The sequence below is a fragment of the Giraffa tippelskirchi genome, chromosome X, assembly GCF_054371585.1.
Source record: "Giraffa tippelskirchi isolate mGirTip1 chromosome X, T2T-mGirTip1v1.2.pri, whole genome shotgun sequence".
NCBI lineage: Eukaryota > Metazoa > Chordata > Mammalia > Artiodactyla > Giraffidae > Giraffa > Giraffa tippelskirchi.
Genome location: NC_137289.1, coordinates 50,695,075 through 50,838,799, shown reverse-complemented (window position 1 = coordinate 50,838,799; position 143,725 = coordinate 50,695,075). Strand labels below are relative to the sequence as shown.

General features: G+C 48.1%; 1 protein-coding gene across 1 annotated transcript; it reads left to right on the top strand.

Moving 5' to 3' along the window:
* Positions 1-74,595: 74,595 nt before the first annotated feature.
* Positions 74,596-138,290, top strand: FRMPD3 (FERM and PDZ domain containing 3). The gene is made up of 14 exons (XM_081567896.1): positions 74,596-74,743; positions 78,444-78,546; positions 81,942-81,987; positions 92,949-93,053; positions 97,840-97,947; positions 100,797-100,928; positions 102,882-103,001; positions 106,429-106,565; positions 106,865-106,991; positions 109,001-109,090; positions 111,110-111,289; positions 121,893-122,037; positions 132,942-133,763; positions 135,337-138,290. The coding sequence occupies exons 1-14, from the start codon at positions 74,596-74,598 to the stop codon at positions 138,288-138,290; spliced, it is 5,217 nt and encodes a 1,738-aa protein (XP_081424022.1).
* Positions 138,291-143,725: the final 5,435 nt, after the last annotated feature.

Below are 143,725 nucleotides of genomic sequence, written 5' to 3'. Positions count from 1 at the left end.
CCGAGAAGCCCAAGCCTCGGGGCTGCCAGAAACAGCTGTCTGAAGCATGTGCGTGGTTCCCGGGGCCATGTTCACACGCGGACACGGACGCACACACACGCACACACAGCGGCACCGTATACCCGGCGCTCAGCTTACAGAGTCACCCCCAGCCAAAGAGGAAACACACACACACACACACAGAGCTACAGTTGCCCCCTCCCACCAGGATGCTAATAAAGCAGTCACCCAAACATAGACCCCTACATGCATCCCCTCCCCAGCATCGCTAACACATGTACACACACACACACACACACACTCGACTCCCCAGCCGGGTGCTTTGGAGCTTGGAGAGTGTGTCTGTGAATGAGTGTGTTGTCTCAGAGAAACTACATGACAACTGCACATCACTGCAGATGCGGTACCTGCGCCCCCCAAGACACACACAACCGCCCCCCCATCCCAAGGTGCTGTAGACCCCTCCACTAGGGCCCTTAAGAACTCCATTCTGGCCAAAAAACGTTTCTACCTCTTGTAGTCGTGCCCGTTCACACCCAAGCTCTTGGGCCTCTCTTGCACACACACACACCCTCACACACACACACACACACACACACACACACTGAAACCACTGCAGGGGCAAAAATGCTTGACACCATCCTGTTAGAAGCAGGTAGTGTGCCCACCATTTGCCACCAAAGAGCCCTTGATCACAGTATACCCCCAATTCTGCCAAACCTGTCCCCTCCCCTCTACATCTTAGTCCAACTGCAGAGCCCTAGAGTCCACCAGGTGGTCTCTACCTCCTGCAGCTCTTGCGGAGGGCGGGGCAGTCCCTGGACTCCTGCCCTGTTCGACAAACTGCTGTAAAAGCAAGGCTGCTTTGGGGGCGCCCTTCTTGGTGTGGAGGGTGGGGGACTCTATGCTGACGCAGAAAGAAGCCCCAAGTGAGTTTTCTCCCCTGCAAGTCTTGGGGTAAAAAGCACACACTTTGGCCTTGAGGGCCCCGGGGTGTTGTGGCGGTGTTGTGGCGATTCAGCCACCAGGGCCGGCAGCTGGGGGGACTTTGCCCCTCCCTCCCTTTCCTGGCCCGTCAAGCTCACTGCAGGAGAAACTGGGGAATCCAGTTTCCTGGGAGCTGAGAGAGGCTTCCCAGGAAGCCTTTGCTATTTCCTCTGAGCCAAAGAGTCTCGGCTCTCCCCTGGGAAACCTCAACAAGACTTGGCCATGCCCAGGCAGACATGCTAGCTTCTACCCAGTTTCGTAGCTTATTTTATTTTATTTTTTTCATGTGAGAGAAGCAATTCAATCTCAGCATCTTGGTGTGAGGGTACCCTTGAGGTGAAATAAGACGTGATGTATGGTATGTGTGGAGGGGAAGCAAGTTGGTGTGTGTGGGGGGGAGAACTAGTGGGTTTGACTGGTTTAAGTGGAGACGCCGAGTCAGACTGTAGCCCTTGGTAAAATCGTGACTGAGATGCTTCGACGTCAGAACCCCTTCCCTGCACCCCTCCGGTTGGCTGCTCGGGCGCCTCTGGGTCCCCTCCCCCCACTCCCTTAGCTGCTTGGATGGGGCTTAGCTCCCAGCTCAGTCAAATCTAATGACAGAATCCTGGTCTGGCCTAGGTGTTAATAGCTGATGGCAGTGTATTGCCTTTCCCATTCAGTTAACATTTGCATTTTCAAAGGAGGCGGAGGAGTGGCTCTGTTGGTGGGGCTTTGGGCACCTGTGGCAGGACCGGCCGGAGCCGCTGTGGATGGCGTCGACTGTCTGTCTGGCCCTGAGTTATGCCTGATGCGTGTGTGGGAATGGGGATGTGGGAAGGTGGGATGTAATTATGGAGGACTTGGAGGCCCGCAGAGAGAAGGTTTAAATGGATGTGAGAGGTAGTTGGGAGCCACTGCAGGACTCTGAGAAGGGAGGGGATATGATCCAAGCAGGAGAGAGACACTCCTTGCTGTGTGTTTAGAGATCCTCCCCTCTCTCCCACCAACACCCACTACCACAATTGGCTGACAAGTGTGAGCTGATGTGACCACCAGAGAGAGGAGGCTGGCCAGAGTAGGGGGGTAGGCACCCCAGGTTCTCGGCTCTCAGCCTCTCCCAGATCTGAGGTACCCTGCAGACTAGCTGGGCTAGCTGCCCAAAGCCAGCAAGTGCCCCCATAAACACCAGCTAGTGATGCTGTTGGTGCTGTGGCTTCCAAGAGTCAAGCTTCTGCCTCCCTGGGTGAGGGGGCTGGGGACTCCAGGAGGCTGCAGGAGTCTGGGGACCTCTCTCTGGTGAATGACACAGTTCCTGTGTCTTGGGGAAGTGAGCCGTGTGGCCTGATCAGGGGATTTTGCCACTAACCAGGCCTCTGGAGAGCAATAGTAGATTGAAAAAGTGCAACAGGAAAGCCTTGGGATTGCTGAGAACAGCAGCAGGCTGGGCAAGGCAGGAGGGGGCGAGGGGTGGGATTTGGGGGTTGTTCAGGGGGGGCAGGGGCAGAGAAGAGGCATTGGTCCTGCACTGCTTCACTGCAGTGGTCCCCCCGAGTCCCTGGAGGGAGCAGGACAGCAGAAGCACTCTGTACCCACCCACCCCCACTCTGCAGAAATGACTGGGTTCTGCAGCCCAGCACCAGAGGAGGCACCCTGAGAGGGCAGTACCAATGCCATGGAAGCAGGATCCCTGTTCCTTTGAAGCCTTCAGGCTAGCTGAAGTGACAAAACACACACACATGCACATTGCACACAGTACGTTCGGACAGACAGGCAGACACACAAGCACCCTTGTACACACATGCACATACATACCCGAAGACATACACACCTGGAACAAATTATGGGAAATGAGGCCCACACTGACAAGCTCAGCTTCTGGAGGTTCATGCTTCACAGAGGCCCTGCCGATCACTTTTAGGGGGGCTGGGAGGGCCTTTATCCATACTAGGTGAAGACCCTTAGCTCAGACAGGCCCCTGGGAGGAGGCCACACCCAAGATAGCTTCAGCTGTGGTCCAGCCTTAAGGCTATTAGCATTCGCAGCAGAAAACTCTGTTCTGGCTCTTCTCTCAAGGACTTCTGTTTTTCTTCTTACCATAAATTCAAAAAGGAAAACATTCTCTTGCATTATCAGCAGCCTAAACGAAGGACTCTCAAAATGGGCTAGACCTTGCGGCCCTGCTGAGAAATCTGAGGGCTGGGGCGGAGGGGAGGGAGCAAAGGGAGGCAAGGGCACCACCTTCCCTCCTTCCTAGTCCACCCTCCAGCTGAGCTGAGGGCAGGGATCTTGGGGTCCTGTATTATTTCCCACCCATGACAGGCAGTGCCCCTTTTTCTGAGGGCACCATCCTTCTGATAGAATGTTAACAGCCCAGTGGCACACTAGCGCCTACTCCCCTGGGCAGTTAGAAACCAGAGTGTGCGTTATGACAGTATGACGTGGCGGGTGGGGTGGGGAGGGCAGTGGGAGGCGAAGGAGGGGGTGCTGCCTGTTATATGGAGGAGCCAGTGTGCTTGTTTGTGTTTGCGTTGATAAACAGGTGATGAGCCGGTTTCTCTGGATGCATGCCCCAGCTAGTGACCTTTTTCTGAGCCCAGCTTCACCTTGTCATTAACCACCCTGCTAGCCATCCCTAGCTTTTTGAAGATGCTCTCTGCCTGGCTGTACTGTTTGGGTCTCCTTTCACCTCAATGACTCCTCTTTTTTTCTCTGTTTTGCCATTACTCTTCCTACCCCTCAGATCGAGGTGTCCTCTTCCTGTTTCCGCTTCCTCTGTTTGCAAGGGCACACAGCCAGGAGTCATGGCTTCCCCTCTCACCCCGCTCCTGACCATTCCCACTTCTCTAACCCAAACTTAACCCCTCCCCACTATGTCGGTCCTCCATTTCCACCTTCTTGCTGAGGGCTTCCCCTTGGATAGTCTGCCATCATGTCCGACTCAACGTTCACAAATTCATCTCAATAAAAATGCCTTGCTTTTCTGACCTATTACACGTGTTTTCTAGTCTCCCAGACTAGAAACTTCAGAACCATCTCTGACTCTACCCTGGCTCACCCTGACCCTGCTGCCACCTCAAGTACACTGTACTAGTCTCTCTCCTTTCTGGTTCATAGTACACACACCGGCTGGATTAATATTACTAATATCCTTTTTTCATGACATGTATGATCGTCTTTGAGAGAGTGAGTACCCGTGGAGTAAATTTCAGCTTCCTGAGCCTGGCATTCAAGGCTCTCCTTGAGTGGGCCTAACACTGTGTATTCTTCCAAGCTTATTTTCTACTCTGCCTACATCATGGATTCTCAAATTTTAATGTGTCTCAAAATCGCTTGGGGAAACTGCTAAAATGCAGATTTCTGGGTCCCCCATCTGAACTTCTGCTTCAATAAGTCCAGAGCTTAAGTCCAGGAATATGCTTTTGAACAGACTCCCCCAAGTCATTTGTTGTGTACCCTATGCAAATAAACCAAAACGTCAAGAGTTTGGAGCAGAGAAAGTTTTATTGCAGTGCTCTGAAATGAGAATGCTTGGCTCCTGCTCAAAAATCCTGAATTCCCTGATGGTTTAGGGGGAGAAGTTTTTAAATAGGCAAAATTTGGGGTGAGGGCTTCAGGGTGGCTACTCCAGGAATCTTATGCTCAGCCTGAAGTTGCCATCCTTCACCTGGACGGGGGCCTTAGTTCCTGCAGAAGAACTCAAAGATATTGTTATATATATTCCTTGACATGAGTTTGAGCAAACTCTGGGAGATAGTGAAGGACAGGGAAGCCTGGCATGCTGCAGTCCACGAGGTCGCAAAGAGTCAGACATGACTGAGCAACTCAGTAACAACAACATATTCCTTGAGGAGGGACTAGGGCCCTGCCCCAAGACTGCACTATTGTTTCTTGACTGCTCCTCCCTAGGTTCTGCATCCCTCCCTTCCCTGATTAGCAGCTGTTCGAATCTGCCCGTTGGAACTCTGGGAGGTCTAGGGGGCTAAAGACTTTATCCTGCAAAGAAGAAACCTGGAGACTCCAAAAGAGTTTTGTCCCCAGGAGGGGCTCCGCAGGGTCCTGCTCAGTTTCAAGGTGATGCTGATGGTTTTGGTCTACTTGAGAAACTCAGCCCTATGTGGACTCTCTACTCCAGGCAAATTTCTTTTATCAGGGTTCCTAAGCAGGTCTTTTGTACATTTTCTATTGCATCTGTACTCTTGTTCATGCCATCCTACTCACCAGGAGTGCCCCTCTCCTCTCCTCTCTGCCTGTACCCATCCTTTTATACACATTCAAATTCACCTCCTCTATGAAAGTCTTCTCTGACCATTCTAGACTGAAGGCCTCTCTCCCCCTCCTCTTAACTACTCCTGCACTTATTGTCTCTAAAATACATTTGGTAGGGGATTTCCCTGGCAGTCCAGTGGTCAAGACTCCGAGCTCCCACTGCGGAAGGTAGAGGTTCAATCTCTGTCAGAAAACTAAGATCCTTCATGCCGCGCAGCATGACCAAAAAATAAAATAAAATACATTTGGTCAGTACTTCACTGATACACCCCATTATTATTGCCAGAATCATTAATTCATAAAATCTTCACATGCAAACGTAACTTCTTATCTGTCTTACTACACTGTAAGTTCAGTGGAGGAAAGAGCTTGGTGTTTCTCATCTCTTATCATCATAGCACCCAACACCTTACACATAGTATGTGTTCAATTAAGCATTTCTTGGGTTAGATTGAATACGAGTTCATAGGAAACAGGGATTCTCTCCCATCTCCCCCTGCATATCAGTTCCATTAACATTTATTGAGCACCTATTATGTGGAAAGTCCTGTGCTAGTTGCTGGGAAGGATATAAAGATGAAGGAGTCCCCTTATCTTCCTCAGCCTCAGTCATCTTTGCATTTACAGGCCTAGTGTGTACAAGAGGTCCTTACTGGATATTTATTGAATAAACAAATGAATTAATGAGTGAGGGAAGGGATAAAGTTGAGACAAGAATCACTTGAGCAAGGACATAGGGCAGATGTCACAGAGAAATGAGATAGGAGTGGGAGATAAAGCTAGGAAAGGAGTCTGGGACACAGTGGATGACTATTGTTTTTGTTCTTTATTATGAACATCTCCCCCCCACCAAAAAATTGAGAAAATAGTATATAACTCCATATACCCATTATCCACAATAAGTAGTGATCAGGACTTGGCCATCAGTTCAGTTCAGTCACTCAGTCGCGTCTGACTCTTTGCGACCCCATGACTGCAGCACACCAGGCCTCCCTGTCCATCACCAACTCCCAGAGTTTACTCAAACTCATATCCATTGAGTCAGTGATACCATCCAACCATCTCATCCTCTGTCATCCCCTTCTCCTGCCTTCAGTCTTTCCCAGCATCAGGTCTTTTCTTTTCTTTTTTTTTAATTTTAAATTAGTTTATTTATCTATTTTTTAACTTTACAATATTGTATTTGTTTTGCCATACATTGACATGAATCCACCATGGGTGTACATGTTTTCCCCTTCCAGAACCCCCCTCCCACCTCCCTCCCCATCCCATCCCTCCCGTCTTTTCAAATGAGTCAGTTCTTCTCATCAGATGGCCAAAGTATTGGAGTTTCAACTTCAGCATCAGTCCTTCCAATGAATATTCAGGACTAATTTCCTTTAGGATGGACTGGTTGGATCTCCTTGCAGTCCAAGGGACTCTCAAGAATCTTCTCTCACACCACAGTTCAAAAGCATCAATTCTTCAGCACTCAGCTTTCTTCACCATCCAACTCTCACATCCATACATGACTACTGGAAGAACCAAAGCTTTGACTAGACAGACTTGGCCATATTGCTTCATTTATCCTTTTTTTTTTTCTTTGCTGAAGTATTTTAAAATAAATTTTAAACATCAGTTATATCATTTCACCCTTATACCTCTCTATGCACATTGGAAAATGGAGATTTTTCTCTTATAACCACAGTCCCATTAACATGTCTAACAGTAACAGTAGTCCTTTTTATTATCCATGACCCAGTCCATGCATGAATGTCTTCAACTGTCTCAAAACATGTTGTACAGTTGGCTTGTTAGAATCAAGATCCAAAAAAGTTTAGCACATTACATTTTGTCATTATGTCTCTTAAGGACCTTTTGAGAGTCCCCTCTCTCTGATTTAAACAGAGAAGTCTCATCAGTTGTTCCATCCACTAGCCCGCAATCTGGTCTACTTGCTTCACCCTGTTGTCATTTAGCTTGTTCCACTATCTCCTGCATCTCTTGTAAGTGGAAATTATCTCTAGGCTTGATTAGCTTCAGGCTCATTTTTCTTTTTTTCCTTTTGGCAGATTGATTTAAAGGGGGCCATCCTGACATGAAGACTAGTTAGCAGGCTGTTACAGTAGCTAGCTGGGGATAGAAAGAAGGAGGTGGGTGGATGGATGTTGGAGGCAGAAGAAATCTGATGTACCTACCAGTTGGATGAATAGGGTGAGGAAAGAAGCAGAGTCAAAGGCTTTGAGCCTGCATGATGGTGAGCATAATAACACCATCATATCATATCTGAAGGTTAGGTTTTTAATGAGAGCAGCAGGAATCATGGTTAGATGAAAGGAGGAACTTTCTCAAAGTAATAAGCCATCTGCTCTGTTTTTTCCTGATAACACTATCTTTCCTAGAAAAAAAAAAAAAACTTTGATTAGTGGTACAGCTAGAGATTTGGGCCCTCCAGAAAAATAAAAATCGGAAAGAAACTCCTTATTTTTGTTAACTGCCAAATAATTAAATTTCCAGGCCCTGAGCCTTGGAGTAGGGGGATTAGGGGTAGTATGTACACCAATGGACAGAGAAAAGGTAATGCTGACATCACCCTGGCAGATAAGCCAACTCTCCAATATCATCATGGATATCCTAGTCACCAGTCTTGGGTGGAGGACCGAAGGATGCTAGGGCTTGGGTTTTCTGTGGACTCAGCCAGCGAGCATAGTGCAAGCCCCAAGTTTCCATCCCACAACCCACTTCTCCATCCAATATGGAGCCTGCAGCCTCTTAGGCTCTCAGTGGGCTGTGACAGCAATAATCCTGCCAAGCTCAAAGATTGCCCAGCAGCCCCAGGGTATTCACTGGGCTCTGAGAAAGCCCCCCAGATTATTTAGTTGCCTAAGTAAGAACATGCTTCAGCTGTTGAATCAGTTGAGAACTACTCTCAGCTCCATCCTATCAGCTCCTCATTCATAAAATCTCTCCCTCCATCTTCCCCTAGCTCATCTTTCTTCCTGCCTTCTCTTCTGCTCCTCCCTCCCTGCTCCATTTCTTCCAACATACATTTATTCTCTCGAGTTAATCAAACACTGGCCCCTGCAGTCCATTGTGTCTCAGATTGATCACTTAAGCAGCATTATTGATCGCTCTGAAAGCCTTAGGAGGTGGGAGTGGACTGAAAACTAGAGATCCAACAGCCGATTGGCTGGCTAGACCTCTCTGGGCAGCCTCAGCTCCTCCACTGCCTGGAACATGTGGAGGGAATGGCTGGAGAAGATCCTCAGAGGGCCTTCATTCATCTCATCCTTCCTTCATTATGGAGTTAAGACGAGGGAATAGGGGTCTCTCGAGTGCTCCTGGGTCTGGCCCAATGCCAATGTTCTGGTGAGAAGGAGAGAGCCAAGAGCCTGCTCTTTAGAAAATCATAATTTAGCAGAAAAATCATACTTATTCATATGAAGCAACTAAGAATAATACAAGTTGGGAAACAATTACCTACCACATTAGGTGCTCTAAACAGTAAGCACCACAGGGGTTCAGGGCACAGAGAGAGAAGCAGTGTGGGCTGGATTGGAGGGAGGTGACTTCCCAGAGGAGGCTGAACTTGAGTTAGGTTGTTAATAATATGTGAGATGGAGAATGTTGGCTAGAAAAGGAGCAAGCTTCCAAGGCGGAGGTATGATTAGGGAAAAGGGTGGAAGTGGAGAGGGTTATGGTGTGATTAAGGAAGAATGAGGAGGTCAGACTAGAGGAGAGGATGGGTGTGGAGGTGCAGTGAGGGAGAAATGACTTACTGGGGAAGGGGTACCTGGATTTAGGGCATCTTTGATGTCAGCGTGAGGAGTTTGGACTTGAGGCTCTGGAAGGCTATTGGCCAATGAACACAAATTGTTTTAGGATGGTTAGCTCTGCCTCAGGAACCAAACTTGACTGGAATAAGAAGGATTGCGACCAACTTGTCAATTACTACATCAATCCTAGTGAGAGGTAATTAGGGTGGTGGTGCTGGGCTGAGATAGGGGTTGTTGTTTAGTTGGTAAGTCATGTCCGACTCTTCTGCGACCCCATGGACTGTAGCCTACCAGGATCCTCTGTCCATGGGACTTTCTAGGCAAGAATACTGGAGTGGGTTGCCATTTCCTTCTCCAGAGGATCTTCCCAACCCAGGGATGGAACCCATATCTCCTGTATTGGTAGGTTGATTCTTTACCACTGAGACATCTGGGAAGTCCCAGAGAGAGAGAGGAGAGTCAGATCCAAAAGGCGTCAAAGGCATTGGTGTACCTGGTAAATCACCAAATAGATTCTCTTGACTTGTTTTTGTCTTGGGCTTCCCTGGTAGCTCAGATGGTAAAAAAAAAAAAAAAAAAAAATCTGCCTGCAATGCGGGAGACCCAGGATCAATCCCTGGGACAGGAAGATCCCCTGGAGAACGGAATGGCAACCCACTCCAGTATTCTTGCCTGGAGAATTCCACAGACAGAGGAGTCTGGTGGGCTACAGTCCATGGAGTCGCCAAGAGTCAGACAGGACTGAGCAACTAACACTTTCACTGGTCCTGGTCTTTGTCTTGTCAACACCCTCCTCTTAGCCTCAGTACTTAGAGTCTTTTTGCCCCCAGGCCTCAGGGCCCTCTTGTGGTAGAATTTTACTGGAGCTAAGACAACAATGGGTCAATCAGTTAAGAATAAAGTAGATTTGCACCTGGGGCCTCCTTGCCATGGCCTGAAGGAGTGAGCAGTGGGGAGTCTGGCTGCAGAATCCAGTGAGGAAGACAGCTGAACTGGAGTGCTGAGTCCTACACCCCCGACAGGGAGGCTGGAGGCAGCGGGTGTGTGTTTTAAGCTCCCAAGACCTGTGAGAACTGAGACGCCTTTCAACTGACGGCCCTGGTAGAATCAGATTGAAAACTCCTCTCAGCACTTGGGGTCATCCCAGTGGAGGTCACACCTGTGTCAGGGCCTGGTGAGAGCTCCCCCAGCACTTTAATGCCAGCTGGAGCCCTGTTGTTACAGCTAGTATGAGAGAAATAACCGAGGATCCCACAGGTGGGTGGGAGGGTGACTGATGGTAGAGGCTTCTGCCTGCTCATTTGCTTCCCCCATCAGCTCTCCCCTCACTGCCCAGACCACTGAATTTCATCCCTGGGCAGGTGTCTGGACCAAGTCCCCCATCCCTGGGTAGGAGGGGCATAGGGAACTGCAGATAAAGGGATAGCTGTAAGACTTAAGCCCCCTTCCTCTTACTGTTTCTTCTTGTTGGAGACAGTGATGCCTTCTAAAGAATGAATGGAGAGTAAGTCTGCCCAGGATACAGGCTCCAAACCACCAAGAGAACTCAGCTCTGGGGGCAGGGCCACCCAAACAGGCCTCTCTTTGCTCTGATCCAAACCCACTGGGAAAACAGGAACAGATGGCTAGACTGGTGGATGAACACGCACGCACACGTGCACGCGCTTGCACACACACACACAGTGTAGTCTGTGGACTAGTGGTCTCCAGCATTTTCCTGCTGGAGAATTGTGTTCTGATTTCTGATCAGTCTTCCTGTTGCTGGTTTGAGGTAGGCGTGATGGTTGGAAGGAGGGTGGCTGCGAAGTGGGCAAGCATTGCAAGTGGAAGATGCTCATGGAAGTGTGGGATTGGGAGGAGGGAGCACGGGTGTCTGACAAGGGCAGTTGTCCCATCTACGACTCTTCATGTGGAAAAGCCCATTAAATGCAGAAAAGAAGAGGGCATGGTGGTGACAACTGGCCTAGGAGGCAACCAGGTAAGTGTCAAATCCTCTCATTTTGGAAATCCTGCTGCAGTCTGCACTGACTATTTCTCTCCCAAGTTTTGTCTTTTATCACTCCATTTCCCCTTCAGTAGTCGTTCTCTTTATCTTCCCCCTTCTAACCCAGGCCCAAGCAAGTCAGTTACAGATCAATTTCCAGTTAACACAGGGGGATACTGAGGTACCCAGATTATTATTTTTTTCTCCTTTTTGGCCACACTGCCCACATGGGGGATCCTAGTTCCCCGACCAGGGATCAAACCTGCATCCATTGCAGTGGAAGCATGGAATCTTAATGACTAGACCACCAGGGAAGTCCCACAGATTATTTTTGAATAGGACTTGCCTTCAATTCTGTATCCAGAAGTCCGGATCTTGCGTTTGTGGGCTGGGACTTTGAAAACCAGCCCACTCACAGGGCTGGCAAGGGGGCTGTGTGTCACACTGGCTCTGTTGCCACCATCAGTGAAATCACAGAGAATGCAGATATGATTAATAAAGTGAGTGTTGTTCCATATTCATCTCATCACCTGGAGTCAAGCTGTAATCTTTCTAATATATAGGGAAATCACTCACTGACAGAGAAAAAGGGTGGGGGGGTGTGTTTAAACAGAGCCACCAGCCTGCTGCTGCCACACAGTTTAGTGTCTGTCACCTGCAAAGCCCAAATCAGAATTGGCTGTTAGGTCTTTTTCCTTTTTTTCACTCTCCTCTCTTGAGTGGTTTCCACAGTCAGTCTAAATACAGCTTGTCCTGCTTTGGAATTCTGGGTGACTGCAGGAAATGATAAGGCCTGGTCTTTAACCTAAACTCCAGTTCCATTTTATGATTACCTTTAAAGGACATTTTCTCTTAGGAGTTTACCATCACTTTAGATTCATCACAGCTAAAACCAAACTCAGGATCTCTTCTCCAACCTTTCCCTCCACGCTGATCCCAAGCCCCTCCCTGGATCTCTACCTCTGTTAGTGACACCATCACCCTTTGAATAGCCCATAGACTGAGCCTTGGAATCAGTTAACCCTCCCCATTCCCATCAGTCACCAGCATGCCTTGGCAGTTCACTTCTCACAAATGCCTCATGAATCCATGCCTTCTTCACTATTCCCCCTGCCACTATCATAGCCCAGGCTCTCATTACCTCACACCTGGATTCCTTCAGCAGCCTCCTGACTGATCCCTCTGCTTGCTGCACCCTCCCCTTCCTGCCAAGTGATCCTTCAACGCTACTGCCAAAGGAATCTCCTTAAAACATCTTCCATCATGTCACTTCCCTGCTCAAGAGCCTATAATAGCTCCCTTTTGCTTACGATGTCAAATAGAAACTCCTCTCCCTGGTATCCAAGGCCAGCCTTCCACAACAGCTGAGTGTCACCATATAAATCTATATTCCCTCTGACCTATTTCTTCCTGACCCTGAAGTTCCACCAGTCTCCTTACTCTCCATGCCCTGCTGTACCCCACTTACAGCTTACTCCTCTCTGTGTACTCATCTCCCTGCTGTTGCCCCACCTGCAGCCCCATGCCCCCTTTTCTCCATCGCTGCACATCCTTCCATTGTGTCCTCTAACTAAGAAGCTCAAGTCCAGCCTCTGCTGTGAAGCCTTTCCTGGTCAGTCTACCCCTCATTGGTTGCCCTCCTCTTTTTAAATATAAATTTTCCCTGATGATTCAAAGTAATACCAATACAGAGGGGAAACCTCTGATAATACAGAAAAATCTAGGAAAAGACATTGTCACCCACAGTTCCTCCTCTTCCATTTTGGAATCTGGACCATTTTTCTTCCACCATTTAGCACTTGATTACATCATCTCTTATTGCTTTGACTTCCTGTGTGTTCCCCTTTCTCTTAAGCTAGGGGATGAGTTCTTCAGGGGCCTCTTTGATGTATACCTCTCAGGATGGTGCTGGACACACCATTAGGGGCTCAACAAACCCTAGTTCTTGGATTGGGGGGAGATAAGCTGTACATCATCTAGTCTGTACCCCTCCCCTATCGCCATGGGGAGAGGGGGTCCCTAGGTAGGTGGTGCTGCTATTTCCTCTTCCAGGAAACGAATGTAACCTGAGAGAGGGGACTGCACATCCAGAGAGACAGCGAAGAGGCCAGGGTTCCTAGCACCCTGGAACTCTGCTACCTCTAATGGCACTACCTCCTTGCACACTGATGGGTTTTTTCCCCTTCAGAAAGCCCCTTGCTTTAAGGTGAGAGCTTTAGTTCATCCTAGTGGCCAGAATGAGCCTTTCCTAATATGTTGGGATTAAATTGTGAGAATCAATAATTGTTTACTTTGTCTACCCTATCAAATTGAAATGTCTTATCCTGGCCTTGGAAGGGGGCTTTCCCTGGTGTTTCAGTGGTAAAGAATCCGCCTGCCAATGCAGGAGACATGAGTTCGATCCCTGGCTCGGGCAGATCCCCTGGAGTTGGAAATGGCAACTCACTGTAGTATTCTTCCCTGGAGAAACTTATGGACAGAGGAGTCTAGCGGGCTGCAGTCCATGGGGTCACAAAGAGTTGGGCATGACTGAGCGACTGAGCACACATGTACGGCCTTGGAAGACCATTTGCTAGTTCACTTTCCTTCCCCTTCCCATCTTGCTAAAGTATCTCTCATGGTTTCCCAGATGAACCCCTTGAGCTGAGCTGGCCAGAGTACCATACCCTCAAAATCCTACTTCCCCAGTGGAAGGGTGTCTGGCAGTAGGTTATTTGCTGCCTACCATCCCCCCACCTGTGCCCCAAGCCCTGCACAACCTAACCCCTGTATATGGAACCCTGTCCCTGTTTCTCTACACTACTGAACTTCATAACCCCATCGATCCATGCTGCCACTAACCTCAGACTTAGTGTACACAAGGACTCCTCAGTCCTTGTGTAATGATTTTCTATTAAAATATGTGCTCGCTATTATATTATTATATCAAAGAGTGTTGCCCAGTTAGTTCCCATCTGAGTTCTGGGAATAGTGTTAGGCACGGTATCTACTCTGGAACCAGCCTCACCACTTACTGTATTCTACGGTTTTGAAGACAAAGTTTGAACCTTTCTGAAACTGAAATGCTTCTTGCATTCCATGGTGCATTGTAGTCCAGTCAGTGGCATCTTTTCTTCTTCAGGGAAACCTAAGAAAATGTTGTCTCTAATATCCAGAGTCAATGAAATCTGGTAGTAAGTTACTTAACCTCTCTGAGCCCCAGCCCCTTTCTCTGCAAAATCTGTACTTACATCAGACGGCTGAAAGATAATATTTATATAGCACTTAGCACAGGGCCTGACACTTTTGTGGAAGCTCAATAAATGTCAGCCATTGTAATTCCCCAACTTTATAAACTGTAAACCCCTCAAGGGCAGGGACATACTTTTTCCTCTTCTAGCAGATGGTATGATGTAAAGGGTAGATAAAGTTCCCTTTCCAAATATATCTCCTTTACTAGACTGCCAAACAGGTGAAATTTCAACATTAATCACTCCTTTGAGTTAGGCATTATCTCTTGAAGACCTCCGTTAAAATGCAAATATGTCACTTGGGAAAGTAACAGATTAATTCATTAGCATTCATGATCCCATTAGCACAGATTAGTTTATCAGATCAACTAGCTAGCACCAAGCAACCCCTGAGAGTCCTAGTAAGGGGGGGGCGGGTAGCAAAATACAAGACTCTAGGTGGGAGTGGAGGATTGAGGTGGACAGCCAGTTCAGAGCTTGGGCCACCTCCCACCTGCTTTTGCCTTTTAGGGTTAGTTTTTTGGCAAGAGTGTGACTCTGATCTGCAATAAACTAGGAAGGTTCTCTGTGACAGACAGAAACAGGGGATAGAAGGAAAGATGAAGTTGGGAAGATGGTTCTGAAAGATCGTCTAGTTCAGTCTCCCTTTCACATTTTCACTTGGCTAAGTGTGCCTACATGTCTTCACCCTGGGTTCATAACATTCAATACCAGTCCAGGACCTAGAAGAGGCCTTAACCCATTGGTCTTGCAGCATCTCAGTCATCATTCTTTGGTAACACCCCAGTTTGTGAGGGTACCTCTGAGGGGTACTGTGCAGAGCTGAAAACAGTCCTCCCAGGGTCCTCTAACCAGCACACAGTAGCCACTGTGCTTTTATGAACAGCTTGATATTATACAGTTTTCACCTTTGGAGAGCTCTCAGAGAAAACATCTTGTTCTCAGGTAACCTACCCTTACCAGGACTGAAACAAGAAGGAAGGGAGCAGGGCACAACCTGTAAAAGAGTGACAAAGCCATAGGACACGAAAAAAACTAATTAGAACTAACTAGATCCAAGATGGCAGAAGATATGACTTCCAGTGGATCTTGAGCCTCATTACATGCTCACTGTAATACATTAGCATAAGCTAAGTGACACACCCACTAGCACCATGACGGTCCTGAGGCCAACCATCAAAGATCAAAAAATGGGCAGTGGACCAATTCCTGAAAGTCTCCGTCCCTTCCCCTCAATAGTTGGAATATCCCTCCCCCTCAGTAGCCTATGAAATTACTCACCCATAAAAACTAACCACCCCAAGGGGAAGGGATAGTTCGGGAGTTTGGGATCAACATGTACGCACTGCCATATTTAAAATGAATAACTGACAAGGACCTACTGTATAGCACAGGGGACTCTGTTCAATGTTATGTGGCAGCCTGGATGGGAGAGGAGTAGGGGAAAAGGCATACATGTGTGTGTATGGCTGGGTCACTTTGCTGTGCACCTGAAACTATCACAACCTTGTCAATTGGCTATACCCCAATACAAAAATAAGTTTAAAAAAAAAACAGTGAAATATCAGAAAGAGAAAAACAAATATCGTATATTAACATATATATATATATGGAATCTACAAAGATGGTTCTGATGTACCTATTTGTAGGGCAGCAGTGGAGATGCAAACATAGAGAATAGACTTGTGGACACACTGAGAGGAGAAGGTGAGACGAATTGAGAGAGTAGCATTGAAACATATACATTACCATATGTAAAATTAGAGCCAGTGAGAATTTGCTGTAGGACACAGGGAGCTCAAATCTGGTGCTCTGTGACTAGCTAGAGGGGTGGGATGAGGAGAGAGGTGGGAGGGAGGTTCAAGAGGGAGGGGACACATGTATACCTATGGCTGATTCATGTTGATGTTTGGCAGAAACGAACAAAATTCTGTAAAGCAATTATCCAATTAAAAATAAATTTAAAGCAAAAAATAAATAAAAATAGAGTTTAAAAAACTAAGAAACTACATAAAATACGGAATTAAGTTAATAATAATGTGAAAATATTGGTGCATTAATTGTGACAAATTTACCATGCTAAAACAAGTTGTGAGTAACAGGAAGGTTAGGTACGAGTATATGAGAAGTCCATTCTCTTTGCAGATTTTCTGTAAATCTACAACTACTCTAAAAGTTAATTAAAAAATAAAAAAAGTAATTGCCCCACATTTCAGGGCCTCTCACCTTCTGAGATGTTCCACACTTGGTAGAATGTGTCTCTCTCTAAATATAAATCCACTTCTTACCTATCACTTTGTCTCTCACTGAATTCTTACTGTGATGAGACATCAAGAACCTGAGCTTCATTAAGTCCTGAGACCAGATGTGATCTCAGTTAAAAGATCATGGGTTCAAGTCCCAATCTGAGTTGCACAGTTTCAGGACTAAGTCACCTCTTTCCAAAGAACTTCTTGCTACCCACCCCTCAGCTCACCATGCTGAAAGCCTCTCACTTCTTTCATCAGCAGCCAGTGGAGTTTCCCTGTGGGGACTGGTCTGGTCAGGCCAGCAGAGGAGCAGTGTGACCAGGCGGAGCCCTCAAGTTCTCTCCACTCTCCTCACTTTCTCAAGTCTGTGCACTGTAGGGAAATGCTTGGTTTTCACACACATCTCACAGCTGGCCCTTCTTGAGGTAGCAGGCCCTGGGGACTTTGTAGGATGGAGTGTGGGGGACTGGTGGTGTCAGTGGAGAACAAGGTCACAAATGTCAAATGCTTCAGGAAGGAAGGAGTGTGTCAGCATGAGAAATAGGCATGTCTTGGGGAGACAGGCTCCTATCTATTCCCTTCATACTAGTCACCCAGACACAGCACAAAAAAGATAAATAGTAGGTACTCCGGACTGTATGGGGCAGGAGCAGGCCAACTGGTAAGTGACAGTCACCTATAATGTGCAACATGAGACAGCCATACCACCCAGGTCCTCTGGCCAGAAATATGTTCCTTACAGCCTGGTGGTTGATTGAGTGTAGCTATCACCACTTGTGCTAACTGTTCGGGCACTTGCTTTCCCACTATCACAGTCATTCTTTCAGGTGTAGGTGTTAGAGACTGTTGTTAAAATGCAAGTATATTATCTGAGAGGGGAAATACATCCAATAAAACACTACTCTTGGGACTTTCTTGGTAGTAGTAGAAGCCCAGTAGTTAAGACTCTGTGCTTCCACTGCAGGGGGCAAGGGTTCGATCCCTGGTTGGAGAACTAAGATCCCATGGGCTGTGCAGCTTGGCCAAAACCAAAACAAACAAACAAAAAACCTACTCTTGTAAGCTGCTGTGCAAAAAAGAAAAAAGATTCTGTGGCTAGATCCCCCTCTTAGATCTTCACAGTGCATCTTAGCATATTAAAGGCTCTGAGAAGTCCTGCAGTAGAGAAACTACTATCCTTGTTTAAGGTTTTTCAGTACAGGCCACCATCTTTCTCTTTTCCTCTTTGAATACAATCTATGAACACCCACACAGTAGCTATGGAGGATTCAGCTTTCAGCCCTGACCCACTATTTCACACCTGGGTGCACAAATGACTTGCTGCACCCATGGTTCTGCAGAAATGACACCAGGCTGGGAAAATCTGGTGGTGGTGAGGGACAGTGAGAAAGCACTGGGTACCTGGGAGAAGGTCTCAAAATGGGGAGAAAAACAAGCCAGGGGATACCAGAGACTAGCTCCACCTACTTCCCAGTTTTACCCCTGGCCCGCCCAGGTGGATGCTCGGCTCTGAGCCAACCGTGAGCAGAGCGGAGCAGCTTTGGCCAGGCCAGGACCCTGCAGGGCCATTTGTGGTCATTGGCTTCTCAGCTGGGGCCTTTCCACTTTCATTCCCTGCCCGCTGCTCTCCGTTTCCTCCCTGGGCCTCTGGCACAGTTTCAATTTCTCAGACTACTAGTTGCTCCATTTCATTTGGGTCTTGTTCTTTCCTCTTCCCTTCAGTGGGACTGAAGAGGATTTTGAGTTCTCTGCTCCCCAGAGAGGGGAGGAACAAGAGGATGGGGCGGGGTGGGGAGGAAAAGAATGTGACCTCTTCTGCCGGACCCCTGGGCGAGTCTAGTCTGCATTTTGCCTGTGTTCTCAGAGAAGGAATGGGCGGGCACCTCTATAGCCATTGCTGGGCCTTGAGGAGGTAGCAAGGATACCCCTGGAGGCAGAGACAACTCCTATCTCTTGTCAAGAGAATCTAGGAAGCATTGAGGGTCAGAAAGGCAAGGGATGCCCTCTGGGAACCGGAGGGACACACGTGTGAAGGAGTCCAACTGATAGCTATTGAAAGTAGCTCAGGTTGGGGAGACAGAGCCAGAGAGGGAGAGAATGTATTTAAAGTATACAGACTACACACGCATTCATGTACATACCTGTGTGAGTGTGTACTCAATCGCTGCAGTCATGCCAGACTCTTTGTGATCCTATGGACTGTAGCCTGCCAGGCTCTTCTGTCCATGAGATTCTCCAGGCAAGAAAATTGGGGCAGGTTGCCGTGTCCTCCTCCAGGGGATCTTCCTGATCCAGGGATCAAACCTGTGTCTCCTGCAATGCAGGCAGATTCTTTACCATTGAGCCATTAGGGAAGCCCACATGCCTGTGTGTGTGTGTGTGTGTGTGTGTGTGTGTGTGTGTGTGTGTGTGTGTGTGTGTGTGAAAGTAAATCTGCAGGATTGTTGAAACTTTCCTGAGTGAGGAGGCCTAGGGGACACCTGGACCCTTGCAGGGGCATCAGGATAACAGAAGTGACTTGTCAGTTGGGAGAAGAGATGGAATCTCTGGAGTGCAATAGCCCCTTTCATCCTCAGTGAAATGGACAAGAGGGAGCAGGGTCATTTCCCTCCACGGAGGGTGCAGGAGTGTGAGTTGGCTGGGCACAAGCATATGCAGCTGCCCCTGGGGACTGACCCTGCAAAAGGCCTCTCAGTGGATCCATTTGAAGCCCCACCACCTCCCCCACTGCCCACAGCCTGGACAGGCTTGCTGGTATTGATAAAACCCCCTTGGGATCTGATCTCGCCTAGTCTGAATGCCTCTAATGCCAGTGACTCAACCTCCTTGCTAGGCAGTTTATTCCACTGCCTAACTGCATTAAGGTTCGGAAATGGGCTTTTTCCTCTCACTAGATTCTTTCTATTTTTAGACAGGAAGACCCCAGGCTTTCCTTCTCTTCTCTCTCTCTGTCTCCCTCTCTCACGCCAGGTCACTGAGGCCTGCAGTAATAACAGTCCACGTTCCTACTCACATAGAGACTCCCAGCATTTGCTTTGAAGCCTCAAAATGTCATGACCATGCTGCAGTTTGAATATCATAAATGGCCCATCCCTCATCCCCTGCTCCACCATCAAGATTTCCTGTTCTCTGACTTATGTGGGCTTCAGCTATTGCCTATCAGGGTAGCCCCTTCGATCTTTCCTTTTGACTTTGCTGTGCCATCTCCCCTGCAAAGACTGTCTCCACTACCCAGACCCTGCAGAAAACCTGCCAAACTCCCTACCCCATCCTGATCACCCCCTTGGAAGCTTCGAGACTAGAACATCGTGCACTAAAATAAAACCCGTGCCACTCTGCAGCTCCCCATCCCCAGCAGCCCAGTAAGTCGGAGTAGTACAGTTAAATGGATGAAAAATACTGTCATGGGCAAGACATCCCAGCAGTCTTACTCCACAAGTATGGTCTCAGGATTTACTTACATCCTGTGTTATACTACATGCCATGGGAAACTGAAGAGTGTGACATGGGCTTTGCCCTTAGGACACTTGTTCTCAACTACTTCTGGGGAAAAACAAGGAAATTCCAGGTGAAACATCTTTTTTGCTCAACCAACAGATATTCGATGAGTATCACCAATGTGTCTCACTGTGTTTTAGGCACAGGGGACATAGTGGTGAACATGATAGATGAAATCTCATTCCTCGTGGTGCATACATTTCAATGGGAACACGTTTGTTTTTGTTTTTTTTTTTTTTAACTTTTTATTTTGTATTGTGTGCTAAGTTGCTTCAGTCATGTCTAACTCTGTGACTCCATGGACTGTATCCTCTATTCATGGAATTCTCCAGGCAAGAATACTAGAGTGGGTAGACATTCTCTTCTTCAGGGGATCTTACCAACCCAGGGATCAAACCTGGGTCTCCTGCATTGCAGGCAGATTCTTCTTTACTGTCTGAGCCACTAGGGAAGCCCACTTTGTATTGGGGTATAGCTGATTAACTATGTGTCAGGTGGACAGCAAAGGGACTCAGTCATACATATGCATGTATCCATTCTCCCCCAAACTCCCCTCCAATCCAGGCTGCCACATAACATTGAGCAGAGTTCATGTGCTATATGGGAACATTTTGAAAGCAAACAAATAAGCATGAACTACTTGTATCAGAGAGTGCCAGGAAGGAAATTAACAAGGGGCAGGGATGGAGAGTAACAGGAAAGGCATTTTTGCAGAGATTTTTGCAGAGGTGACGTTCAAGCTCAGAATGGAATAGCTTGAGCACAGTCCATGCTGTGTGCCTCAGACAGAGACTTCCTACCAGCAGAACAAAGTGGGGAGGGCTTTCAGGAGGAGATGGGGTTTGGCTGGGTGACGTGGTTGGCACAGAGCATTGACCACTGAGAGCTGCACTTTCATTCAGGTAGAGCACTCCTAATCTTGGGATCTGAGAGAGGAAAGGTCTTCAGGATTTTTCCAGATGATCAGAGTATAAAACCCTTTCTACGTCACACCTAGTAGTTTCCAGCTAGAAAGATTGAGGCTGTCCAGGTAAGACAAAATCAGGAAGATAGCTTATCAGTGGGGGAAAATCAGGATTTATTGCAGCTAAAAGTAGAAGTTACATCGTGGAGAATAGAAAAAGATATGGACTGGGGCCAAATTATGGTAAAGGTTGTAAAGAGGACTTTGGACTTGATCCAGTAAGCAGTGGGTAGTTGCTGTCAGTTTTTGACCAAGGTAATGAAAGGAAGACAGAAGGAAAGAAAGGAAATGCCCTGACAACTTGGAGTAACCAGAATCCATCCTTCTGCCCAGTACATGTGGGCTCCCCTAGAGCATATGGTTATGACCCTGGGCTCATATCCCTGCTCTGCCACTTACTGACTTCGAACTTGGGTAAGTTACTTACCTCCTCTATGTCTCAGTTTCCTCCTCTGTAGAATGGGGTTATTGTGAGGATTAAATGAATTAATCATTATGAAGTGCTTAGACTTTTTAAAAGATTGAATTATAGTTGATGTATAATTTAAGTTATAGGTATATAATATAGTGAATCACAATTATTAAAGATCATACTCCATTTATGGTTATTATAAAACATTGGCTATATTCCTGTGTTGTACAATATATGAAGTGCTTAGACTTTAGCTACTGTTATCCAAGGACGAGACTGGTATGAAGAGGTACAGTGTGGATATTGCCATGAACCTTGAGTTATTCTGGTCACAATTTGATCAGCCCTGCATTGCCTGGGCTCAGGGCCCAATGTATACAAAGTAACTGTGGGATTTCTTCCCCAATAATCTTTTCCTTTAGCCTCCTACCAGTAGCTAAAACCACCACTGTTCTTTAATGGTGAGTTAGAGGCTCAAGCATTTTTTAAAATACTTTTTTAAAATTAATTAGTTTATTTACTTTTGGCTGTGCTGGGTCTTTGTTGCTGCAATGAGCTTCCTCTAATTGAGGCGGGTGGGGGCTACTCTAGTTGCAGTGTGCAGGCTTCTCATTGCAGTGGCTTCTCTTGTTGCAGCGCATGGGGTCTAGAGCACGGGTCAGTTGTGGTGCACAGGCTTAGTTGCTCCTCAGCATGTGGAATCAGCTCGGACCATGTCCCCTATGCTGTCAGGCAGATTCTTATCCACTGTATTACCAAGGAAGTCCCTCAAGCATTTTTAACTAAATTAGGGTTTCTTCTTATCTGGCTGTTAAAAAAAAAATCAAAACATTAGCTCATTGGCCATTGTTACCTGGAATAAAGCAGAGCTTTGAAGGAATGGGGTACAAGATGGTATATTACTTATCTATTGCTGCTAACGAATGACCCCCAAACTGAGCCATTTAAAACAACAAAGTGATCATCTTATAGTTTCTGTGGGTCAGGAATCTGGGAGCATCTTGGCTGGGCAGTTCTAGCTCAAGGCCACTCATGAGGTTTTGGTCAAGCCATGGGTCAGGGCTGTAGTACCCAAAGACTCCACTGGGGCTGAAGAATCTGCCTCCAAACTCCAAACTCACTCATGTGGCTGTTGGCAGACTTCAAGTTTTAGTTCCTTGTCACGCCTGTTGGCCTCTCCATTAGGTGGCTCACAACATGTCAGCTTGCTTCTTCCAATACAATTGTTCAGAGAGAGCAGGTACGTGACCAAGGGTAGGCCAGTCCAAGGCAGAGGCCACAGTCTTTTGATAACCTTATCTCAGAAGTTCATCCCATCACTTCTGCCATATTCTGTTCATTACATGTGAGCCCTGAGGTCTAGCCCAAGCTCAAGGTGAGTGGATATACAGAATGTAAGTATCAGAAAGTGGAGATTATTTGGGCCATTGTAGAGGTTGTCTACCATAAATGGATGAGGATTGATGGTAGGTGATAAAAAGGCCTCAGTGAAGTGGAAACTTGGAACATCCTGGCCAATTCAGAGTCAGCATAAAATAGTTACTGGACTTAGTGGTGGCCATAAATATTGCATACCAAAGGGGCAAAGGGAGGAGCAAAAAGGTAGCCTGGGTGTTAGCTAGGAGGTGTTTGATCCACAACTGGGGTTTCCAAATGTCCCAGGACCCTCTGCTCCAGGCCTGAATGTGTCCAGTGGTATCAGGGCCCCTGCCCTTGCCCACCAGGCCCACCCTGTGGGCGTGGCCAGGGAGAGAAGAGGGAGCTGGGACAAGGTCCAGGAAGCCCAGTGGCAGCTGAAGCAAGAGAGGGGAATGCAGGTTCAGCAACTGCATGTTTGCAGTGGGGAAAGTTGTTAATTTAAGCCTTACACAAGGGGCTGAAGCAGGAGGGTTTGTCATTTCTGCTGAGCTAGCCCTTGGATGCCTCCCACAGGCCACTGCAGCCGTGTCAGCTCCAAGCCGCTGTTGGCAGGGTGGTGAGGTTGGCTAACAATGAAGAAGGTCTGCATGGATTGTGGGCTCCCTTGGGTGTGATGGGTCTGGGCCTTGGGTAGGGGGGCTCAGCCAGCAGTGCTGCATGTAGCAACTATCTGCCAGTGACTCCTCCGTTTTCGCTCCTGGGTTCTCATCCTGGCTCTACCACTTGCTGATTTCTTGACCTAGGGCAAGTCTTTTCATTTCTCGTGCCTCTCCTGCAAAATGGAGATAAATTGTCCCTAGCTTGCAAGGTTGTTGTGAGATATTGTGAGCTCCTGTAGGGAAAGTACCAGTAAATGGTAGCTGCTAATACTTACATACCTGGCTCTGACCCAGGGCACCCAGCCTAAATGAGGCAGATCTCTCCCAACCCAATCAGAAAACCTCTCTGAGTGTAAGTGTCTTCTTCTCAGTCAGGGCTTTACATGGATTTCTGTGGATCAGGCACGCTGCTGCTAAGTTGTGTCCGACTCTGTGTGAGCCCATAGACGGCAGCCCACCATGCTCCGCCGTCCCTGGGATTCTCCAGGCAAGAACACTGGAGTGGGTTGCCATTTCCTTCTCCAGTGCAGGAAAGGGAAAAGTGAAAGTGAAGTCGCTCGGTCATGTCCGACTGTTCGCAACCCCATGGACTTCAGCCCACCAGGCTCCTCCATCCATGGGATTTTCCAGGCAAGAGTACTGGAGTTGGGTGCCATTGCTAATAATCGCCACTTCACAGAGGAGGAAGCTGAGGCTCAGAGAGGTGAAGTGACTTGCTCAGGGGTACACAGCTAATAACAGGTAGCAGAGTTGGGACCATAATCCAGGTCATAGTCCCAAATCTGCGCTTTTTCTATCCTGCCCACAGTTTGTTGGCCCTTAGCCCAATTTCAGGATGTGATGGGGATAGACAGCCGGACGAGGGAAGGCTTGGGGTCCAGATCGTACCTTTTGGAGCCCCACAAACTTGACTTTGCAGTGCAGTTGCTACTCCATCTCCACATGCCTAAGCCAGGAGTAGAGGTTCTCATTTGTGTAACAATGCTCTCCCACCCCACCCCCAAAATACACACACACTTTTCTACTAAATAGCTAATTTTCTTTCAAACACATTTCTGAGATGAAGAAACGAGGAAGCGAATGCGGGTGTGTTTTGAGGACCTGTTCAAAATGCTAAGCTCCGAGAGCACAGTCATCGTCACAGAGAGATGCACTTCCCTCACTCCTCCCCTGTTACCAAGGGAAACCTCGGTCCCTGCGGTGGGGCCCTGGGTAAGCTCAGGGCAGACTCCTCCTCTCCCTTATCTGCGCTCCTGCAAAGAGGGAAGTGCTGGAAACCTTTGGCGCTTGAGGCAAGGAATTTGGAATGGAGAACATTCCAGAAATGAGGCTGGGTCTGGAGGGAGAGGAAGGCAAGGTGAGGACTATGCAGATCAGAGAGGTCAAAAGAGGATAGAGAAGAGAAAGCACAAGGATTGAGAGAATGGCTAAGGGAAAAGGAAGAGAAAATCAGGAAAGAGTGGAGTGTGAGAGATGTGAGGAATGGAGGGAAGTTAAGGAAGGGAGTTGCAAAATGCAGAGAAATCCTCAAAGAGTGGCCTCCACAATTGTTATACAGGATGAACACGGAGGGGCAACAGTCTCATGGGTAGAGAGTTGAGGAGCCTTGTCTGAAAGCTGCCTTTACACATGGTTTTCACATAGGGTACATATTGTTGCGGGGTAGCTTGCAGGGGTAGATGTTATTAGAAATTAATGAGAAAGAGTGGTTTCTCCCCCAGCCACCCATTGGCCCTGCTGCCACTAATGAGCAGCATTTGTAAAGTGCCTCCTATGTGCACATGAGATTGAAGAAGATCAAATAGCAGGGAGTAAAGAAAAGGGGAAAAAAGCAGAAGGGTCTGTCTACAAAGGCTGTGTGTGCATGCTAAATCGCTTCAGTTGTGTCCAACTCTTTGCAGTCCTATGGACTGTAGCCCGCCAGACTCCTCTGTTCATGAGATTTTGCAGGCAAGGATACTGGACTGGGTTGCCATCTTCTCCTCCAGGGGATCTTCCCAACCCAGGGATGGAACCCCTGTCTCTTATGTTTCCTGCATTGGCAGGTGGGTTATTTACCACTAGCGCCACCTGGGAAGCCCCTACGAAGGCTGCAACAGGTTAAACTGTCCTGAGGGGGATAGAGGGCAGGGGTGCTGATAGAGGCTTTCTGCTCAGCAGTCCGAGGAGGACAAGTTGACTAAATTAAGGCCTAATACAGGAGACTGCCCAAAGAGGATGGGTGTATATTCCAGAATTTTATTTTAGAGAATTATCAGGCCCACCTCCACCAACAGTAGCGCTAGCTCTGAGTTTAGAGTAAGGACACCAAATGTTACTGAATCTCTCTCTCTCTCTCTCTCTCTCTATATATATATATATATATATGCTGCTGCTGCTGCTGCTAAGTCACTTCAGTCGTGTCCGACTCTGTGCGACCCCATAGACGGCAGCCCGCCAGGCTCCGCCGTCCCTGGGATTCTCCAGGCAAGAATACTGGAGTGGGTTGCCAGTTCCTTCTCCAGTGCATGAAAGGGAAAAGTGAAAGTGAAGTCGCTCAGTCGTGTCCGACTCTTAGCGACCCCGTGGACTGCAGCCGACCAGGCTCCTCCATCCATGGGATTTTCCAGGCAAGAGTACTGGAGTGGGGTGCCATTGCCTTCTCCGATATGTGTGTGTGTGTGTGTGTGTGTGTGTGTGTGTGTGTGTGTGTGTGTGTGTGTACACACACACAGATATGTGTGTGCTCCTAGAGAGGAACATTTCCTCTCCCTGTACACATACGCATTGCACACCCATGGATAACACACAGAGTGTGTGTGAAAGGGAATATGCGCCCTGTCTGCTATCCAGGGGACAGAGGATCTCTCCTTGGCCTGTGAAGGCCATTTCATCTCAGCTCTCTTTCCCCCACTGAGCTCTGTCAAGTGTCTGCTCTGCTCTGTGGAAGAGGGGCCCCAGCTGGGAATGTGTTTTTCTTTTCTGCAGTTCCTTTTTCCTCTGCCCAAACCTTAGCCTGAGCTGCTATTTCCTCAACAACATCCAAAGGGGGAAGCAGTCATTGGTTTGAGAAGAATCTCTGAGCCAATGAGATGTCAGCTCAGCCATTGTTTCCAGATGCCTAAAAGAGAATTATCCGTAGAAAGAGCGAAACCTCTGTTGACCAGAATATTTGAGAATGGGCAGATAATAATGCAGTTTTCTGGTGGATTGGGGATTTTTATTTTGATTCATTGTTGACATTCTCTCTAAAGTCTGAGGCCCCTTTCTTGCCTTAGAATGTAAGGCTCAGTGAAATGGTGTCTGTTTGATGACTAAGGACTTTGCTTTCTAAATATCAGCCCCGATGTTTGGGGTCACAGGAAGATAGTATAGTATATCAGTCAGAACACTGATTTCTAGAAGTCAGAGGATGTGGGTTCTACTTCTCATGTAGCCACACACTAGCAGTGTGACTTTGGGCTGTAGCTTATCCTATTAGAGCCTTCATTTCCTCATCTGTCAAATGAAGTTTTATTATTTTTATAGGATGGAGAAAGTATAGGTGAAAATGTATCCTGAATCTAGACTATTTCCTGAAAATTACTTACTTGAATCTTTCCTTCATGCTGGCTTTATTTCATTAAAGAGCCAAACAGCCAAGTGAAGAAAAAATGTATATGACCCCTCCACTGATGAATCGGAAGATTGGTCTTTTGTTGACTGAAATGTCACCATTTGTCCCATTTTTTAACCCCCGATGATACACACTGTATCCACTGCACACCATTTGAACCCCTTAGCTTCCAGTTTGGTTGCAAGCACCTACCTGATGCTTAGTCATCTTTGACAGTGGTGACTTGTTGATGCCTTCATCCCTCCACCACTGGCCAAGCTGCAGGTTCAGACAGGATCCCTGCTTTGAGATCTAGACAAACATAGGGCTTGGCATTCAGTGAGTGCTTAACATATGGTAGCTGCTGGTCCTAGCATCATTCTTCTTTGGGGGCTACCTAGAAACTGGAGAAGATAGTAGGAATAAACATGAAATCAGCAATTCCATTGGGACTGCTAGAATTGTATGTGTAGTCATAGTAAGGAGAATAGCAGAGCTGGAAGAGACTTTACAGATGAGGAAACAAGGTCAGAGGCAGTAGACTGGTGGAAAATCTAAGCACCATCCCTTCAGAGCAGATAGGGGGAAAGGAAGACAGAGAGGCAAAAGCTGAAGAAGGTTGTGGTCTGGGTTCAATCTCCTCCCTGGTCTTTTCCCATCTGCCTGTTAGCTGGGACTACTTCACCTGCTTAGGCCGAGGGTTGAGGATAAAGGAGGGACTGGCCTCTGGGGAAGGAACCCAGGCCTAGGTTACTTGAGAGAATTTGGGGTCTTGAGAATGGAGAGCAGGGACAAACAGGGGCACCCAGGCTAGAAAGACAACCAGAGGGCATCTAGCCAGGGATGGGGGCAGGAGGTGGTAGGGGTGGTATACACATGTCACTCCTTAAAGACATCCAGCCTCTTCCCCAGTTTTACCCAAGGAAACCGGAGGTATAGGGTGCTGGCTTTGTCCCAGGGAATCCCTTTGGGGCCCCAGGAAGGAGGAAGAGCCAGCTGAGTGCCCAGGGCTCTTGGCATCCTGGCTTGGTGATTCTACAGACAGAGCTGAGCGGGGGTGGGGCCAGCACCTATTGCAGAGGGAACTGTGGGGAGAGAGGCTAGGCAACTAGCTCACCCAGGATAGGACTGTCACATAGAAATATTCCCATCTGGATAGTTCTAGAGAAGCAAGTCTGGGTAATGATAAACTATGAATTTTATGCATGAGCTGAACATTGAAAAACTTCAGCCCCAAGCTCCCGGCTAGCATCTGAGCCAAATCCCACTCGCACAGCATTTAATCAGCTTCCTGACAGATCCCAGTAAAAGAGAGATGAATTTACGAGATTGATTAGCTAATACCCAAGTGTTATGCTTACTCCATGATCCAAGAGCACCAGGCTGGGGCATCCAGACATTCTGCTGCTCAGATTCTGCAGCTGCTGTGATGGCAGGTGGGCCTGGGGGGTTGCCCCCTGGAAGGGGACTGAGCTGGACTGTTCCTGCTCTCAGGCTCCCTCCCCAGCCTGGGATGCTAACCCCCATCCCCAACCTAAGATGGTTCTGGGCCTCAGGAAAGAGTTATTCTACTCTTGGTCCTCCATCTTCTGTTATGGCCTCAGCTCGTTTATTGCCCCTCTCCACCCTATGCCAAGGATGCTCTCTCCATGTCTCTACTAATCCCAAGCATGCAAGTCCTTCAGATCCGTCTGGAGTCTCCCCTCCTCCAGGAAGCTATCCCTGATTATCAGGGCCCTCGGTGAGCTTTCCTGTCTCCTAACTCCAAAGGTTAAGTATTGTCCAAACCACAAATACTCACAGACCATGGTTAGAGCTAAACCAGAATGTAGCAAGTTCCATCCATTCCCACTTGTAAATCATAGATGTATTTAACCACAAAAGTCATGCATGCTCATTACAAGTCAAAAAAATCCAGAGAAGCTTCTAGAAAAAAATTATCCCCCTCTTCCGCCCCTCTAGTCCCATCCCCTCAGAAAACCAATATTACCAGTCTCTTCATTCTGTCTCTACACTCATACACAGCTTCTTCATTTTACCTGTAAGGAAACTGAGGCCCAGAGACGTGAGGCAACTTGTCCAAGATCACACAGCTAACTATTGGCCAGGCTGGGAGTTAAGAACACAGGTGTTCAAGTTCCCAGTTCCCAGGGCCAGAGCTGTTGTGAGTTAGTTGCCTCCTTAGAGAGTCTTCTCTCCCCAAGTGAATTGTAAACTCGACTGAGAGTAAAAACAAACAAAACAAGAAAACCCAAAAAAATTCTGTTGCATTTCCCACAACACCTAGCAGAGTTTCGAGCATCTGGTCCAGGGTGTTTACTAAATGTTTGTCTCCTCGTTTTAAATCCTTTCTGAAACAAGACACAGTATAAATAAAGAAAAAAGAAAATGTTTGACTCAGTGCCTGGTTGTGCTAGACTGCAAAGCCAAGCTGTGCAATCATACCAAAGTTGATTGTTAAGATGGCTGGGAAAAAAGCAGCCAAAAACTCAAATGATTGGTGACTGTGCACAGATATCTGAAGGCAGAGACAAATACGGACACCAAGGAGCTCAAATATTTGCACTGAACTGAGAATCTGGTTTAAGGAGAGGTGGGAGCAGTGCTAGAGGTGGGGAGGGAGGGCCCTAGACACCCCACTTTCTTTGGGACTTATTGCTCCCAGGGCCAGTAGCTACATTGGTGGTCTCATAAAGGCCTCCTTGGCATGGCTTCTTTCATGTTTCAAGTCTCAAGAACCTATTTTATATGGCCTTTTTACTCCTTTGTGGAGTCAGTCATGGGATTTGTACAGATTTATTTGATATATTTGTGGGGGAGGTTTTTTGTTTTTTGTTTTTTTTCTGGCTGCCCTGGGTCTTTGTGGCTGCACATGGGCTTTCTCTAGTTGCGGCAACTGGAATCTACTCTCTAGTTTTGGTGTGTGGGCTTCTCATTGCAGGGCTTCTTCTGTTGCAGAGTGCGGATTCTAGAGTGTGGGCTCAGTAGCTGTGGCACACAGTCTTAGTTGCTCTGAAGCATGTGAGATCTTCCCAGACAAGTGATCGAACCTGTGTCCCCAGCATTGGCAGGTAGGTTCTTTACCACTGAGCCACCAGAGAAGTCCAGTTTGATATATTTGTTGATAGTTGATCAGGTGTAAGGGTAGAAGAGGCAGGGCTGGAATGAAGGCTCTCACCCCTAGGAATGTCTCGCTGCCTTGGGGTGCTGGGGAGCGGGTGGGGAGCGGCCTCTGGCACATCAGCTGATCTGGAGGTGGAACCTTTTGGAAAATCATAAACACTAATTGAATTTTAGAGCTGAAACAAATTTTCAAGATCGTCTAATAAGGTTATTAATGCCTCACATTTATCCAGCACTCCATGGTTTATGAAATGACTGGATGTGACTCATTCCCCCTCATTTTATATGTAGAACCCTTTGCTTATTTAAGAAGACCCTGGATAGCAGGTCGGTAATTGTCTTCAGTGTGAGAATGACATTGTGATTATATGGGAATATTCTCATTCTTAGGAGACAAATGATGAAGCATTTAGGGGCGATGCATCATGATGTTTGAAACTTTAAACTGATACAGCATTTCAAAAGATATAAATAGGGGTTGGGGAATATGGGGAGTTGTTTAATGGGTATAAAAATGGATGATGGTGATGGTTGCACAGCAGTGTGAATGTACTTAAAACCATTGAATTGTACACTTAAAAATGATTAAAATGGTAAGCTTTATGTGTGATATTTTACTGCAATAAAATATGTATAAATATACACACAGAGATAAAGCAAAATGGCAAAAATATTAATAACTGTTGAATCTAGGTGATGAATATAAAAGTAGTTATCATATTGTGCTTAGGGCTGCTTGAGCAGCTCTCTATAAATATTCATAATAGAACTCTTAATGTGAGTAGGCTTATGGAGAAATGGACACATGATTGTCAGAAGCAGCCAAAGATTTTTACCAGAGAGGAATCATGGGCCTCATGGGCACAGCAAAGTTTGGAACACATGATGGAGAGGAGACAATGGATGAGTTGCTGTGTGGTTGGCCATTGTTAGTTAGTTGGCAGGTAAGATGGCAGTTTTCTACTCTGGATGTCATGTGGCATATGTGATAGGAAAGTTGTCATATAGAGGGTCCCTAGATTGCAACATAACACAGCTCAGAGTTACAGGTATCTCAAGGGCTCTGAATTACTCAGAAGCCAGCTGTCCAGTTTCTGCCTCACCCCTCCCTCTGGACCATGGGCATGCTTGTGAGTCTTCCCTGACTGATTGACACAGAGAAATCGAAGTTGCTGAAACCATCATCAGTTCATTTTGGTTGGTTTTGTGCAACTCTTCACCACTCTCGAAATCTTATCAAAATATACATCCTCTAGGTGGGCATCAGAATGGCTTGCTGAAAGTTAATCCATAATGGCTTGGTGGTCCAAGGTTTGGTGAGAGGAGAAGTCAAAAGGAAAGACTTGTGATTCAGTCACGCAGCCCTACCTTCATGTATTCTGTCAGCCACTTGAATCTTTGCTGATGAGAGAGAAAGATCTAGAAGGATCTAGTGCTGGGGAACCTTCCAGTTGTTCTTGCCTGGAGTATGAAGGTGCCATCTATTTCACTGCTGGCAGGGCTTAAGGGTCAGTTCAGAACTCAACAAAGAGAGCCATTAGGGTGGGGTCTGGTCCTCCCAAGCACAGGACACAATGTAATTTGTTGTTGTTGTTTTAATATTTATTTGGCTGCACTGGGTCTTAGTTGCAGCACAAGGGACCTTTAGTTGAGGCATGTGGGATCTAGTTCCTTGACCAGGGATGGAACCCATGCCCCCTGGATTGGGAGCATAGAGTTTTAACCACTGGAGCACCAGGGAAGTCCTGACAAGCTGTAATTTGTAAGGGTCACATCGTCCCCACTGTTGCTTTGCTTGACCCACCCGCTTCAGCCCCACCAGGGCCTCACCCCTCCTCAGCATACACGGATACAAGGTCTTCTGACTGCCCCTTTCAAGGCACAAAGGAAAGGGACAGGGACTTAATTTGCATTTTCCCTTGGCCAGCATTTGCCTGGTGTCTACATTAATCACCATAATGGATAAATGCCACCAAGAGAATGGAGCAAGCCAGGGAGAGAAAGAACGATAGAGAGACAGAGAGAGAAAGCACTTGAGCAAGCAATGGGGCCTAGTGCAGGGGAGCAAGGTGGTCTGGAAAAGAGCTGGCCAGAATGAATCCTCAGTGAGCTCTCACTTCAGCCTCTGGAAAATTGGATTCCCTTCCACGTCATGTTTGATGGCCATGTTCCAAAGTCATGGAGACTGAAGCTGCAAGAAATCAGGCAGTGAGCAGGTCCTGATGCAGTGTCGTCATAACAAATGAACGCAGGTGGGGGAGATTGGACAGAGCAGGATCGGCTAGAATGCTGGAGATGATAGATGAGCTCAGTTTCCTTCCGAACGGAACACAGAAGGAACCTGAGCCTCAGTGAGGGGAAGGGACTTACCCAAGACCACCCCACCAATTAATTAGTCCAGCCCCTGAATCCTATTCCAGTCTGCTGTGTATAAATCATAACACACGTTCTGGCAGGCAAAACCCGCATGAGCTGAGTTTTTTCTCTCAAACATCTCTGCGAGGTGTTGAAAGAGGCCCACCCCTCCTCCCTTCCTGTCTTACCCAGCAAGGCGGCCATACTCTGGAGTCAGGCCAAGCTCCAGTAGGTCCTCGCTTTGTCTCCAGCCCGCACCCCCTCCCACGCCTTAGTCAGCAGAGACTTACCGGAAAGGCCACTCTGGAATGAAGGTGATGTCAGTGAAGTGCTCGTTAGCAGGTAGCCGCTGGCTGACTACAGGCTCGGCTATCTCCCTTGGTCCCAGGTTGAGGCCCTTGATCTCTGCTATACCTGGCTCAACTTTTACCTTCAACTCTGAGCACAGGGGAGACCAGATTCTGTCCTGGGGCTCATATTTTTCCCATCCCAGCTTTCAGGAAGATCCCCTGAAGAAGGGAGTGGCTACCCACTCCAGTATTCTTGACTGGAGAATTCCATGGACAGAGGAGCCTGGTGGGCTACAGTCCATGGGGTCACAAAGAGTCGGACATGACTGAGCGACTAACACTTTCACCAGCTTCTGGGACCACAGGACCCTCTGTTGAGTTGCTGGAGAGGAGAGGCCAGGAAGCAAACATTGTGACAGGAGGTGGGACAGGCTTTTCAGAGTCACAGACCCTCTGAACAGGAAGGGACCTTGATCTGCCTCCATTGTATAGATAAGGGGACTGAGGAGCACTGTTGAAATTTAGGTTCCAGTTGAGAGCAGAGCAAGAGGGAATGGGGTCCCCAGAGAGTTGGTTTGCATGCCAACACTTTTGGGCAGGGAGGTTATGTGGAGGGCTCTGGGGGTGGGGAATGCAAGGGAGAGGTTGGTAAATGAAAAAGACATGTATATTGCACAACAGTATGAATGTACTCAGTGCCACTGAGCTGGACACGTAAAATGATTAAGATGATAAATTTGATGTTATATATTTGTTGTTGTTTAGTTGCTAAGTCATGTCTGACTCTTTGTGATCCCCATGGGCTGTAGCCCACCAGGCTCCTGTGTCCATGGGATTTCCCCAGGGAAAAATACTGGAGTGGGTTGCCATTTCCTTCTCCAGGGGATCTTCCCCACCCAGGGATTGAACCTGCATCTCCTGCATTGGCAAGCAGCTTCTTTACCACTGAGCCAACAGGAAAGCCTGGTGTTATATATACTTTGCCACAATTTAAAAAATATAAAATAATTCCTAAATAAGTGTTGGTGTTAGAATAAATATAGATTTTGGGGGGTGTGCATTGCATTAAAAATCTTGACCCTAAAGAAGATGTGGTACATGCATACAATGGAATATTACTCAGCCATTAAAAAGAATGGAATGAAATAACACCATTTGCAGCAACATGGATTGACCTAGAGAGTGTCATACTGAATGAAGTAAGTCAGAGAAGGAGAAATATCATATGACATCATTTTATGTGGAATCTAAAAAGAAATGATACGGATGAACTTACTTACAAAACAAAAAGAGACTCACAGACTTAGAAAACGAACTTATAGTTGCCAGGGGGGAAGGGATAGTTAGGGAGTTTGGGATGGACATGTACACACTGCTATATTTTAAATGGATAACCAACAAGGACCTACTGGACAGCACAGGGAACTCTGCTCAACGTTATGTGGCAGCCTGGATGGGAGGGGAGATTGGGAGAGAATGGATACATGTATATGTATGGAGGAATCCCTTTGTTGTTCACCTGAAACTATCACAACATTATTTGTTAATCACCTATACCCCAATACAAAATTAAAAGTTTAAAAAATATAATAAAATTCCAAAACCAAAAATCTTGACCTCTAAAAAAACCACACACACACACACACACACACAATACCTGTATTGCTTCCGTGACAGAATAAAACACAGTAAAAACAAAAAGTTGCAAAGTTGTTGATGGGCAGAAGGACCCAGAGAATGCTGCTGCTGCTGCTGCTGCTGCTGCTAAGTCGCTTCAGTCGTGTCCGACTCTGTGCGACCCCACAGACGGCAGCCCACCAGGCTCTGCCGTCCTTGGGATTCTCCAGGCAAGAATACTAGAGTGGGTTGCCATTTCCTTCTCCAGTGCATGAAAGGGAAAAGTGAAAGTGAAGTCGCTCAGTCGTGTCCGACTCTTAGCGACCCCATGGACTGCAGCCTACCAGGCTCCTCCATCCATGGGATTTTCCAGGCAAGAGTACTGGAGTGGGGTGCCATTGCCTTCTCCGGACCTAGAGAATAACTCCCTCAAAAAGGAAAAGATCTATCTCCACGTCACAATGTAGCCTCCCACTGGTCCGGTAACCCGGCCAGGTTCACTGTTGTCCCTGTCCATAGGCCCATCCCTTTCCTTCTACCCAGTGAGAATGCGATGCAGGCAAGGCTTTCAGGAGCTCAGTCTCCATGCACCTCAATATGGAGGCGGAGGGGAGTTATTTGTTACAGTCTGGTTTGCCATGTACAGTTGTGCAGGTTGTGAACTGCATAAAGGTGATTACTAGACGAAATTAGTAGAGGAGGAAATCCCGCTCATGCTCTGCTCCCCACATCATGTGTCCTCCTGGAGGGCTGAGTCTACCTGGATAAAGAGGTACATTTTTCATCTGACAAAGCCATATGTACATGGGGCTGTGTTTACCCAGAGGAAGTAGCTTTTTCTAAGCTTTATACACAAAGGCACTGAATAGACTACTTGTGGTTCTGGCTGCCATCAGCCATGGGCTCCTGTGTTCCATGGTGACCAGCCCTTAGGTTCCCAAGTTCCCCCCTGAGGCTCTTCTCCTCCCTGTGTACCCCCTGGTCCCAGGCTTTTTGTTCTTGCCAGCCACCTTCGGAGCCCGAGGGTGGGAGATCTAGTGAGGCAGGTCTCTTAGGGCCGGGGCCCGCCTCAAGAACACTCCCAGATTTCTCAGCTCTCTCAGCCCTGCATTTTCTGCTCCTGTGCTCTGCCCACCTGTTTGGCTCAGCTACCACATCTTGGATGCCCGTTCCCTTCCTGCCAGTCTGGTGCCAACTGTTTGTCTGAATCGTGACTCTGACTGCTGTGTCCCCTGTTTTCTGTGCCCTGCCCTCCCAGCTGCCCCCTCTGGAATCAGTTGTTGTAGCCAGAACACAGCCCCTCAGCCTGTAGGGCCCTGATGCTGGGGCTGGTGGGGGTGAGGCTCGCCTCCAGCACACCACCTCACTCTTGCTCCCTGCCTGCCTGCTGATCTGGGCAGAGGCCTCCTGTTGGTGCTTTTCCCTGTGAAAGAACAAGTGTGCGAGGTGGGCAAGGAGGACGACGGTGGCCAGGGGCCCTCAGCTGGAGATCTTTATCATCTCCACATAGTGCCTGTCCAGACCCCAGCAGATAATCTCCCTGTCCTCCCCATGGCAGGTCCAGGAACAGGTAGAAACCTGCGTGGTTGGGGGTGGGGTTGGGTAGGGAAGACAGCTTAGTCCTTAGGATCCAACAGCTCCTTCTCATGATGCTTAAAGCATCCCCTCCCCCACTTCCTGGAGGCCCAGGCCCAAGGCTCCCAAATGAGCTCCCTGGGACCTCTCAGAGACCAGGGGATGATGGAAACAGCTGGGCCTGAAGCCCACTGCCCAAAGTGCTTCTGGGACAAAGAAAGGGGCCTCAGAAAGGGGCCTTGGATCAGGACCAGCTTGGGGCCAGACCCTGGGGGTGGAGGAGGTGACAGGGAGGGAGCCCAGTTCCCTAAACCTCTCCACTCTGACAAGAAGGCCAGCATCCTCTCAGCTGAGCCCCTTCAAGTGAGGACCAGCAAAAGCCCTTGAATCAAGAATGTGAATGGAACAGCTAAGCCTTTTCCCTCTCTGCCTCCTCCCTCCTTCTCCAAATCCCAGAGCTGGAAGGAGCCAGACAGTGGAAGAAAGGGCGGGGAAGGAAAGCAGAGGACCTGCCATCAATCTCCTGCCCTGACAAGCTGCGTCATCGCTGGCTCCAGCTGGCTCCCCTGGGGCAAGGGGGAGGGGAGCTGGGTGCGGGTCCCTGCCAAGAGGAGCAGGGGGATTGAGATAGGGCACAGGCAGGTGCTGGGGCTTAGAACCAAGGGCCAGGGAAGAAGGAGGGGTCTTGGCCCAGGGTGCATAGAGACCCAGCAAGCCCAGGACCTTTAGGGAATGCACAAACCAGCGCAAGTCCAACTCTAGGTGGATACCAGCTGGACAGGACGCCAGGCTTTAAAGAGTTCAACAGTAGTCCTGCTGCTGCCTCTCAGGGAAATCAAAGCTGCTGGTTTTCCCAGTGCCTGCTTCAGCACCATCCTCAACCTCCCAGACTTCTCAGAGTTCAGTCTGCTCCCCAGGTGTGGGAGCAAATCCCCAAGGAGATGTTTCACTAATTGAGAAGGCCGAAGATCTGGTTGTCCCAAGATGTAAGAGTTATAGAGTGGAGGGAACCCCAGATCAGTTTGCCCTTAGTCAGAAATGCCTGCTTCCTGGTTCTTCCTAGAAGAATGTTCCAATTTAGTCATGCAAATAGGCTTAGCCAACCAAGTAATTCAGTGAGGGGAAGGGAAAGCGGCAGGGACCCTGGGATGGAAGGATTTCTTGTGCCATGGAACTTGGGTTCCTCTGCTGCTGAGGCAGATCTTGAGGGATCTGGTTTAGGGCTGGCTGGGTCCTTGAGAGGAGTCTCAACTACAGGAACTGGTCAGTTGAGATTTTCTTGGCAGGGGTGGGAATCACAGGGACAGGGACACCAGACAGATGCGGTTCGGGGGAGCAGACAGAAAGATCGAGGCAGAGTAGAGAGTTCCTAAGCAAGCATCTACAGTTTTCGGAGAACGATCCTGGGCCAACTTAGATGCTTACTCCTGCTCAGATATGCTAGCTGTTTAAATTTTGTTCAATAATGTTAGAAATGAATATCCACTGGAAGGACTGATGCTGAAGCTGAAGCTCCAATACTTCGGCCACCAATGCGAACAGCCAACTCATTGGAAGAGACTCTGATACTGGGAAAGATTGAAAGCAAGAGAAGGGGGTGACAGAGGAAGAGATGGTTGCATGGCATCACCAACTCAATGGACACGAGTTTGAGCAAACTCCAGAAGATGGTGAAGGACAGGGAAGCCTGGTGTGCTGCAGTCCATGGAGTCGCAAAGAGTCAGACATGACTCAGCGACTGACCAACAAAAAATGTTAGAAAATATGTGGGTTCCTTCCCAGGTTTAATGGGCTTACTAGGTTTGAAGTAGATGTTTTTCTGGAACTCTCTTGCTTTTTCTACAATCCAGCAGATGTTGGCAATTTGACCTCTGGATGAGATGGTTGGATGGCATCACTGACTCAATGGGCATGAGTTTGAGCAAACTCCAGGAGTTGGTGATGGACAGGGAAGCCAGGCATGCTGCAGTCCATCGGGTGGCGAAGAGTTAGACACAAGTGAGCGACTGAACTGAACTGACTAGGTTTGAAAAAGTACTCAAGTTCTGTGTTTGATAAGACAGGAAGCCCAGTTCGGTGAAGGAAAGGGTCAGCAAATTAACAGGTTTCATTCTGATATAGAGTTTGCAGCCTGTTCCATTCGAGTTCCTGCCTCTGAATCAGTCGGTCTGGGAAAAGCAGCTGTGAAGACAGGTCTCTGGTAGCCTCTGGGGCTCCAGGGTCTCCGGAAGAATCACCCTCTCTCAGACTCTCCCTGTGTGGAGGGCAGGAGCGCATGGAAGGCGGGGCCTAGGGGAAGGAGGACTGTTCTTCCTTTGCGCCATCCTGCTTAATGGTTTTCCCACTGAAAAGTGCTCATTTGTCACATTTAGCTTCGGGAGGTGTGACAGGATGATCCATCCCTCAGGCTTGGACCTATAAAAACTGGGGAATTGGCACCTGCAATATGCCTTTCTCTGCCTGTCTTCCCTGGCGAAGGCTAAAGCGCCAATAAAATGCTGAGTCCTGCCATGTCTGTGATGGAGTGAGCTTTTAGCAGGGTAGCTTGGCCTGTGGAGCTTATTTTCTTCAGAGCTGTAGCAAACAATGAAGGAGTAAAGAGCTAGAAGGGCTGGTGGAGGAGTAGGGAGGAAGATGCTGGTGGCTGGGTGTCAGAAGAGCCCCGTGAGGCTGGAGGATGGCTGGACCTTTCTTGGGTGCCGTCTCCAGTCACCCCCCAAAGAATGGGCCCAGCTGTTCCTGACATTTCTTCTACGAGCATCTCCAGTCATCAGCTTCATGGCTAGCCATCTACTCACAAGGTGTGCTTTGAGGTTAGGCTTCCCTGGTGGCGCAGACGGTAAAGAAACCGCCTGTCATGTGGGAGACTCAGGTTCAATCCCTGGGTGGGGAAGATCCCCTGGAGAAGGGAACAGCTACCCACTCCAGTATTCTTGCCTGGAGAATCCCTTGGACAGAGGAGCCTGGCGTTGCAAAAAGTCAGACACAACTGAGCAACTAACACACACACAGGTCCCTTTCATCCCAGAATATGTTCTCCATGCTTTGTCATTATTGCTGTGAATCTGGGCATTGTCCTCTGAACACCTTTATTAAAATATACAATTTTTTTTTGGTCCGAGAAAAGTTTTTATATATCAGATTCATTGGCCTTTACTTGTCAAAAGCAGGCTCATGAAGAAAATAAGATCCAGGGTAAATAATGCTTGATGGGAAGGGGAGAGAGGTTATGTTTGCAATTAGGAGAAGCATAATGGGCTAGCTGAGCCGGGAGTCATAATTACTTGGGCAGGGAGGAAGGACTGGGCAGCTGAGGCACAAATCAAACAACTGGCATCAGTTATCCTTCTAATCCAGGTCCTCCCTCCCCAAAAGATGCTTCCAAATCGCCGTGCTCCCAGACCCCTGCATTCCCAGGAAAGGCCTCCTTTCTCCTCATCCTCCACTCACCCCAAGCACCTGGTTCTCCTGAAAAGAGTTCCATCTGGAGCAGTGGTTCTAAGCTTTGACTTATGCAGAATCACTTGGGGAGCTATTAGAAGCCTTGATGCCAGGCCCCACCCCAGGCTAATTACATTAGAATCTCTGAAGGGAGGCCCCGGGGCCATCCCCAGGTTTTAAAAAGCTCCCTCAGGTGATTCTCTCTGGCAGCTTGCACAAACAACTGAAAATGTAAACTTGGGAATCCTGGGCCTTAGGCCTTGGTCATTTTTGCAGTCAGGCTCTAGCCTCCCAGCCTGTTCCCCAGTCCCCCTCTCTTTCCTCCGTCTACTCCTCTCCGCTCCCCCAGCAACCCCCAAAGTTCTGTTCACTTTCCCCACCTGGCATTACACTCCCTTTTCTGTTGCCTTGACTCCTGCCTACCCATGCTGTCAAGGCAAGTAGCTTATCAACATCTTTTCATAAAGGCAGTCCCAGTTCCCTCCTTAAGAGGGATCTGGTGCCAGCTGATGAGATTGAAATTTCACCCCAGATCCATTTGGTTTTGACAAGGACCCTGGATGGCCCCTTCGTTCTAGCTCCAAGAACCATTGCAGACGTGCACTCTGCTATTTCCATCCAGAGAAGCAGGGCCCACGTCTTGCAGAGAGGCAGGGCCCACGTCTTGTGTGCCCACAAGTTGGCACAGCATGTGGAGAGTGACTGTCTGTGTATGCACTTGAGGGAGTCTTTGTGTACTTGTGGGTGTCTAGCCCTTATGGCTAATATTCAAATTTGGCCCATTTGCAGAGTTGACGGGACTTTCCCAAGTGCTGAGAAAAGCATCTTTGATTCATGACCTAAAAAAATAGATAGATACTGTTGCTACAAAACTACTTGAGATGAAAAAATGCGATATTTTCTTCAGTGGATATGTATTGGGCAGCATCGTCTGCCAGCCACTGGACTAAGTGTTTTTTTGGATTTGATGGTGACCCAAACCTGTATGCCTGGTGCTGGCAGTCTAGAGGCTTTTAGTCATCTTTTTTTTTTAACTACTATTCCTGAACAAAAAAAGCACTATTTTTAAAAAGAAAAACAAACACGTTAAACTCTGAGTCAGGAATTTCCATGCACTGGATATTCTCCTCAGCTCAGGGGTGGGTTTCTGCACACGGGCCTAAACAAGTTATTTCCCTTTCGTGTGTGTGAAATGGTAATGTGTGAAGAGGCACATCATGTCTTTCACGGGGCCTGTCCGTGATTCTCACGTTGGACTGTAAGAGCACCTTGACTCCTATTACTTTACTTTCCAGAACTCTCAAAAATTCTCAGACATTGACTGGCTAGCTAGCGGGTTCACAGCTATTGGTGCTCGCAGTGCACCAGGTGCTAGGCTTGCTACTTCACATGCATCATCTCTTTCCCTCCTCACAAGGGAAAGGTGAGTAGAACTCTCATCCCCATTTTGCAAATGGCAAAATGGCTCACCTACTAGTCAATAGCAGAGTCAGGATTCAAACCCAGGACTGTGTGACCCCAGAGCCTTTCAAACCACACCCCCTTCCGATGCTACTGCCAAAGCAGGGCTGAGGCAAAGCAAGCTCCCTCCTCATCGAGAGCAACGTTATCACTGTCTTCATTGTCATGGTCATTGTCATCCTGTCATCACATCAGCGATCATTTGTCAACTGCTTTCTTTGTGCCAAGCAACTGGACTAAAAAGCTTTTAATAATAATAATGAAAGAATACTATTGAACTGATAGCAGTTAACAGTTACTGGATTCCTGTTCTGTGGCAGGCACTGTCCTGACTAGCTTACCAGGATCACCCTAATCATTTCCTCACCAAGTTGCTGAGAGACAGATCCTATTCTTAACCCTGTTTTAAAGAGGAAACTGAGGTTTCGATGGGGTTGTTTATCCCATGGCCTCATAGCTCTTGAGTAACAGAGCTGTGGTGTGGCCTCCACCTGACCCCCAGGGCAGGAGTTCCCATCTCTCGTGTTTTCCAGTTCGGAAGCACCGTCTGGCTTCTGATAATTGGAGAGCCCTCTCGGACCCATGTGCTAATTGGGAGAAGGGCTGGAGTGACAGGCCACCATGGGTGTGAGCTGATGACCTCCTACATGAACTGACAACCCAGACCCTTTCCATCTGGCAGCCAATGCCATGAGAATGAGAGATCTGCCCAGAGAGGGCCTCTCGGCCAAACAATTTGTGCAGCAGAACTTTGGGAAAATACATAGCTGAGACCTGTACAGGTGGAAGCCAGTTAATCAAGATGACTCTTTGTATTGTCTTCCTCCTCATTCTATGAGGTTGTTTTTTTTCTTTTTACTACCTTCGATTCTTTTTTCTTATTTACACTATATTTTATTTATTTTTTCCTCCCAGCTTTATTGAGACTTCAGTCAGTTCAGTTCAGTCATTCAGTCGTGTCCGTCTCTTTGCGACCCGATGGACTGCAGCACACCAGGCCTCCCTGTCCATCACCAACTCCTGGAGTTTACTCAAACTCATGTCCATTGAGTCGGTGATGCCATCCAACCATCTCATCCTCTATCGTCTCCTTCTCCTCCCACCTTCAATCTTTCCCAGCATCAGGGTCTTTTCAAATGAGTCGGCTCTTTGCATCAGGTGGCCAAAGTATTGGAGTTTCAGCTTCAACATCAGTCCTTCAAATGAGCACCCAGGACTGATCTCCTTTAGGATGGACTGGTTGGATCTCCTTTCTGTCCGAGGGACTCTCAAGAATCTTCTCCAACACCACAGTTCAAAAGCATCAATTCTGTGGCACTCAGCTTTCTTTATGGTCCAACTCTCACATCCATACATGACCACTGGAAAAAACCATAGCCTTGACTAGACGGACCTTTGTCGGCAGAGTAATGTCTCTGCCTTTTAATATGCTGTCTAAGTTGGTCATAACTTTCCTTCCAAGGAGTAAGCGTCTTTTAATTTCATGGCTGCAGTCACCATCTGCAGTGATTTTGGAGCCCCAAAAAATAAAGTCTGCCACTGTTTCCACTTAATTCTTTTTAATAATTTATTTATTTATTTGACTGTGCCAGGTCTTAGTTGTGGCACTCAGGATCTTTAGTTGTGGCATGTGGGATCTAGTTCCCTGACAGGGATCAAACTCAGGTGCCCTGCAGTGGGAACACAGAGTCTTAGCCACTGGACCACCAGGGAAGTCCCAAGGTTGGATTTTATATACTGTATATTTTCTTTTCATTGAACTTTCAGGACACCCTGCCCACTAGCATCACTTACTGATGCCTCTTCCTCACCCCAACTAACCCCTGAGTCCCTTACCTCCTGTCTGCTTTCAGTGCCATTTGCTCATCATCTCATTTCATTGCTCTTTCGAAAATGGCTGCTCCTCTCTGCTCCAAATCTCTTCACTTTTCCCTGCTTTCATTTCAGCTTGAGCCACATTAAGGTCGTAAAGCATTTTGGAAAGTCGTGAGTATAGCAGGATGGTAAATAGAGTTTTATGATATTTCGCTGTCATTGAGCTTGGAATCTTTGAAAACCAATGGCAATTCACAGCCCTGGCATACCTTTGTCTCTGCAGGGCCATTAACCAGCCCTAGATGAAGCTTGTGGCCACTACCCAAAATGTTGACTTCTCAGATGATGTGAAGTCACTCCAGGTAGAGTAGTATTAGCTGAACAGCACTCCCCAATTGGCTTCCACAGTGTGTGGATTAATAGGTACCACAGGAAGAGAAAGGTTTCCAGGTGCAAATGAGTTTGACAAATGCTGGGTTAGATAAGCTAAACTTTACTACAGGGTCTCACAGAGCCCTTAACATACTAATGAGAATCATGAATCTCCAAGAGGATATTTAGAGCCTTGCCACCAAAGTGTCGTGTGAGGACTGGCAGCTTGCTGGGAATGGAACATCTCAGGCCTCTGCCCCAGACTATCTGAGTCAAAATCAACATTGTAACAAGATCCTCAGACAATCTGTAGGCACATTAAATTTGAAGAAGTACTGATTTGGAGTACTAGGCATTTCTTAAACTTTTTGTTCATGGAACTCCTTTATGGAGCCTCTTCTGGGATTGGTGTTCCTTGCAGCATACTTTGGGGGAAGTGCCAAGGGTGGAAAGCCAGAGGAATTTCTCGTTGTCCAGAGACTCCATGGAAAGACATTAGCCAGAGCAACAGAGATTGGGAGACTGATTCATTATACATTACCCAAAGTCTCACTTTACAGAGTTTCAAGTCTTATGTTATGAGACAGTCTTCCACTTACCTCCATGGCCCCAATTAACTCATTTCCTGGGGCATTTGTAAACATTGCCTCGGCTGTGCCACTTTGTCTATTCTCTGGGCCAGATCAACCTGTTCATTTCTGAAATCCAGCAACTTCTCCAGAGTGCTAGAGCTCAGGCTCTGAGCCTCCAAATAATGTGCCTGGACCCCGCTGTAGAACATTAGAAAGGCAATTTTATAGGAGCTGGGCAACTTTTCAATCCGGTGTGTTCTGTTCAGTTAAGCTGTCATTGTTTTTCTTTGGGGCCTTTAAGCTACTGTGCCAAACATCAAAATAACACTAGCTATTTTGTATTCAGATCTTGCCACTCATTTGGGGGCATGGTTAATATTTTATAAGAAAATTCTCATTTTTTGCCATTCACATTTGTGATTTTTCAAGTGTGTTGCTGCATTGCATTCATAAACATGCTTTTTATTAAGTCTCAGGGCCTCATTTTTTTTCTCAGAGAAACACATCTTCAATTTTATGTTAAAAGTTAAATGGAAAATAGGCTTTGATATGTGAAGGTTTGATTTCTGAGAAACTCGTCCAGGTTGCAGTCATTCTGTACAATAAGGGGCTGACATGCCCAAGCTCTGGTTAGGTCATGGTGAAGCTGTCATTGAAGTTTCCTGGATGTCATTACCAAGCACCTCCTCAGGGGCTACTTTCTCTGGCTGGCCAGGAGTTTTTGTTCAGAGTACAGGAAAAGGATGTAATAGGACCAGCAGGATGATATGTGTGAAAGCAAAAGACACTCCCACCATTAGGCTTCTTGGGTTGGAGGGCCTGCCAACCATAGAGGTTGCTTGTTCTGGGTTTGGAACCATGATTCTGATATCTGCCATGCACCCATATGAGCAAAAGCAACAGAGTAAAGAGGGAAGAAACTATGGAAACACCTCCTCACAGTGGATCAGAAGATCCAAGGCTTCATTTGAATTTCCTACCTTCTCAGCGACGCTGGCAGTGCCAGTTGATGGCACTGCCTGGCTTTCTAAGTATTGGGTTGGCCAAAAAGTTCATTCAAGTCTTTTGGTATGATGACTACCTGAATGAACTTTTTGGCCAAGCCAATATCAATACCCATTTGTAATGTTAAAAATGTAAGACACTCCCCACGATGGTGATTCTACTTGCATTTTTTCCCCTCTCTCTACTGACAACCCACAGTTGGTATGTTTGAGAATTTTCCTTGCAAGAAATCCACAGGCTTTTCACGGGGTCCCCAGGCACACAGTTGTCTCTAGAGTTTATACGTGGGTGTGAATGAATAATAACAGCTACTGTTTCTTGAGCACTGACTATGTGCCCAGCACTGGTCTCAACATTTTACATGCATTTATTTCACTTAATCCTCCCAATACCTTATTTTGTTGTTTAGTCACTAAGTCGTGTCCAGATCTTTGCAACCCCATGGACTATAGCCTGCCAGGCTCCTCTGTCCATGGGATTTTCCAGGCAAGAATACTGGAGTGGGTAGCCATTCCATTCTCCAGGGGATCTTCCCAACCCAGGGATTAAACCTGGGGCTCCTGTGTTGCAGGCAGATTCTTTACTATCTGAACCACTTAAGGAAGCCCCCAATAGTTTATTACCTCCATTTTAAAAATAAGAAAATTGTGGCTCATAGAAGTACATGACTTACCCAAAGGAAGTCCTACAGCTGGTGAGAGGCGGAACCTGGAGTCGAGCCCAGACCTGTGGGACCCTCAAGCTGTCTTCCTTATTTCTGAGGCTATGGGACTGGCTTTGCTGGCAGAAAGCACTGAAGAGGCCCCAAAGACTGGGAAGAGAGGAGCAAATGGGCTCCCAAGGAGGCAACAAGAAAGGACTAGGGAGTTGAGGAGTGACAGAAGCGTTTGCCTCATAATTTTGCCTAGAGCTAGTTCTGCAAACCAGGTTAAAGTGACCCTTGTAGGCCACTTGGAGAGCTAATGACAGAGCCCATTTCTGAATCCACTTCTATACATAGAACATTCTCTCAGACAAACTCTTCCACCAGCTTGACTCCCTGTCAGTCCTTGGTCACCTCAGGCAAGCTCCATCCCCCAGCCAACACCTGTGCTGTTCCTTGTGCAGACAGACTCTGCCCCTAGACAGCTACAGTGTTGGCTCCCTCCCTTCCTTTAGGACTCTGCTGAGTTGTCACTCTCTCACACAGGCCTTTCTTGACCACCCTATTGAAAATGGCAGCCACTCACCCCCAATTCCTTGCTTCATTTTTCCTTCCAAAGCACTTTCTCACTTTCTAAAATATGACGTAATTTTACTTATTTATTTGTATATTGTCACTAGGAGGCAAGCTCCACGAGGATAGGGATTTTTTTGCCATTTTGTTCACTGCAGTGTCCCCCCAGGTCTAGAACAATGTCTGGTGGGCAGTAGGAGCTCAATAAATGTTTGCTTAATGGGAATGTGCAGATAGCTTTCAACGTGGCTCCCTACCCTGTCACAGCTACAGAGACACACAGGTCGTTTGAAATAAAACAGAAGGTGAGCAGATAAAAGAATGTGTCCCTTCATGGCTGAGAGGACATGAAATGGGAATACTCCATGCACAAAATACCCACAGTTCTCAATCTGGCTAAAACCCAGGACCCATATTCTGGACCCTTCTTACACTTATTTAACATTTAGACCTGAGCTCTTCTGACTTTGCTTGGTAGCACAAAGACATCAGGCTTCCCAGGTGGCACTAGTGGTAAAGAACCTGCCTGCCAATGCAGGAGACGTAAGAGACGTGGGTTGAATCCCTGGGTTGAGACGACCCCTAAGAGAAGGAAATAACATCCCACTTTAGTATTCTTGCCTGGGAAATCCCACAGACAGAGGAGCCTGGTGGGCTATAGTCCCTAGGGTCACAAAGAGTTGAACATGACTGAATTGACTTAGCACACATACATGCATGCATCCATTGATTGAGAAACATATAATGATCAGAGTAATCTGAATATGTGATACTTTTAAAGTAATTTCATTACAACATCTGCCTCACATCTAGAAAATAGTGGTATACACACATGTGAGGTATTTTAGGATGGTGCTTAAAGGCCTAGTCTCTGGCATCTGTCAGCCAGGGTTTAATTTCCAGCACTTCTAAGTATTACCTGTGTGATCTTGAGCAAGTTGCTCAAACCTTTGCTTCAGTGTCCATGTCTGCAAAATGGGGCTAATGATAGTACCAGGCTCACAAGGTAGTGATGAAGATGCATGAGATATTGCATGTCAAATTCATGTAAAGTGTCTGGAATGTAGTAAATATTCCCCAAATGGGAGCTCTTATCATCATCATCATCATCATCATCATCATCATCATCAGTATCATTGTAGGTTATTGATCGACGTATTCACAGGTTATGCTTCATAGTTGTATGGATGTGCATCCCTCTGACAGTATGCTGCAGCCCAGGGATCCTGAGCTCACAGTTCTGGGGGCCAGTGTGGTAGACACTAAGTCTTGTTGGCAGTCAAAGAAGAGGGGCCAGTAGCTGGATGAATAGAGACATGGTCGTGGTGAGAAGGGGAAGGTAGACAAGAGGGAGAGTGGCCCCAGGCATCATCTTGGAATGGTGGCTCAAAGTATGCCTTCAGAGAAGAAGCCAACCAGAGGCCTTCCAACACTTCTGAAATCCTGATTTAGCCAAAGGTTGCTCAGGAATACAGATAAAGATAGTTATTATTGAATGTCCCTGGTAGAAGTTTCAAGTGTTTTATCACCTCCAAGTGTTAGCTCTTTGAGAGTGGTGATGCTGCTCTGATCCTTACCCTGCCCGGCCTTTTATTGCATAGAATGCTGAGTACCAGATGGTAGCCCTTGAGTGGCAGGTTGGATCTGGGCAACCTGGACAGTTTCTCTGCAGTATTTCCATCCTCACCCCCTGTTCCCAAACCAGGGCTCCAGAAAGCTATTTCCAAAATAATCTGTAGGGGTGGTGGGACCACAAGCAACCAGTTGAGGTCCTGGGGAGAGCTGAGCTGGAAGCGACAGTGGGTAGCCAGTGGGTCAGGGATATGTCCTTCATGGCACTTCACTCTTGTGCCCTGCAGAGCAGGAAGCACAGGGCAGATTACCCAGGGGGTTCAGTGACTTCTGGTGGTTCAAGGGCTCAAACGAGAAGGAGGTCAAGGATGGAGCTCTGGGTGGGGGGACGGTGGAGTGGCCACCCACTGAAGCTAAACATTATTAGACAGGAACCAGTCAACATGTGGAAAGAGCATGCACGCTGTGCCCATAGGCTGATTGATTTGATGAGGGAGTTGAGTTTGTTCTGTGATTTTTTTGCTCAAAATGGGAAATAGAGCCAATTAAACTTCACCTTCTCAGGGAAGAAGCAGGGAACCCCAGCTTTTGATTCCATTTTAAAAAGCTGATCTTTCTGGAAAGATTAAAAAAAAAAAAAACCCAGTGGCACTTAGCCACAGGCCACAAAGAGGCTTCTTCCTAACCTTCAGGTGGAAAGCTCAAACTCTTGTGCAGGTCAGGAATTTTTGTCCTCAACCAAGGATCTTAAAATGATAGCTCAGTCAGTCATGTGCAGATTGACTGGAGCCGCCTCTCCATTGCTTCTGAAAGCCTTGACTCAATTCTCATCACTGTGCAAGGAGCCCATTTGTAACTGTCCAGTCCCTTCCCCAGCCTGATGGAGAGTTCTGCTCTGGGGCCTCATTTGCATAGACAAATGCAGACTGGCATCTGTCAGCTTAGCACCTCAAGCCAAGGAGCTGGATCAGTGACGCGAGGCGACGGGCAACCTTCTGGGCAAATACCCTGGATATTGGATTCAAAAATGACAGTGTCAAATTGGGGCTAATTTGCATAGGCTTATCAGGTTAATTACTACAATGTCTCCAGGAACTTGAAAATCCTTGAATTCTTATGCAACCAGAATGCTCAAAGTCTGTTGCTATGAAACTTGGAGTGTAAATTACCATGAATACCATTAATCTGTTCACTAGGAGGTTAATTTGCAATTTGTTGGCAAATCACATGTGGGTCTTATAGCAAGAGTGTGGGTGGTGTTTTTGTGCCAACCTGTGGCCCTGCCTGCGTCTCTGGATGTGTGTGTGTGTGTGTGTGTGTGTGTGTGTGTATGCACTTGTGGCATTGGACTCCCCACTCTGTGGGAGCTCACATCTTGGGTTTTCTCACTGGTCCTCAGATCTCATCTGGCTCTTCTGGCAAAATTTTGAGTTCTAGGGCATGTTTTCTCAGTGTTGGAGGGCTGCTGTGTCAAGCAGTCCTCGGCCCAGTGTCACCATACGAGACATTAACTCTTCCTGAGATGGAATCGCAAAGGTGTCCATTAATGCTTTAAAATCATCTGGCTTTTCTGAAAGATGCTCTTTTCTGTTAATGGCTCTCAAGTTGTTTTTGCACGAAGACAGGTTGTTCCTGGCAAAGGAACTCAATCATCCAGAGGAAATGGGTGGGGAAGTTGCAGTGGGGTGGGAGATGGTGACCCGGGCCACAGTGATCTGGGGTGGAGGGGCGAAAAACTGTGGAGCAGAGCTGCAGGCATGGTCCAGAGTGGCCTTGTGTTTTTATTAATGGAGGGTGGCAGGGTTGATGGTACAAACCTCACCCCAGCTGTAGTAGTGTTGGAACCATATTCACGTGGGCAGTAGCTCCCCAGCTAGCCTCTCAGGGCTCAAAATCTCCATTAGATGGATGCATTGGAGACTCAAATATGTTGTCTGGGAAGGAAGACCTAGTGGGACAGCAAGGCCTCACATGTTTTATGGGGACATAAAGCATCTCAGCTTTGGTGCTCAAGAGGGATGTGCCAGGAAGTGCTCGATGCTTTGGGGACACCCTGAAGAGCCTAGGGGATGGAAGCCCATGGGTCCATCATAGTGAGGGGCTGTTCAAAGAAGCAAGGGCATACTGAAAGTTTGGGAAGGCTCCACAAAACAGTCCCATCCATCTACCTTACAGGTAAGCCTTAAAATAGGCCTGGGAAGGGCACAGAGAGTTTGGGATGATTCAGTTCAGTTGCTCAGTCATGTCCAACTCTTTATGACCCCATGGACTGCAGCACACCTGGCTTTCCTGTCCATCACCAACTCCCAGAGCTTGCTCAAACTCATGTCCATTGAGTCAATGATGCCATCCAGCCATCTCATCCTCTGTCATACCCTTCTCCTCCTGCCTTCAATCTTTCCCAGCATCAGTGTCTTTTCAAATGAGTCAGTTCTTTGCATCAGGTGGCCAAAGTATTGGAATTTCAGCTTCAACATCAGTCCTTCCAATGAATATTCAGGACTGATTTCCTTTAGGATTGACTGGTTGGATCTCCTTTCTGTCCAAGGGACTCTCAAGAGTCTTCTCCAACACCACAGTTCAAAAGCATCAATTCTTCAGTGCTCAGCTTTCTTTATAGTCCAACTCTCACATCCATACAAGACTACTGGAAAAACCATAGCCTTGACTAGACGGTCCTTTGTTGGCAAAGTAATGTCTCTGCTTTTTAATATGCTGTCTAGGTTGGTCATAGCTTTTCTTCCAAGGAGCAAGCACCTTTTAATTTCATGGCTGCAGTACCATCTGCAGTGATTTTCGGGCCCCCAAAATAAAGTCTGTCACTGTTTCCATTGTTTCCCCATCTATTTGCCATGAACTGATGGTTTGGTAATGGTTTGAAGAATTTAGGGAGCCACACAGAATCATACTTAGAAGGTGTGCTGGGAGCCAGAGAATCCCCCCGAAATGTGGCTTGAACCTTTCTTTTCCCCACATCCCCCTTCTCCTAGTTCGTCCAGCCAGCATTTACTGCATACTGATACTTGTGCGAGCACTGGGGATCCAGTGGACAAGTCGTGCCCTCCCTTGCCTTCAGTGAGCTTATATTCTAGTGTAGGGTAGACTTTGAAATAACTCCACCTGGAGAGGCAGATAAGGCTCACAGAGGGTTTCCCAGATAAAGTGATTTGAGCTGAGTTCAGAAGGATGTGTAGGAGACTGCCAGGTAGACAAGGGGGTGGAGGGCATTCTGATGTGGTCCCACGAGCAAAGCAAGGAAATGTCATCTCCCTTAATAAAATGTCACCCTGAATCGTCACTATTGGCACTAGAATGAGATGGTTTCCATAGGAGTAAGCATCTGTGAGATTCACCTTCCCCTGTAACACTGACCCATCGCAGGGGTCTTTTATCAGTAACACTTTACAGTATTGTTTAGACCAGTGGATGAGAGTTTGCCTGCCAATGCAGGGTATACAGGTTTGATCCCTAGGAAGATTCCACATGCCGCTGGGCAACTAAGCTTGTGCACCACAGCTACTGAGCCTGCGTGCTGCAACTACTGAAGCTTGTGTACCTAGAACCCATGCTCCACAACAAGAGAAGCCATCACAATGAGAAGCTGGTGCACTGCAATGAAGAGTAGTAGCCCCTGCTCACCACAACTAGAGAAAGCCTGCACACAGCAATGAAGACCCAGCCCAACCAAAAATAAATAAATAATTTTTTTTAAAAGCTTAGGAAATGACAAAATTCTGGGAAACCAACATGGAGAAGAAGAATAATGAAATAGCTAACGTTTGTTGAGTACTTCCTCTGAGCCAGGCACGATTCTAAATGTGTATATACACTTATACTCATTTTAATCCTCATAATGAGCCCATGAGGTAGACATGGTACTGTTATCATCTTTATGCCCATTTCACAGATAAGGGCCAGGATGCTAGACTAGACAGGTGGTCCTAGATGGTATCTCTCAGTCATCTTTCACTGTCGGTGTCCCCGGGGTCCTCCTTCCTAACTCCCAGCACACCTCCATGGGCCAGAGAACACCTATAGTCCCAACCACCAACGAGTACTCTCCCAAACTGGGATACTCAGCCTTTCCTCTCCCCATAGTAAAGAGGAGTGCAGAGGAGTGGAGTGAAGGGTTCATAGGCATAGATGTCTACAGGGTCAGACCCAAAGGAGTACATGTATTCACTAGGGCAAGGTCTGGAGAAGAAAATGGCTGTCCACTCCAGTATTCTTGCCTGGGAAATCCCATGGACATAGGAGCCTGGCAGGCTACAGTCCATGTGTTTGCAAAGAATCGGACACGACTTAGCAGCTAAACCACCACCACCACCATAAGGCAAGGTCAGATGTATGCCCAAGGATTTTTTCATTCTCCTCTTTATTTTTCTTTTAATAAAAACAACACAACCCTACAAAAACACTGGGGCCCATGATGAGAGGACAGAAGGAGTGATGAGGACCAGGATGATTTGGAGAGCACATCCCACATCTAGAAGGGGTACTGCTACTTAGCACCAGCTGATCATGGTCAGATGAGACTTGAAGGCCCAGATAGGATTTCTGAAATCAGAAATCCTGATTCTTGTATGAAATCTGAGGATTTTTAAATGTTAGCAATACGTTGTAAAGTCTTTGAAAACACTGGGCTGGCCAAACAAAATACATTTGCTTACTATCTGGGTGACCTTTGGGTAGGTAATGTAACTTCTTGAGCCTCAATTTCCTAATGTATAAAAGAGGGATAATACTAATCATCTATTTTGGAAGGTGGGTCTGAGGATTAAGTAAGGTAATGTAAGTGAAATGCCTGTAACGTAGGAAGTGATCCACAATAGCTATCCATATGATTATTATTCCTAGGAGTTCCAGCCTGTTACCTAAGGAGTACCTCATTCTAGATGATTGATGTGGAAGTCTCTACCCTTCACCTCGAGAGAGATCCCATGCCTTACTCAGGGGAATTCAGCTCCACCCTTGTAGGCAGAGGATACTAAAGGTGTGCTTACCTAGCAATTAGCCAGCCTGTGTATTTGGAGAGAGAGGTGCATTTCTTTCTTAATATCCCTTCACATAACAAAATCAGTGCTGACTGGTTTACAGAGCTTGTCCAGGGCTGGAGAGGGGTGGCGAAGGCCTGCAGAATGGTTTCCTTCAGGCCAAAAGGAGGAAACTGAGGCAGGGAAGCTAGATCGTAAGTTCCCATTCCAGTCCACACTGAGTTCTTACCAGGGACACCCAACATTTATAAGAAAGCTCTTGGCTTCTTAAGGCTTTTACACTCTCATCTCTCATTTTTACATCTTCCTTTCAAGCCGCCAGTCTCAACCCTGGCAGCACATAAGAATTACCTGGGCAGCTTCAAAAAATACTGGTGCTGGTGCTTGACCGTCCAAGGTTCTGTGACCCCTCACAAATTCATAAGCAAAAGTGCATGTGGGTGTGTGTGTGTAGATGGACTTTTCTGGGGTCTTGGTTAGGGCCTCAAAGGACAGTGTTGAAGATGAAAACCATAAGCATGTGGGGTCCTGTGGGAAAGAGCCGTGTTCTAGGCCTGCTCGGTGGTCACACTGTATCTCCATGTAGATAAGCTGGCGTTCCGAGCTTTGGTTTCCTCATGGTTTCCCCCAGCAATCACTACTTGCACCCGCTGTGCTTCCTCAGGTAGTGGTGAAGAGGTCCTGAACTACTAAAGACTGTACCAGAAAGAGCTTTGAGAGAGCCCAACCCCCTCTCCACAGGGAAGGGCCCCATATTACAAGATTAAGGAGAGTGTGGGTGGGGAGGTAATGGAGGCAGCGGGAGCAGCATGGCACATCAAGAAAAGGCCATGCACAGTAACAAAGCAGGACATAAATGAGAGCAAATTAATGCTGGGCCCTGAGAGAACAGAACATTCGAACCACAGGGGCAGAGCACCCATTGGAGCAGCGAGACCTTAGCAGGGACCGAGGAAGTAGAAGAGCAGAGGGAGGGGAAACGGACCAGGTGGGGGGGGGTTGGTCTTCAAAGCTGGGGAGGCTCACCGTGGCTAAGAGCAGAAAGGGTGGGGTCAGCTATGAAGGAGGCAAAGAAAATGGTGGCAGGCACCCCAGGTGGGCCTGAGGAGCAGGTAAGTGTGCCCACAGCCCTTGGTGGGAGGTGGCCAGGGAGGGGCTGGGGGGTGGGAGGCGGCGGGGACGGGGGGAGACCAGTGAGGGGTGCAGAATCAACACCCTGTTCGGGTAATAGCCAAAATGAGTGTCCCTCCAGTTTCAACACATTTGGTTTCATCCTCTGGCGAGTGGATCCAGACCACAGGACAGAATCACCAGGGCAGCTGCTGCTAAGTACAGAGCCAGTCCCCCCACCCCCATTCCCTACTTTTTCTTCCTTCCTGGCAAAGCAGTCAGGACCCACCTGACTGAGAGGCAGCAAGTGGGGCATTCCTTGATCCAGAAAGCCCTTGACACATCTTCATGGAGACATGGCCTGGGAAGGGGCTGATGTGTTAGACTAGAGTGGAATCCTAGAATAGAGTGATATTAAAAATATTCTATCACCAGACTTCCCTAGTGGTCCATCCAGTGGTTAAGACTTTGGGCTTCCACTGCAGGGGGCACGGGTTCCATCCCTGATCAGGGAACTAAGATTCCACATGCCAATGAGGCTGGAAAAAATTATTTTTTTAATATCACCTGTATGGCTGAACAGGCAGAATGGTCAGCCCCCCTTACTGGTCCAAGCATTAACCCTTTAGTTATTGGATCCCTGGAGAAGGAAATGGCAAAAATCCCATGGATGGAGGAGCCTGGCGGGCTGCAGTCCATAGGGTCGCAAAGAGTTGGACATGACTGAGCAACTAACACACACTGGATCCGAAGGTGGTGGAGACAGTTGGAGGGCACTCAGGGGACTTGGGGCAGTGTCTACCCATCACTCAATCAGGAACGTGTGACGGGGCACAGGTGTTCACTGGAGAATGTCAATCCTGATCCTGGGGCAGCTGGAATAAGTCCTGGGGGCTATAGTGAGTTCACAGGCAGAAAGATGCAGCTGGGAACCTGAGGGATCCTGGCGGCAAGGTGGGGTGGGGGGCAATGAATAAATCCTCTCTTTGCTTCCTAGCAAAGATGGGTCAGATACTGGCTACGTTGTTGAATAGCAGCACCAAGCTTATGCACACAGTGCCAACCCTTTGCCCCCTCTGATGCCTGTGCATACACAGTGCCCTGCCCAGTGTCCCCCTAGTGGGGGCCCACTCTGGAGGGAACATCAGGCTATCTCCATGCCAGATCGTCCAGAACCTGAGCCTGTTAAACACGAACTGGAAATCAGCTAATCCAGTGCTCTCTTTTGACATATGGGGAAACTGAGCCCTAGGAAGGAAAAGTATAGGACCATACGTCTAATTACTAATGGACCTGGGATGAGCAGGAATATGTCCCTGCTCCCAGCCTGGTGTATTTTCTATGTCTTCCTTTGCTGTTATTCCAAGTCTTCATTATAGTCGAGGGAAAATGCCAGAATATCCTCAGGGCCAGCCTCACACATAGGTAAACATGATGTGATCACATATGTCTCCTCAATTGCCTGTCACTGTGCCTGAAATTTCAGCATCAGTGATTCATTCCTTAGGATCTTGAAGCTTTCTGGTCTTTCAAGGGGATATAGATGGGGGATTTATTGACAATCAGCAAGGAAAGGCTTTGCAAATTGGACTCAGGTTATGTAGCTGGGGGTAGACCAGCAGCAGCCAGCCCAGGGAGGAGGATGCAGGCTGGCGTAGGTGTAGGAACTCAGGCTGAGACTCAGAATCCAGGGCCCAGGCCACCCTGAGGGGGCAAGGAAGGAGTACTTGATGTACCCATTTCCAAAGCTTTCGTCACAGCCTGGCTTGGGCACTCAGGAAGCGTTTCCCCAGGAAACTGTATTGTGACCTAGGAGGTCTGAATCACTGCTGTGTGGCCCATGCTGGGGAGAAGGATCGGAGAGTGAAGGATAACATCAGGCTGTCTGGAGTGGTCGCAGGAACACTTTATTAAGAGGAGCAACCAGGGTGAAATGGATGACAAAGGAATCTGTGCAGACATCGAGTGGAGCCTCGAGGCTGCCAAAGAAGGCTGGGTGTTGAGTTTGCGCCTCCTCCAGGGACCTGCTGACTGAAGGTGCCCTGGCCCAAGGCTGGGCTCCTTTGTATCGCTGCCTCTGACTTCCATCCTGGTTTGGCCCCAGAGCTCTGGGGTGCAGCTCTGGACTCAGCCAGCCATGGTCCCCAGAGGCCTCCCTGTTCCGCATTGGTTCTGTATGTTTATATGGAAGAAGCTTTGGGGTTACAGTCTGGTGGGAAGAGGGAAAGGAAAGAAAGAGGCTAGCAGATTTTTCTGGAAATGGTTTGCCTGGAAAGACCCTGTGTTTCCTTAGTCTGTGTGTTTACTTGGGGTAACAGAGGGTAGGGAAGAGTACTTTTGGAAATTTGGGAATATGTCTCGAAACTGTATTGCATAGCAAGTGTACTATTGTAATTTAGATTATAGGTCTATTTGACGGCACTTGCAGGAGAGAACTGAGCAAATTTAAGGCCCTCCCAGAGGCTCCACTAGTTCTATTGTAGATTTCAGTCAGATGGCCTGAATCCAGAACCCCTAGCTTCCAAAAGTGTAAAGCATTCACCCTGAGGGCCACCACTGCTGTCTAACATGAGCCCTTTGCTTCCTGAAAGGGTGTCTCTGGGGGCCGCAAAAGGTTTCTACCCAGATACGTCTGGTGGGCTCAATGGAGGCGGGGAGGATGCTGCCATTACCGGGAATTAGAGACCCAGAGGCAAAACTGCCACCCACCCCAGTTCCACTCAAGTCCCAAACAATCTCCCTGGCTTAAGACCAGGGCATCACTAACCTTGGTGTCATGGGCACTGCTGATGGAAGACGATGTTTCACAGAGCAGAGACTCCTGTGAGTGCAGAATCAGTGATTTGGGGAAGATGGAATTCAGTGCAATCAATTTGGGAGAGTCAGCCAGGATTTCTCTTAAGCTTTTCTTCCCAGCAGACCCCTCCCACCTTGGAGACAGACTAATCCCTGGCATTTGTCTAGTGGCTTTATACTTTCCAAAGCTCCTTCACATCCATTATCTCCATTGAGCCTCGAGACACCCCCGTGAAGTAGGAAGGGAAGGTGTTATTATCCCTGTTTGACCAACAAGAAAACTGAGGTCCTGAAAGGATACATGACTCATCCAGGGTCACACAGCTATTTAGTCGAAAGAACTAGGACTTTAAATGTGTTTCCTAACTACCAGCCCTGTGTGCCTTCCATCTCTCATGTAGACTCCCCCACAGAACCGTGGAGGTGCATAGTGGATGCAAATAAACATTTGCCAAATGAATGACTGAGTGAATAAGCAGGGCAAGGGAGGGAAGAATACAAGTTCTTGAACTGCTCTCTTTTTTATGATCAGAATACAAGGGCAGGAATACTGTGTTATTTCATCATTTTAACCAGGAAGGAAGGAATAAGAGACCTTTCCCATTTCACAGATGTCATTGCCATGGCAGAGAGATTAGGGTAGCTCCTATTAAGAATCTATGGGGCTCAGTCTCCCCAGAAGGCTGCCTTCCATGCATTCTTTAAAGAGGAGTGGGTGGTGTGGTCCATGCCAGCAGTTCCCCAAGATTCTCCCATGGGTGTCTGAGAACACTGGCTACTTGCTCCTTTAAGGGCCTCTGCCCCTGCCACCTTTGATCTTTCTAGCATAACCCACACCTCACAGGCTCACTGGCTGTCTCCTGAATCACACCTGGAGACTACATCCTTGACCTTTTTGTCTTCCACGAGGCCTGGCACTAGCAGGTGAATTGTCTGAGGTAAAGAGGGATGATCACTCCCTGGCACTAACACAATGGTCAAGATCCTCCCTCCCAGGGCCTCTACCCCCTACCTCCACCAGAAAACTGGCCTGGAGTTGCCACCTGTCCCTAGTCCTGTCTGGAAAATGGGGAAAGAGGAGGTGAGGACACAGGTATTCAAATAAGTGCTTTGCAGCAGCGCAGAGTGGCTTTTGAGGCAGGTAGCAGTGAATTTGCCATCCTTCGTGTTTCTGAACTTGTCGTCCCACCACTTATTCCCAGCTCCTGCATTTGGGTCTACTTGCTTTGCTCCCCTGAGCCTCGGTTTTATTTTTTATTTTCCGTACAATGGGGAGGATGCTGAGATGAGAAGATGATTGGAAAGCACAGTGCCCGGCACTTAGTAAGTGCTCACCCAGCGGCAGCTGGATCAACCGCCTGTCACAGTACTTGGAGCCCTCCTCCTCTGCTCCCCCCGCAAGGGGGCCCGTCCAAGGGGGAGGAGGGGGGGAGCTCCTCCGCGGCGGATTGCGGGGCGGGCGAGAGGCAGCAGACGCCGTGTTTACAAGCTGCCTCGCTAGTTCGCCACCTCAGCTCAGCCGCGGCTCTGGGGCCGAGCCAGTCGCCTCCGTCTTTAAGATTCTGGTCACAGCAGGGGCTGGGTTTCTAAGGCAGGCGTGATCTTTCTCTTCCTACAGACGCCTGCCGCTACCGTGCTACCGTCGGTGCTGGGCACAGCCGGGGGCAGCGCGAGGGGACACAGCCAGAGGGTGGCTAGAGGGTTCCCTGGGCCAGGCGGCTGCCCAGCCCCGGCCCAAAGAGGGCCCCGACAGTAAGTACCGCCCTCCGAGCAGCCGGGTTTGAGATCGCCTAGGAAAGGACCAGAAAGTGGGGCGCCCAGCTGATGAGGCCGGTGTCTGTGGGGTTGGGGGTGTCGCGTGCTGGGGGTCCTCGCCGGCTCCACGCAGCGACTCCGGGCGGCGCTGGCATGGGTCCCTGGTCCAGGGTGTGCGTCCGCTGGGCGCCAGCAGTCGATGGACATGGGGACAGAGTTGGCGCGTCGAGAGCTGACATCCCTCCTCCTCCCACCCTGGGTCCCCAGGGAACCCTTCGGGTCGACAGGCCACCCGCGTGCCCCTTCGCGGCGCCACTCGCTATGAAATTGGAAAACAAGATGCGCGAGGCTGAGGGTTTGGACGCCGCTGGAAAAGTGGCAGCGCAAGCGGGAAGTTTTCCGCTGGAAATGGGGGTGGCCGGGGGTGCGGGGGTGAGAAAGAGAGCTGGAAACCGCGACGCGCACGCCCACAGGTGCAGGGGCTACCCCTCTGGGGGACTCGGCCCCGCCCTCCCCGCAGCCGCCCCGCCCCCAAAGCTCAGCCCCTAGGAGGGAGCCGAGCATCCGAACTGCGGGGGGGACGGGGAGGGGGCTTCTAGGCGCCCTCCTCACAGCACCTAGTCTTCCCAAGGGCAGATGCACCCAGGCTGGCCTGCCCTCTCGCGTTCAGGAAACATTGCGGGGCTGAGAAACGAACCCGCCCTACGACGAGATGATGCTTACTTGTAGAAAGCATGGCAGGCGGGAATACCTAGGCCCATACCTGTCACTTTTTTTCCTTGAGTTGTGTACAGTTGGGGGGTGGGGAGGGTAGCGTGTGAAATCACAAAGGTGAGTTCAAGAGTACCAACGATCATAGTAGTTACTATTACTATATGCCAAGAATTGTGCTAAGTTCTTTAGGTAGTAATGAGAAGTCGTGTACAATAAGAACTGTAGCTGGTGTTCACTCAGTGCTTTCTGTGTATGGGGACACAGTTGTTTTAAGTGCTTTACCTGTATTTAATCTTCAGAACAACTCTGTGAGATAAAAGCTGATATTTTCCCCATTTTACACATGAGGAAATTGAGGTGGTAGAAATTGAGGGGTGGACAAGCCCAAGGTCCCACAGCTAGTGAGAAGCAGAGCTGGGCATCCCACCCCACCCCCATCATGATCTTCACTCCCCACTGTTAGCGGCTAGAAATAAGATGAGAACTTGACTTTAATGAAGTAATAATACAGGCTTTGTTTTCCCCACAGCAAAGCTTGCTTATTCTGTAGATCTGAAGTCAGGGCCCAAGGTACAAAGAGATTTGAAACAATTTTCAAATCATCCTCATTACATTCTGTGGTGAGAGGCAAACCTAGTGGGCTGTAACAGGACAGCAGATCATATTAGTATCTAAACATAACAACGATAACATTCATTGCTAATAGCCATTAGTAATTGACACTTACTTTGTACCTTTCATCTTCATGTAGGTACTTTGAAGTAGGTACTGTCATGAGCCCCATTTTATAGATGAGGGAACTGAGGCTCAAGAGGTTAAGTAACTTGCCACAGAGTTGGGATTCCACCCCAAATCCTCTGTCTCCGAAGTCCAGATTGGACCAGACCTTTGGCAGATGTGCACCAACTCTGAGCCATCTCCTCCCCAGCCAGTTGCCCAGGGCTCTGCTCAGCATTGGAAAAGCCCAATGCTTTGCTGGTGCTGGGAAAGATTGAGGGCAGGAGGAGAAGGGGGCAACAGAGGATGAGATGATTGGATGGCATCACTGACTCAACGGACATGAGTTTGAGCAGACTCTGGGAGATGGTAAGGACAGGGAAGCCTGTTGCGCTGCAGTCCATGGGGTCTCAAAGAGTCAGACACGACTGAGCAACTGAACAACAACTGCACTGTTCCCTCCATTCCCCAGCCCTCTGTTTGCATTGACGAAAGGATTGTACAAGTTGGTGGAGAAAGGGTTTCCTAAAGAACATGGAGTGTTCTGCATGGATTTGGGTTTTGTTGTTGTACTAAGTGCTGGGCCTGTAACATCAATAAGTTGTTATGCTTTATAAGTTTTATTAATTAGACAAGTGTCTGGTCTGCTGGTTTGGAGCTGTTAATCTGACGTTATGGCTCTCTCTGAGTACCTCTGTTCAGAATTGTTTTCTAAAAAGTTTTCAGAGCCTGATTTGCAGTGCTGAGCAAAGTCATCTCCCCACCTCCCAGGGAGGGAGAGGGGGCTTCTTTTTCTGGCAGGACTTCAATAACTAAGACTGTAGCTTGTGTAGAAATATTGCTGTTTCTATTGATTTTTGTCCCTCCTTCCCCCAGGATGGCCCCTGTGAACTGAACGAAATGTGGCCAGGTTTGGAGGGGTTCTTCCTGGGGCACAGGTGGCCCTGCAGTCAAGATGTTAGTCATTTCGTACCATTAGCCCTGTCTTGTTCACAGAGCTGGCTTCCACAGACCTGCTGCCATGTGGGCATAATGGCGTTTGAGCTTTGCAGCTTTGGTCTCCATTACTATGGCTGGATTTCAGTGCATCTGCTAGTGGGCCACCTTTTCTGTCTCTTTCTATGAGGGGGGGGTCGTCCGTGTGTAGCTTTTGGCTGGTGCATAGATATGTGGCTGATAACCCAGTGTTGGGCTGTGTCCCTGGTTGTGTCTGTGACCTCTTCTGAGTTCAGTGCATCATCTCAGAAGGCTACATGAAAGGGGCCACTGGGTAGCACTAGCCCTCTGCCCTCATTCCCATACCTAGAAATTAAAGCCTGACTTGAGTTATGCCTGATTTTTTCTATGACTTCTTTTTTTCATTATAGCAGCTTCAATACCTAGAGGTTTCCCTCTTTACTGAATCTTTTCCTTTCCTGGAATGCCTTTCTCTGCTTTGTCCATCTGCTGGACTCCTCACCTTCACCACTCAGCTTGGGGTGAGGGGGCTCTGGTGGGAGTCATAGGGTGGGGGGGAAGAGCCCTCCTCTCTTTCCCATGGCATCCCCTGCTGCCCCCTGTGGTGCCAGGTGACACATGGTTTTATATTTGTGTGTTGATATACCTGCCCCCACGTCAGACTGCAACCTCCCTGAGGGGACAGACTGGCCCTAGTTTTTCTTCAGTACCCAGCACTGTGCCTGGCACATAGTAGGTGCTCAGTAAATTTTTGTTGTGTGTATCAGTGAATGCTATCTAAGAGCCTGTGGAGGGAGCCCCTGACTTACAGCAAGGAGAATAGCTAATAAGGCTTCCCAAGTGGCACTAGTGGTAAAGAATCCACCTGCAATTCAGGAGACGTGAGTTTGATCCCTGGGTTGGGAAGATCCCCTGGAAGAGGAAATGGCAACCCACTCCAGTATTCTTGCCTGGGAAATCCCATGGACAGAGGAGCCTGATGGGCTACAGTCCATAGGGTCAAAAAGAGTCAGACACTACTGAGTGATTGAGCATATAATAGCTAATAATAATAGCTCTGCTATTATTCCCCTTACAAGAGGGCAAGTGGGAGCAGAGCTGGCATTATGATATAAAAAAGAGCCCCAGCTCTGCATATGTGAATCACTGAAAAAATACAAATACCCTGTAATGCCAAAACCTGAACGCTTAGGGAAGGACTTTTCTGGTTAATAGAATGTTCTGAGTAACTGAGGATTAGGTTAAAAAAAAGTTATTTTTCTTACCCTTTTTGGTTCTTTCTACAATGTCTGGGTCAAGTTTTAAAACCAGAAATAATGAGTTGTGTCTGGGGGGGTCCATCATTGAAGCAGTGTTGCCAAGTAGGCAGCCTGTGGGTTCTTGGGATTCCCTAGGAACCTGTCTCCCTCAAGCCTCGTTGCACAGTTGGGTATAATCTCCTTATCACCCCCACAGCCATTCAAAAACAAGTCTATAGGCCCTTTGAGGTTTGCAATTTTACTGCCATTCACATCCTGGAAACCAACTAACAACGTGGAGGAGGTGCTGACTAACTCACGCCTTATGAGATCGGCACCTGCCCTTGCCCTTAACTTTGTTAAAAATAATTTTATTTATTTAGTTTTATTTTTTGGCTACGCTGGGACTTCACTGCTGCACGGGCTTTTCTCTAGTTGTGGCAAGCAGGAGCTACTCTTCATTGCAGTGCACAGGCTTCTCATTGTGATGGCTTCTCTTGTTGCAGAGCACAGGCTCTAGCGTGTACAGCTTCAGTAGTTGCGGTGCATGGGCTCAGTAATTGTGACTCTCAGTCTCTAGAATAGTGTTGCACACAGGCTTAGTTGCTCCAAGGCATGTGGTATCTTCCTGGACCAGGAATCGAACCTGTGCCTCCTGCATTGGCGGGTAGATTCTTTACCACTGAGCCACCAGGAAAGCACCTGCCCTTCACTTTTATTCTTAGGTGGAGGGTTCACCAACCTTGTTCCCCTTTCTCTGATCCCATAGAATCTTCTCTTTGCTTTAGGAAAAACCTTCTAATTTCTTACTCCTTCTCTGCAGGAAGATGCAATTAGGCAGAATAAAAGGTATCTCATTGCCCTGAAGCTGTAGTTGGCATCTCTGGATGCCTCCAGACAGGGCGACATGAGTTTACTTAACCTCTTTCGTTGAATTGCTTCTTGGCCTGATTTCTGCCCTGCCACCCCTCCCCCCATGGACCCAATGGACAGAGTTTGGAGCCAGTGCACAGTGGGGGAAGCCGGGGTTTGCTCCAGTTTGTTCCCTCACGAGAGGTGAGCCTGGTGCCTGCTGGGCTTGGTGCCTGGGCTTCAGCTACCACCTGCATCATCTCAGGCAAGGAAGGGGCAGATGGGCCATCTAGGCAAAGCAGTGGGAAGGATGTGCCTTTCTCTGTCCAGCCACGTCTAGACTGGCTCCCTAGGGGGACATTGCGGAGAGAACTTAATGCCCCCAGTAGAGCCAGATTTGAGCAAGGGAGTGAGGAGAAACTTTACTCGCTGTCTCCCTGGGTCAGCTCCAGCTGCCTGCTCCCCTGGCCCACTTCTCCCCAGCACCGCCCCCGCCCCCAACACTTGGGCTGTCTTCTTCATGCCTCCTGCCACAGCCCCTCACCACCCCCTTCTGTGTCAGGGCCTGTTCTCCAGGCCCTCCTCTATCTCAGGGTCCAAATCTGGCCCCTCCTATAGCCCCCAGCTGCAATTTCTCCAGAAAGCCTTCCCCCATCATTCTGGAAATCTTCAGAGAGTAAATAAAGGTGAAATAAATAACTTCCCAGGGCCCTGGCAACTCCAAGATTCTCCAGCTGTTTAATCGGAGTTAGGCTGGGACCTCTCAGGCTGGTGGCCCAGGCCATGGATGCCTGGCAGGCTCACAGAGGGGAGGGAGATGGCGCAGCCAGCCTGCCGAGCAGCAGGCCCTCATTTGGCTTCAGGAGGTTTTGCCTGGAGCCCTGTGCAGCTGGCGCCTGCCAAGCAGACCCCACAGGGCTGCTGTTGGAGTCCCAGGTCTTTGGCTGCTGGAGGCAGCTACTTATGGGGATATTCCCAGCAGCCCCTGTTCACACCTGCTCCCCTTCTCTGGCCTCCAAGCCTTGTTTACAGTTCAGCCATGGGCAGACTAGAAGCTAGGATCCAAGAAAAGAGAAAGATCTGGGTGGCCAGGGACCCTCTCCCAGCTTAGTGTTCTGTGCCAGGGCTCTGCAGCCTGGCCTGGCCTCAGAGAGGTATGCTCACTGAGGAGAAGAATTCAGGCCTGCTGCTCCCTTCCCTGCCAGCTCCACTTTTACCATCATGACCATTCCCTCCCACCTTCTGGAATGTTCTCTCCATCCTATTTTCTCCTCTTGATCTCTTTCCCCCAAAAAATACAGCTTCTTGTGGCTGGGGAATTGGCCCCAGTTGGGACAGTGTCCTGGGTTTTCTTCTTCAGCCTACTTCAGACTTGCCCTTCGCTCACCCACATCCCCATCCATGAAGTGGATGCAGTCAGTGTGGCAGAATAGCAGTACCCTTCCCCAAAGAGATGGAGCGCTGGAAGTCCAATAACAGAGGGCTCTCGTTACCGTGTGGCCTACTGCCGGAGCCTGAGGACAGAGCTGGGAGCAGCTTGAGGGTATTTAGAGAACAGGCGAGGCACAAAAGTGGGCCTCCTAAAAGCTAAGGCAAATGAGTTGGCAGGCACAATTTCTCTGCCAGGCTTGCCTTCTTTAGTCCTGTCTTTTCTCCTTCACTGTCTCCAAAGCCCTCTTCTTGTCTCATAGCTCCGCTTCTGTCTCGGTTTCTCAGCTTCACCTCACCTCTCTTTTCCCTCCTGGCTCTGTCTGGCCCCCACGCCTGTCTTCCCCTCCACTCCTCACCTCTCCCGCTCTGGCTCGGTCAGTCTCTCTCTCAGCCTTCCTCAGAAATACTTCGTGTGTAAGTGGAGGGTGGGGGCCTGGGTGCTCTTTGGAGTAACATGACAATTCCTTCAAGCTCCTGTGAATATTTCATAACTCCAGTTCCCCCTCACTGCCTCTGCCAGTGACAGGTGAGTGGAGGCTAAAATGCAAGGATCTCCCCACAAACTTCGCCACAGCTCAGTGGCAGCAGCTTCAGACCTTGTGACCCATGGTGCCATATGGTACCAGCCTCACAGCTGGCACAGCCCTCACATCTGTCACTGGGCTGGCAGGGAGGGCTGAGGAGCGTATCTGGGCCTATTAGACAACATGTCTGAGATTCTTGGATGCGTAGCCCCTGAGAGGGAGAAGTAGGGAGGGGAGGAGGTGGCTGCCCAGAGGGTCCACTGCAGCGTCCTCTCAGAAAGATCATGGGGATGGTCTTTTGTGAGGTTACTCCAGGTTCCTGGGTATTTGTGAAAGGACCAACGGCTTTGGTCTCTCTACCTGCTCCCTTGTGACCTGCTAGAATGGGTGACAGGTGTCTCCATTCCAGCCCTCTGGGGAAGAACAACTGTTTGGACAATGAGAAAATGAATCCAGACACCAGCAGGTTTTCCAGAAGATGCCTCTCCAGTCTCAGCTGAGGAAGACGTGTCAGGGCCATTGAAGACCTGGAGGGAAAGAGGGCGGAAAGCCCTAGAGGCAGCCCTGGGACAGTAATCGATTGAATTTTCTGCCCAGAGGCTCTTGGAAGGGAAAAGACTATCCAAAGTCATCCTGCCCACCCCTGGGCCTCTGGCCGTTCTGAAAGAAGAGTTGTTGCCCTTTAAAGAGAATTTTCTGTCCCGGGAGGGAACAGTCATTAGATTTCCCACCCTGATACTCTTCTAAGAACTGTAGCCATTTCTTCTTAAACTGTAGCCCTCCTTGTGTGCTTGCTTTTACTCCATTCTCTCCCTCTTTTTGTCTTTGGCCAGAGATGTTGAAAGGTTTATTCCATGGACCAGATTCCCCGTTTAGAAACCTGAGGCAGAGCCAGTAGGCATTTGATAATGAATTACATGGAATGGCCAGAGGATTCTAATCCTTATGCCTCAAAATCCATCCATCAAGCCATTTATAAAATATTTATTATAGCACCCACTATGTGCCATGTACACACTAGATGGTGGAGATACACTGTTGAACAAAAGAGACATAACAATACTATTATGAGGTTTACAGGCAAATAATCACAGAAGTGAGTCTATAATTACTGATCCTCATGAGTATCATGAAGGAAACAGATCAGTTTACAGTGTTAGGAATATCAAGGGGCAGAGTTTTCAGGGAAGACCTCCGTGAGGAGGTGATATTTACATGAGAATTGAAGGAAGGATGATTGGCCACGTGAAGAATAAGGAAAGAGGTTTCCAGGAAGAAAGGAATACCAGCTGGGAAGGCTTCAAGGTAGCATAGAGCTTGATGAGAAACTGAAAGGAGGCTAGTGGGGCCAGATTGTTTAAGGCAAGAGTAAGAAAGATCCCTTGGAGGAGGGCACAGCAACCCACTCCAGTGTTCTTGCCTGGAGAATCCCATGGACAGAGGAGCCTGGCAGGCTACAGTCCATAGGGTTGCATAGAGTCAAACATGAATGAAGTGACTTAGCATACACGCACAAGAGAGGTTTGGTAAGGACGAGATCACAACAGGGCCTCATAGGCCATGGAAAAGAACTTTGGATGTTCTTCACTTGCAGTGGGAAGTGTCTTCAGGGTGTTAAGCAGAAGAGTGAGGGGATCTGATTTGGGCTTTTGCAGTATCTATAGGGACCAGGCTTAAAGGGGGGCAGCAATGTCTATAGAGAGACCAGAAAGAAGGCTGCTGCAGCAATCAAGGAGAGATGATGGTGGCTTGAACTGGGTGACAGTCATGGATATTGAGAGAGTTGGTCAGATTCTGAAGGAATAGCTGCAAGCACTTACTGAGGGGTTAGAGGTGGGGGTGAGGGAAACAGAGAGACAGGACACAATAATGACTCTGAGGTTTCTGGCTTGAGTCACTGAAGAGATGATGGTGCCGTTTACTGAGATGAGGAGGGCTGAGGGAGGCCTAGTCTTGAGGGAGAAAAATTTGAGTTCAGTTTTGGACATGTTAAATTTGCAGTTCCTGTGAGACATGGGAGGAGAGATGTCAAAGTAGATCGTTGGAATGTAAGAGTTTGGGGGCTCACAGAAGAGGTGCAGATAGAATGGAAATTTGGGAGTTGTCTACACATAGATTGTATTTCAAGCCAGGGGACCAATGAGATCACCTGGGAAAGAGAGTCTAGAGAGAAGAGAAGGTCTGGGAAGTTGGGAAGAAGGTCTGAGTTGGGAAGAACTGTGGTATTCAGTGATTCTGTGCAGGAGGAGAAGCCCCCCAAGGGAGACTAAGAAATATTTGGCAGAAAAGTGGTTGGAGTATCAGGAAACAGCCACAGAAACCAGAGGAGGAGAGCCTCCCAAAAGGAAGGAGTGGTCAACTGTGTCCAAGGGTGGTTAGAGGCTGAGTAAGATAAGGACTGAGAGAGAACCATGAAGGCCGTTGGTGGCCTTAACAAGAGTGACTCTCTGGAGTTGAGAGATGTAGGAACCAGATTAGAGTGGATTGAGGAACAAGTAGAAGATGAAGACGTGGAGACAATATTTGTAGAAAACTCTTGAGCAATTTTGCCATGAAGGGGAGCAGGAAATGGAGCAGTGTAAGGGTATTATGGAGTGGAACCAGGTCGTTGCTGTTAGTTTTCTTAAGGATAGATGATTTCCATCAGTATGCTAGCATGATTCTGGAGAAATGAAGAGATTGATGACTTAGGGAAGAGAGTGAATGGCCAAAGGAGGGAAGTCTTTGAGAAGACGAGAGTCCTCTTTATGGTACTAGGGCATAACTGAGCAGATCTGCCATTGACAGAAGAAACTAAAGATCCTCCATTTTAGTAGGAGGGAGAATAGAGTCATGGGTACAGATGCAGACGGGTGGTGTATAGATTTAGTGGTGGTAAGATGAAGGAGCTCCCATTTGATGGCTTATGTTTTCTCAATAACATACAGGACAGCGTCATCAGATGAGATTCATTGGGATAAATGGGGAGGTGGGGCAGATGGAGGAGAGGAGGAGCTATGAAATAGTCATCTTAGAGAGTGAGAAAGTGGTGGCCAGACAGTGGAGATGGTATTGGGCTGGCCAAAAAGTTTATTTGGAGTTTTCCGTATGATGTAATGGAAAAACTCAAACAAACTTTTGACCAGCTCAATAGAATGATGGTTGTCAGTGACTGTGGGGAGGGGGGAAATGGGGTGTCAGTATTTAATGGGTACACAATTTCACTTTGGGAGGATGAAAAAGTTCTGGACACAGGTGGTGGTGATGGTGGCACCACAATGTAAGTGTATTTGATGCCACTGAACTATATGCTTTAAAAAATTATTAAGATGGTAAATTTTATGTTAGATACATTTTCTCACAATAAAATAAAAAGTTAGAGCAGAGGGGAAGATCACATATGACTAGTAACATAATCAATGTCACTGTGGGGACTACCCAGGATGTCTTAGACAGCAATGGAGAGAGAGAGAGAGGTAGAGGTGGGTGGCAGGCATATTCCACAAGGGAGCAGGATTTGGGCAGAAGGAAGGAGGAGGAATGGCACTGGCAAGCAAGGAGACACCTACCTGTCCTCCCCGCCCCCTACACACAGGCCCTGAAGGTCTTGAGATTTGAGAGGGAAAAAATCCAGCTTCCTATTGAGAGGGCTTGGTGGGCAAGTGATGTCCTCAAGGAATAAAGCCGGCTTCCATTGAGAAAGAGGCAAAAGGGCACTTTCAGAGAGTCAGTGAAAGATACAGAGGAGTTTGCTGTTAACCGAGAATTCCTGAGGGCACCGCAGAAGAGTTCAAAGGGAAGAGAAGGGTGGCAGTAGGGGGTGAACAGATGCCCATGGGGATGAGAACCCCTGGGTTCTGAGGGATGACCAGAGTTGACTTCTCTCTGGTGGTGACTGAGGTTAACAGGCATGGGAGGCCCCCTGGGCTGAGTCTCCCATGTAGGAGGGTGGACTTAGAGGCAGGTAGGAAGTCAATTCTGAGGCTGGAGTCTCCCACATTTCCCTTCTGCTGTGGTAGCTTCAGGGGAGGCTGCTCTGACACAGAGCAGTGGCGTGGCCCTCCATCCCCTGGCAGAGGATCAGTCTGCTGACTCTCCCCCAACATCTCTTCATGCCCATTACTTACCCACAGGTTCTTGGCCCAAGTTGTGCGAGAAAATTGGCTCTGGAATTGGACAGACCTGGGTTGACATTGTAGCTACACCACAGTGTAAATAGGCGGATGTTGTGGAGTAAATTAATCTCTCTGCCCCAGTCTCGGTTTCCTCATCTGTAAAATGGCGATAAGATCCCCTACTCATGGGGTTGTTGTGAGGCTGGAATGAGGCAATATGTGCATAGTACCTGGCACACCCCAAGTCCTCAATAAGTGGTAGCTGTTGTTTTCATTACTGTCCTCTCTCAGCATCATTCTTGCCTTACTCCCAGATGTTGTGTGAGGCCTCAGGCTGTTCTTTGGCTGACCAGACTCTTCAGGGTAAATGGTGCCCCATCTCTCCAGATCTTTCTCTCCTTTCCCCTAACTCAGCCTTACCTGTCATTTCTTGCCTTTATAGATCACTCTCTATTCTCTCCTGGGGTAAATCTGATTCAGCCAGTCAGTCATTTGTTTGCAGGCTTTCTGTATCGTTTCCCCGAGATAGCACTTGTGTTTCTACTGGGGCCTCCGGAGAAGGCACTGGCACCCCACTCCAGTACTCTTGCCTGGAAAATCCCATGGATGGAGGAGCCTGGTAGGCTGCAGTCCATGGGGTCGTGAAGAGTCGGACACGGCTGAGCGACTTCACTTTCACTTTTCCCGTTCATGCACTGGAGAAGGAAATGGCAACCCACTCCAGTATTCTTGCCTGGAGAATCCCAGGGATGGCGGAGCCTGGTGGGCTGCCGTCTATGGGGTCGCACAGAGTCGGACATGACTGAAGCGACTTAGCAGCAGCAGCAGCCAATGCCATAAACCAACGGAATGGAAGCACCTTATCCCTCCCACCTGATTGTGGCCCTCCCATTGTCTGACAAAGGTGTTCTTTTATATCTCGCTCCTCAAAGTGTGCTCCATGAACAAGCCACCTGGGCAGCACCCTGGAATTTGCTAGAATCTTAGACCTAACTCCAGACCTACTGCATCAGAATCATTCTAGTACTACCCCCAGGTGGTGCAACTACACACTCAAGGCTACCTTGCTTAGAGTAAGTGAGCCCAAGTGAGGGCTCCTTTAGCAAAAGAAGGGTTTTGTGTTCAAGCTCCTGAAAAGAGGGCACCCAGAGCAGCTCCTTCACCCAGGATTTCCCATTCCTGCCACAAGGAGAAGATGGCATCTCCTGGGGTCCCAGCTGTCACGTGGGATCTCTGGAGCTTTCAGGAGAATCAGCCTCCTGTGATTGGATGTAGAGGGCTAATTGGCCCCATGTGGCTCCACAGCCTGCCAGTTTCGAGGGGAGCAACAAGACTCCCCAAGGAGCAAACAAATGTAAAGAAGAAGGAGCCAAAGGCAAGGAGGGATGGGGAACGCAAAGCTGATGCCTGGGAGTTAAGCTGTTAACATTTCTATCTTCCTGCCAAGAAGTGCAGGGGAAAGAGCAGCAGCTCACAATCAGTCCATCTTCTCAGGTCACCTGTCCTTCAGCCACATCCTGCCTAGCAACAGTTGTCAGCATGAGCTCCAGCCACCAGCTCCTCTTTGGACAGAGATGCAGGGTGGGGGGTGGGGGTTGTTGGTGGTGGTGGTGTAGGGGATCAATTTAGCCCACAAAGGAACTGGAGTCAGGGTGTCCACAGGGAGCCAGGTTGTCTGATGGTGGGGACAGTTGCTTGGAAAATGAGGGGGCAGAGTGCCTATTGAGGCTGCCACTTAAAGGCCAGGAGTTGATGGGGGAAAGGCCTGGACAGTAGAAAGCGAAGTTTATCTTGAGCCCTTATTCTCTGCTCTGCCTGCCACCCTAAATGATGCCACTGGTAAGATCACCACCTCTACATCTACATGATACATTTAACCTTCTAAAGTGTTGCTGTAACTATGATCTCATTTCCTTCTCCCAATGACACTGAGTGAATGGGATCCAAGACAGATGAATTAAGATGAGGGCCAGCCCGTCAGACTTGGCCAGGATGTGGAGAGCTGCTGGCTGCAGGGTTGGGCCAATCCTGCGATGGAGACTAAATAGCCAGGAGGTCCGGGACCCTGGGTGGGTATAGATGGGGGTGCTGGGATTGTGGGCCCTGTCCAAGAAATCTGGCCCCAGCTGAGTCCCTCATTGGCCTCCGCCTTGGAGTCTGGGCTGGAGGAGGAGCAGAGACCTAGTCTGTTTGGCGACTGGGAAGTGATAATGGATGTGAAAGGACCTTTTTGTTGGATGAGGTAATGGGTTTAAGAATAAAAAAGAAATAACCACTTGCCTATAAAGTGTTGTTACCATTAGGCAGAAGAAAAAAGGCTAGACCTTTACCCAGGTCACTGACTAGAGAGGGAAAGCCTGGTGCAGGCTGAAGGGATATACCTTTGGGGACCTTGGGTAGCAACAGGACAGATTGAAGGCACTGTGTGGTTTGAAGAACAAAATAGCTAATCCCAGAAACAAAGCTGGGCGGAGGGCGGGGAGAGAGGATCGTAAGCAGTGGCTGCTTCATAATTTTGTTCAGAGTTGCCCGGTTTGATGAGACCAGAAGCCAAATATCTTTCAAAGTCAAAGTGCGTATTTCCCCCAGGAGGGCAGTCACGTGGCCCGTGGACAGCTGAGCTGCTGTCATCCATCACCACTGGCCTTCGATGTCACTCCCAAGACGCTATGCACTGAGCAAATTTTGGAGGGACTGACTGAGCCTCAGACACTGAAAGATGCCAACCCCAGGAGGGTGGGGACAGCTGCCATTTGCACTGCAAAATGGCCTTCCAGTGTGTTAAAGAAGGGGTTTCTTCTCTGACCACAATTTCTGGGAAGGCCCAAGCAGTGCGAACAAAGGACTCCTTGCAGAATTGGGGGAGGATCTAGTGGTTGGCACCATGGTAATGGTAAAAAAAATTGCCTGTCAGTGCAGGAGACACAGGTTTGATCCCTGCCTTGGGACGATTCCCTGGAGAAGGAAAGGGCCACCCACTTCAGTATTCTTGCCTGGAGAATTCCATGGACAGAGGAGCCTGGCAGGCTACAATCCATGGGGTCACCCATGGACACCCATGGGGGCACGACTGAGCACAAGGAAGAACTAATTAGGGACAGGTAGTCCAGCTCTGTCAGAGACAACCCAGGGATGAAGTGCTCCATTCACACCTGGAGACATGTCTGTGGCTGTGGGAGAAATAGCTGGGTCCCCTGTGAAAAGATGGGGGCCACCCATGGACAGGGCTTAGCCTCTTCTCTCTCTTCCCATCAGTGCCATTTTCTGACTACCCAGCATAGGTCTTACCTCCTCCAGGGAGCCCTTCAGTCCTCCACTCCCTTCTCTGAACATACTATTGGGACCTTAATTATGAACTTCATGTACTATCCTCATGGGCTCCCTGATGGCTCAGTGGTAAAGAATCTGTCTGCAATGCAGGAGACCTGGGTTTGATCCCTGGTTTGGGATCATCCCCTGGAAAAGGAGATGGCAACCCACTTCAGTGTTCTTGCCTGGAGAATGCCATGGACAGAAGAGCCTGGCGGGCCACAGTCCTCGACATTGCAAAGAATCGGGACACGACTGAGGAACTAACACTTTCACTTTTCATACTATTCTCAGTTACCACTCCCATCCTCCTGTTCAGTGTACACTTGTCTGTTCCCCCTCCCCCAAGCCCAAACTGGAAGATCTTTGAAGGCAGAGATCTGTAACTTCTTGTGCCCTCCTCCCCAAGTCTCCAACTGTGTGAGTAGGCACTCAATAAATACTTGTTGATGGATTAACGTAGTCCAAACGGTAAAGCAGAACACTTGGGTCACAGAAGGCTCTTGGCTTGTTGGTTCCCCTGGCACCAGGAGTGTCTCTTTTCATGAGTATTGGTGGTATTTCAAGGCCCGGTGAAGACTGGAGCATCCCTAGCTTCAGAAAAAGAAAAAGGGAGGCTGCAGTGACCAGGAGGCCCTGAGCACAGGACAGGGTATCGAGCGCTCTCACGTGTGCGTGGGTCTTCCCTGTGGTGTCCCTGCTTCCCAGTCCCTGCTACACAGCCTGTGTAGCCCAACAGGCTCTCATTGTCCAGGGTGCCCTGGCTGGAGCCCATGGCAGAAATGAGCTGGTGTCACCCCAAGCAGAGGCCCTTTTAGGGCCAGTGAGCTGAGATCAGGAAACAGGAGGCCAAGGGCTCATTTGGGAAGCAGCCCCCATGGTGAGGCATGATGGCAGCCACAGGAAGATCCTCTATGGCTCCCTTCAAGCCTTCAAGTGCCTGCCTGCCCAGAAATGAGGGGCCAGCCTGAGGCCACCCTCACTGAGCCCTTGTCCTGGAAGGGTGCCTCTCCAGAACACCAACCAGCCATATTCCAGCTCCCAACTAACTTTCTGTCAAAGAGTGACCATTTGTCTTACCCAGTGTGAAATGGAAGGAGCCGGTTTCCTGAACTCATATTCAGGAGCCTTGAACTTGCCCTGGCAGCCCCTTCCACCTCTCTAAGGGACACCAGATAGAGCCCAAGCCAGCTCAGGTGCAGCCATAGTTGATGTGGTCATATTCCAATCAGCCACGGTCTGTCTTTCTTCCTGTGTTCTTCTATGAGAGAGACAAGTCCGGGACTATGAATTTCTCTTTTACACAATTACTCTAAATCTTCCCACCCTCCCCCCATCGATAGTCCTAAAGCTCCTCTCTAATTAGCAAATCTGTGTCCTGATAAACAACCTAATTGCTTACAACCATTTGCTCCTGAGGAATTTGGTATTCTTAGTCAACAATCACTCTCCTAGTGTCAGAACCTCCCACTTCTTTTCCAAATCTTGCATTAGTTTGATTAATTAGCTCCTGGCTCTCTGTATCTTGTTCAGAAGGGCCCTGACTGGAACCTTAGTTTTTCAGAAACACACACCGAGACTAGGAAACTCAACCTCATTTATTAGGCCCGAAAGCCTCTTGGCTCTGGTCCCCTCTCTTCCACCTCCACCTGCCCTATCCTGCCTCCCTGTCATTCATTTCCCTTTTCTCTTCTTTTCTGCCCCTGAACCCAGTGCCTTCACACAGCCCAGGGTCCCCACGCCTTCACTCCTTAGGGCTCTTCATTCAAATACTGAGCTCAGACCCATCCTTGCCTGCAATATGCTTCACCCTGGCCCTTGATGTTAACCCTTTATAAAGTCCCTGGCGTAATTCTGAAGCTTCAGTAAGATCTGTTACAGGCATTGGAGCGCCATCTGTAATCTCTCCCAAGTATTAGGGCAGTGATTTCTCTTCTCTCAGCTCACCTGGGTTCAGGTCTGCCGACAGCCTCCAGTGGTGGCTCTTCCCACTTGCCCTTGGCAGCTGTTCTCCAGCTGTCCCATTAACTGAAATAAGTTGGCATTGGGACTCCCCTGGTGGTCCAGTGATTAAGAATCCACACTTCTGCTGCAGTGGACACGGGTTTGGTCCCTGGTTGGGGAACTAAGATCCCACATGCCGTGTGGTGTGGCCAAAAAATAGCAAATAGAAGTCAGCATTATGCACAGTTGTATAAGGGACTGGTCCTCCACGTGAGCCTGTTTGTTTTCATATGGCATCTCAATATTTTCTTTTAATATATGACCTAAAGGATATTAAAGTTTAAAATTACACAAGGACTTCATGAAGGTGCTCCACACTCTGAAATTACTTCACATTCCTTCCCCACAGCCTTGCCTGTTTTGCAGTCCCTTCCCTCAAGGTTTTGGTTTCTCTCAAGGAGTTAATAGCCAATTCCATGGGTGATACCGGTTAACCTTCCAACAACACATTTGCCTTTAGGCTCCTTCCGAGTCCCAGTATCTTGAGGAAAGGACAGACTCTAATGTCAGGCTCCATGGCACCCATGGCCTCTGTTGGCCCTGGCCCTATAGACAAGTGGCTTCTCCTTTCTAGATTCTTCTTTCTCCAGTGTGAAATACGCATCATTCATCCCTTCTGCTGGTGCCAGAGGATGTAGGAAGCAATGTGCGTGAACTCCCAGGTGCCACGGCCAGCACCCTTATCGGTGTCCCTCCCAGCTGCTCTGAGGCTTAGTTGCCTTTGCGTCTTCTTTTGCTCCCATCTTCCCCTCCCCCTCAGTCATGTGATGCAGGAAGAGAACGCAAATGATATGGAATGTGAGCAGCTGCCGGCAGAGACGCTGCGACAAGTGACCATTCACCGGGACCCTATATATGGCTTTGGCTTCGTGGCCGGCAGTGAGAGGCCTGTGGTGGTGCGATCTGTGAGGCCAGGTAGGTGTCACTCAGAGTGTCCCCCTGGCCCTGGCTCCCCCCCACCCAAACACCCACACATCATCCCAGAGAAAAGAGCACCCAAGTATACTGTGTTGCCAAGGAATTCATGAAGAGTGGGTGAAGACTTGCCAGCCAATAACTGTGTAAGGGAGCTGGTTTTTAAAGATTTATCCACACACACCACTGAGGCTGCAGTTGATAATTTAGTAGGATCTGGGTCTTAACAAAACTTCCCTTTGCATAGAACCTTCACAGAAGAGCCATACTGCCTTGAGTGAGAAATACTGATCTGATTCAATTCAACAAGTATGTATTAACTGCCTACTCAAGCAAGGTTTTAGGGAAATACAAGACAGAGTTCCTGCCCCCAAGAATCTAATCATCAGGCTGTGGAGACTAGTACACACTCACCAAATAGGTCATCCAGTGAAGGCTGGAGTCAGGATACAGACCATAGGTGGCAGAGAAGGGGAGAGGAAGTGAAATATCTGAAGCCACAGTGGCAATACAACACCTACCATTGATGAAGCCCCCTAGAGTGTACAAATTTACATCATCTTGTTCAGTGCTCGCAGCTGTGTCCACAAGGTAAGTAATACCATTCCCATTTTACAGATGAGAAAACTGAGGCAGAGAGGAAGAGAAATGGCATGTCCAGGGTCACTCCACTAGGAAGTCTCAGAGCTAGGATTTGCACCTGTGCCTGTGTGATGCCACTGAGGTGGGGCGGGAAGCAGGGCTTGAATGGGATCATGCAGGGTGGACCAAGCGCGAGTCCACCAGAACTGTGAAAGCCTGCCGTTATGAATGAAATGGGAAAGGGCCTGAACACTGTTTTGTTCCAAATCTTGCTAGGCATTGACAAGAAAAGACAGACGGAAAGGAGCTCTATTCCTGAATTGCTGGGCCTGAGGCTTTAGATGTTTACAACAGTTTCTTGCTCAGTCAAGAGGAGCAGCCGGAGTACAAACTGGTCTAGCAGAAATTTGATGAATTTTGCAATCCTCCAAGGAAAATAAAAAGATTTTTGTAAGCTTGCTCTTCAACTGGAGGGCATAAAGTAAAAAAAGCAATTCAGTACAGGAGTTTGTGGCTGACCTAAGGTTCCCGAGGTAGTCATGCAGTTTGGCAAAAGGTTTTTGAGTCTCTGATCCAAAATCAAATTTATCCTGGCAAAGAGGGACCAGATAAAACTTAGTAACAGATCACCAGGAGACCCTGGTTTAACTTCAGAGGAGACAGAATTCACAGGGTTGCTACAGGTGGTCTGAGAATGAAGAAGAAGGGGTTAGAGGAGTGGAGAGAAGAAAAGCCACAAGGGAGACCACAGGAGGCCATGGGGCCAGCAGGCTGATCTCAGACCTGCCTCCAGCACAGGTGCCCCCCCCCCATCCAATGCAGAGAACTTGATTTTGAGACCACAAGAAGAGATAAGATGCATCCTATAGAGGAACAGTTATGGCTGAACAAGCCAACAAACCATTCCATGAAAAGAGTAAATAGACTGAGCTTACCACTGCCATCAGAGAGCCAAGGCCTGTGATGGAGACCAAGTTCCATGAGGACCTCCTCCATTGAAAGGAAGGAAGGAAGGATGAATCGATGGACAAGAGGAAGGAAAGAAGGGAGGGAGGGAATAGGTAGAGTGGCCTGTACCTAAAATATTGGCATATTTGACAGAAGTAGATAGGAGGAATGCCTTTCCTGGTGGCTCAGTGGTAAAGAATCTACCTGGCTCAGCGGGTAAAGAACCCGCCTGCCATGCAGGAAACACAGGAGACATGGGTTCAATCCCTGATTGGGGAATATCCCCTGGAGGAGAAAATGGCAACCCACTCCAGTATTCTTGCCTGAAAAATCCCATGGACAGTGGAGCCTGGCAGGCTGCAATCCAAAGGATCACAGGGAGTTGGGCACAACTGAGTAAATAAGCACAGCACAGACAATGCAGGAGATGTGGGTTTGATCCTGTGTTCGGAAGATCCCCTGGAGAAGGAAATGGCTACCCACTCCAGTATTTTTGCCTAGAGAATCCCATGCACAGAGGAGCCTGGCGAACTATAGTCCATGGGGTCGCACAGAGTGGGACATGACTGAAGCGACTAAACAACAACAAATAGGAGGAATGAAATGAGTGGACGGAACTGTCCCTTGGAAGACATAATAAGTGTCATTTATTGAATTCTTACCAACATCAATCAACTGTTTTAAATGCTCTACATCCATCATCCCATTTATCCTCCCAACATTCTTCTGCTGTTATTTTTCCATTTCTTAGATGAGGAAAGAGAGATTCAGAGAGATGAAATGTCTCATCCGAGGTCCCACAGCCATTGAGTTGTAGATTTGAGTTGAGCGTCCAAGCCTGACTTGCTGCAAAGAGTGGGCTCTTCACCACCAGGCTTCCTGTTTCTGACATCCCTGTGCTGTCAGAAGAGTGGGTTGAGGGCCTTTGCAGTTGAAGTGGGAATCCTGCTTGCTGAGCATACAGGCCTCACCCTCAGCACATAGGCCCCACTCTCCAGAGCCATAGGGTAATGCTCAACTGACATGGTGACCTGGTTGTTGTTCGTGTTTGTCATATTTACACGGCACACTTTTTTGCAGAGAGAGGAACAGTTGGGAGCTGATCCTTTCAAGTGGATCCCAACAAGCATCCAGGCTGGGTTGAGAGTGAGGCGTGTCCTTAAACATGTCCTTAGACATGTCCTATTTTGGGTTTGAGTTAAGCTGAGTCCTACTTGTCATTCTCCTTAAGTCTCTAAAATCCTTTTCTCCAAGGAGATCTTTGCTAAGCACCAGAGGCAGCACAGCCCAGGGCACCCCTCCAGCCCACCCTTTACCCCCATCAGGAAGGTAGGGCCCTCAGGCAGGTCTGCTTTCTAAACCTCAACAGCAGACATGAGAAGGAGAGAAAGCAAATTTCCAACTGCCAGTGATTTAGGATCTGTGCCTTGTTCCTCTCATTTCTCAGAGAGTAGCATGTCTCTTAGGTGAAAGAAAATAAATGTCTTTAGGGCTTCCCTGGTGGCTCAGATGGTAAAGAGTTTGCCTGCAATCCAGGAGACCTGGGTTAGATCCCTGGCTTGAGAAGATCCCCTGGAGAAGGGAATGGCTACCCACTCCAGTATTCTTGCCTGGAGAATTCCATGGACTGAGGAGCATGGTGGACGGGCTCCTGGAGTTGCAAAGAGTTGGACACTAACACTTTCACTTTAGGTCCTTTAGTTCATCCCCCTGTCTCCAGGGAAGTGAATGCCTACATCCTTCCAGACCAGTGAGTATGAATTATGTTCAAGTAAGAAGATTCCTCACCCCCTTGGGTCACCTGTAACCCCTCCAGTAGTCTGGAAGCCATGCCTTGTGCCCAAGCAGATCCCTCCTGATGAAGTTTGTGCTCCTCACTAGGTCCAAGCCGGGAATCACTGGTGAACCTCGCTTGAGCACCAGGCCTTTGCTACCACACCACTCCCAGCCTCAGCAGGGCCATTCCATTCTCTTTCTCCAGCCCTCTGCCCTCCACCTGCTACAGGGAGCAGTGGCCCAGGGCTCAAAGAGTAGCCCTGTCAGTGGCACCCCTTGGCCTGCATCTCCTGCAGGCCTCAGTGCCTACAGCCATTCCCTCAGGCACTGGCAACTCTCTCCCACCCAGGCCTGTGCTTTCCCAGCCCTCACGCCTCTCTCCTCTCCTCCACAGGAGGCCCCTCTGAGGACAAGCTCCTGGCTGGTGACCAGATTGTGGCTATTAATGAGGAGGACGTGAGTGAAGCCCCCAGGGAGAGGTTCATAGAACTCATCAGGTAATAGGAGCCTCTTGGGCCTTGCCAGAGCTGAGCACGGCTATCTCCATCCCACCAGTAGTGTAACTATGGCTGCCACAGCCCTCCCTGGCCAAGAGAGAGGGGTCCTCCCAGGGAGAGCAACCCAAGCCAGGGCTCCTGGGTACCCAGAACTTCCGGGGCCTGAGGGCCCTCACACACTCTGGCTTAGCCTCATTCAGTGATGTGAAGAGACACAAAGAACAGCCTCCTGGCAGAGCCCACCTCACCTCCCATCACCCAACAACTCCCCTCACCCAAGCCCTTTGATTTTCAACTTAACTGTGTGGTGACTACTGAGAACAAGTGAGTGACTAATGGCATAGACCAAGTGAGTAAAGAATGAGAAGCAAACAAGCCATTCAAACAACATTCTGAGATAAGTACAATGTGAGCAAGACATTGTTTCCCAGCCGCCACTCCCTCCTCGCCCCCTCCCAAAAAAAAACACAAGGAGAATAAAATCCAAATGCCTGGCCAGCGGGTTGAGGCATGGAACCTGCCATGTTGGATTTTGCTCACAGTGTGTGTGACCCCTTAGTGCCCTCCCCAGATGCGGGCAGGTCAGAGAGAGAAAGGAATGTGAGGAGGACCACCACTGTCCATGGAGTCATCACACTGACTTTTACCCTTCCTTACTTCTGTATATGGGGCTTCCCTTGTGGCTCAGTAGTAAAGAACCCACCTGCCAAAGCAGAAGATGCAGGTTCAATCCCTGGGTGGGGATGATCCCCTGGAGGAGGGCATGGCACCCCGCTCCAGTATTCTTGCTTGGAGAATCCCATGGACAGAGGAGCCTGGTGGGCTATAGTCCACAGGTCTCAGAGTTGGACATGACTGAGCAACTAAACGACAACAACCTCTGTATATACCATACCACTACATATCACACACACACTACATACCTCTTCCCCCCACACACCATGCCACCATACACCACATACACACACACATCCCCATGCATACCATACACACATAAACACAAAACATGACCCACACACCACACGCACACACACACACTATGCACTAAAAACATGCTCGTAGCCACAGGTACCACATGCTCACACACACACACCTGTGCCATAGATACACCCCCACCCCACACGCCTATCACATGCACACACACATACCACCCCACACCCCCTTGCATAGACACTTTGATAAGGAGTGAGACAATAGAAATGAGAGAAAGGAATTAGATTCTTTCAGCTCTAAATTCCAGGCAATAACCTCAGTTTGGGGGACCTCAGCTATCTATCCTCACGTGCTCAATCTCTTACTCTCTCTCTGCCTGGCGTAGTCTGCTCCATCTCTGCCTCTATCTCCTTCAACCCTTCTCCATTTGGAGTGTTTTCATCCCACTCATCTTTCTTGTTCTCCCAAAGCCCACCTGCCTCCAGAGCCCCTCCCTCCCCTTCAAAGGCAGAGGAGTGATGCCCCCTTGCTACCTCTGGAGGAGTTTGCACTGCCCCTTCCTGAAGTCCAGAGCAGGTCTTCCTCCACAGGCTCCCCCTCCAGCCCAATATCCTGGTGTGTGTCTGGTCCCTAATGACCCTTAGCTTGGCTCTTCTCCAAGTTCAGCTTGTCCATTGCATTCCCCCACTCTCCACCCTTCATGGCCCACCATCACATCACCATGGGGTGAGTTCTTTCAACCCCATCAGGGCATTTTGGGGGGTTCTTTCAGGCTGACCCCTCAGAAGTCTTTGCTTTGCTTCTTGTGGATATCTTTGTACCCCATACCAAGGTAGCCCAATTTTGTGAGACTGCTCAGAGCACCTTCTGGGTCAAGTCAGAGCTCACACATTTGATAATCTCTGGGACTAGCATATCATTCATTCATTCATTCAGTGAATATTTATTATATTGAGTGTCTCCTGCACATCAGTTGTTGTTCTAGGCAGTGAATATACAGCAGTGAATAAGACAGACAAAAATCCTTGTCCATTGGAGTTTACATTCTAGTGAAAGAAGATACATCATAAGCAGTAAACATGATAAATAAGTATTGCACAGTATATTAGAAGTTGATGAATGTTATTGAAGAATAGAAAGGGGGTCAGGATAAAGATCAGGAATGCTGGGGACAAGGGTGCAGAGTGCAACTTTACATAGCATGGCCAGTGTCGGCCTCAATGAGGAGGTGACATTTGAAGAAAGACTTGAGGGAAATGAGGATATCAGAGAAGGCAAGAAGAACCCAGTGTAGAGGCCCTAAGGCAGCAGTGTGTGATATGTGTTTGGGGAACATGGGCGAAGCCCACGTGTCGAGTGGGGTAAGGAAGGGGGGAGTCATAGCTACTGCAAGGACTTTAGCTTTGTTCTACATGATATGGGGAGACATGGCAGGGGCTGGAGCACAGGAATCACATAATTCAATCTATACTAGTTCCCTGCCCTGGTCAAGAGACAGGACTTTCCAGGTGTTTTCCTTGGAACACAGCCCCTTCCTTACTCCAGGAGCTTCCCAGACCCAGGAGCTGACAACATCCCTGGACTCTGCCTCATTGAATATGTTACCAGTCCAAGTCCTCGAGCAGGGGCCCTGGGCCTTTCTTGAATACCCAGAATCAAGGGTGTCTTGACTCTGCTTCCTGAACACCTTTGTTCCCAGAAACATTTGAAAAAAGACCAGCAAAGAGAGGGGAAGCTCCTTCAAGGCGAACTCTTTCCATTTCTTTTAGTTCTTTTAAAGGATGATGTATTCCTGGGAGAGAATTTTCATACCTCACAGCTTGTTGGATCATTGGCATAATTCTTGTCTGAAGAGTTTCAAATTCTTCATCCTTTTGAATGTTTGCTATCTGGAGAGTCTTGTCTTCCATCTGTTGCTCTCTGGCTCTCATTTTTTTTTTTTGGTCCTTCAATTAAAACAAATCTGCTGAGTATGAGTCATGATGACCAAATGACCTCCTTTGGGTTTTTCCTTTGAGTTTCTGCTCTTACTTAAATACCAAATTGCCAATAATCATGGTACACAGTTCCCAGGACTCTGATTGTGCTCCCTTTGAGTTCCATAATTCAGGTCTTTTGTTTTCCTTGCAAACTTTTTCGCGTATAGATAAAATTGCTCCTAGGGTTTGAGGATTTCTACAGAGAGAATGTGAGAAGGAATAGAAAAAGAAGACCTGAAAAATGACAACCCCAGAGGTAATGATAATACCATTTTCAGATGCCTGTGTGAACCTCTATGGATGGTGGATGTCAGCTGCCACAAATGATGGGAGGCGAGGCAGCCATGCAGATATTTAGATTGCCCTCTGTCCTAATCCATATACCTGAATGCAGCCCAGGGGAGAATTCTGGTGTTCCTTCTTGTGCTAGATGAATATCCAGTGCATGATACACTACTCTCCTGTTCCCTCTTCTCTCTGTAGGAGCGCTAAGGAATTCATCGTTCTTACAGTTCTGCACACTCATCAGGTGAGTGAGCCTCTTTGCCATCTGCCCTTCCTCCTGATTGAGACAAGAGCATCCCCATATTGGAAAGTGGCAGTGATGGGAGAGGGAGACGGGAGAGACTAGGATCAGCATTGTTGTGAGCCAAGGATTTAGGAGTGAACTTAAAATCGTACCTTCTGAACGTCTTGTCTATGCTTACATCCCAGACTTGAGGATTTTGAAGGGCTCTATAGTGCTGTGTGCTGCCTTGTGTGCTCTGCTTTCCCCCACTTAAGCTACCCCACCACTGCCCCAGTTCCAGACATATTTTCTACCTCTTTTTTGCTGTGTCCCATCAAAATTTACCTGTCCAGTGTCCGATTCCATTAATCCTTACAGACTGTGGGTGCTAATCTTATTCATTCGTTCATACAGGTATATACTAAATGGCCTACAGTGTATGAGACACAACACTGTATGTGGAGGATTTACTATAAAGTTTCTGGGGAGGTACATTTGGACAAATAGGTTCATCTTTGTCCAGGTTCAGTTACTAACTGCCTATGTGGCCTTGGGGGAGTCAGTTCCCTTTTCTGAACCTGTTTCCTCATCTGTAAATTGAGGGATTTAGACTAGATCAGTGTTCCCCATGCTTGCCTGATCATAATAGTCACCAGGACTATTTATTAAAAATGAAAGTCCCCAGGCTCTTCTCAAAAGTTGGAATCAAGAGGCACTGTGTCTGTTACTAGGTCACATCCTCGTAGTAATCTTTGTGGGATCTTAGTTCTCTGACCAGAGATCAAACCTGTACCCTCCACAGTGAAAGCATGGAGTCCTAACCACTGGACCACCAGGGAATCCCTGATTTTTTTTTACTGTTTAGTTTGATATCATTGTAGATTCACAGGAAGTTGCAAAGCTAGTACAGTGACATCCCTGTGTATCCTTTACCCTGTTTCTCCCAGTGGTTACATGTTACATACCTAACAGTACTATATCGGAAGTGGGACATTGACGTCGGTACAATGATGTGTATGGTTCAGTGTTACTCTGTCACATGTGTGGGTTCATGTATCAACACAGTCAAGATACTGGAGAGTTCTATTACTGAAAGGATGCCTCATGTTGCCCTTTTATGGGGCACCTACTCCCCACCCTCAATCCATGTCAACCACTAATCTGTTCCCCATTCCTATAATTTCATCATTTCAAGAATATTATATAAATGGAATCATAAAGTATGTAACCTTTGGGGATTAGCTTTTTTCACTCTGCACAATGCCCTTGAGATTCATCCAAGCCATTGCTTGTATTAATAGTTTGCTCCTTTTTATTGCTGAGTAGTATTCCATGGTATGGACGTACCACTGTTTAGTCATCCACCCATTGAAGAACATCTTGGTTCCTTCCAGGCTTTGGCTAGCATGATATTAAAGCTGCTATAAACATTCATGTACAGGATTGTTTTGTGAGCATAAGTTTTCGTTTCTCTAGGACAAATGCCCAGAAGTGTGATTGTCCAGTCATATACTAAGTGTATGTTTAGTTTATTAAGAAACTGCCAGACTGCTTTTCCATGAGAGTAGAGACCGTGGGTCACTGATGAATCACTAGCACCTGGAACAGCACCTGACAGAGAATAGGTGCTCAGTATTTGTCGGAGGAAGAAGGGAACCTACATCAAACGTGAGTGTCCAAACTTAGGTGCAGAATAAAGAGTCTAACACTCCCCCATCTCTGTCCTAACTCTCATCCCTGTGCCCACAACACCTCTTTGTCCTGGCCAGGGTGCTCTCCTTCTCTTCCTTGTACATTTCTTAGTTCTCACCACCCTGTAGACCTCTATCCTTGTAATCCACATCTCTTGTAACACGTGGCTCTTTCCTTGAATACCCGCCTGAAGACTTATGTCTTCCAAACATCTTTGCCTGACTAACCTCAATGAGAGTTTCTAGTTCATTAATCGATTCATCAAACATTTACTGAATGCCCACTATTCTAGGTACTCTTCCAGGCTGGGAATATAGCAGTGCACTGGACAAACATGGTTCTTACCCTTGGAGAGCTTACATTCCAGTTCTTGGCCTTGTGCCCTCTAAACCCTGCTGCTCCTGCTAAGTTGCTTCAGTCATGTCTGACTCTTTGTGACCCTGTGGATTGTAATCCGCCAGGCCCCTCTGTCCATGGGGGTTCTCCAGGCAAGAATACTGGAGTTGCCATTACCTTCTCCAGGGGATCTTCCTGACCCAGGGATCGAACCCGGGTCTCCTGCATTGCAGGCAGATTCTTTACCACTGAGCCACCAGCGAAGCCCCTCTAAACCCTAGAAACGTAGAAAAGTATGGGAGCACATATACACAGAAGTGATAGTCAAAACAGTTAGCAACCTATACAGGAAGGGCCTTCAAATGAGAATGTAAGCCAACCACAGGCGCTGGAGCAGAGTCTTGCAGGCCACCTAACTGTGCCAGGTGTTAACCCTTTTTTAGTTGATCTTTTATAAAGAGGTTCCAGGGGAGAGATCAGATGGCACCCAAAAAGCTTAGGGCACAGACTACTTATCAGTCAGTGGGCAAAAATCCCTCAATGTTTTACAACAAGTATGGCCATCCCAGCATGTCCTGACCAAATGTCAGCCTTGCAAACATATATAGTCAGTCCTCATTATTCACAGATTCCATATTTGCAAATTTGCACACTTCCTAAAATGTATTTGTTACTCCAAAATCCAGATTTACAGCACTTTCGTGGTCATTTGCTGACATACGTAGAGCGTGAAAAATTTGAGTCTCCCAATGTACCTGTTCCCAGCTAAGGTCAGACAAAATGATGCTGTATCTTGTTTTAGTTGTCATGCAGAGTCGTCCTGAGGATGGAGATGGTAGGGGGCAGTGCAGTGTAGTCCAGGAAACTCTGGCTCGGGGGCAGTGGGATGGGGTTTGAATGCCAACTCTGATACCTGTTAGCGGGGCGGCTTCAGGCAAGTCACTAAACGCTTCAGAACCTCATTTTCTCCTGATGAAATAAAGAAAATCGAATCTACCAGATGAGTTGTTTTTAGAATTTAAGATTATAATCTATATGAGACACACACACACACACACACACACACACACACACACACAATCCCCCTAGGAACAATTGTTCAGTATTCCTTAGTTCAGTGTTCACACAACTGTGAATAACAAAAATCAAGTGAGAGAATCTTCTCTCTTTTACACTGAAGTGAAAGCTCCTTGAAGACCGCACCCCACCCCTCCCAGCACACGTTCACTGTTGTAGCTCCTACATCACATAACAAGGTAGCACTTGATATCTCATGAGTGCATGAAGACTGCTTCTTCTTATCAAACTCTCATTTGTAGGCTTGACAGTCTCCCAGAAGACAGTCTCCTCCTGATAGGTTCACATTGTGGCTCAAGAATTTGTACTTGTAATAAGAGCCACAAGTAAGTAATTCTGATGCTCAGTAGAATCTGGGAAACATTGAACCAGACTATCTTTAAGCCTCCTGCCACTCGTACATTGTGTGGCTGGCAGTGGTCTAATACAGTGGTTCTCTACCCTGGCTATACTTTAGAACTTTCTGAGAACTCTTACTTACTCCTTGGAAGGAAAGAACGCTTACTCCTTGGAAGGAAGGTTATGGCCAACCTAGAGAGCATATTTAAAAGCAGAAACATTACTTTGCCAACAAAAGTCCGTCTAGTCAAGGCTATGGTTTTTCCAGTGGTCATGTATGGATGTGAGAGTTGGACGGTGAAGAAAGCTGAGCGCCGAAGAATTGATGCTTTTGAACTGTGGTGTTGGAGAAGACTCTTGAGAGTCCCTTGGACTACAAGGAGATCCAACCAGTCCATCCTAAAGGAGATCAATCCTGGGTGTTCATTGGAAGGTCTGATGTTGAAGCTGAAACTCCAATACTTTGGGCACCTCATGCGAAGGGTTGACTCATTGGAAAAGACCCTAATGCTGGGTAGGATTGGGGGCGGGAGGAGAAGGGGACAACAGAGGATGAGATGGTTGGATGGCATCACCGACTCGATGGACATGGGTTTGGGTGGACTCCGGGAGTTGGTGATGGACAGAGAGGCCTGGCGTGCTGCAATTCATGGGGTCGCAATGAGTCGGACACGACTGAGCGACTGAACTGAACTGAGAACTCTTAAACATATTGATCCTTGGGCTCTAGCCCTGACCAATTGAATTACAAGCTGTGGCGATGGAGCCCAGGTATTGATCTTTTGAAAAGGCTCCCCAAATGATTCTGATATGTAGCCAAGGTGCACGGTCTACTGTGTAGTCTCTTTCAGATGGCCTTTTCTTTTTAAGACAGTGACTCTTACCATAGCAGACCATGGGGGAGTATTTTGAGCAGCCATAGGGATCCTTTCCCAGGGACCCTCAAACAATACTGCATAGATAGCCACTTATTAAGTCTATATGTATTTAACAGTGTTCTTTAATCTTTGAGTGACCAACTATTCCCCATGATTGACTGAATATGTATTAATTTCGGTACCCTTAGACCTTGACACGTCATTTGTCCTCAATAAATATTTTAAAATAAAGTACTGACTGGTGACCTAGAATAGTCCTGGCAAAGCAAGCAGACAGTCCCTTCAAATGAAACTAGTTTTCTGGTTCTGAAAACAGCCTGTACCCAGAGAATCTCATTCCCCTCTGCTTGGAGCCACCTGTCCAGAAAAAAAAAAAAGCCAAAATCATGGGAACCACTGCAGAAGAACTAGTTTTCCATAGAGCTTCTTGAGTATAGGGCCTGGCAGACAGTAGATACTCAAGTCCTATTTGCTGAATTGATGGATTAATTCAGTACTAGCCCCAGCAATCAACGACTGTCTTCTCTTCTGTGCCTCCTCTGTTCTTGGTGCTGGGGGAGACATGGTAATGCAAAATGTCATCTCTTCTTTTACAACATAGTTGGAGAGATGAGTGATGGCTATGTGAATTCACAAAAGAGGACTACAGGAAATCCAGGGAGGGGAACAACAAGGTTGGGAAAGGATTCAGGACTAAGGTGGAATTTGAGCTGGGTTTCGGAGATGGCATTTATTGAGCAAGAGGGACACCAGGGGGCCCTGAAGGGTGGGGATGGTGAAGAGACAGCATGATGTAGGCACAGAAACGGGAAGAAGCTGTGGGCAGAATAACTCGACTAGGTGATTGATGGGGAGTGAGGGTTATATGTGATTTGTGGGGGGCCTTGAAATCCAAGGAGAGGACGTGTTCCCCTGTAGGCAGTCCTGAATGCAGGAAGGAAGGACCCCTAGGTCCCTTATCAGTGGGCCCCTGGAATCAGGATGGCCCTCCATAGACCCATGGAGAAGACAATGGCACCCCACTCCAGTCCTCTTGCCTGGAGAATCCCATGGATGGAGGAGCCTGGTGGGCTGCAGTCCATGGGGTCGCTAGGAGTCAGACATGACTGAGCGACTTCCCTTTCACTTTTCACTTTCATGCATTGGAGAAGGAAATGGCAACCCACTCCAGTGTTCTTGCCTGGAGAATCCCAGAGACGAGGGAGCCCGGTGGGCTGCCGTCTCTGGGGTCGTACAGAGTCGGACACGACTGACGCGGCTTAGCAGCAGCAGCAGCCATAGTCCCAGGCTCCCACAATGGTTGCTATGGGAATTGCTTATAAGTAGGTTCAGGTGTCAAAGAAAATGAGGCAGCAGAAAGTGAAATCAGGAGGCTGTTAAAGCTTCAGGGACCTGAGCTCCATGTTCTTAAAATCCTTTCACAATTATCAAAGTGGGGCCCTATTGTACACTTAAAACATTCAGCCATATACCCATCTTTGGCCAAGATATGTGAACACAACCCTGAAATCTGTACTAATAGAGTCACCAAATTAAAAAATGGTCAAAGAATCACCAGCTGCTGAAATCAGTCCTGAGGGAGAAGGCAGACTCTCTCCTCTATTGCTTATTCCACCGAGCTGCTGGCTTCATATTTACTTCAAGGGGCTTTCAATGGCCCCGGAGGTGCTTAGAAATTCTAGTCCCGTGTTTCAAGCCAAAATTCATTTTTTGCCAGAAAGGGTGCCTGTTGCAAAATGAGACTTCCAGCTGCTTAGAGGAAAAATGGGGTCAGTCAAGAGCTCAGATGTCCCAGCTTTAAGGTACTCAATTAATCTATGCTTCGTGGATTAGGACATTTTCAGCAATTCCTGGGCCCTACCCTCTCAGAGAGTCTGACCTTTGAAGTCTGAAATGCGCTGAGAAATCTGTGTTTGTTTTGTTTTTGGCCATGCCACTCAGCTTGTGGGATCTTAGTTCCTGACCAGAGACTGAACCTGTGCCCCGGCAATTACAGTGTGGAGCCCTAACCACTGGACTTCCAGGGAATTCCCAAAGAAATCTGTGTTTTAATAAGCATTTCCTGGTGATTCTTAGCATCAGGTAAGGTTTATAAACAGTGAGTGAGAGTATGCTAATGAGTAAGTGCAGGAGTCTGTGAACTTCTTCTGTAAAGGACCATAAAGTAAATACTCTAGGCTTTGTGCTTCTCCAGGGGTTCAGCGGTAAAAAAAAAAAATCTGCCTGCAATGCAGGAGACATGTCAGGAGCTGTGGGTTCAATTCCTGGGTCAGGAAGATCCCCTGGAGAAGGAAATGCCAACCCACTCCAGTATTCTTACCTGGGAAATCCTATGGATAGAGGAGCCTGGCAGACTACAGTCCATGGGATCACAAAAGAGTCGGACACAAATGAAGTGACTTAGCACACATGCATGCAGACCATATGTGGTAGTACAGAAGTAGCCATAGGCAATGCAGAAATGAAGAGAATGGCTGTGTTCTAATAAAGCTTTATTTACAAAAAAACAAGTGGTAGACAGGAGCTGGCCCACACAGGCCCATAATCTGCTGGCCTCTGAAGTGTGTTCCTTACTCCTTCCAGGTACCACATTTGAATTTGGGCCAGGACCTTCCCAATTCTTAATACTTTAGTTCAGATGGGCCACTCTAGTATCAAGAACTTCAGGCCCCATAGTTGCACTTTGAAGATGCTTTGGGACAGGGCAACCTTTGAGAGCCGCTCATGTCACACTGCAAGGCAGGCGTCATCTGTGTCAAAGCACAAGGCTAGACATGACTCCGTGACATATAGCAGAGACCAGCTGGCAATGAGTGAGTCACTGTCAGTGATCAAGGCTGAAGACTGAGAACAGGATGGAGTCTTAGAAACCAACAGGCAGGAGTCAGTGAGGAATGAGGCACAAACAAGCTGAAAATGGCTGTACAACAGACACTGGAAATGACTAAAATCCTTGAAAATACTGCCAATCCCACTTGCTGATTTTGCTCCTATAAATATCTGAGTATTTTGTTGTTGTATCTCTAGGACAGGATCTAATCATGGACTTTTGGTAGAGATAGCAAAGGGGCTGTCCCCTCTGCCTATAGGGTACCAGTTAGGGTTCTTTATTCACCCAAATCCATTCACTGGGACCAAGATAGAACCAGACCATTGAAAAAAAAAAAAAAAAAAAGAACCAGACCATTGAACAAAAGACCGGGAATGGACTTCCAGCTTCAGTCCACTGCAGGGGATTATATGGCTAATCCAAGACTCAGAAAATCTAGGTTCTGGGTTTTGCTCCACTACTCAATTATTTTGATACTTTGAATAAACCATAGCCTCTTCCCTGGGCTCCATTTCCTATGTAAAAATGAAGGGCAGACTACATGGCCCATTCAGGTCTCTAGAGATGCTTCATTCCACACTGTGCATGAGGATATTCGAGGACGACAGATGATCACAGAGAAAAGACAGGGTGACTGCCAGGTGGAACAAAGAGTTCCCCTACCTTGTGTCTGGTACCTCCAGTGGAAATGGGACTACTGTGGAGACAAGTCAAGCAGAGCTGCCTGAACAGAACTACAGATCTTTCTACCTCGCCCCTTCCCTTGCTCCTGCCATAGCCCACGCCCCCCCCCAACCCCCGCCCCCAGGATCTGAGCACCAAGCTGTGTAACACAAAGGCATTTCTGGACTCCTGTGAACAATCGATACTATAATCACTTTCTGCAATGATCTCCAGCCCTGGATTTCCTTGTGCTATATTGTCTGCTGCCAACAAATTGTCCCCGTGGCTCAGGATGAGAAGTCTAAGATTCCTTTAGCACAGTCGTTCCCAACCTTAGCTGTATTTTGAAATCATTCGAAGCTTAATACTGGGCCCTATCCTCAGGAATTTGACGTCATTGATCGGGGGTGGGGACTGGGTACTGGTGCTTTGTAAAGCTCCTCCCTCCGGTGTTTCTGCCCTCTAGCCAGGACGGAGACCCACTGCCTGAGGTTCGGCTGGACTCGGGTTGAACAGGTGGCTTTCTGCAATCTGCCCTCCGTGGGGAATGAGATTGTTGGCTCCGGAAGAGAACACAGCTGGGACCAGGGCCTAAGAGCTGATGAGGACGTTTGTTTCTGGTGTGCCTTTATCTTAGGGCCCTGCCCTCCTGTGGCTGATCTGGTAAATGAATCTCAACTACAGAGTTAATGGCAGAAAATTGCTTAATGTGTTGCCTTCCCAGCTGGCAGGGACCCTTCAGGGCTGGGAACACAAAAGAATGCTTGATTGTAGGGCTCACAGGCTGCATGGCAAGGCTGGTAGTGGTGGTGGTTTGAAAGAGCCCCAAACCTGATTTCCTCCTTCCTCACTGGAGAGGTCGTTTTCAGAGAGACAGCTGGGGGCTGCATCAGGTAGGGCCTTGTGCGTGCGTGCATGCTAAGTCATTTCAGTCGTGTCTGACTCCAAGGGATCTTTCCGACCCAGGGATCGAACCTGTGTCTCTTATGTCTCCTGCATTGGCAGGCAGATTCTTTACCACTAGTGCCATCTGGGAAGTCCAGGCCTTGTAAGCCATGGCAAAAACTTTGGATTTTGTTCCATCAGAAGGTTTTGAACAGACAGGGTCTGACTTGCATTTAAAAAGGACGCCTCTGTCTGCTGTGTGGAAAATAATACCAGAGGCTGGCGGCCAGAGGAGGGAGACCAGTTTGGAGTCTCCTGCAAGAATACAGTTAAAACATGATGGAGGCTTGTGCCAGGATGGTAATAATGGTACTATGATGACAAGTGAGTGGATTCTGGCTAGATTCTGAAGATAGCTCCAAGAAGTTATGTTGATGGATCGGTTGTGGGAGGTGAGAAAAAGAAAGGAGTCAACTGGAAGACTGTAGATGCCATCTACTGAGATGAGGAAAAGGACTTCCCTGGTGGCTCAGATGGTAAAGAATCGGCCTGCAATGTGGGAAACCTGGGTTTAATCCCTGGATCAGGGAAATCCACTGGAGAAGGGAATGGCAACCCACTCGAATACTCTGGCCTGGAGAATCCCATGGACAGAGAGCCTGGCAGGCTACAGTCCATGGGGTCACAAAGAATTATACAGGACTGATCGAAACTGTTGAAAGCCTTCCAGTGGAACAAGATCCAAAGTTTTTGCCATGGCTTACAAGGCCCTGGGCTTCCCAGGTGGCACTAGAGGTAAAGAATCTGCCTGCCAATGCAGGAGACATAAGAGATGCAGGTTTGATCCCTGGGTTGGGAAGATCCCCTGGAAGAGGGCATGGTAACCCATTCCAATATTCTTGCCTGAGAAGCCCATGGACAGAAGAGCCTGGCAGGCTACAGTCCATAGGGTTGCACAGAGTTGAACATGACCAGAATGACTTAGCACGCACGCACATATGCACAAGGCCCTACCTGACGCAGCCCCCAGCTCCCTCTCTGAGCACGACCTCTCCAGATCCCTGTTCACTCAGCTGTGGCCACACTTGGCTTCCTGACTGTTCCCCATGCACCCCAGTCCTCCTCCCACCTCAGACACTTTCTTGTTCTTTCTGTTTGGAAGCCTCTTCAGATATCTTCATGGTTGTCTCTCCCTCACTTCCTTCAGACCTCTGCTTAAATGTCACCTCCTGAAAGAGGTCTTCCCTGCCTGTCTTGTCTAAAATAACACCTCCACCACTCTCACCCTCACAACTTCGATCTCTGCTGTAGTCCCTCAGTCTGCTCAATTTGTTCTCATAGCCCTTATTTGCCTCCTAAGAGGTGTTTCAGTATTTCTTGTCTGTCTGTCCCTGCTAGGATAGGCACTCATTGAGGAGAGTTTTGTCCATCTTATTCACTGCTAGATCCTTGTCACGTAAAACAGTGCCTGGCACAGAGTGGGCCCCCCAAAATTTGTTACACGAATGAATAAATGCCCCAGAGACATGAGGGTGCCCCTCACTAGGACTCCTGCATTTTCTCAAATCCACAGTGCACCCAGGAAAGACTCAGTTTCCAGCATTTGCTAACCATGCGTCCTGCTGAATTTGTGGGAGTTTTCAAAAACGAGAGAGCCTAGATGATTGTTTGAGTGTCTCTTACAGAATTGGATGAACAAAGTAGTAGAAAGCCTAGAACTAGGAAGCCAGGACACCTGGGTAAAATCTCTAATGTCTCTTCTGTCAAATAGTGTAGAAACTGTGGATAAATCATTTTGGCATGCTAGGCCTCCTTTCTTCTGCATCTAAAATAATATTTCCTATGAACCTCCTTCCTAGGGGCAGGACATACCTTTGAAATGAATAAGATTATTTCCGTGAATCCTTTGCAATGTTCATATTCATATGTAATAAAAACCACCATTTAGGTATATCTCACATTAAGGAAACCAAATATATAAAATTTCAGTGTACGTTATTACAAAGAATTTTTGCAAACTCCCCTAGGCCTAGAGCATTAATAATGGGATTCAATTTACTCAAATTCGATTCATGTCCAGCTTACTCAGAACATACCAATCATCTAAGGAAGCACTTAGCACGTTGCCTTGCACCTAGTAGGGAATCAATACTTATTTATTGGCTTATTGATCCACAAGGCAAAGGGGGGTACCCGTACTGAGACGTCTCAACTCCATGCAGCAAATGTCAGGTTTTCTCCAGGGATGGTGAACTCATGAGCCCTCTCGGTTCTTTTCCCAGTCCCCCAAATCTGCCTTCATCAGTGCGGCAAAGAAGGCCAAGCTGAGATCCAATCCTGTGAAGGTCCGATTTTCCGAGCAGGTGGCAGTTGGAGAAACAGATGCAGTAAGTGAGCTTTTGCCTCCTCCCCTCAGCCCTTGGCCAGAGTCAGCTGGGCCGTCAAAGTCTCCCTCTGGACCAGTTGCTCATCTGCTGCTCCTTAAAGTGGACAGGGTCAGAGGGGGGACCTTGGGGCTCTGGGTGGGGAGCGAGTGAGGGGTGTGTGGCATCCAGAGAAGCCCTGAGCATCATGGGGAGAAGGAATATATATCAATTCACTCAGAATCCTCATGGTACTTCAAGAAATTTCCATCTCTAGCACAGTACTCAGAACAAGTACTCCATAAATATCATTTGGCTACTTGATAGAAACAGGAAGGAAGTAGTGGTTTTCTGAAGATGCGGCGAAATTGAGCCCTTGGCATGTTGAAGTGATCCTGCAACTCCAGGTCTCAACTGGAGAAGACTGGGCAGTGAAGGGCAAAGCAGCCTAGGGGAAATGTTATAGACTTTCATTAAGTCATATTTATTAATATTAGATGCCTTGTAGTGCCTTGTATTAGATGCCTTGTACTACATCCCTTGTAGTGCTGTGTTCCTAGCACTACAAGGGATGCAAAATAGATACCTGTTCCCTGCCTCTGGATTCCTCTCAGTGATGTTGGGAGGACAGGTGACTCAGATTGAGACAGTATAGAATCCACTGCTGGGTGGTAGGGTTTTGAGGAGCAGGTGATGTTTGACCACACATGCCACGCAGCAGCCAGTCCGGAGGGGTCATGGCCAGCCCACTGTCTTTTCACTGCTTTGTGGGGTTAACATGAACTGAGCTGTCTGCTCCAGATAAGCAAATGAGAAGAGGCGGGTGGAATGCATAAAGATGTGTATTAGGCAGCCATGGATGATAACTCCAAGTTCTCTAGGAGTCGGCAGAAGTTGGTGATATCCCATGGGGGTGGGTGGGAGGAGGCCAGCAGAGCTAACAGGTGCTGTGTGCTTTCACAGGCTGTCATGGACTGGGCTCTCGGGAGGCCCATGGCATTTCTGTAGTGAAGCACAGCTGCAGCTGAGACAAGGTAGGAGGCCCAGCCTGAGTGGAGAATCAGTGGGGCACCAGCACCCCTCTAGTTCTTTGAGGCAGAGCCACCCAGAGGACAGGATGGATAGAGGTCAGAGATGTCTTATGACTCAATTTCCCCCAAACTCTGCCAAGGCCCTCATCCCTCCCCATTTGAGGAAGACTGTGAAGCCCAAAGGACAACTGGGCCCCACTGGCTAAGCCACCTGAATGGTGGCTGGGCTCCATGTCAGTCTCAGCAGAAGAGGTTGAGGAGAAACAGGGGCCACAGAGAGGAAAGGGAGCTGTGTGGAGTCCTTGTGCGTCAGCTGAGGTACAAGTCACTAAGGGTACATTTGTGTCCTGAACCCTGAACACCCAGAGGAAATGAGACCTGAATTTGGAGAGTCTAGGTGGCGCTAGTGGTAAAGAACTTGCCTGCCAGTGCAGGAGACATAAGAGAGACGGTTTGATCCCTGGGTCAGGAAGAGCCCCTGGAGGATAGGGCATGGCTACACACTCCAGTTTTCTTGCCTGGAGAATCCCATGGACAGGAGAGCCTGGCAGGCTACAGTCCATAAGGTCGCAAAGAATCAGACAGGACCGAAGAGACTTAGCACACACGATAGACAGGTGCAGCTTCTCCCATCTCAGTGAAGTGAAAGTTGCTCAGTCATGTCTAACTCTTTGTGACCCTATGGACTATACAGTCCATGGAATTCTCCAGGTCAGAATACTGGAGTGGGTAGCCTTTCCCTTCTCCAGGGGATCTTCCCAACCCAGGGATTGAACCCAGGTCTCCCCCATCGCAAGTGGATTATTTACAGCTGAGCCACAAGGGAAGCCCAAGAATACTGGAGTGGGTAGCCTAGCCCTTCTCCAGTGGATCTTCCCAACCCAGGAATCTAACCAGGGTCTCCTGCATTGCAGGCAGATTCTTTACCAACTGAGCTATCAACATCACAGAAAAACCCACCAAGGCCTGGTCACCCAGTGAAAAATCCTATCCCTCCTCCCTCTTCCATTCTTTCCCCCCTTTTTTCTCCCCTTTCTTCCTCTCCCTTGTGTTCTCCCCTCCACCATGACTCACCTCTCCATATGTCACATCTAGCCACAGGCAGAAGCAAGCCCCCACTCCAGGCCAATCTGGACATAAATGCCCCAGAGTGTCTAGAACCCACCCCAGGTTGCTCTGTTGCTCCTGGTCAGTTAAACCAGGGGTGTTGGGAGGCTCTTATTTGGGAGAGACCTAGACATCAACCTTCCTACCCTAGCTGTGCTCAGGAAATGACCTGATGTCACAACACCCGCCTCCACCACCTCTGCCACCACCTCTGGACCATAGCAGCCTCCCCATTGTTTAGGTCCAGGGTGGGGGCGGGGCGGGGTGTCCAGGCCCAGGTGACTCCAGAATCCCTTTCTCTTGGTGTTCCAGACTTTATTAAGCAACAAGAGCAAAAATAAATCCTATGGGCGTTCCTTGCCAACTCTATTTTTAAGCAAAATCAATTAAGTGATTATCTGAGTCCAACCCAGTGTGCTAAATAAAACTTGCCACCACTGAGCATCATCAGCCTGGGAATCTGGGGTCTCTGGGATTGGTGGGAGCGAAGCATCTTGGGATCAGGGAGAGAACCAGGGAATCACTTCTCCAACTTTAGATCCCGTCACTCCCCACTGTGGCTTGACTCCATCAGGAAATGACCTGATGTCACAATAGCGCCACACCCCGACCCTAGAGGACTTGCTTTATGTTTTCGTACTTGTCCATGACAGTCCCTAGATCTAGACTGTTCTTGTCTGGCCTCTCTGATAGTCCACGCCTGCCATCTCCTTTACAATCAAAATCCAATTCACCTCATCTAGGAGACCTTAACTTATACCTTTTGGTTTGTTTTGGTTTCATTGTTCTCTTGTGGATCATGTGTGTGTGCCACATCACTGTAAGAGTGTAAGGCTTGGAGTTCCCTGGTGGTCTAGTGGTTAAGAATCCACTTGCCAGTGCAGGGGTCACAGGTTCAACCCCTGGTCATGGAAGATCCTACATCCCACAGAGCAACTAAGCCCATGCACCACTACTACTGAGCCCATGCTCTGCAACAAGAGAAGCCACCACAACTAGAGAATAGTCCCTGCACACCAGAAACTAGAGAAAGGCTGCTTGCAGCAACAAAAACCCAGCACAATCATAAATAAATAAAATTTTTAAAAGAGTATAAGGCTACACCCTGGTCCTCTGCTTTTGCTGTACCCCCACGAGGCTTAGGATAGTGCTGAGTGTGTAGCAGAGGCTCAGGGAACTCAGGACACTGCACGTCTGAGGCAGCTTTTCGGGTCCTCTAGAACTGGTGATGTTGGCCCAAGGAAATGGTTGGATTCCCGTAATGAGTCTAATCAAGTAAGCATATATTAAGCACCTCCTGCTCATATATCCAGCAGCCATTTATTGAGCACCATCTGTGTGCTGGGAACTCTGCTCAATGTCAAGACCACAAAGATTAAGTAGCACATAGTCACAGTGCTGAGTTAACTGTTTGGTTACAAAAGACACATTCTTCAAAAACAGCACTGGGACTTCCCTGGCAGTCTAGTGGTTAAGACTCCATGCTGCCAATGCAGGGGATGTGGTTTCAATCCCTAGTCAGGGAACTAAGATCCCTCATGTCACAGAGTGTGGCCAAAAGATAAAAAAAAATAATTTTTAAATATTTAAGAGCACTTAGAGAAGTGTGTGAAGGACAAGGAGGTCTGGCATGCTGTAGTCCATGGGGTGGCAAAGAATTGGACATGACTTAGCAACTGAACAACAACAACTGATAGGTGTGTATAAGTTGCTAAAGGAACAACGTGGGAACACCAAGTTCAAGTACCTGACGATATTAGACAGGCTTTACAGAATTCATATTTAAGCTGGGTTTTGAAGGATGAGTAGGAGTTTTCTAGGTATCAAAAGAGGTAGGCAGAGGGAACAGTCTTTATTTAATAAATGTTTATCAAGAGCCTAACATGAACCACTCTATAAATACAGAAATGCCTAAGCCAGGAAAGCTTTAAGGAGTTGTCAGGTGTTCAAAACTGGGCTTTGCAAGTGGCTCTCAATCAGGGTCAGTACTGCCCACTCTCAGAGAGCCTTTGGGAATATCTGGAGGGTGTTTGGGGTCATCCCAATGATTTGGCCTGTTATTGCATTTAGTGTCTCAGAGTCAGAGATGCTAAATGGTCTTCGAGGAGTGAGGCAGTCTTCAAATGATGAGTTGCTAGAGGTATGCAGGCAGGAAAGAACAGTGCGGGTACCAGCAATGGTAAGACATGACTGGAGAAGTAGGCAGGGACTAGAGTCAGAGAAGACCTAAGTTGCTTGGACGGAGGGAGACTGACAGGGCAAATGCATGGAAGTGTTCTCAATGTGTGAAGGGCCTGTTGGAAAGGAAGGAGGCAGGAGAGAGGAGCCGGTGAGTGAGGTGGGCTCCTAAGACCTCCCATCAGCCCTTCAGTGTGTGGTGTTCTCTATTGGCCAAGCCCCCTCTGAGCTGTGGAGCTTTGAGCCACAGTAGACCGTGGGTGTGCTGTGACATCAAATGAAGGGTGAGCTTTGGATATGGCCCATTGTCTTCTTGGAGAATTTGCTTTTGGTCTCTGTGTAATGTTATCTTTGATCAGTTCTTTCGTCTGTCTCTCTGTCCTTCCATACCTTTGGCTCCCTCTCTTTCACTCACTCCTTTCTCTTCCTTTCCACGTCCCTCCTCTGGCTTCCCTCCTCCTTCTAAATGAGGCCCCCTCCTTGTCCTTTCACAGAAAATGATGAAGAAAGAAGCTCTCCTCCTCATCCCCAATGTCCTGAAGGTTTTCTTAGAAAATGGGCAGATCAAGTCGTTCACGTTTGATGGCCGGACTACTGTTAAGGTACCCCCAAAGTCTCCTCTCACGGGTTGATACTGTACTCTCTGGAGCACACACGGCTGCTGGTCTCAGAGTTCCTCTGAGTCTGCACAGAGCTGCTCACTGCCAGAGCAAGGTGCTCTTGGTCTTTGACTTCCTGCTCCTGGAAGTACCTGGGTTGTAAAAACGTACAGTCCTTGGGTGACTGTGGTGGGGGAAAGTTGCCTGCCCAACTCTGTGCTAGTGATTGTATTTGTGTGTGTGTGCATACATGTACATGTGCATGCATGTGTGTAGGCATGCGGGTGTGCACACATCTGTTAACAAACTGCTTTGTGTCATGTTACCCCGCGTCCTTCATGACTTTTAGGAGCTAAGGAGTGTGATGATCATTAAACCATTTATAAAGCGAAAGTGATTTGTATTGACACAATAACATCTATGCAAGTTTACACACAGAAATCAACAAACCATCTCTCAGGAGATTAGCTTACCCATGCCTTGCTTTTTAAATAACAACCAGCTCTTAAGCACTGAACCAAGATTTGAAAAAAGTCCACCAACAGTCCCTTTGGCTATTCCTTTCACAGGAAGAGCAACTAAAGAGCTCTGATTCTTAACAGCTCAGCCAGGCATCTGGAAATTGTAGTGATTCCCTTAGTCCTGAGGAGGAGAGGCATATACCATTAACCACCGAGATCTACTCTGCTCTGGGACAGAAATATCTGTTCCTGCTTCTGGATTCTCTCCAGAAAGAGAATGCCATCCTCAGAGTAAATGCTTCCACGCAATTAATGCTGCCCAGAGCCTGGCAGGCTGCAGTCCCTGGAGTCGCAAGAGTCGAATACAACTTAGTGACTGAACAACAAGACTGCCAGGCAGCTATGGTACCTGCCCAGAAAACCCACCTTGGCCCGAGGCTCTCCTGAGGTACCCCTGCTGGGACCAACACAACCCTATAGTAAAGCAAGCTATGGGCCAGGAAACTTTCCCTAAGAGGAGTTACCAGGTGTTCAGAATTGACTTTGCCAGCGGTTCTCAACCTGGATCAGCGTTGCCCCCTCCCAGGTAGTTTTTGGGAATGTCTGAGGGTATGTGGGGTCATCCCCATGGTTTGGCATGCTACTGGCATTTAGTGCCTCAGGGTCAGAGATACCAAGTGTCCCACAAGAAATGGGATAGTCCCCAAATGATGAAGAATTGTCCTGTCCAAAGTGCTAGTAGCGGCCGTGTTGCAAAATTCTGGGCTTTGTTTAACCTGTGTTGATTGAACCGAGAGTTTCTTTGGAATGCTTAGGCCTGGGTGGATTCCCCAGGGAACCTAGGACTAAAACACACTCCCAAATGTGTCCTGAGGTGGTCTCTTGACCGTTGAAGGCTTCCGTCTATGGAACAGACATTGAAACTAAGCCACCCAGTGATGTCCAAGTGCCCTCCCAAGTCCAAGTCCAAGAAGTGGGTATGTGTGTTTCAGAATCTTCCTGTGTGTTACATCATGGACTGATATGGCCGTTGTCAATCTGTTCCCACACTGGAGCATTTACCACTCTCTTTTGCCTGAGTAGCTTCTCCGAGCATTCTCTCCCCTCACAATGTCACTACTATTGGTGCTTCCAGGTAGCCCCAGCTTTCCAAAATAATGGCGGCCCCTGGCTGGTGACCATACCCTGACTTCAGGGAGGGTGCACGGGCCGTTCATTGGAACTTGGACAGGCTGCCAAGCCACTTGTCCCGGAGAGGTACCTGGGTGAATTGACAGCCTGGCACGGGGGCCATTACACTTGTAACACAATTTGGCAATCACCAGCTTGGCCATCCACAGTCCCACTGCAGCTGAACGGCAAAGACAACCTCATTTGTCCGTGCCAGCACTCCAGCAACACTGGGGCCTCTGTGACTACTTGCATAATACAAAGAGATACTCTCAAGTACCCGCCAGTTTCCAGCCTAGCATTTGAATAGCGAACCGGCTTTCAGTGTTCACTGAGGGGCTTGTTTGGCAACCCTGGCTAGAAGGGAGCTTTGCATTCCCAAGTCTGCTTCTCTCTGGCCCTTGGAGGCTTGAGCCACGCTGACTCTAGGAACACACATGTTGGAGGCCAGTGTATGCCAAGTCACAGCAGATAGATGGGAAGTCTCAGAACTGACATGTGGGCAGCCCCCACAGATCTGTTCCAGACACCCTAATATTAAAAGGCGGGCAGCAGAGCAGACAGAGCTCGGAAGTCATCAGATTCCTGACTGTACATAGAACATGTGATGTTGTTCCTCTGCATGGACACATTTTTCAAGTTGCTAAATTGATCATCTCTAAATGCCGGTGACAAAGATGAATATTTTGCCAGTAACTGCAAGTCATTCAATTTAGATTATGAATCCAGAAATCACGTACCTTTGAAATCATGTAATTGTGGCCTTGGCTTTTGTTGATTCCTAAGTAAAGAGTTGCTGGACAAACCAGAGGGAACATCCTCATTTACGTGAGAAGCTGAGGGAAGAACCCACACCACACCTGGCACTGAGGACAGGCTCAGGAGATCATTGGTTGAATGGAGAGGGAGGAGGGGGAGGAAGGGCCATGACCTTCTTTTGCCATCTGCGTGGACCAGCCAAGTTCAGAAACACCTCCCTCCACCCCTTCTGTGCTCTCCAGGGCCCAGGCCTCTGAACAACACTCCTAGGTCACTCTCCTCATCCTGGAGCCCTGTGCCTGGGCCACCCTGAAGGCCAGTGGCTCTGTCTGGCCCACTTTCCCACCCTCAGCCTTCTCCCCAGGACTCTCTTGATATTCAGTCCCCTTCTGCCATGTTGGGTGCAGAAAGTATCTTAGAGCTGGAAGGGATCTCTCTCTCAAGGCTCTTTTGTCTTCACAGGATGTGATGGTGACATTACAGGACCGGCTTTCCCTGAGGTACATTGAGCACTTTGCTCTTGTCCTTGAGTATGCCGGACCAGAACAGAACCACAAGTTCCTGCTTCTCCAGGACAAGCAGCCCCTGGCTTATGTAAGTAATTCCTCTGTCACAGCTTCATAGCTTTGCAAGTGGCCTCTAGTAGACAAGATGCCACCAGGCAATCCCTTACTGGAAAATTCATCATGAGTTGCTCAGCCAGCTCCTAGAAGTCCTAGTTCTCAGTCAATGTCTGTCCCAACCACCCACAGAGGCCTTTAAAAATGTCCCTTGGGGGACTTTCCTGGAAGTCTGGTGGCTAAGACTTCGCCTTCCAATATAGGGGGTGTGGGTTTGATCCCTGGTCCAGGAGCCAAGATCCCACATGCCTCATGGCCAAAAAAAAAAATTAAAAACAGAACATAACAGGAGTAATATTGTAACAAATTCAATAGAGACTTTAAAAATGGTCCATATCCAAAAAAAAAAAAAAAAGAAAATGTCTCTTGGGAATTCCCAGCGGTCCAATGGTTAGGACTCCCTATGTTTTCACTGCTGAGGGCCCAGGTTCAATCCCTGCTTGAGGAACTAAGATCCCACAAGCCACTCAGCTCAGCCAAAATAAATAAATAAATAAATTCTGTACAATGCCTCTTGTAACCTAAAAAAAAGGCATGACAGGTGTTCGTCTTGGTGATCACTAGTAGGGAAGGCGTGGAGTGGCAATTCATTGTGTGGAAGGCTGAGTTGAACAGCAGTGTCAACTCCACCATCTCATGGAGTCCCTGCCTGCTAGACTTTTCTGCCTCTGAGAGGACATTCAACCTTCAGATTAGGGCTGTAATATGGAAGGGTCAGTGAGTAGAGTCTAGTGAAATCCCCGAGGCTGACACATGTGGACTGGGGATGGGCTGAGTGAAGCCAAGAATGGACAGTGTGTCACCCATGTCAAGTTCCAAAGTAGAGTAGGGGAAAGTGTCTTATCTTCCCAGCCTATGGAAAAAAGCCAGTGAAATCCAGGATTGGTGGATAGCGTTTCACTAATGGTGATTCACCAAGAAGAGGAAGACAGGCAACCAGGGCCAATCAGTACTCCCAGAGAGTGCAGACTTCCCTGGCGGTCCAGTGGTTAAGAGCCTGTTCTCCCAATGCAGGGGACACAGGTTCGATCCTTGGCCAGGGAACTAAGATCCCACATGCCACATGGCATGGCCAAAGAAAGAAAGAATTTCTCATTTGCTTTAAAAAAAGAATATTCCCAGAGAGGGAGAGAAGGAGTTGGAGAGGGACGGCCAGAAAGAAATGTCTAAAGGAAGCAAAGCAAAAGCTGAAATTAGACACACCAAAATGAAAGGATTTAAGAGAGAAGAATTTGTCAAGGGTAGTTCTCAGCTAAATGCAGTCCAGAGACTTAGGCTCCCACCTACGAAGGAAAAAACGTGGATGTCCTGCCTGGATGGAGGCCTAATCACCTCTCTGCCCATCAGGGGACCTTATGGATCCAATTGGTCTCTTGTTCCAAATGGGATTTTGAAGCATTTTTATTATAAAAAAAAAAACAAAAAAACTCAAACTTACACCAAAGTAGAAGGAATTGGATAATGAACCCTCATTACCCATCCCAGCTTCAGCAGTTACTGGTATATTGCCAGCTTGTTTCAGCTACACCTCCAAATAGGATTTTAAGTCTTTGATTTGGTTGCTCATCAGCAACTTCCTCTGCCAGAGGCTGAGCCCCTCTGCAAGGCAAAGGCCCCATAGCAAGAACAGTCAGAGAAGTTGCTGGGAGCCATTTCTTCCTACCTTGTGTCCTGGGCCTTAGGTTGTTGATAAAGACCAAGTCATGGATCAGTGGTTTGAAAAATTCTAATCGCTTTGGGTCAGAAGGGCAGAAAAGACTTGGCTCCTCATCACTTTCCCCAAGGGTAATTGGAATCAGCCAGGCAGAAGACAGAGTAGGAAATAGCACCTAGCTCTGCCCTAGGGGGGGGCCCTGAGCAGGCTCCTGCCACCCCAGCCATTGATTCCCGATCTCTTTTCCTCCCACCTCTCACCTCTGGGATTCAGGTAGTGCAGCGGACACACTATCATGGAATGAAATGCCTCTTCCGGATAAGCTTCTTTCCCAAAGACCCCGTGGAGCTGCTGCGTCGGGATCCTGCTGCTTTCGAGTACTTGTACATCCAGGTAGAGTCTGGTTTTGGGATACACAGACAAAGAGACCAACGGACAAACAAGCAGGCAGGCTGCTCTGCTGTCACAATGAAGTCGCTATGTAAATTTTTCCAACCTTCAGGCAGCTCTTTCCTTTTTGGCTACCATGGTAGGGCATGGTCAAGTTGGTTGGCCTGGCAGCTTGGGCTGTCTGGGGCACCAGTCTATTTGTCTGTTTGTCTAGACAGATCCCATCAACTTTCAGGAGGAAGCAACCCTGGTAACTCTGGGATCTTCACAGGATACCCTGGTTTAACAAGTGCATTTGGGTACCAGGAGGTCCCACTCCTCAGTTCCAAGCTCCAATAAGGAGACAGTTCCCAATTCATTTCGTCCAGAAACATTTGCCAGGCACTTACTCTGGGCCAGGCCCTGTGCTGGGTGCTGGCAATCAAGATGATCAAAGAACTGTTGCAGATTGCTAGAGCTCAGACAGATATGTGCACAAATAAATACAAGACAGTGTGACAGGCACTATGAGGATGGCAGGGTACAGTGTCAGTAGGAGTACTCAGGAAGCAATTTGCAAACTCTTCCTGGTTGGGGCGTAGTGAAGGCTTCACAGTGGAAGGGATAGATGCATGCTCTTAGCCTTGAAGGATGAGTGAATGTTTGCTGGGTACAGAGATGGATGTTTGATTCAGATATTTTGGAATTTGGTGACAAGACCTTGTCCCCCCTGCCTTTCCCTTTTATGATGATGTCTTCAGCTGTATTCCCTTTTTACACTGAAGATAGCTTTAGTGAGGTCTAATTGACACATAGCAAACTGCACATATTTAAAATGACAATTTGATAAGTTTTGACATATGTTTATATCTATGAAGCCATCACCACAATCAAGATATTAAACACATCCAACACCCCCAAAATTCTCCTCAGGCTCCTTTGTAATTCATACCCCCATCCCCAGGCAACCACTGACCTGCTTTCTGTCACTGTAGATTAGTCTGCATTTCCTAGAGTTTCATAGGAACGAAATCATACAGTATAAACACTTATTTTGATCTTGCTTCTTTCACTCAGCATGATTTTGAGGCCCACTCATGTTGTTGTGTGTGTATCAGTAATTCATTCCTTTTTATTGTTGAGTACTATTCTATGGTATGGATGTACAAAAATTTGTTTACCAGTCCACCTGCTGATGGATATTTGGGTTGTCTGGTTTTGGCTACTACAAATAAAGGTTCTATGAACATTCATATACAAATCTTTGTATGATATATGCTTTCTTTTCTCTTGGGTAAATACTTAAGAATGGAATGACTTGATCATATGGTAGATCTATCTTTCCTTAATTTCTTGAAGAAATTCCAATACTGTTTTCCAAGGTGGTGCCATTTTACATTCACACCAGCCATGTGCTAGAGTCCCAGTTTCTCTACACCCTCATCAGCACTTGGCAGTATTTTTAAATTTCCATCATTCTAATAGGGTATAGAAGTATCTCAGTCTGGTTTTCATTTGCATTTCCCTAATGACTAATGATGTTGAACACCTTTTCATGTGCCTCTTTGTCACCGTGCATCTTTTTTGGTGAAGTATCTATTCAAATCTTTTGCCCACTTTTTAAGTTGAGGTTGTTTGTTTACTTATTACGGAGTTTTGAGAGTTATTTGTGTATTCTAGATACAAGTTGTTTAGTGGATGTGTTATTTGCAATTATTTCATCCCAGTCTCTAAACAGTGTCTTTCACAGAGCAGAAGTTTGAATTTTGATGAAGTCCAATTTGTCAGTTTGGTTGTTTTTATGGATTGTGTTTATGGTGTCATATTTAAGAAATCTTTGCCGAACCCAAGGTCATAAAGATTTTGCTATTATTTTTTTCTAAAAGCATTATCATTTTAGGCTCTACATTTAGGTCTGTGATCCATTTTGAGTTAACTTTAGTATGTGGTACAAAGTATTGATCAAAGTTCTTTTTTTTCCATATGGATATCCAGTTGTTCCAGACCATTTATTGAAAAGAACATCCTTTCTTCCCATTAGTTGCCTTTGTGCCTATGTGAAAAATCAGTTGTCTGTATATATATTGGTCATTTCTGAAGTCTATTCTATTCTGTAGATCTGCTTGTTGATCTTTATGCTACCATCACACTCTTTTGATTACTGAGGCTTTTTATTGATTATTATTATTATTTTTATTGATTACTGAAGCTTTTTAACAAATCTTAAAATCAGGTAGTGTTTGTCCTCCAAATTTGTTCTTTTTCAAAACTGTTTTGGCCATTCTAGGACCTTTGCATTTGTGTGTGAATTTTAGGATTAGCTTGTTAGTTTCTATCCCAAATCTGCTGTGCTTCTGATTGAGATTGTGTTGAATCTATACATTGGTTTGAATCTTCTAACCCATGAAGATAGTATATTTCTATATTTATTAAAGTCTTCTCTAATTTTTCTCAACAGTGTTTTATACTTTTCAGTGTACAGGTCTTTCACATGTTCTGACAGATTGTCCTTAATAATTTCATGTTTTTGATGCTATTAGAAATGGTTTTGATTTTCAATTTTAGTTTCTGATGGTTGCAAACATGTGGAAATATGGTTGGTTTTGTATATTGATTGTGTTGATACTGAAATATTGATTATATCCTGCAGCCTTGTTAACTCATTAGTTCTAGTAGATTTTTTTGTTGATTCTGTTGGATTTTCTACATAGATGATCATTGATGAAGCATTCCTTTTACACTCTCTCCTCTGCTGTAGTGATACCACCGTGGCTCTCTAGTCTCTTACCTTATTCTGGTTCCACCTCAACACAATGGGCGCCTGGTCTAACCTAGGCTGACCCTTGATAGCTGGGATTCTGACCTTCAGGGTCTGAGGGTTGTCTTACCTTTGGCCGTTAATTCCGGGAGATCCTTTTTAGGATAGCACAGGGAAGACTGACTCATTATTGCTTTTGATCTTCAGATACCAAGGAAAAGAATATCTGCCCCATGCCTGCCATCCGTCTTTCACTGTGGACTTCTGGGCCAGAGCCCTATAGAGAATCCCTCCCAGTGTCTCTCTTATTTTGTTCTTATCTGAGCTGGTGGAGGAGCCTCAGATGGCTGGGGGTGAGCAGTGGTGAGTATAGGCCCCAGAGAAAAGGCAGAAAGGTCTCTTGGAACAGGAGGAAAGAAGGGGAGTAGTGCCATGTCTCACTTCTGTAGTGCACTAGACATTCTACCTGTTTGTGCCTTGCCATTGTGTGTACCTGGCACTGAGAAGGGGGCAGTCAACTATCGGCTGAATGAAGCAAACAGTGTCTCTTCCCCAAGGGCAGAACCTTCCTCTTCCCTTTGACCTGGGATGCTTACTGACACCAGGATTCTCTTCTGGGATGTAAGGGAGTCCATGGTGCAGTGGCCTGAAGATCTCCTTTAACTGATGGGTTTGGACTGCCCTCTCTCGCAGAGTCGGAATGATGTCATCCGAGAACGCTTTGGAATGGACCCCAAGCCAGAGATGCTGTTGGGCCTTGCTGCCCTCCACATCTATATCACTGTCTCAGCTACTCGACCTAGTCAGAAGATCTCGCTAAAGAATGTGGAGTGAGTTGTGCCAGGGCCCTTCAGGAGGGGGGCACATAGCTGCGCAGGGAGAAGGTACAGTGGTTGAGCTGTGCTATGCTTTTGAGGACCACGGGCCTGGGACGGGAATGAGAACTCGACTTCCTCACATCCCCTAGACCAAGATGCCCTTGAGCTCCAGCTTCTACTTGCCTGCCTCCTGCCTCCCCTAGTCTCCATTCCTCCACCTCTGTCTCCGATTTTAGTCCGTTTCTGTCTTGCCATCTTCCTTTCCTGTCTCACTTTGTGTCTCTAATTTCCTACTTTTCTTCTGCTTTTAGGAAGGAGTGGGGCCTGGAACCCTTTCTTCCCCCCTCCCTCCTACAGGGCATCAAAGAGAAGACCCTCCGGAAATCTCTCTCTCAGCAGCTGAAGGCACACCAAACACATCCTTCCTGTGGCACCAAGGTATCCAGAGTTGGCCCCAGGGTGCCCTGCTGGGACACTGGTGGCATTGGGGGACTCCTGTGTGGTTTCCAAGCAAGTCTGGTCTTCTGGGTCTCTCCCCACTGTATATGACCTGGATACACATCCAGCTTGACCAGATATGGAGGATGATTGTGGAGAGGATTTTCCCCAAGCCTGAGCCTCCCCCAGAGACAGCTCAGTGGCAAGTCACTAGGAGAGCCCAGGGTCCTCAAAGCAAAGGGACAAAGATGCAGGCAGAAAAAATTCTTGGGTTGTTTCACTGATTTAGTCATTGCTGATGAAGTACCTGTCGTGTGGACAAGCACCGAACCCTGGGGAGACACATTTCCCATGGAAACGACTACTCTGTCCTCCATTAGCTTTCTAGTTCATCAGTCCTGGTGCAGGGAATTCTGGGAGATAAAAGCCCAGCCCCATGGGACAAGGTCTGACCTGGAGAACAGGACTCCAGGTCACTGCTGGTCACTCCAGGTCACTTTGAGGGCTCAGGTCACTGCCATACTTTCCTTCCCTTTCTGGGGTGCCCTCTGAGGGACTCCCACTCCCTGCCTCCCCAGCCCCACAGGCCCTTCTCTGACTTGTAAGGCTCAGTCCGCTTGCCTCCTAGGAAGCAGTGGTGAGAGGCCCCAGAATCCACATGCATATGGAGACACAAGACACAGTTGCCCTCTTATATCACACCCATTCCAGATTCGCTGCATTCCCAACTAGCTTCTCTTTTACTGGAGACATAAAGATGAAGAAAGCCAGGTCTCTGCCCTGAGTCAAGCACAGGCTGGTGGGAAAACCAGAGGCAGTCACAACACAGTGCAACCCAACCTGTGCAGGTTCCCTGGAAGCTTAGAGGAGGAACAGCCAGCCAAGCCTGAAGGAGATGGAAAAGGCCAGGAATTGGTGCATTTGATGCCAGTTGTTCAGTCTCTCAGTCGTGTCTGACTCTGTAACCCTATGGACTGCAGCATGCCAGGCCTCCCTGTCCTTCACTATCTCCTAGAATTGGCTCAAACTCATGTGCATTGAGTGGTGCTGCCATCCAATGCCAGAGATGGGTCTTAAAGGACAGATAGGAGTTTGTCTAGACGAGTTGCAGGGAGGAACATCCCCAGGCAGAGAAATCTGGCATAAACCAGTAGAGAGGGTTCAAGAAACCTGCCTGGGTAGGGTGCAGGCAAGAGAAGAGGCCAGAGAGGTTGGCAGGAACCTGTTCATGGAGGGCCTCATGTGCTGTGGAAAGGGATTATCCTTCATCCTGTAGGCGGCACAGAGCCATCAAAGGGTTTAACTGGGCAGCTGATGTGATTTAAGTTTTAGGCTGCCCCCCCTCACTGAAGATGTGAAGGGAAGTGAGTGTTGGTACTGAAGGTAACCTGGCTGCCAGATGCAAATGGCAGACCTTGAGGCAATGATCATGGAGCTAGAGAAGAGTGATGGTAGGGTGGAGAGGGAGTTAAGAGGTAGAATCAAGATGATTTGGTGACATGAGAGGCTGAGTGAAGAGTCCAGTGTGACTCGCAGGTTTCTGGCCTGAATGCCCAGGGAATGCCTGGACCACTGTTGGAGATTTTTCTGCCAGAGGAAGAGCAGGGTGGACACTTAGGAGTGCTCAAGATAAAGGTATCGAGTTGGGGATGGCCAGCACCTAGTGGCCATCAGGGATCTCAGGAGAGAGGTATAGATGTCATGGGGTGTTGAAGTTGGGGAAAGGCATTGAGATTAGCCCAGGAACAAATGAGTACATCGAATTCTTCAGGAATGAGGACCTGGAGGTAGCAGGAGGGTTTAGGAAGGGGGGTGGGATGCTAAAGTCTGGCAAGAGCTGTCCAAACTGGAACCTTCCTGTGATTTTTCCCGAAGGTCCCACAGTGGGGCTTGCTGACTGGTCTGACTAGTGCCTATCCAAAGCTGTTGACCCTCCTTCCTGAAAACATGGGTTTGCTTTTCCTCTGCACCTCAAGTTTCTCACACTTCTGGGTGGGTTGTTCCCACAGGGCTCTGCAATTCAGGCCAAACTCCAGTATCTTCGAATTCTGAATGAACTTCCAACGTTCACGGGCGTTTTGTTCAACACTGTGGGCCTGGTAAGTGAGGGCAGTGAGGGGGTGGGAGCTCTTTAGGGGCCCTTGTCCTTGGGTGGGTGGAGAGAAGGGACTCCATTAGATCTTTTGGGTGGCATTCCCTGTCAGTGAATATTTCTAAAGGACTTCCCTCCCCTTCCTCCTTCTCCCTACTGGGTCCTGTGGTGTTCTGGTCCCACCTCTAGTAAAATGGTTAAAGTAGGAGGCAAAAAAAAATAAAGTAAAATGTAAAAACTTTTGGGAATTCCCTGGCAGTCCAGTGGTTAGAACATGATGCTGTTGCTGCCAAGGCCCTGGGTTCGATCCCTGGTTGGGGATCTAAGATCCCACAGGCCATGTGGTGCAGCCAAAAAATAAAATGTAAAGTAGGAGACAATATTTGTTTTCAGCATCCCTCCAGGCTCTTTTGTGCCTCCTTTTCTCAATTTCAGGGGTCAGCAAACTTTTTTTGTAAAGGGCCAGATAAGTGAATTGCATAGGCTTGGCAGGCAGACCATGAGGGTCCCTGTCGCAGCCACTCAGCCCTGCCATTGTAGCACAAGAGTGGCCGTCAACAATGCATAAACAAATGGGCCTGGCTCTGTTCCAATATCTCTTTGTTTACGGACACTGAAATGTGAATTTCATGTGATTTTTGTGTCAGAAAATACGGTTCTTTGGAATTGTTTCCAGCCATTTAAGAATGTACAAAACCATTCTCAGTTCGTGGGTTGGACAAAAACTGGCAGAGGACTGGATTTGGCCCGTGGGCCAGAATTTGCCAACCCCTGCCCTGTTTCATTGTTCTTACCCATATCCCTTTAATCCCCCAGCCTGGATGCCCTTGCACCAGCCCCCACCCAGGGCCTTCACTATAGCAATGCTCCTCTGAGGTAGGGCATAAGTGGTCCCCCTAAGACTGTGCCCCAGGCTAGTTTACCCTAGTGTGAAAGGAAATTCAAATCATTTGCTTACTGGATCCAGGTGTTTGTCATGCTCTGGGGAACATGCTGTCATGCTCGTGGGGCACACTGATGGAAAGCCACTTATCAAAGTGTCTAGAACAGATGGAAGAGGTTCCTTGGGGTGATGCTAATGCCAGGGAATGGGCCGGCAGAGGGCTCAGGCTTGATGGCACCAAGGAGCCTGTCAGGATGACTTAAGGAAATCCAGTCCATCAGGCACAGAGGTGACCATTTACGTACTGGGATTTGAGGATCCAGGAAAGTCCACTGCTGAAATTCTTATAGGTCATTCCTCTGGAGTAAGACTACTGTGGTCCCTATTACATGCATGTGTACTTAGATGTGTCTGACTCTTTGCGACCCAATGGACTGTAGCCCACCAGTCTCCTCTGTCCATGAGATTTCCCAGGCAAGAATACTGGAGTGGGTAGCCATTCCCTTCTCCAGGGGATCTTCCTGACCCAGGGATCAAACCCATATCTCCTGCATTGCGGGTGGATTCTTTACTGTTGAGTCAACTGGGGAAGCACATAGTGCCTATTATAGAGGGCAAATAGCTTCTTAGGGAGGGAGATCCCCCTCCAGCCTACTTTGTCAGTTTAGCTTTTAGCACCAGGTGAGAAGTGCAAGCTGTTGGTGGGGGAGGGTGAAGACCAAACACAGGATGCCACTTGTTCAGACAGAGCACCAAGGGAGCCTTGAGTGGCCCGAGGCAACCAGTAGAAAAATCTCTGGGGTTTAGTAGGACAAGGATACTTCAAAGGCATCAAAACAGACCTCACCTATTTGATGATTTTGCTAGAACTAGCCCTGTTGCTGCCCACTTCGCTCTCCCTGCTACTGTAGCTAATGTGTCCATTTAGACCGATGATCCAGGGCCCTGTCTTGGGAACAGGGGCATCCCAGACCATTTTCCCCTTGAGGTTGTCTTCTTACCCTGACTTTGAGCTCCAGATATTTCCAGATCTCCCAGCAGAACCAGTCCAATGCCTGTTTTCTCTTTCCGCCTTCCACCTCCTCTGCCCCATTTCCTCTGCCCTTCTTTCTGTGAATGCTGTGCACCACACTGGGGCCCCAGGATGAGAAGCAGTCAGCCACCACCCTCCTGGTGGGACCCCGTCACGGCATCAGCCATGTTATTGACCTCAAAACCAACCTCACCACTGTGCTGTCCGAGTTCAGCAAGATCAGCAAGATCCAGCTGTTCCGGGAGAACCAGGGCGTGGCCCGGGTGGAGACCAGCATCATGGATGCCAAGGTAAGCCCAGCTTCAAGGGGTTCCTTCCCAGGAACAGGCCTGGGGAAGAGAGGAAGAAGTAAACTTGACAAACAGTTTCAGCCCATGAGGTGAGGTTCAGTGATTCCAAAGTGGTTCAGATCCTGGGCTTTTGGGGGCTTATCTTTCATTCTCTTTTCAACCCTCTGGGACATGCTATCTTGACCTCATTTTTTTTTTAATTACCTTTGCAATATTTAAAAATTTTTGGTTTATTTATTTATTTATTTATTTATTTATGGGCTGTACTGGATCTTCATTGCTGTACGTGCTTTTCTGCATGGGCTTTTCTCTAGTTGCGATGAGTGGGGGCTACTCTTCGTTTCAGTGTGCGGGCTTCTCGTTGCCTCTCATTGTGGAACATGGGCTCTAGGGCATAGTAGTTGCAGCTTCTGGGCTCAAGAGTACAGGCTCAGCAGTTGTGGGATCTTCCCAGACCAGAGATTCAACCGGAGTCTCCTGCAGTGGCAGGCAGGTTCTTTACCACTGAGCCACCAGGGAGGCCCTTGACCCCCTATTAAGGTCAGCCCATGCTAGGGAAGGCTGGAAAGTGTCTGATCTACCTATGAGAGGTTTTCAGCAATGGGCACAGAGATTGGGGAACTTGGAACTACCCCCAGGCCATCTCTTCCCAGTCCTTCTCGTGTCATAGCACACATAGGACATGATATTCATGTGGGGCATTGGGGTAAATGGACCAGCCCTGGGGTCTCTGGCCTCCCCAGGACCCCCCTGGCTTCCCTCGAGACTGAAGGGATGTGTGCACACCAATTGGGTACCATAGGCGCACACACTTAGATTCATAGAGGAGGGGAGTGTCTGAGTATATGAACAGAACCAAGGGGTCCTGGGGGGACAGGGAGCAGGCAGAACCTCGTCCCCATTTCACCTTCCAGAGTCAAGTTCTTCTAGGATCTTACAACCTTTTCCATAGATCAGCTCCTTCAGACTGGCAAGCAGCTGTCGCCTGTATAGACTCTGGCAGCCGTGATCAGCAACCCCCTCTATGGCTCTCCTGTTTGAACATCCAGTGACCAGTGTGGATGGGGGGCAGGCCTGCCAGCCAGTTGGCAGAAGCTGTTAGAGGAGATGCAAGTTTCCTTTCTTAAAGGATTTCCCAGGGGGAGATATTGTTAGCAGATTAAGAGGTGGAACGTTTGCTGTTTCTAAAAGAGCAAATTATTTATTTTTGTCTTTGTGAAGCCCAGGAAGCTTTAATATGTTATTTTTTTTCCACCTGTGATTCACAGGCTTTCCATTGGTTTAAGAACCTTCCTGGAGCCAGTATTTAATTGGCTTGTGGCCACTTCCTCAACCAATGATTGCTGCCCTCCTCAGATGTTGTTGGGTGAAAAGCCAAATAGACAGGGAAGTGGGGGAGGGAAGACAAGACATACAGGGAAGATATGGCTTCCTGAGAAATTAAAAGAGTTTAAAACTGAGAAACGGGTTTCCAACTGAGTCTCCTCTGTTTGGCGAGTGATTCTCAACATTGGCTACACAATAGAATTCCCTTGAGAGTTTAAAAAAAAAAAAAATACAGATGACTGAACCCTGTTCCCAGAGTTTGTGATTTAATTGGTCAGGCTACAGCCGAGCATCAGGATTTCTTTCTTTTTCTGTTCCCTGGTGATTCTGTAGTACAACCAAGTTTGAGAACCACTGACCTCTGCAGCCGTGGTTCTGGGAGGAACCAGCCCCAGCAGAGTTGCTGGGTGTTGCCTGAGTGAGGAACCCTCCTCTCATTTCTAGGAGTGATCTGGCCACAATTGTGGGCATGAATGCCGCCCAGGAGGGGTCACGCTCTTATTGGGGAGACTCACAAAGGCACATGGCCTGCCTTAATCACACCACATCAGAACATGTATGGACCTCTGGAATCAGACGGACCAGGTTCAAATCTCAGCTCTGACACTTCCTAGCTGTGTGTGACCTTGAGAAAGTGTCTTAACCTCTCTGAACACTGATTTCCTCAACTGCAAAATGGAGTGCCTGTCTCCAAAGGTCATCATTCAGGATTAAATGAGAAAATGAGCTAAAATGTCTTAGGACACTGTCTGACACAGAGTAAGTACTCAACAAATGCAACCTGTTATTTTTGCCAAAGCAAAACAGCATTGAGGAGAAGTTCATATGAAATCAATTTTGTGGTTAAGTGTGGTGTGGAACCTGGAACAAAAAAAGAGGAAGGGGTTAACCAGAACTGGCTTCCCACAGGAGAGTGCAGCTGGATCTTGAAGTGATAGGCATGGATTAGCAAGGAGAAGTGGGATGTGTTCACAGACAGAGAGCAAGCACGGAAATAAGTGAGCCATATGTGCGGGTCGATAAGCATAGTTGCTTGGCTGGAGAGGAGAATAATGAGAAAAGAGATTGGAGAGAGACTGGGGGTGGGCAGAACGAGCTGGTGAAAAGTTTCGAAGGCCAGTCCGAGGAATTGAGATTCAATGTGTTAGAATACTAGGAATCCACTGTAGGCCCTTGAAGAGAGGAATGACAAGCCAAAAGCTGACTGGTACCAGTGTACCAGATGGATGTTTGCAAGGCTAGCGTGAAGCCAGGGAAGCAGAGTGGGGAAAGTAGTGCAAGTACAAGGGTGAAGTGACCAGGGCAGGGTCTGAACTGGAGGAATACCTGTGATAATGGGCAAGAGTGAGGGTGAAACAGAATCACTAAGAGTTTGCTTGCATATCCCCATACACATTTCTCTCTTACACACAATGCACAGGCCTTATACCTAACCCTTGCTGCCTGCTGCCTGTATCCTGAATGCACTGAACCACAGTGCTGTGCAGACGGCTCACAGATGGTCCACACTGTGGCTGGGTGAAGTGGTGAGACCCTACATCGTAGGGTAAACAGGACATCTTGTTGGTGCATGGAGCGGGGTATGAGAAGGTTATGCTTTGCTGAGTGAGAAGCAGCAAATCGTTAGGTAGATGATACAACCATCAAGTGGTAGATAGTTCAGATTGGCTCTACTTAAAGGCACTGATAAAATGCTTATGAGAAACCACAGGAGAATTCTAATTTATATGAAAATGTTTCTATTTTGTCAAAAGGTTTATCATGTGTGGCAAGCAGAATCATACTCCTCCCCTAAAATTCCCATGCCCTAAGCCCAAGATCTTGTGAATACTCTATGTTATATGACAAGGAGAATTGTGGCTGTGGATGGAATTAAGATTGCTAGTCAGCTGACTTTAAAATAAATAGATTAGCCTGGATTATCTGGATTATCCAGGTGGGCCCAGTGTCAACATAAAGGTCCTTGTAAGTGGAAGAGAAGGTCAGAGTGATGTGATGTGAGAAGGACCCAGCCCAACCTTGCTGGCCTTGAAGATGGAAGAAGGGGCCATGAACCAAGGAATGTAGACAGCCTCTAGAAGCCAGAAAAGGCAAGGAAACCCGTTCTCCCCTAAAGCCTCCAGAAGGGACGCAGGCCTGCCTACCCTTGATTTTAGCCCATGAGATTTGTGTCAAACTTCTGATATCCAGAACTATAAGAGAATACACATGTACTGTTTAAATCACTAAGTTCAATTTGTTACAGAAGCAACAGGAAACTAAGATTCCTTCAAATAGGAAGCTCTCATTCACTCCATTAAAGTGTAATTTCTTTGATAAATGTTCCATCTGCAACCCAACTTCTGTTAACATAAAATCTGACGCATCTGTGTTCAGAGATGTCTGACATGAGCATCTCTATTTACAAGTCAGTGCCCTATGAAATGGACAGGGAAGTGTCCCTTTCTCAGGTAAACTGACAGAATTGGTGATATACTGGTAGGAGGAAAAGAGGAAGGCTGAAGGACAAAATGATCCAGGTTTCATTAGACAGTCATTTACTATGAATTTACTGTTGCTTGGAAGGACACTAAACCCAATGGGAGATACAAAGATGAAATGAAAAAAAAAAAGCATGGCTCCTAGCCCTCAAGAAGCTTACTGTCTTGTAGAAAAGAAAGAAGTACACCCTTATATGCATACCAAAGGAGGTACCTTAGAAGAGGTAGCAAGAGCATATTAGAGTACGCACATGCATGCTCAGTCATACCCAACTCTTTGTGACCCCATGGACTGTAGCCCACCAGGCTCCTCTGTCCATGGGATTTCCCAGGCAAGTATCCTGGGTTGGGTTGCCATTTCTTCCTCTAGGGCATCTTCCCGATGCAGAGACTGAAACTGTGTCTCTTGAGTCTCCTGCATTGGCTGGCAGATTCTTACCATGGGAAGACCATGTTAGAATACAGAGGAGGGTAAAATTAATTCTGGCTGGGGGATTAAGGAAGCTTCCAGGAGGCACTTTATATTAGCAGTATCTGGTTATTGAGCAGTGCCTCTCCCATATATGTGCACAAGGAGGAGGATTTGGGAAGACAGTCTGGGAAGCTCTGCACTGGAGGGTGACTTCCTGGGCTCAGTGGGAGTCTCTCCGCAGGGCCAGTGTTGTGCTGGAGCCAACTCACACAGCTGATTGGGCATATGTATCTCTCCCAACTCTTCCTTCATTCAGTGAGGTCATATTGATAACTGGAAAGCAGCCATGGTGGGAGTATGTATGCCAGGGAAGTTAGCAAACGCTACAAATCAGAACTTTGGAGAACTGGTTGTTAAACGTTTACCAGCACACCACTGCATGAGGTACACTGAGGAAAGATTCTTTGAACTTCCTGAACAAGGAACATGAAGTTAGAAACCAGAGTTGGCCATTTCCCCCTGGATGTGCTATTCTGGTTTGGGAATATTCTGGAAGGGCCTTAATAACTGAGATTGTTCACTTAAGGCAGTCAGCTCTGACTGCACATTTGATTCACATATGGAGATTTAAAAACCACTGGCTGCCCAGGCCCTTCTTTTCAAACCATTCAAACCAGAATTTCTGGGGATGAGGTCAGCAGTAGATAAGTTTTTAAAGCTTCCCAGGTGATTCTAATGTGCATCTGGCCTGAGAACCACTGCCTTAAAGTGATATTCTGCCTTGCCCCTGAATTGGCTGACTATTACAGTTAGCCTTTCCTGGTGCTGTGGAGGCAAGAATGCAAAGGCACCAGTCCCCTGGGACTCAAGGACAACCATCTTGTATCCTTACTCCTCCAGGCCTCTGAATTCCCATTTTTTCCTGTTTTCAGGGATGCTAGTGTGAGCTGAGGCTCCCCCAAGGCCAGTCCCCTCCCTAGCTGTCATCCCCAAGTGCTGGGTGCCTTCAAACTTCCAGGGCACCCCAGGAAAGTGGTGCTAGAGCATGTCAGATGAATCCTTGCTGTACCTTCTCAGAGCTGGCCATGCCTCCAACTCCATCCTCCTCTTCTTTTCCATTTGAAGATGGCCTGGGCCTATTTAAGGGCTTCCCCAGTGGCTCACACAGTGAAGAATCCACCTGCAATGTCAGAGTCCTGGGTTCAATCCCTGGGTCAGGAAGATTCCCTGGAGAAGGGAATGGCATCCCACTCCAGTATTCTTGCCTGGAGAATCACATGGACAGAGGAGCCTGGTAGGCTACATCCATGGGGTTGCAAAGAGCTGGATGCGACTGTCACTTTCACTTTTTCACTGGGCCTATTTAGTTACAGTTTTCACTCAGTTTACTTGCTTGGAGTGAGGCGAACATGAGGTAGTCTGCAAATATCTTTCTCCAGGAGACAGCAGTCTAGGACTGAGATGGCGCTGGGCCATTACCATACCTCATTACCACGGAAACCCATAAGGGGGAGAAAGAAATCATCACACGGAAGTCCCAAAGGATCTCTTGTGGCCCAGTGTGTCTCCTGTTCTCATGTTTGAGCCTTATTGCTCTAGTGGTTTCTGTCGGGACGAGCATTACATTAGACATCATGATCATTAAAATCCTATTTAAAATAAAATGTTGTTTTTGAAGGTTTCTAAGAAAACCTATCCAATCTCTCTGCTTGCCTGCCTCTGATTTGATTTTTTTTTTTTTTTTTTACCCCTGCTGGCAAAAACTGCCTCTCTGTTCCTTTCACGAGCTACATTTGGCCCATGCTGGAGCCGATTGGGTTGTATGGGGATGCAGATGAGAGGCTGCTGATGTGCTTTGCTGAGCCAACTCAGGCTACATTTGGCCCTCTCTGGGCACACGATTTTGCCTTCATACTGTTTTATTACCGACATTAGGCCATAGTGGGGGTAGGAGAGAAGAGGGGAAATTGAAGGCAGACAGTTCAGTCAATCAGCCAGTTAGGCACTCAGCCTCTGATCTGTCCGTTGGCCAGCCAGCCAGCTAACCAGTCAAGATGTCAGGCTGTTAGGCATTCTGCTTGTCCTGCAGCCAGCTCATCAGCCAGGGCATCAGTGAGTCAGACTGCTTCCAGCCAGCTAGTCTGTTGTCAGTCTGTCCAGCAGTCAGTCAGCCTGTGCTTTGGTCCAGTGGTCTCTCATTCTATTTGTCAGTCAATGCCATTTCCTCAAAGAAGCTCTCTCCAGCTTCTGAACCCAAAGTAGTCACCCATGCACACATTCACATCCACCCACCCACCAATCCAGTACATTCTATGTTCTGATAGGTCTCTCTACTTTCCCTTCATATTGGGTGGCACTAATTGTAAAGAACCCACCTGCCAAGGCAGGATACATAAGAGACAAGGGTTCAATCCCTGGCTCAGGAAGATCCTCTAGGGAAGGGAATGGCAACCCACTCCAGTATTCTTGCCTAGGGAATCCCATGCATAGAGGAGCCTGGCAGGCTACAGTCCATGGGGTCGGAAAGAGTCAGACATGACTAAAGTGACTTAGCATGCACACACACTTTCCCTTCATAGTGCTTATCACACCTTGCAATCATATTCTTTTGTATGATTACTTCATTTATTTTTTTGGCTACACTGAGAGGCTTGTGAGATCTTAGTTCCCCAACCAGGTATTGAACTGAGACCACCACACTGAAAGTGCTGAGTCCTAGTCACTGAGGAAGTTCCCTTCATTTATGTCTTATTTCCTGATGGATTATAAGTTCCATGAGGGCAGGACCTATGTTGGCCCTGCTCTAGGATGAAAGGCTGCATCTCTCAGGGGGTCATGTGGTCCTTGAGCCATTTAGCCAGTGCATAGTGGCTTGCTAGGTGGACAGGGCATGGGAGCATTTCAGCCAGAGGGAACAGCATAGGTTAAGGTATGAGAGGGTAAAGACACAAGGCTTGTCTAGCACCCTATAAATGATGTGGTGTTGCTGGAGCACATGGTGAAGGACAGTGATGGGAGGAGTCAGAGTTAGTCGGAGATGTGCTTGGAGCTGTAGGTTGGGTCCCGAGAGGCTTTGTGTGACGTTGGAAGGCAATAGATTTTAGGTGATGAGATATTAAAGATTTTAAGTGAGAGTTGTGTTTTAGACAGATGCTCAGGCAGCAAGATGGAGGTGAAGTGGAGTGAAGTGGGTAGAGACTAGAAGCAAAGAGGCCGGGACTTCCCTGGTAGTCCAGTAGTTAGGACTCTGTGCTTCCACTACAGGGGCACAGGTTTGCTCCCTGGTCAGGAACTGAGGTCCCATATGCTGTGCAGCATGGCCAAAAAAAAAAAAAAAAGGCAGGCCAATCAGGAGGCTATCAAAGGTCCTCAGGTTAGTGTATCCTCACCTCTTCCTAATTATGAAAATATCACAATTTGTATGGCCCACTGCAATAAACAGATGAGGCAGTTTTGGCCAGAGGCTGAGGGGCTCAGGATCTCAGCACACTTGTGACCCATTTACATATACCTTGAGAAGATTTGGTCTTAGAGGAAGATTACGAGGGTCCAGAATGAAGCAATGGCCATGATGTCTGTGAATGCTCCAGAGGCCAGCCTAGCTTGTCTCGGGCCTTTGTAGTAATGGCAGTAGCAGCTATCCACACCTGCTCTATGTATCCTTCTGCTGTTGGTGGCAGGGGGTGAGGCAGAAAGGAAGGGGATCTTATTCTCTCCCTGCCTCACCACCCCATCCCATTCCCTCTGTCTCTACTTTGTTGTACACAAAGTCGACCATTCTGTGGTGATTGAGAAGCATGCATTAACTGGAGGTACAAACATTTCCTCTACCCCTTCCAAACAATGATTCAAAGGTAGTATCTCATCCCTGGTCTCTTTATCACTGGAAAATAGAGTCATTGCTCTTCTGAGTACAGATGGTTCCTTTTTGTTTTTTTCCTATGGTGTTGAATGAGTTCCATAGGAGCATCACTAACTCACTGCCTGTGGGGCGGAATCCAAAATGCCTTACTGTGGCATGCAGTATAATTGGATGAACAATAACTATTAAACAACTCAAGACAGGATTCGATCCAGCACAAGACTGTGTGATATAGACTCAGCACGATACAAGCTCTGAGATAGGAAAAGAGTTCAAGAGGGAAATGGACTAGAAATAGTGACTTTGGGATCCCTAGCTCAAAAATGAAAGTTGATGCCTGAGGACTGAGCCTGAGACATCAGGTCCCGGGAAGGTTACACAAGAAGAGACCCAGAGAGAGAGAGAGAGAGAGAGAGAGAGAGAGAGAAATGTGGTCAGAGCTTATAGAACTAGAGCACAGTGTCATCTCTTGGAAACAAAGTCCAGAGAAGAATTTCCAAAGGACTATGAGATCACTGTTGACAAATGAAACAAGCTGAGAGGTGTGAATGTGAATACAGACTATTGTATTTAGTTGGAAAGTAGCTTTACTCATAGATTAGGTGGCAAACTATGAAGCAAACCTGACCCACCAGCACTTGTTTCTAGAAATAGTTTTTGGAGAAGACCACCACACCCATTTGTTTAGCCTACAGATTATCTATGGCTTTTTTCTCATTACAATAGCAGAGTTGAAACACAGCCTGTGTGGCCTACCAGGCCTAAAATATTTACTATCTAGCCCTTTGCAGAAAAAGTTTGCCAATCCCTGGTCTATATGAACTGAAAATATTCCATACAAGATATGTTTCAGGATCCTGAGAGATAGCAAAGAAAGCTGACTGGTACAACTTGAGCTAAAAGCTGAGCTGGTTTGGATTCAGAATTGTTGCCAAGGTGATGGTCCAGCCAAATAGGGTTAGTCAAGTTGGTGACCAAGTTCCATCAAGTGTTTGTGATGTGCCTTTTTACTGCTACTGCCCTGAAAGTGGAAGTGTTAATCGCTCATTCGTGTCCAACTCCATGACCCATGGACCGTAGCCCGCCAGGCTCCTCTGTCTGTGGGGTTTCTCCAGGCAACAATACTGGAATGGGTAGCCACTCCTTTCTCCAGGGGATCTTCCTGACCCAAGGATCAAACCCAGGTCTCTTGCATTGCAGGCAGATTCTTTACAGTCTGAGCTATCAAGGAAGCCCCTAGTAGGGTCCTAATCACCCCTCACCTGGACTGTTGCAGTAGCTTCTTCACTAGTCAGAGGAGGCTCGTTCCCTCCTCTTAATTCTTTTTGCTCTTAATGCTTGGTCCAGAAACCCTCAAAAGACAAGATGACGCATGACCCCATGGCTTCCTCTTCAGCTAGTCTTCAGTGGTCTTTACCTGGAGGCCACTTCCCTATGGCAGGGAAAATACTCTCATGGCTGGCTTCAGTCTGACCCAAATTTATTTTCAAGCCATACTTGAAGAATACAGATATTGGGAAGGTTTCTGGAAAAGGTGTTGGTGTTTTTTGGGTTGGATTTTTTTTTTTTTTTATATCATTGCCAGGTCTTTGAAGTAGTCAGCTAGCTAACCCCAAGATTAATTTGACTGATTTAGGGTCAGAAACAGAAGCCAACAGAGTATGCTAGTATTTTCCAGTATGGGTTAAATAAAACAACCCCCCCAAAAAGCAGCCCTGCTTTTTGAGATGTTCTATAAAAATAGATTTTTTTGATCAAATAATTGGAAAAAGTTGCAGTATTAAAGCCCTCCTCTTGAAGTTTCACAGTGCACATTAATGTATTAAAGGATCTGAAAATTCCCATAAGTATAATTGTGTGCATAGCTTTGTTTAACTCAGTGTTTCACATACATATTTGACCAAGGAACTCTTTAAAGTGGCACCAGTTAACATTGTGAGGGCACTTTGGGAAATAGAGGAAAATGGGGGGACAGCATGTAGGTCTGAGCAGGACTACAGACCAGAAAGACTTTGTGGCCCAGAAGACACAGTGAGGACTGGATTGCTCAGAGTGTCCATGTCCGGGGAGCTGTTCTGGGTATCATAGCAGGTTACAGAGTTGAGTAAGAGATAGTTCATGCATTTGAAGAACTTCCTGTCAAGGATCTTCCCCTACCTAGCCTAGACTCCCAGGTTCAGCCTTGCTCTCTCAGCAGGCTTGCCCATCTGCCGAGCCTCAATAAACCCAAACAGCCACACAGCAGTCATGTGATGTTATATAATTTTAGTCTGTTTCAGTAAAAGTGGTTCATTAAATGTGTAATTAAAGGTTGATTTAGTTTTGATACCTGGGGAAGAGTTGACTATAAATAAATTCTCAAATCAGAAGAAATTATCTGTCAGCCTAGGTGCCTTAATGTGGGGTTCAGAAAGGATGTTCTCATAACTATGCAAGTCATCTCATCTTTGCTGTTGTTCTCCTGGACATGCACCTGTTCCCCTCCCTCCTGCCTCCTCATGTTTTCTCCTGTCTCTTCCTCAGCCTCTGGTGCTGTTGATGGAGTGGCCTGAAGCCACCAACTTTGCCTGCCTGATTGCGGGGTACTGCCGCCTCCTGCTGGATTCCAGGAAGATGGTCTTCTCCAGGCCCGCCAGCCAACCTCTTCCACCTCCAATGATCAAGGCAGGTAGGGCTCAGCCTGAGTTTTCGGTGTCTCAGAGGCCCTTTGGACCCTGCAGACATGGAGGAAGGCTCACCCCTTTCTTCCAGCTCCTGGTTTACCAGGAGCCCATGATATACCACTGCATCTCACCTGGCCCAAGCCAGTGGAAAAGACAGCTGGCCTTCATATGGGCCTGTCCCACAAAGGATGCCAGTGACAATACATTGTGCCTGAGTTGGTCTACAAGTATAACATAAAAACAGCAAATGAGCAATCCATAGAACCAACTGGAGAATCACATGGGCTCTAAGGCAAAGCTTTAGAGGGACAGCGATCTAGGAGAGATGCACAGATGTCCTGGCTCAGTTGAAAATGAAGCTAAAACCTTTCTTTTGTTCATCAGAGTGGGCATTGACACAGCCGCCTGGAGTAAGAAGCCATGGAAGGCGGGGGTAGGAAGGGCTATGCAAGCCCAGCAAGAGGCTCAGAGATAGGAGGGAATGATCGCTAGGATCAGATAGAGTCAAGGGCTGCCCCCTCCCCCCAATAGAAGGCTTCCCAGTGAGGCAACTCGGTGTATCACCCACAGCCATGCTGGTGATGTGACACACGGGCCTTAGGACAGATCAGCCCAGTCCAGATACTGCTGTCCTGAACCACAGTAGGAGGAGAGGGAAGAGACCCCAAGAACAGACATTCCATGTATTACACCCGAGGCTTGCCTTGTCCCAGCACCCAAACATTGTAGGCAGAAGTTGAGACTGACTGCCCAGGTGTCGCCCTCCTCACATGCTGACGGCTCCATCCGCTTGCCTTGCCGCTTGTCTGTTTCCTCTTTAAGGCCGTCTTGGTTTGCAGTATGGTTACCTGTGATGTAGAGTGAGGAGTAGAAACACACTTCCGGGGGATGAACCAGCAGCCTGTGGGCTGTGTACACTCACACCCACCCTCTCACTTCATGATCTCTTCATCACGAACGTGGTGACAAGCCTGTATTTACATCTCATCACATTGTTCACAGGAATTATTATTATTTTATTTGGCTGTGCCAGGTGTTAGTTGCAGCATGCGGGATATTCCATTTTTGTGTGGCATGCAAGATCTTTTTTTTTTTTTTTTTAAGTTGTGGCATGTGAACTCTTAGTTATGGCATGTGGGATCTAGTCCCTGACCAGGGATCAAACCCAGGCTCCCTTTCATTGGGAGCTTGGAGTCTTAGCCACTGGACCACTGGGGAAGCCCCTGTCCAAAGGAATTAGAAGGCAATCCACCAAACACAAATGTAGGAAAGGATCGGTGGCCTCAAGGCACATGAAGGAGGTTCTACGTAGAGAAGCATAGAAACTGACTTAGAATAGAAGGAGCTGAGGGGCTGAGCTGCCATCTGCACTATCAAACCTCTGATGGCCAAAGGATGCCAAGACCAGCGTTAACCTTGTCAGTGTCGCCTGTGGTCTTCCTCTCTGTCATCACATCCAGTGATACCTCTTACTGAACAGCACCAAGAGGGAGGAATGGAAAAGGAAAGCCAGAAAGAAAAGCCTGGAACCCAGCTGAGGACCAGGTGTGGCAATGACGGTTGTTTAAAGGGATCCACTTTCACAAGACCCTGGGAATGACTCTGCCAGTCCCACCTGGCCTCCCAAAGTGTTTCTGCCATCTCACCCTAGCCAGTGCTGTCCTTAAGTACTCTCCTTGCTGTGGGGACAATGGTACCAAGTAAGTGGCATGGGCTTCTGTGTCCTGGCAGTCCCACCGAGCACATTGTATGTTGCAACCCTGCTGCTATTCCAAAGGCAAATCCATTTCTCATGGAGGTGTTGCAGCCTGGAAAGAGGTTTCCAAAAAAACTGGGCGTGGCTTCCAGGTCCTTCCCCGATTCCTGAGAGCCCCCTTGGGCCTGCAGAGTGATGGGGGCTCAGGCTGTCTCTACCATAGCGCCTCACTTGTCCATGTGGGAGCCACACAGACCACAGTGGTATCCCTCCTGTTTGCAGTGCTTCACCTCCCCAAGGCCTTGAGTCCGCGGCAGGGCCTGGTTGTGTGGTCTTTGGGACTGTCAGATGCTGGGTTCAACAGCAGCCAGCCAGTGTTCTCAGCCAGTGGCACAGGGCGAGTCTCCCGGCTCTGCCTGTCAGGGGCTGGTGTGCACTTCTTCTCCCTTGGCCCCAAGGACAGGCTAGAAAGACAGCAATGGGTACCACTGAGGAGCCCTCTGCCCAGGTTACAGTGAGGGGCCATCAGTCCCTGGTACAAAGCTGAGATGACTTTCCTCTGTTGGCCTGCACTTTCATTTCAGAACAGAAGGCCCAGTGCTGTGTTATTTAGCCAAGGCCTATAGGGAAAAGGAATCCTGCCAACTTCAGTTGGGCTTTTCCTTCAGGAACCAAAGCTCCAGACCACTCAGGGCCTGGTCTCCCTGGCCTGCTCTCTATTCTTGTCCCTCGGCAGTTACTGGCTGCCAACTAGCTCAACTCAGTTCTCAGCTGGCTGGGTCAAAAGGATGCTGTTAAACCCACAAGCAAAAAAGAGAAAGCACCTCCTCTCCTCTGAGACTGAATGAAAAAGGAAAATGGGGATATGGGAAGGAAGGGATTACCTCTTGAGTTTTATCAGTAGTTTCCCCACAGGAGGTATTTCATTTATTCACTCAACAACTATTTCTCTAGTATTCACTATGTGCCAGGCAGTGCGGATAGAGCCAGGAGTAACAGACATGGTCCTTGTCCTCACCAAGCTTACAGTCTAGTAGGGGAATACAGACAGATGATGAAAGGGATAATGTCAGTGCAGTAAGTGCCTTTGCATTTATTTAGGGGAAATTCAGCTGACACAACAGAACAATACCTGGGCTTGAGAAAGACTCAGACAAATGCCAGTTCTCTGGCTGTGGGAAATCCAGAGGCAGCTACCTTCTGTCTCCAGCCGTGAATTCCCTTGTATCCTGGGGAAATCCATGAAAATAAGGTTTGGGGGCCCCAACTGGGACCACAGTTGGAGGAACTCACTCTACATTTTATCCCATGGTTATAAAGCAGTTTGATCTAGTGAATCAAGTATTATGCTTAATGGCTACTACATAGCCCAAGCATGGCTTACTGATTTTTATGAAGTTAAAACTCCACAATATGCTCAGAGTGCTAAAGCTGGATTGAACATATAACAGGCTTTTTAAACGATGAGTCAGAAAGAACATGAACTTATTCCAAAGCCTCTAGGTCATTATTATAACCAGCAATGATTATTGGACTGTAGAATATAGCAAGGCCAAGTAATAGGAGGCTAGGTAAGTCAACATCCTACTGTGTGTGTGTGTGTGTGTGTGTGTGCACGCGCGCGTGTGTGTCAGATATACTTGAGCATATATAGGTAAAGAATCCTCCTGCCAATGCAGGAGACGCAAGAGATGTGAGTTTGATCCCTGGGTCAGGAAGAGCCCCTGGAGGAGGAAATAGCAACCTGTTCCAGTATGCTTTCCTGGAGAAGTCCATGGACAGATGAGCCTGGCAGGCTACAATCTATGGGGTTGCAAAGGGTTGAACACAACTGAGCACACACACACACACACATATACTTATATAGTGATCTAGTTGGATCACCAGGCTTCCCTGGTGGCTCAGACAGTAAACAATCCGCTACCAATGCGGGAGACCTGGGTTCGATCACTAGGTTGGGAAGATCCCCTGGAGGAGAGCGTGGCAATCTACTCCAGTATTCTTGCCTGGAGAATCCCCATGGACAGAGGAGCCCGGTGGGCTACAGCCCATGGGGTCGCAAAGAGTCAGACACAACTGAGTGACTAAGCACAACACAGTTGAATCACCATACTATTTCTTTGCAAGCATTTAAGTCACCCTTGAGAGTAGCTGAGTCCAGAGGGCTAGACTAGGGCATCCCTCTTGGGGAAAGCTGATGAGCAGTTTACAGCAGATTCAGTCTGAGAGGCACGCTGTCCCAGCCATCAGCATACCATAGCTGATTTTACTGGCATCTGTAACTTTCTGTCCAGAGATGTGGGCTTTTCCAGGCATACTGTCTCTGCCACACAGCCCCATGCTGCTCCTTGGATCTGCACACCACAGCACCAAGTGGCAGGCTGTGTGTCACTTGGCCTTGACAACCTGGTGCTGGGAGATGTTTCCATCTTGCAGGGAGGGAAGCCACCTTTGGACGTCAGGACCTTGGCTGAGAGAAGTCACCACCTACTTAGTGCACATGCCCCTGGGACCCACCCCTGATGGCAGCTTGTTGCCAGGCTGGCTATGCTGATTATTCAACTGTGTCACAGGGATTTAGCACCTGGTGCATGGCTGGGCCCTGTGGACAGTGCCTGTGGGTAGAGACCTCCTGAACTGCTAGTTTGTGCTCCTGGCTCGGTGCTCCCCTAGAGCACTTCTTACCTAAAGCACAGAGGTCATTACATACCATTCCCCCAGCTGACCCAGAGTTCCCTAGAGTCAGCCACTATGATCTAAATTGAGCCCACTGAATGTGGTTACATTGACTATATATTTAGAGAGGCAGCATGTGTTTGTGTGTACTCAGTCGTGTCCAGCTCTTTTCAACACCATGACCTGTAGCCCACCAGGCTCCTCTGTCCAGGGAATTCTCCAGGCAAGAATATGGGAGTGGGTTGCCATGCCCTTCTCCAGGGGATCTTCCCAACCCAGGGATCGAACTCACTTCTCCTGCATTGGCAGGCAGATTTTTTTACCACTGAGCCACCAGGGAAGCTCTTAAATTGGCCTGTTTAACCATAAAAAAGGGATTTTTTTTTCTGGACTCTCGGTTCTATTCCATATGACCTATAATGTCTAAGCTTATGCCAGTACCACAGTTTTAATTGCCATTGCTTCGTAGTAAGTTTTAAAATCAGGACATATGAGTCCTCCTACTTTGTTCTTTTTAAGATTGTTTCGGTTATTCTGGATCTCATGATTCCATGTGAATTTTTGAATTAGCTTGTCAGTTTCTACTTAGCTTGTCAATGTCTACTTGTGGCTCAGCTGGTATAAAGAATCCACCTGCAATGCGGGAGACCTGGGTTCGATCCCTGGGTTGGGGAGATCCCCTGGAGACAGGAACAGCAACCCACTCCAGTATTCTTGTCTGGAGAATTCCATGGAGTATAGTCCATGGGGTTGCAAAGAGTCAGATGTGACTGAGTGACTTTCACTTCACTTCTACAGAGTCAGCTGGAATTCTGATAGGAACTGTGTTGAATCTATAGATCAACTTGGGAAGTATTGCTATCTTAGCAATATTAAGTCTTCCGATCCATGAACACACAGTATCTTTCCATTTATTTAAATCTTCAATTTCTCTCACAAATGTTTTGTAGTTTCCAGTATACAATTCTTGTGCTTCTTTTATTAAATTTATACCCAAGTATATTATTTTTGATGCTATTGTAAATAGAATTGTTTTCTAATTTTATTATCAGATTATTTATTGCTACTGCATAAACATACAATTGATTTTTGTATATTAAGTTTTTATACAGTAACCTTGCTGATATTGGGCTTTTTTGTTTCTGTTTTTCTGGCTACACTGTGCATGCAGGATCTTAGTTCCCCAGCCAGGGATGGAACCCATGCCCCCTTCAGTGGAAGCACAGAATCTTAACCACTGGACTGCCAGGGATGTCTTGCTGAGATTGTTTATTAGTTCTAATAGTTTATTAGTGGATTCCTTGGGATTTTCTATATATATATAAGATCTACAAATAGAGATAGTTTTACTTCTTTCTTTCCAATCTGGATGACTGTATTTCATTTTACTAATTGTCCTGGCTAGAAATCCAAGTATGGTGTTGAATAGAAGTGGTGAAAGTAGAAATCCTGGACTTTTGCCTTATTTTAAGGGGAAGCTTTCAGTCTTTCACCATCAAGTATGAAATTAACTTTGGTTTTTCACAGTTAACCTTTATCATGTTGAGGACATTCCCTTTTATTGCTATCTTGTTGAGTTTTCTCATGAAAGATGTCGGACTTTGTCAAATGATTTTTCTGTGTCTATTGAGATGATCATGTGGTTTTTGTCCTCTATTCTATTAATGTGGTGTATTACATTAATTGATTTTCAGATGTTAAACCAATGTTGCATTCCTGCAATAAATCCCTCTTGGGCATGATGTGTAATTCTTGATATATGTTACTGGATTCAGATTGCTAGTATTTTGTTGAGGACTATATTATATTTTGTATCTATATTCATAAGGAATATTGGTCTGTAGTTCTCTTGTGTGATGTGTTTGTCTGGTTTTAGTATCAAGGTAATATTGACAATCATAAAATGAGCTGAGAAGTATCGGTTCCTTATCATTTCTTGGAAGGGTTTGTGAAGAATTACTATAAATTACTTCTTTGAACACTTTATGAAATTCACCAGTGAAGCCATTTTGGGCCTGGACTGACTGACTGATTGACTTGATTAATTTGGGGAGAGTTAATTACTGATTCAGCTTATCTTCCTGTTATTGGCTTATTTAGATTTTCTATCTTCTTAATTCAGTTTTGGTAATTGGTGTATTTCTAGGAATTTGTTCATTTTATCTTAGGTTATCTAATTTGTTGGCATAAGCTTATTCAAAATATTCACCTTATAAATGATTCTATTCCTGGAGAGTCAGTAGTAATGTCCCTTCTTTCACTTCTGATTTTAACAATTTGAATTGTCTCTCTTTTTAGCTTAGTCTGTACAGCTAAAAGTTTGTTGGTATTATCGATCTTGTCAAAGAACCAACTTTTAGTTTCACTGATGTTTCTCTATTTTTCTGTCCTCTATATTGTTTCTTTCCTTCTTCTTGTTTTGAGTTTAGTTCACTGCTTTTGTTTATTTGTTTGGGGTTTATTTTGTCTATGCTTGTGGCTTGCAGGATCTTAGTTTCCCTACCAGGGATTGAACCCGAGCCATAGCAGTGAAAGTGCCATGGCCTAACCACTGGATTGCCAAGGAATCCCCATACTTTGCTCTTCTTCAAGTTTTGTAAGGTGGAAGGTCAGGTTACTGATATGAAATCTTTTTTCTTTTTAAATCTATGTGTTTATAAATTTCCCTCTAAACCCCTACATTAGTTAGATCTCATAAGTTTTCATACAGTGTATCTTCATTTTCATCCATGTCAAAGTATTTTCCAATTTCCCTTGTGATTTCTTTTTTGACCTATTGCTTATTTAGGAATGTTTTATTTAATTTCCATGTACATATGAATTTCCAAAATTTCTTTCTGATATTATTTTTTTTCTATTTTAATTCTGTGGTGCTCAAAAAACGTACTTTATAAGATTTCATTCCTTTTAAATTCATTGAGGTTTATTTTGTGACCTAATATATGGTCTGTCCTGGAGAATGTTCCAATGTACTTAAGAAGAGTGTATATTCTGCTATTGTTAAATGATGTATTCTATAGATTTCTGTTAGGTCTAATTGGTTTATGGTGCTGTTCAAGTCCTCTGTTTCTTCACTGATCTTCTGCCTAGTTTTTCTATCCATTATTGAAAGTAGAGTATTGAAATTTCCAGCTATCGCAGTTGAATTGTGTTTTTCTCTTTTCAATTCAATCAGGTTTTGCTTCATGTATTTTGGGGCTCCATTGTTGACAGCATCACGTTTTTGTGATGGCTGTAAGCTCTAGTGAAAAGCAACACTGATGCATTGCCCCCGTCAAACTGGAATTTGAAAGGCATTTGGAAGTTTGGTTTTTGGTTTTTTTTTTCCAGCATCTAGACCAGCATGATGAACTATAGGGTAATGGTTGAAAACATAGGCTTTGTATAGTTATATGACAGCCTGGATGGGAAGAGTTTGGGGAAGAATCAGTTCAGTTCAGTTCAGTCACTCAGTCGTTTCAGACTCTCTGCGACGCCATGAACTGCAGCACGCCAGGCCTCCCTGTCCATCACCAACTGCCAGAGTTTACCCAAACTCATGTCCATTGAGTCAGTGATGCCATCCAACCATCTTATCCTCTGTCGTCCCCTTCTCCTCCTGCCCCCAATCCTTCCCAGCATCAGGGTCTTTTCAAATGAGTCAGCTCTTCACATCAGGTGGCCAAAGTATTGGAGTTTCAGCTTCAACATCAGTCCTTCCAATGAACACCCAGGACTGATCTCCTTTAGGATGGACTGGTTGGATCTCCTTGCAGTCCAAGGGACTCTCAAGACTCTTCTCCAACGCCACACTTCAAAAGCATCAATTCTTCAGTGCTCAGCTTTCTTTATAGTCCAACTCTCACATCCATACATGACTACTGGAAAAACCATAGCCTTGACTAGACGGACCTTTGTTGGCAAAGTAATGTCTCTGCTTTTTAATATGCTGTCTAGGTTGGTCATAACTTTCCTTCCAAGGAGTAAGTGTCTTAATTTCATGGCTGCAATCACCATCTGCAGTGATTTTGGAGCCCAGAAAAATAAAGTCAGCCACTGTTTCCACTGTTTCCCCATCTATTTGCCATGAAGTGACGGGACTGGATGCCATGATTTTAGTTTTCTGAATGTTGAGCTTTAAGCCAACTTTTTCACTCTCCTCTTTCACCTTCATCAAGAGGCTCTTTAGTTCTTCTTCACTTTCTGCCATAAGGGTGGTATCATCCGCATATCTGAGGTTATTGATATTTCTCCCGGCAATCTTGATTCCAGCTTGTGCTTCTTCCAGCCCAGCGTTTCTCATGATGTACTCTGCATAGAAGTTAAATAAGCAGGGTGACGATATACAGCCTTGACATACTCCTTTTCCTATTTGGAACCAGTCTGTTGTTCCATGTCCAGTTCTAACTGTTGCTTCCTGACCTGCATACAGGTTTCTCAAGAGGCAGGTCAGGTGGCCTGGTATTCCCATCTCTTTCAGAATTTCCCACAGTTTATTGTGATCCACACAGTCAAAGGCTTTGGCATAGTCAATAAGGCAGAAATAAGATGTTTCTCTGGAACTCTCTTGCTTTTTTGATGATCCAGTGGATGTTGGCAATTTGATCTATGGTTCCTCTGCCTTTTCTAAAACCAGCTTGAACATCTGGAAGTTCACGGTTCATGTATTGCTGAAGCCTGGCTTGGAGAATTTTGAGCCTTAATTTTAGTAGCGTGTGAGATGAATGCAATTGTGTGGTAGTTTGAGCATTCTTTGGCATTGCCTGTCTTTGGGATTGGAATGAAAACTGACCTTTTCCAGTCCTGTGGCCACTGCTGAGTTTTCCAAATTTGCTGACATATTGAGTGCAGCACTTTCACAGCATCATCTTTTAGGATTTGAAATAGCTCAACTGGAATTCCATCACTTCCACTAGCTTTGATACACATGTAAGTATAGCTGAGTCCCTTTGCTGTCCAAGTGAAACTATCACAACATTGTTAACTGGATATACTCCAACATAAAATAAAAAGTTTAAGAAAAAACAAACAAACAAACAAACAAAGATACATGGGCTTTGTAGTCTCTCAAACCTGGGCTCAAATACAGACTGCCAGGGAATTCCCAGCTGGTCCAATGGTTAAGACTCTGAGCTTTCACTACCAAGGTCCTGGGTTCAATCTCTGGTTGGGAAACTAAGACCCCAAAAGCCGTGTAGCATAGCCAAAAAAAAAAAAAAAAAAACCAATTCAAGACTGCCTTTTACAACTCATGTGACCTTGGGTAAGTCACAAAATGAGTGGATCAGTTTCTTTCTCTGTAAAATGGGGATAATGATAGCATCTACCTCATTGGGTTGTTGTGAGGATTAAATGGGATCATGTATATAGCCTTAGCCTAAGTTAGTGTTTGCCATCGGTCTGTCTGCTGATAGCAAAGGAAACTGGCATTGTCTGAGTATATTCTCACAAGTAACATGAGAAACCAAAAAAACAGACTGAAAGAGAGAAGCCATTCAGAAAGAAAGCATTTGCTATGAATAATCCTCAGATCTACACACTTACCATTGTTAAATCTCCTCTGTGAAAGTCTTCTCTGATCATTCTAGACTGAAGGCCTCTCTCTCTCCTCTGAACTCCTCCTGCACTTACTGTCTCTAAAATACATTTGGTAGGGGACTTCTATGGCAGTCCCGTGGTTAAGACTCTGTGCTTCCAATGCATGGGGTGTGGGTTCCATCCCTGGTCAGGGAACTAAGATCTCTCTTAAGTGAGGCATGGTCAGGAAAAAAAAAAATACTTGACTAGAATATTTTGCCACATGTACGTAGTGCAGGCAGGCTAGCCCTATATGAATACAGAGAAGTGATGTGATTTGAGGAATTGAAAAAAATGCTCTCCCTACCCTCCTCCCACATAATGTACATGCCAGCATCTCTCTCATATGCTTGACACATTCAGATGCCCCAAATTCTACTAGTAGAGCTTTATTCTTTTAGGTGCCCTCCATTGACCATCCTCTTTGAAATACACAGTCTTGGAATTGTACTACCTGTTGTACACTTTCTCACTAAAGCACTACTAACTTGTCAGATTCATTTCCTTCTACTAGAAGAGATACAACGTCACACAAGTATAACACAGGCTCTGAATAGAGTAGGGTTGGAGACAGTGACAGTTCCGAGGGAACATGAAACAAACCTCACCCGTACAGCTGACTCTTGGACCAGACACATACCCATGTAAGAGTGTAAGCTGTGCCCAGACACCAAGGTGTTCACCCCCACCCCACCTCACCCCATGGCTTTTCCCATTGCAGAAAAAGCCCCCTGTGGGGGCCCCCATTACCCCCATCCCTGGGGACTCTTAGCCACCCAGGCCATTCAGTTCTACTCACTCTGCTTTCAGGGTCAGCAGCAGCCTGGCTGCCCCTTCCCTCATCTCTAGCAGCCAAATCATGCTCTCTCTCAGTACCCACCACCCAGCTGGGCACCAGAGACCCAGGCCCGAGATGCCAAGTGAATTCAGCCACAGTCCTCAGCACCAGGACTCATCTGTTGATTCTCTTTCTGGGTTTAGATTACATGCACAGCGCCCACCGCCCTGTCACTGGGGGCCACCTGGGGAAAAAGGAGAGTAGTTATGTGGGCAGCATGGGCACCAGCCCCAGGAAGTCGAGCCGCTGCACGCCCCCACCTGCCGACTCTGAGCTTGTCAGCTTTTGCTACCTCCACATGCGGGAACAAAGGAAGGAACAGGAAAGCCGGATGGATGTCAATGAAAACTTAATCTTTTTTGAGGAGACCAGGCCCCGGACCAAGTCTGACCCCACGTCCAAGAGCTCTGGCCAAGGTTATGAGGCAATCCCTGATGACTTTGATGCAGCTAGCCTAGACCACGAGCCCTGTGCCAGCAGGGCCCGCTCCTACACCTTGGACAATTCCCTTGGGGCTGAAGCCCTGAACTTCTACTGTGACTCTTGCAAAGCCAAACTCCAGGAGCAGCTGGGCCCTCGCAAAGGTGGGAGGTCTGGCTCCTCTCGTGACAATATGGTGGACTTGATGTCCCTCCCACCCCCCGGGAGTGAGGAGGAGGAAGAGGAAGAAGATGAGAGCACTTCACTGTTGCCTGCCATTGCTGCCCCCCCTCCTGGTTTCCGAGACAACAGTTCTGACGAAGATGACTCCAAGCGCCGGGCTGCCCAGAGCCAGGAGCAAGGACGCCACCTGCGGGGGCTCCTGTACGATGAGATTCCAGTGACACTGATTGACAGCGTGCAGACCCGGACAGTCCGAGATCATGCCCAGGAGCTAGATGATGCCCTGGTGTCCACTCTGCAGGCTCTGGAAGCCCTGGCAGCCTCAGAGGATGGACCACATCCCCCACCCCCACAGACTGCAGGTAACAGCCCGTTCCTCCTCTCTCTTGCCTCCCCTTCCTTGTCCTGGCCAGGCAGGGCCAGCAGGTGACATTTCTTCTTCTCAAGCAGAGGTCAAAGTCAGCGTTGTGTGCAGGGCAGTGGATGACCCAGAGGCAGTTCAGATAGGGTAGGGGGAGCGATGATCCTGTGGCAGGGAGCTACTGCTCACCCCCCGCTACAGGTCCGGCTCTCACCATCCCATCGCTTTGGAAATGTCTTGCGGACAGACCCCAGGGATTGGGGCCGTGACAGCTACGGAGCCAGGCCAGGATGGAGGATCAGAGCAAAATTGTGAGAGAGATAGAAGACAGGCAAAGAGCATCCAGCATGCATGTGACTGGAAGAAAAACAAAATGACCAACTAACCACATAGGGACCTGGGATCAGAGGAGCCAGGAGCCATCACTGCTCAGGGCTAAGGCCTTTATCCCGCCTCAGAGTTTTGGCTCTCAGTCAGACGCACCCGAGTCCTGGCTCCTTCACCACTTTTCAGTGTCACCTTTGCTTTTCCAAGGCACTTAACCTTCTCTGAGCCTCACTTTCATCATCTTAAATGGATTTGAGAACAACAGTCCTATCTCATAGGGGTGTTGTGAGGATTAAATTGAGATCATTCCTGCAAAGTACATAAACACTTCCTAGTACATAGTAGGGATTCAGTAAGTGGTAGTCATTGTTATTATTTGGTAGGAAAGCCATACAACATGCATGCTATTCCCTGTTATAGACCCACATACATCCATCTTATAAACAAGCCTACATGTCTGACATGCACCCATAGTCACATGTACATCCTTCCATACACATATGCCTAAAAGAGGTCAGCGCTGTAGTGAAAGGAAAGAAATAGGGAGGAAGAAGGTATATGGGAAAGCATGTGAGGCGAGGACAAGTGTAGACAGAAAGTAAAGCTATTGGGGTCAGAGGGAGCCTAGCTGACCAGGGCGAGCGTGTGCCTTTTCTGTTTGTAAGAGCATCCTTGGTGTTGGGCAGCCCCTATGTGTTTGGCCCCCAGGCCTAGCATGACTCTCTACTCAGAATCTGGAGCTCCAAGCACTAGCTGCTCCCAGGCTAGAGGCCCATGTGGTAGCCAGAGAGAAGCCAAGGTCTGCTAAATGGTCTCAGCTGCGGGGACAGTAGGCCAGCCCGGCCAAATGAGGAGTGCCAGAGAGAGGAAGCTCTCTTTGTCAGCTCTCTTCAGGACAATTAACAAAAATTTCCTAGGCTGTTGAGTCTAAAAATAGTGACGATTAGCATGTTATGTTGCCTGTGATTTGCATGTTAATTTGCCACCAAACTGCCCAGATCTTATCTCTGGCCTCTTTTGTTTCTCTTTTGGATTCCAGCCCTTCATCACCGCTCTCCCAGCTTGCCTCTCTTTGTCCCCTCCCCTCCCCGCTTCACACCCTCAGCCCTGCAGGCCCCCCAGGGCTGACTGGTTTTTCCCAGCTTGAAATCCTGTTGACTAACCTTGACCCTCACAGACCGTCTACATATGTTTGGAAAGGACTTGACCTGAGTAAGTGCTGCAGACCCCTCTTCCTGTCCCTCCAGGTCTGATTGTGCTGGCCACAATCACCCCTGAATCATCACTGGACTCGGGCCATGAGACCAACTCTTCAGAGCTCACAGACATGTCAGAGATGATGTCGGCCATGAAGCAGCACCAGAACACCACCTACTTCCTGGCCCAGCACCTCAACAAGGACAGCCTCCTGGCCCGCAAGGACCTGCCCTTCCGGATCCAGAGTTGCGCAGCCCAGGCTGTTCTCACGGCCCCTTATTCTCTAGGGCGCCCGGATCCCAACCCATCCCTCCAGCCAGTAGTTGCAGGCCAGAGTCCCGGTCCCCCCGGTGCTCGGAGGAAGCTGCCCCCATCGGAGGCCCAGCCACAGCGTGAGCGAACGTATGCCCTGGCAGTGCACCCAGCACTGTCCCCACAGCTGAGTGAGCCAAAGAATCTGAGCCTGCTGTCCCCAGTTCCTGAGGACAAAGGGCCTGGCCACACTAGAGCAGGCCTAGAGATGTCACTGAGGGCGGCCACGCCATCCCTTAGTGAAGAGCAGGTCTCTGAGCTAAGGGAAAATCTGCCCAAGGAGGTCAGGTTGAGCCCCAAGCTTATCCTGGACCCAAAGGGCAGCGTGACCCCAGCCATCATCTCAGCTGCCCTACAGCAGGTGGTCCACACTAAGAGCCTACCTGCTCCTGCCGGAGCGTTGGGGAACACCCCCAGCAGTGGGGAGAGAAGGCTAGAGGCCAGCATGGGCAGGTCAGAGGTCAGCCTGGTAAGGCCGGAAATTAGCACAATGGGCGGCAGTGCCACTAAGAATCTGAAGTTCAAAATGAGCCCTGGTGCTCCAGAGACCTCACGCAGTTCCCAGCAGCAGCTGAGCCCAGAGGTCTCTTCCAGCTCCAGAGCACCCACAGGCAGCCGAGCTGAGAGCCTGCACCTCTCCCCACAAGAGGACAGGCTGCCTGTTCAAAGTTTTCCTCCCAAAACCTATCTGTCTCGAGCGAGTCGAGAGTCAGTGGGCAAGCAAGGTACTGGGGAGGTGGCAGGCAAGGGCGGGCCTGAGGGTGCCAAGCCTTCTGTGCACAAACAGGGCACCGTCTCTGGCCATGGGGAGAAGGGGCAGCTGGAAAGCACCCCTCAAAGCAGCAAACTTGAGGAGACCAGCCTGGTCCCCCGAGTTGGCTACCCCATGGTTCTGCAGAGCCCCAGCTGCCCGCCACGAGGCCAGAGCCCACTGAGGCCTCAAGCCGCCAGCCGGCAGGTGAGCACTATGCCCTCCAGAAAGATTGAAACCACCCTGGATGGAGCCCACTCAGCCTCCGAAGGCCCTGCCAAGCCCAAATCTTCCCGGGGTCCTTTCCGGCTCCGTAATTTATTCTCTGCCACCTTCCCAACACGCCAGAAGAAGGAGACCGATGAGCGGCAGGCCCAGCTGCAGAAGGTGAAGCAGTATGAGCTGGAGTTCCTTGAGGAACTCCTCAAGCCACCAAGCCAGGGGGAGCTGCCGGGCGCCGAGTACCTGCAACCCCCAGCGCCAGGCCGCTGCAGTTGCCAGCTCCGCAGCAGCCCCGTGCAGCAGGGACCCGGCATGTCCCGTGAGCAGAGGCGCAGCTGCGATTGCAAGCGCATGTGCAGGGCGGCCCGGCCTCAGGCTCCCCAGACGCCGGTGCCCAGCCTCCGGGGGAAGGATCGGGACAGGGTCCCCCCTACCCAGAGGCAACCAGAGGCCGGCCCAGGCTTGAGCCTCGACACCCCCACCAGTGTCAGGCGCATCCGCTCCACCAGCCTGGAGTCCCGAGAGTGCCGATCGGACCCTGAGAGTGGTGTTTCTTGCCTGACCACATGTGCCTCCGGGGGCGAGTGTCTCGGAGCTCCCAACTACAGGAAACTGATGCGCCGCTACAGCATCAGTGAGCTGGACCAGGGTGACAGGGCCTCACTGACCTCAGACATCTACCCGCACCCACCCCTGGGCATGCTGCCCAGGGAGGCCAAGGAGGTAGAGGCGGGCCTCCCCCTAGGCGTGGGTCCCAAAAGCAAGTCGCTGGAGTCCCCGACCTTGGGAGACCCTTCCTACGTCCATGTCGCCCCTGAGACCAAAGGGCCCCGACAGATGGCTGTGTTCTCACTACCAGAAGAGGTGTACCGGAAGCCCGTGGAGCTGGACGAGGACAGTGAGAGCGGCAAGTGCTGCTCCATCCGCTACTGCTTCTACTACCGCAAGTGCGACATGGCAGATGACGCCAGCGATGGCAAGGACGAGCTCTCATACTCCATCCCCATGAAGATCCTGCCCGGGATGAAGCTGGACGAGCAGGTAGTGCCCGTGGTGAGCAGGACCCTGCAGGTGCTGGATGCCGCCACCTGCAGCAGCAGCAGCCCTGAGGCATCCCGCACCCAGGAGATCGACCTGCGGGTGTCCACCTTCGAGGGAAGCCTGGCCAAGATCAATGCCCTGCGGGCCCATGCCTATGGCCTGCCGGATGGCTTCCTGGCTGCCCGGCTGGACACCAACGAGCTGCTGACGGTCCTGCGGCAGTGTGTGGCCAGTCCTGAGGCCCGCGCCCCCAAGCCCTATGTCTCCCAGATCTCTGAGTACAAACTGGAGCTGGCTCTCAAGTTCAAGGAGCTCCGGGCCTCCTGCCGCCGCGTGGCCAACGTGGACAAGAGCCCCACGCACATGCTGGCAGCCATCACGGGCAGCTTCCAGGTGCTGAGCAGCCTCATTGAGACCTTCGTGCGGCTGGTGTTCATCGTGCGCTCTGAGGCCCAGCGCCAGGAGCTGCTGGCCAAGGTGGAGGAGGTGGTGAGGAACTACACCTTCCTGCTGCGTGCAGCTGAGGAGTCCACTGCCCGGAACCTTAACCAGCAGCAGCAGCAGCAACAGCAGGCAGCAACAGCTATGGGGGCAGCTGGGGGCCACCCACCGGGCTCCCCAACTTCAGCGACTGTTATGAGCACATTCACCCGCTCCTTAAAGACCCTTATTAAGTAGGCCATCTGCCCAGGCCTGCCCCCCTTCTCCCAACTGTGGCCCCAGGTTTGAGCTTTGTGGTCTTTGCATCTTGTGGTGAGTATATGTGTCTGCTGGGCCAGTCAGGGCCCCCCTGAGCCCTCAGTCTCCAGAGAGTGACAAGTCCCTGGATTGGAGTTGTCCCTGAGGGCTCCAGGCAGCTGCCACCCTGGGTATCCTCGCCCCTTCCCTGGCCTCTGGGCGTCACTGTGAGGGCCATGCCCCCCCCCCCCGTCACAACGCCCATCACAGAGCTGTATTTTCTCTCTTCTCTAGGGCTGAGACGTGACGTCAGGTCCACTTCCTGCTCCATCGTGGGAGTCAGAGGGAGGCAGGCCTGAAGCCGGAGACCCGTGGGTCTCGAGCTCCTCTTGGCACCTGTTCCCCTCCAGGGCCACAGCGGTGCCAAGCGAGCGGAAGGGAGAGGGCACACAGCCCAGATGTGCCCAAGCTCTCACTCACTCTGCAGGAGCCACCCTGAGGGCTGGTGCCCAGGTGGTGGGTCTGCAGAAAACAGCCACTCTGGGCTGTTGGCGGCCGGCTCTACAGGCTGGCAGCCTTGGGAGCACTCGCCCCTGGGCCCAGTAGCTCCACACCAGCCATCCCCAAAGTGCCCTGTCCCTCGCTGATGGGCAGGGCAGCTCAGTCCACTAGGGAGCAAGCATCTGGGATTACCCCGCTTGTCCTGGGTAAGGTACCTGGTGGCCACGTCTGCCCTGGGGAGACCCAGTGCAGGCCTCGGAGCCTGCCCTGCCCAGCCTGGCCCAGCGCAGGGGCTGTCGCTGCCAGCATGCGACTCCTCTCAACATCTCTCTACCAGACAGACTGTCCTTAGGAGTCCGACTTAGCTACAGATTGGGGGTGGGGGGTGGGGGGTGGGGGGCAGGGGGTCGGGGATGGGGGGGTGTCGATGACTATATCTTAAACTTCTGGAAGCTAGCGTGATATGTTAATCCTGAGTATATGCTTTTGGCTGTGTATTGACCCTGTGGATTTGTCTCTCTAAGAAAAGAAGCTGAGCGCCTTACCCGGTGCAGTCTTGCACCTCTCTCTCTCCCTTTCTCTCTCTCTCTCTCTCTCCCCTCCCCCGGAGTCATCTGGAAGGGAATTCACACTGTTTCGCATTCTCCTTGACACACATCTGCTGCCGTCACCGTCCCCCTACAGTGTTCCTGGGAGTGAAGACACGGAGTCCCTACTAATTGCCCATTGTAGGGAACAAAGAAAGCCAATGTTTCTTCTGTATAGATTGCTTCTCACGCACCTCTCCATATCCCCCATTTCCCACATGCTCGTGCCCTATGTCTGCCTCATTCATCGTTCTATGAGAGGCTCATGTGAAACCTCCCGTCCTTATGTGAGTTTTATAAAGATGTGCTCAACCCCCACCTATCCTTACTACCCCTGGGTGTGATAAAAGACCCCCTGAGTGGCGATTCCTCCTGGCAAGGATTAGGGGAGCTTGTTCTGCAGAAGCCAGCGCCCCCCTCTTCCTTGCCTCTCTTCCCACAGGACCAAGTTGTTTAATGGGCCAGAGATGCAGCCAGGTGGGGAACCCTTGCCCCCACGACCACTGTGAGCCCACGTGCTGACATGGTCTCCCTCTTCTCCCAACCTCTTGATCCTGCCTCTTCCCCACTTAGGCCCCGCCTGTGTCATTCATTCCACCACCATCCTTCACCTCTCCCTCAACCTCATGGACAGGACACATTTTCTAATGTCTGTATATAGTATATATACTACATAAAATATATAAATTCTATATATATATACACTAATTTATGTCTTGTTTTTCAAACAAGAATGATTAAATCTATTCATCTTACTATCCCAATAAGTCTTTGCAGTGCCTCTGTGTGGGAGTCCTTGTGTCCTTGAATTGTCGGTTGCTGGCAACCCTCTGAATGCTCCCACTGGGCCCCTCACCCATCTATCTGGGCCCCGGTGGACAAGGAGAGCTGAGAACCCTGCTCTTCCAGCCTCCCCTTTGCCCCTCTTAGAAGTCTCCTGTTGGTCACAGGAGTTGGATACTGTACTCCTTTCGCTTGAGCCTGGGGCCTTTGGCTCAACTGGCCACCATGGCTGCCAGCTCAGAGCTGACTGGGCAAGGGTAGCACAGAAACACCGTGTGCTCCGTGCTGAGAGCTCTGGACAGCCTGGGAGTTGGGAGATAGAGATTTAGGTCAGCTTTCAAGTTGCTTTGGGAAATGGGGCCTCTCCCTCTGAAACTGCTCCCAGTTACCTCAGAACTAGCCTGTAGTTAAAGCTAGCCAATCCTTCGCAATGGCCTCTGGCAATTTCTAGGGACAGGGGTATTTCCATACAATAGAAGCAACCGGACCCTAAGCAGAGCTGACTTCTCTGGTTTTTCAGAGAGTTACCTAATGGGGGGTGGCGATTCTATTTCTCCTGTTCTGGGTCCTTGTAGTAATCATAGGTCTCACAAGTCTACGAGATACCTTTGTGCCAACTAGGAAAAGTTTCTCCCTGCTGCACCTACCTGCCATGATGAATCTGGGGGGGGACCTAGTCCTCTGGGTGACGCTAGGCCTTTGGACACATAGCTTGGTAATTTCAGCCCCACTTGCTTCGCTGGCTGAGTGTACATCCTATACAACTGTGCTTGGGCACAGATGCTTTTTCTCATGTTTACAAAGGTCATGGCTAAAGTGGTTTGGAAGCCAAGCATGGAGGAGGAGCCAGAGACAGCACAGTCAGGCTGGGTGGCTCTGCATGTTGGAGGCCACCCAGGGTGACAGGCCTAGACCTGGTGGCAGAACTCTTTGGAGAAATACCCGCCAGGGATACATCCCATGACATCAAGGTTGGGACTGTTGAAGTCAGTCCCAGTGTGAATGGAGGCCTGCCGCCACTCAAAATGACCTGACTGGACAGTCCAGAAACTTGCGGTCCTGTACCACACCAGTAGCTCCTTATAGTCAGAAAGCATTTCTTATTCAGTTCTATAGTTAGGTGCGCACCCACACAGTACCTGCCTGGCACATAGTAGGTGTTCAATAAATATTTGTTGAATGAATGTGTTGAATGAGATGACTGCTGTGAGAGAGTCCTGCTGCCAGACCTCTGACCCTCGTGAAAAAGGCCCTCTCTCTGGGAATGGCTAACCCCGGTCAGTGCAGTTGGACGAAGCCCAGCAGCCTGGCATCCTCCTGTGAAAGATGAGGAGTCACGTCCATTACAGACTTTGCAATGGTCTCTGGCGATTTCTAGGGAGAAGGGTATTTCCATACAATAGAAGCAGCAGGACCCTAAGCAGAGCTGACTCCCCTGGTTTTTCAGAGATACCTAACGGTGGGTGCTAATTCTATTTCTCCTGTTCTGGGTCCTTGTGGTAATCACAGGTCCCCACAAGTCTATGAGATACCTTTGTGCCAACTAGGAAAAGTGTCCCACAGACTCAGAGCTGAGTTTCACCAGTTACTTTAAAAGCTTCACAAACTCCCCTGAGGCGCTCAATGGGCTCCTTTTCTCCTGACCCGGGGTGGTTCTCTGCAGTAGCCGGGAGACCTGGGTGGGGGGTGGCACAGGCTTCTCCCCGCCAGCACCTTCCTCACCATCTTTGGCCTGAGCTGGAGCTGGAAGCTGATCCTCTCCAGCCATCCTGTACCTGGCACAAGTCCCCAGAGCCTGACTCCTGCCTTTCCAACTTCAGGCCATTCGAGGAAAATGGGTTCACGCTACTGGCGTGGGCCCAGGATGTCTGTGGTGTTGGCACAGTCACATTTATTTTCCAAAATGCTATCAAGACACTGCAGATCATAGGCAATTTCATCAACAATGAATTGAAAGGGTCTGCCTGAGCCAGAACTTCTGCCAAAGGGGCAGGGAAGGATCGGCTGCCAGCACTAGGAAGGGGCATGATTTTCTGTCTTAGGATCAAATTTCTCCAAAGAGCCACTAGGATGGGAGTACTAACTGGCTGGGAGCCAGACTGTGGGTGTGTGTCTTCAGAGGAAATGACCCCTGAGGGTTCAGTCTCGGGTCTGGGCAAAATGTCCTGGATTCCAGGTGGGTTTCTTAGTTTCAACACCCTGATTTGCTGGGAGCAACCATTACATGAAAACCATGGAGGCCTGACTTCTCACAGGTACAGAACTTCTTGTTTCACTTTGGGTTTCTGCTTCCCACTCATGATCACGGCCCACACATCACCAAGTCTGCAGGTGCTGCCCATGCTCCCAGTATCTCAGGGACACTGTCTGGTGCCCTCACTGACCTTTCCAGCTGAAGGTTCTGGACCTACCACTTAGCAGCGTGCTCACTGTGAGCTTCTTGCCCTCCCATCTGCGATGACTGTCCTTCCCTCTGCATATTGACGCCTCATTCTGATGTTCACTGCTTTGGCTGAAAGGAATATGAATAAGTTTGGAGACTTCCACAACACAGAAAAATTTGATCCCTGCCTTTAAATGTGCGCACACACACACACACACACACACACACACACACACACACACGTGTATGAGCATCTACCATATGCTGGGTGCTGTGTTAAGTACTTTACATGCATAATCTTACCGGGTTTCCCAGGTGGCACTAGTAAAGAACTCACCTGCCAATGCAGCAGATGCAAGAGACATGGGTTCGATCCCTGGGTCAGGAAGATACCCTGGAGGAGGGCGTGGCAACCCACTCCAGTATTAGACAGAGGAGCCTGGTGGTGGGTTACAGTCCATGGAGTCACAAAGAGTCAGACACAACTGAGTGACTTAGCACACATGCACACATGCCTGATCTTATTTAAACTTTCTAAGATCCTTAGAGATACTACAATCATATCCACTTTTCTTGGAGGAAACTGAAGCCTAGAGAGGTTAATTCACTACCTTGGTCATACAGCTGGTAAGCAGTAAGCTAGCTGGTTTCCAAACTCAATCCAAGCTTTCACCTGCTACCCTGCAGTGCTCAGCCTAGCGCCAACTTTAAAGCCCCTCTCCCTGAAAACAGAGGCACAGGCGCAGCCACACTCATCAGAGGATGGCCTGTAACTGTTGCTCAAGGTACAGGCAGCGTGTGGGTCATTGGTAAGGTTGGGGTGGAAGGTGTAGGATACTGCAAGCCCAGCTGACTCTTCACCTGACGGCCCCAGTGCCATGTGACTCTCAGAACCAGTGGAGTTGTATAGAGCAGCTGTGTCCAAAAAGTCACCATCATCAAAATGAGGGCAACACCCCTCCCCCATGTTCCTCAAATTGGAATCTGAGTCTCCCATGGCTATGACCCATACTCCTTATGCACTGGCATTTTTCTCAAAGATTTTGCAGGCAAATATCACATGAATGATATATTCAACTTTTAAAAAATACTTGTTTTACTTATTATTTATTTATTTGGCTGCACTGGGTCATAGTTGCAGCATGCAGGATCTAGTTCCCTGACTAGGGATTGAACCAGGG

What these genes read in the sequence shown, in the direction of transcription:
- FRMPD3 (XM_081567896.1), top strand. Translation starts at nt 74,596, where the DNA reads ATGCAGGAAGAGAACGCAAATGATATGGAATGTGAGCAGCTGCCGGCA. An exon ending in TCGAGTACTTGTACATCCAG is followed by an intron (nt 103,002 to 106,428) that starts GTAGAGTCTGGT and finishes CCTCTCTCGCAG; the next exon opens with AGTCGGAATGATGTCATCCG. An exon ending in CCCACCCCCACAGACTGCAG is followed by an intron (nt 133,764 to 135,336) that starts GTAACAGCCCGT and finishes CTGTCCCTCCAG; the next exon opens with GTCTGATTGTGCTGGCCACA.